A 144,179-nucleotide genomic window follows, 5' to 3' on the forward strand; every position below is an offset into this window, starting at 1 on the left:
GGAGATCTTATGCTAAATTTTTGGGTCCGTATTGGCATATAATTTTTAGGCATTTAGTTAATTGAATCTAGGAAGTTTATTTCTTTTCTTATAAAAATGAAGATAACATGACTTAGCTTAAGGGTTGTTTTGAGGGGCAAAGAGATAATTATGTGACACATAGCTCCAAGCCTAGCATGAATGTTAGGCTCTTGCCCCCATTCACCATGATAGGGATCTCTCCCAAGCTTGTTAACCACTACCCATGAGCACTGAGCATCACTTGAAATGATAAACTTTCAGACAAATAGATAGGCAAATTTATTTCTATGGTAGAAGCATTTATTATAGTTATAGAAAAATAACACTATTTCAAATCAGGGTAAGTAAGCAGAAGTATATTTTTCTCTTGCATACCCATACTCAATGTCAACATGATTTCAAGCTGTTCTTAATAAGAAGCAAACACAGAATCAAGGTAGTATGCCAATAGAAGAGTATGTATTAAAGCTACATATCAGCCCTGGAAATCAGAAAACACAAAGTGAACTTGTGCAGCCATTTTCAACTTCAGTGTATATCAGCCTCATCTTGACTGTGGAAAAAGTACCTTCAGGAAACTGAAGGCAAATTACCAGGTTAAGCAAGCTCTTTGCCTCAGAGCAGCAAAGAGACTGAGGGTACAAACTTTGCTTCTCGCAGAGGGGGCAAAGACAAAACATTCTACAATGTAAAAAAAACAAAAACAAAAAACAGTCATTTGCTCACTGTGACTTCTATGAGCTTCAGATTCAGGAATAACAGCACTATTCTCACGAATGTTGTACAGGTTAGGTCAAATTTTGTGTTAGTGCTTTCCCCACCAATAACACTCAGCTATTATCATTATTTCATTATTTTAACATCATCATCATTATTTGATACACATGAAATTCTCCCCACTTCCTACTCCCAAACAGTCTTTATTTAAAAGTCAAGCAACCATGTTCTGGGTCCAAGCTCACAGACTGTTTGGTACCACTTTTACACTGGTAACATTTTTACTAGCTTCTATCATTCTCTTACATAACACTTCAGTACATGATTAAAATGACAATTTTTATATTCAAACTGAGACAACAGATTCAAAGAGGAAAGGGAACCAAAGTTTTCAAGTTGTATGTTGCTTCTAAAGCATCAATAGACGAATGAACTTTGTTTCAAAGTGGCCAATTTTAGACAATCTCTGAGTTCCCTGTCGTTTTCTGAATATCAGGCTATTATAGATGAAAACATGGAGATAAAATACCTATAATCTTCATCACTTCCTATATTCAATATACTACAGTCATGTTTCATAGTTCAAAGTTTTTGGCAATTTAAGTATCTACCTACATAATTTGAGGTTTTTAATATTCTAAAACATTACAGAGGGGCTTAGTTGGGCTAGGATATGGTTTTTTAAACCTGGCATGAATGACATTTTGGGTTTGCAAATTCTTAACTGTGCACCTTATGCATTATAGATGTTCAGCAGGATCCCTGGGCTTTACATATTAGCTGGTGTAGCAACTTGCCATCCCATACCGGTTTTGACAAAAATGTCTCCAGACATTGTCAAATGTCTTCTGGGGGCCAAAATCAGCCCTAGTTTAGAACCACTGGGTTAGAATTTAACAGACATAATTGTAAACTCTGAGTGCACAGATAATACAAGACTCTATATAATATTACTAATGTGAAGAGTCTAGCACAATAATTTCTGCTATTGTGTTTATACTAGGGCACAGAGATTTTTATATAATATACTATTCAAGCATATAATCACCCACACGTATCTATCTTTTTCCTACTGAAAACACTGGCATTAGGTAATTTAAAAAAAAAAAAAAAAGCTAATCCAGAAATCACCTTTATATCACCTGGTATGAGAAAAACCTAGTCTACTAACAGTCACTAAATGGCCACCTAAAGAAATCACTGCAAGTGTCCTTCCTTCTGAATTCTAAGTCTCTCTTTCTCCACTTGTAGGCGTTCCTTTTCAATCTGTAGCTTCTCAGATTCAAACTTCAAAAACTGCAGCCTATCTTTTTCCAGCTGCAAGCGTTCTCGCTCAAGTTTTAACTTCTCTGTTTCTATGTCCTGTGGCTGAAGCATGGACTTTTCTCCTTGGCCAAGTTCATTTTCCAGAGATGGTTTCTCAGAATTGACTATCTGTAACCTCAATTTCTCTCTCTCAATCTGCAGCCGCTCCTTCTCTAGCTGCAGCCGCTCATGCTCCATGTCTAAATGGCGCAACCTCTCCTTCTCTATCTGTAGGCGCTCCTTTTCCACCTGCAGCCTTTCCGCCTCAATATCTAGTCGCCGCTTTTCCAACTCTAGTTTCTGTTTCTCTATGTTTACAAGCAAGTGGGGCTCATCATATGCAGACCTGGATGGTGTTGAGTTAAGGGTGAAAAACTCATCAATGTGGGGGAAGTCAGGAAGTTCATTTTCCCTCCTGGAATCTGGTATGACAGATGACAGCATTTCCTCCTCCTCCTCAATCTCAAACTGAGAAAAGAGAAAATCATTTTCAATGTTATTTCTACTTCATAGTTGCCAATTTGTTCAAATTGCTCTTAAAAGACCTTCTGTATTGTTTAAACACATAAAACCATTTAATTTGAATTGTGAAAACCTTTTACATTGAATTGCCAGATATTACTGAAACAATCAAGAATTATATATTTATACATACATACACACAGGCATAAAATGTCACAGCTAATACTTACTTCAGGACTCTGGGGGTCCCTTTCTTCTTCTTCCACTTTGACCTCGGTTAAGGATCCACCTGCATCCCTGAAATCTGCCACATTTTGCCAATCAAAATTTGGATCATTTCGGAATCCAATCTTTTCATCTATCTCTTCAGTAAGAGAGTCATCTAAATCAGATGTGGGAAGTGGAAACCCCGATCCAACCAGCTTAATGTTCGCTTTCATCCTCTTTCTCTTCATAAGTGCTCGCCAGTCAAGGTACCTTCTTTTCACTTCTGTCCCTGTCCTCTGTTCTCCTTCTCCTACAGCATTCACACACTGTGCTATCTCCTCCCAAGCCATTCGCTTCATCACGTTTATTGTTGTATTGAGCTGCTTGGAAAAGATGACTTCTTTCCTTTTGGTAATTTCTTTCAAAAGGGTCTGAGTTTCTTGAACACTAAAATTGCTTTTCCTTTTTCTTTTTAACTGCTTCATTTTTTTTCTAATTAAATGGAGTTTTTACAGAAAATGTGAAAAGAACTTGAAGAGTGCTGCAAAGCACATGAATCAAGGACAAACCCTTGTTGGCAACTTAGTTTAAATCACTCAATTTTCTACTCATCTAGTAGTAGAGGCAGGCTGGATAATAATTCCTAAAGGGAAAAAGAAAAGTAAAATTAATCGATCAAACTTCAACTTCTGTTAACCCCAATAAGCCACATTAATTTAAAAAGAAACAAAAACCTACAACATTCTATGGCTTAAAATTGCCTACTTCTCTATCTTTGCCAATACTACCATGATCCCAGCTGCCATCTTCTCACCTGGAATGCTACAATGGCTGCTCACCAGCTGCACTCTTGACACACTTCCTACTGTTCTAGCTCCTTCTCTCTTTAAATCAACCTGTAGTCTCCAACTACACAGGACTTTTCAGTCATCTATTCCTTTCAAGTTCTTTCCCTGCTTCAAAGCCTTTGTCAACACACTGTTCCCTCTGCCTAGAAAATGGACTGCTTCCTTCTTGGCCTACTCAATTCCTCATGCTTCAGCCCCCAAATTAAACATGTTTTCATTGAAGCTTTTCTTGGTAAGTCAAACAGCATAAAGTCTATTCTACTTTTGTTTAACTTTTGTACTTTTGCTAAAATATGGCTCAGAGACTCTCTTTCCCACTTCATAAGTTTGAGGACAAAGATATTTCTGCTCACCATCACTTTCTCAGGCCTTAGTTTCTGGCATATGGCAAGCACAACACAAATATACACTGAATGAATAAGGTGATCTGTTAAAAGGGCCATTTGGAATACTGAAAATAGGAAAACTGAAAGTCTAAGCTGTAAAATGAATAAAACTCAGAAACTGGTTTGAGACAATGTCTGTTCAAAAAAATAAGAATTATCCACATTTTACCACTTCAAAAATTAAAACTCACTTTTAGAATCTGTAAACTGAGAATAAAATTTCCTTAATGAAAACATAAGGATACAACAAATTAAAGGGGTAATATAAAAATGGTAAAGATTTTTCCTCAGCCATCCCACCTATTAATCAGAAAAGAACAACATTGTTGATTAAAAGAAAAACCAAAAATTTAAATTTCTAAATCTTTGGGGATCTAGGGTACAATTCTTAGTTTACCACTCTAATTCTGTCCCTCAATGCATACTATGACCTCCCCATTCCCTCAACCCACCCCCAACATCTAACATGAAATAAAACCAGGTTGAATGGTATATTTATTTTCTTCGGAGAATTTCTCAGCAATACTTTATAACATTCTGGCCACTTTTTATTGTAGAGTTTAAACATTGTGATTTAGCAAGTAACTAGGTATACTTTCAGTCTCTGTGAAATAATTTTTAAAATAGTCATGTGGCAAAATTTCAATATAAATTCTGAAGGAAAAAGAATCCTCATTCAAGCACTTAAGATCTAAAACAGAATGTTTCTCCAATTTCCAGATGACGTTTATGCTATAGTATCATCCAAGAGAGTATCTGAAACTTCTGAAAAAGGTCAACTTTTCTAGCCCCACATTAGACTAACTGAATATGGAACTCTAGGGGTAGGACCCAGCAAATGTGTTTTAATAAGCCCTCTAGAAGACTGCAATACATGCTGAAGTTTGAGAATCTCTGAACAAGACCTATATATCAATCAGTAAAATGGGTGTTTCACACATCTGGCTCTCTTGCCTACCTTGATTCCAAGTCTGATATAAGAGTAATTGGTTGGTGGAATGAATATAAAGTATATCAAAATCCTCATTGTAATGGACCTAGGAAATGTTTTTCTGCTATCCAGACTTTGCATTGTGGGAAGGTACATTAAGAAGATTGGGACAGATATTCAGACTTGAGTCAGGAATTCACTTTTTTTCCTAGAGGCAGAAAATGAAACCATCTACTAAAAAGGTTCAAGTGCCTTGTATAATGTAGCACATACTGCTTTATAAATATTGGTTTAACTGAAAAAAAAAAAAGAGAGAGGAATAAAGGTTAGAAAATCTCTTATTTGATTTTTAAAAGTATGTAAAGGAAAACAATGACTGAAAGAACAAGCAATACTTATAAAACTATATTTCTGACTTCAAATTCACTCAACGAATACTGCCATAGAATACAGCCGACATAATGAGAGGATGGAATGAGATTGCTAAAGACCTTTCCAACTCTCTCACTGCCTGACTATAAACCTTTCCTGACATTATGAAGAAAAAATACCAAATACTCATAAAGTTCCAAATCCTGTCATTTAGTCCCCACCACAGCACTGTATTAAAGATACCAGTTATTTCTATTTTTAAAACAAAATTGAAAGGTTAATTTGCACACAGCTACTTAAATGACAGGATTTATATCCGAGTTCTCTGTGTCACATCTACTTCAACTTAATTATCAGCTTGTGACAGCTAAATCAGAAATGTGTTGCTGATGAATTCTGAGATACCACTTAGCAGATTTTCAAAAGGAACAGATTCCTATCTATGTGGAATGTCCAGATAAATTCCATATATAAGCAGAAAAACTCCAAACTTCAACCAGTTACGTTTTCCCTGTCATGTATTAAAGTAAATAAAAATGGAGAGAAGGCCTGAAGAATCCCTGAACAAAGTAATCAGTTAGATCTCCTAAGTGACCTTCCTTTGATTTGCAAATATAAGTGAAATACTTGGGCTACTTCTTGTAAATGCCACATTAAAAACAAAAAACAAAACAAAACAAAAAAAAACTAAGGCCAACCAATCAGAAGCAGCCAACTTATGGTTATAGAATGATGGAGGCAACCATATAAATGTAATGAATCAAATATTTTCATTGCTTTACTTCCATGTTCATTCTATAAAAGCCTTCTCCTGGCACTTCCTCTGCAGAATCACTGAAACACTCCTAGTTTGGAGCTGCCCAATCTATAAACCACTGTTTCCTCAAATAAACTTTAAAAAATTTTATTATATCTCAGTTTACCTTTTAACCTGGTTTTTCTCAAACACTTTCATGACTACCAGTTTTAAATTTTTATTGATGTGAAAAATATTTCTCTACTAATTCATAATGGAAATAGTACCTTCTACTAAAGCATTTTAAACAAATAAGGTTAAATTTTAAAAATACACAAAAATCTTTTCTTTTACTGTTTGAATACTCTTTTACAGTTAAAAGTGGTTGCTAATTCCTCATTCTTAAACTTTACCAAGACAGCATTTATTTCCATTTCATCAAACTTTTATTCATATTTTATCTTTTCTAGTTTCCGGTAATCTTTGTTCCACAGGCTTTGTGTGTATCTAGAAAAATCACCAAATATATGCCAAACACCCTATCTTTTTGTTTCTACTCACTCATGTGAAATAATCATTTCCTGAATGGCCACTTGCTGTTGAAATAGAGGTCAGAGAGAATGAAAAATTCTAAACAGCAGAAAATGTACTCTCAAAAAAAAATCAACTGTCAATTCCACAAACACAAAAAAGAGCAAAGTATATAAAAACTAAAACAGGACTGCAAGCAAACTATGTCTGAAACAGAATTTCTCAAAGACATTTACTGATAAATTAAAATCCATTAAATTGGAATATAATCAGTGACAGCATGCTTAATATTATTCTACGTATATGCTAGCCTTTCAGTCAAATCTAAGCCTTTTGTCAAAAGAATATAAGAAAATATACTAATAAATTAAAACATCATTAAAAAAGACAGTATTTATAGTTGTTATAAACACAAATTCTGGAGTCAGAATCCAGGGATTAGATTTAGATCTACCACTTCGTAGGTGGGGGGCCTTTAAGCTCTTTGTATGCAATTTTATTTGGAAAATAATGATGATAATGTTGTTTCAGAGACAATACAAGCAAAAAAAAAAAAAAAGATTTAGTAAAATATGGAGAACAGTTACTGGCATATTAAGCACTATTAAAAGCTTTTAAACTTTATTACATCAAAGACAAAATGAAACAGAGGTCACAATATTGGTATTGTTCCAGGTAAGCTGAATGGGAGGTCTATGGTTCTTTATTAATATGCTTTATAATATATATATGTGATATTATGGAGCCTACTCATGAAAGCTCACAAATGCCAAATGTGTACATCTCAACTCTATTTTCACAGGTGTCATGCTGGGAGCTAAAAATCAGCCAAAATATCAGTTTTAGAACACTATGGCTACAATATTTGCACATATCAAATAATATCCACTAATAAGATGAAAGAAATGGAAATGGTATGTTTTAACATTAGATCCCAAGCAAATTTAGTGAACATTTTAGAAAATAGTTTTAGAGAATCATATTTAACTAGCACTCAGGCCTAACAAGCCTAACATTCCTTTTTCAATTTAAGCTATCTAATAGGATGGGTAAGTATTCAGCTTTCCTCTAGAGGAGACTGAAAATGCTCATGAGGTACCATGTTTACAGTGCACAATAAAAGAAATGAAGCAAACTGACATACATCACTAACCCAGCCTCAGTTTGCTGCTTCTTGGTACACTAAGTTGAAAGATAACTCAAAGGAATTACTGAAGTCAAACTTGGCCTTTTCCTTTTTTCATCATTTGTCCCACCACTGAGGACCTGGAAGAGGGTAGTCTACCTGCTCCAAAGACAGTATCTTCAATACATGGTAGTATGCCTAACAATTAGGAGGATGTAAAAAATATAAAATTAAAAGAACGTGCTCAGCAGATGGGAAAAGAAAAAAAAAAACAGAAAATAAATGAAAGAAGGTAAGAAAGAAAAACTGAAATTTCCACGGGTACAAAAAGCATAATATTAAGGGAAGAAGGCAATCTAAGTCAATATAGGCAAGAATCAGTTAGTGAAGACATTAGGTACTAAACTACTCACCTCATAACCATGCCAAAGAATTTAACAGTTAATAGGCTAAAAAAATTCTGAAATTTTTTTTCAGCAAACAGACTACCTTGCTTCCTAGGGGTATCTACTGAGTATAAGCAGGTTATAAAAGACATTTTGAAAAATGGGATCAGAGGTTAGATGTCCTAAAAATAGAACAGAGAGCTAAAGTGACATCCAATTCCATATTAAATTATCTAAAATGTGGTAAGAAGAATGACTTTTTGTTTCTAAAAGATACAGACTGTTTCAGAGTATTTAAATAGTTTCTTGAACTATTACATTTTTAAGGTAAAAGTAAAAACATTCATCAGTAGGGTACTGCATGAATAAACCAAATACTATGTTGCATGATGAACTATATGCACCATGTCATATTATTATAGACACAGCATTAGCATATCGTCATCCCTGTATGGATACTATAGTTAATACAAGTCAACAAAAGTGGGAAAGGAAATGTATATATACATGTTCATTTGTGCACATATTCACAGAGGCAAAACATGCTGTGCTAGACAGCAAGCTCACCAACTCTGTCCACCACCATTACTGGCTCTAAGGATCATGTGTATAAGTCATCACTGCTTTAACCATGTGACTGTTTGTTAGCCCATGGCATATTTTACTATGAGGAGATTAAAATTATGTTAAAAATCTACTTATGAGGGATTTTTATTATAGAAAATTAGATATTTTAAGTCTCACAAATATATATCTTACAAATTTATTGATACAAAAAGTAAAAATATGCATATATGTTTAAAAAATCTAAGTAATGGTACAAAATGAAGTTAAAGTCTCCCTACCAGCAATGTAACTAATAATTTCTTAAGATTCTTTCCAGAAAAATCATATATGTTTATAATAGCATGTGATACTGTTGGTCCTAGGACTACAACTTAACTAAGTTAAGAGCTAAGTTTGCACTTAAGAGCTAAGTTTGCTTACCTTGCTCCTCCTCTCTTTATAGTAACCAATAAAATATGTGAGCCATGCATATAATTTAAAATTTCCTAGTAGCTACAGTAAAAATAAAACAAAGAGGTACAATTGATTTTAACAAATTTTATTTAACACCATATATTCAATATATTATCATTGTATTATGTAATCAATACAAAATTACTGAGTAATATTTCCATTTCCATTCTTGTTTTTTCACTGTTTCTAAAATCCAGTATGAATTTAATAGTTACAGGTACAACTTACTTTGTACTAGCCACATCCATTTACCTAGTAGCAAATGGGCACATGCCCGCGCACACACACACACACACACATACACACACAATCAATCACCTAAGGAGTTTTTCAAAGTATCTATGACCAATCCCCATCTCTGACCATATAAAACAATTTTTTGCAATAGAGGCAGGCATTAAGAATTTAAAGAGATCTCTAGGTAATATTCATTGGCAGACAAAACTGAGAACAATCCTGCTTAGACAATCAGTGTTAAAAACCTACTTGTTCAAACATATACAGAAAAGCAAGGAGTACAAATGCTATTACTGCTAAGAAATTTCTTTTCAGAGATCATTGAGTAAAAACTCACCTACCACAAAAGACTTACAAGGTAGAAAAAGTCAGTTTATTTGAGGGGTGGGGGGAATGACTGACATAATGTTATGTCAGAAGCCAGAAGAATGTCTCCGAATCATAAGAACCAATTCACACCTCTATTTATTGGAAACACTTCAACCAATACAGGTAAGTCAATTTAGACTTAAGAAAAAGACTACTCTTCTGAGAATAAAGCATTCTTATAAGAAGAATGTCTTTAGACACCCATATCTTTATTAGAAAATATTATGACTAACTTAAGAATATAAATCTGAAATATCCATTATCAGACTGAATAATTAAGAAATACTGCTTCATTTATCAAATATGTAGAGTCCCTAAAAGCCTTTCAAAGGCTTTCTACTGCACTTAAGAGCTAAGTTTGTTTACCTTGCTCCTCCTCTCTTCCTGTTATAAACTCATTATGGAGTCTTACCAACATACCATCATATTTACCTTTTCCAATTTTAACCATCACCCTAATACCAACCCCCAACCCACTTTCTCCAACAAACGTGTAGGCACAGTCCACATGAAATCAGTGCCAGTTATAATATTCCTCTAAATTCTAGAACTGTGTTGTCCAATAGAAATTATAAGAGCTATATATAAATTTAAATCCTCTAGTAACCACATTAAAAAAGTAAAGAGAAACATGTAAAAATGAATTCTATTTTATTTAACGCAATATATCCTAAATGTTATCCTTTCAACATGTAATCAATTTAAGAAATTACTGAGGTATTTTACATACTTTTCAAATGCCAGTCAGTATTTTATACTTCACTTTTTAAATCTAGCCATATTTCAAGTACTCAACAACAACGTGTGGATACTGACTACTACACTGGACACCACAGCTCTGTCATGATCCCTATTTATTTGAGGACTATCACAGTTGTGTTCTCTAGCCCATCTCCCCAACTCCCATGGTGTCTGCCCTTTTGTCTAGCAAATGTCTACTCATCCTTTAGAACTCAATTTAAATGTCTCCTGTTCTAGAGCATTTTTCTGTTCTCATTCACATAAGTCCAATGTTCTTGCCATATACTTCTACTATCAGACTATACTACAGTCACTTATTTTACATTAAAGGCAACAGGAAATCAAAGCTAAATATATTACTCCTGTTGTCAAATAATTTACAATCTAGTGAAATTAGTAAAACATAGATGCATAATGAAATGCACATAAAAAATTATAATGAATCTGGCAAAGTGAAGGTCATGAATACAGACTACATAGGCTTATATGCCAATTCCACCACTTAATAGCTCTGTGACAAGCAAAGTAACCTTTTGTACTTGTTTCCTCATCTATAAATGGAAATAATAATAAGACTCATGATGTTTTAAGATTTAAAAGAGAAAATGCAATAGTAGGGGATAGGAAAGATAGCAGAATACAACAGTCACTAATATGCCATTTTGTAAAAATGTGAATGTGTAACCGATGTGATTCTGCAATTTGTATTTGGGGTAAAAATGGGAGTTCATAACCCACTTGAGTCAAATGTATGAAAGATGACATGTCATGAGCTTTGTAATGTTTTGAACAACCAATAAAAAAAAAAAAGAGAAAATGCAATTAAGAAGTTTATAATGACAAAGATATAGTAAGCCCACAAGAAATATGTACTATCATTACCTCTTAGTACAGTAACTGGACATAGTAAGCAACTGTTTCTTTACTGAAGATTAATGCTAATATATGAAGAGTACAATAAAGAAGTACTAACAAAATACCCTGAATATCCAGAAGGAGAAATCTTCGATGGGATCAAAAAGGGTTTTGAGAAGGAATTAGCTTTTGATGTGGGTCTTATACATGAATAGACTAATGAGGGACATGAAAAAAGGTGAAGGTATCAGGAATTAAAGCTAAGAAACTAGGTCGGGGCCAAATATCAGCTAATCTTTAATGTTGGTTTAATAACACCCTGAACTTTGATCAGAAAATGTACTGAACAAGACAAATATAACTATGAAAGTTCACATTTTTTTGAAATTCAGGGTTACCTTTTATATGGAGGCACTATTACTATAATACTATACAAACTATAAGAACAAATATATGATAAACAATGACTGAAATTGTCAAGAGAATCCTAATTTATGCAGATAACCACCATCAGGTTTTATTGCTCTTAGAATCTGAGATCATTTCATCAATTTGGTATAAATTTATTGGAACAGCAGAAATAGCAGTGCTTTTACCACCAAGTCAATATATTTTTTGACAACAGTCATTGTCAAAATTGACAACAGTTGTTGCCATTTTCATATTTTTCCCAAGAATTTCTATCTCCATACTTCTAGCTTCTAATGTGGTGCCCCTTCAGGGACAGTAAGTACTTCTTAGTACTACTTAGTGCGCTAAGTACTTCTTTCAAATGTTGTAGTACCGCTAACGCTGCAAAGCCATGAGTGATCTATGCTGAGCTAATGAACTATTTCATCAAAACCAATATTGGAACACATCTTAGACTTCCTGACAGTCTTGGCTTATTGTGTGAAAAAAACCTTTGCATGAAAGCTTGACATTTTCTAAGTTAAAAAAAAAAAAGTGCCAGCCTCAGTGCATATTGTGTTGTTAAAATTTGCTAACACACATAAAGGCTATGTTTTCAGGAATGGATATCTTTCTGTCTTCTTTATATTTTGGAAGCTTGGGTTTTCTGCCATCAAAAAATATATATATTTATTAAGTTCCTACTATGTGTTAGACACCGAATATAACATCCCATAAAATGCCATCCCATTTTTAATTGATTGCCATCCCCATCTTCAGAGGAGGGAATTCAATAGTTGGAATCTTTAAAACTTATAGACCTGTAATGTACAATCACAGAGAACAGTCATTTTCCTGAAATCCCATCTCACAATCATTCTTTACTGTCAGGAAATAGGAATAATATGCAGTTCACTTACGTAATCCTCATGCAGATGACGCACCACCAAAACAATATTATAACAGGCAATTTTTAACAAGGACTAACAATTGAGAATGAAGTTCCGTTCCTATATTGCATGATAAGACATAATTAAGAGGTCTGAGAAAAATCAGGCAGTAAAATCTGTGTTAAAAAAAAAAATGAAAGGGTAAATTCATTAAGCAATTGGAGAAGAAAAGTATCATACACCTACAAAACTTCCCTCAATGTCCACCCCAATCCTCTTTAAAGTATGATTCCTGCCCCCCAATGTTCTTATAGGAAATTAACTTCCCTGCCGAATAGTACGTTCTTCTTTAAAACTTGTAGGTAAACGAGTTTAGAAAAGAGTCACCAAAGTATCATTCACCCGCTCCAAGCTGCCGCCTCCTGCGGGACTGCTCAGTAAACACCCCCTATGAAGAAACCAGGACAGGATTCCCGCGAGGCCACCCAGGAACAGGGGGCGCGCACCTGACTCAGCCACATGATGCGGCTGCACCTGGTGAGAGCCGGGGCAACTTGGAAAAGGATTCCTTTCTCCGAATATTTAATGGGAGTCCCGATTTGGGTGTTCAGAAACTTCCGCAGCCTTGTTTCAGGGGTTTGGGCCCTTCTAACCCTCTCCCATCAGGGACAGCCGCGCTAGGTACTTCTTTCAAATGTTGTAGTCCCGCTAACGCTGCAAAGCCAGGGTCAGAGGCTGGTAGCGGCGAGACGCAACCTGCCGCTGACCCCGCCGGGACCCTCCCCCCATGCGAGGACACCCACTGTCCGTGGAGCCTGTCACCCTCGCTGTCTCCTCCCGCACCGTACTGCTCACCTGCGACCCTGGCAGCACCTCCACAAGATCGCCTCTAAGGGTGGTAAAAAAGGGACGCTTCATTAATTCCCCGCCCACCAACTTCTCACTCCCTCCATTGGCTGGAGTACATGCCGCTCATTAGATGCGGCTCATCCATTGGTCCGAAGGGCACTACCATTCTGGGCGAGAGCCCGCCTCAGGCCAGGCCTCACAATGGGAATCGAATCCCAAACCGGTTCCGGGTTAGTGCCCTGGAATCCGCCCCTTTGTGAGTCGCCTCCCGTTGTGCGCTCAGTCTTTGGTGCTTGTCTCTGTCAGTCAAGTGGCCTCTAGGAAAGGATTGGTCCCTAGCGATCAGCTTGCCGCGCTGTTCCACCTGATTGGAGAATTGGCCGCTCCATCTCCAAACTCTACTCCTGTCCTTCACCCTCGACCGACTGTTAAAAGGGCAGAGAAGAATTGACATTCTTGAATCTAACGGGCTTCCCAGGCCAGCATCATGTACTGAAACAATTGCGACTTCCTTTGATGTCAACCATTCCCCTGAGACTGACTTTGCCAAAGGTCACTGGTGACTTCCTTTTGGCAAAATCCATTAGTCACTTCTTTTACTTGACTACTCAAAAATAAATAAATAAATACATAAGTAAAACTGACTTGTCGACTCTTTTTTTCAGTGTTTTCCCTAATACGTGCTGCTTCTGGTTTTCCTCCGTTTCAACCCTCTTCTCTATTCCTCTTTGTAGTTGTCTCCTTCTCTGCAGTCTCCAGTTGAGGTGTGAGCTAGTGAACCTGTCTTCCCACTGCCTCTCTGTTCAGGCCCCTAATTCACTCTCACCAAAATTATCTCAGTAGCTTCCTAACTGGTACCATTCAAACGGTAGCCAAAATGAGTTGCTTAGAGTTCGTTAGCATATGTAATCTCACTAATCTTACCTTGAAGTGCTAACTCCTTAAAAGGCTTACAAAATCCTGAAAGGTAAGGCTCCTATTTTTCCCTCAGGCATCATATTCTCAGCATTCCTCACCCCAGTTTTTACTTAAAGAAGTAAAATGGCGTACTAAGGAACTGAAAGCAGTTCCTTCACTACAGTGGCCTTGGGACTCAGTTTGCATTTCTGTATTTCTATCCAAAAGGTTCTTCCCTGCCTCTTCTCTACTATTCCCAGGATTCACTTTAGAAATTACTTCCTGAAGGAAGCCTTCCTTTCTTCTCCAACCACTGTACCTCCACTTCCAAGTTGTTCATCTAATGTAGGTTTGCCACATGAGACAGGATGCTAAGTTAAATTTGAAGTTTACATAAATATCAACTAAGTTTTAATATAAGTACGTCCCATGCAAGATTTGGAATTACTTTTATTTACAAAATCTAGCAACCCTACTCAAGAGAGCTCTCATCACAACCAGTACCTTTCTTCATACAACTCTTTCTTTGCCTAGCAAATTGCCTAGAAAATAATTACTGAAAGAAGATTTGATAAATAAATGATGGAACATTCTTGATCAATGGAGAATCCTTTCTGGATATTGCAAGAGGAGTTCTAGGTCATAAAATAAGAAGCACTTGTGAAATATGCTCTTCAAAATGTAGTGAATAATCTTACAGATTTTTACTTATGACTTTATCAAAGAAACATGTTTATACATTTGCCTAAGTAGAACAAAAGAAAGTTTTGTTGTTTTCAGAAAATGCAGAAACATTTACTTTATAATTTTTGGTTTTGTTGTGGTGGATGCTTTTTGGCTGAACATGATGAAAAAGTAACAGAACTATCCACTTCCATAATGACCAGGCACCTTCTCTCTGTCCTCTTCCAAAATCTATCCACCATTTGAATCTATTTCCTTCAGTATTAGGGATAAAGTCTAGAAGGAGTTAAGTATTGAGAAATTTTTTCTTTCATATCATGAAGTCTAATCTTCCTCCAGTTAACCTCAGTCTCCTTGCTATTTACAGGATCTTTTCTGGATAACCTCATTATTTCTTCTAGCTTTATCAACTCTGAGTGGGTATGAACCAACAGAAAGAGATTAAAGGTAATCTATAATATCCAATATTAGTACGCCATTACCAACTTGATATTTTGTTCACTGAATTGATTTTTGTTAATATTAATGTCAAGCTAGAGATTTTACCTAAACTTACACACTTATTCTAGAACTGCACTACCCAAATGTAATGACCAAATAAGTCTTTGATATATGGCTAGTCCAACTGAATAACTAAATTGTAATTGTATTTAACTTTAATTTAAAAACAATTAAATTCAGTTATTAGGGATTTCCAAGTATGTTTGGGAAATGTAAGTTTTATGAATCTACTTTTCAAATATAATTTTTAAAAAATCAAATACAGACCAAATAAAAGTAGTGTCTGAATTGAGATATGCTGTGAGCATAAGATATATAGAAGATATCAAGACTTAGCATGATGTAGAATATTTTACAATGTGAAATATCTCATTGGTAATATTGTTAAGATATTATGAGTTGAAATTATAATGTCTTGCACAGTTGGAAAGAAAAGTATTTTTTAATTAATTTTAGTATTTTCCAATTTTATTGAGGTATAATTGACAAAAATATATGTATTCAAAGTCTACACTATGATGATTTGAGATACATATACATTGTGAACTGGTTGCAACAATCAGCTAATTAACACATTCATCACCACACAGTCACATTAGCGTTTATGTGTATAGTAAGAAGGTATACTCTGTTAGCAAATTTCAAGTAAACAATACAATACTAACTATAGTCACCAACATTTCCCTATTTCTGCCACCCAATCTCCAGCTACTGTTCTACCCTCTGCTTCTATGAGTTCAACAGTTTTTAGGTTCCACATATAGGTGAGATTCTATAGTATTCGTCTTTCATTGTCTGGCTTGTTTTTACTTAGTCCTCCAGATTTATCCATGTTATTGCAAATTGCAAAATTTTCTTCATTTTTATGATTGAATAATATTCTTCTGTATGTGTATCACAGTTTGTTTATTTATTTATTCATCCATAAATACTAAGATTTTTTCCCCATATGTTGGCAATTGTGAACACTGCTACAGTAAACATGGGGATGCAAATATTCTACTGATTCTTGAGACTGTGATTTCAATATTTTTTGGCTATATATTGAGAGGAAGGATTGCTGAATTGCTAATTCTATGATAGTTCTATTTTGAATTTTTGGAGGAAACGCCATATTGTTTTCCATAATGGCTATACCAATTTATATTTCTACAATAGTGTACAAGCTTTTCCTTTATTCTACATCTTTTATCAACACTTACTTTAAAAAAAAACAATAGCTATCCTAGCAGGCATAAAGTGATATATTGTGATTTTGATTTGCATTTCCCTCATAATTAATAATGTGTAGCATCTCTTCATATGTCTATGGACCATTTGTGTATTTCCTTTGAAGAAATATTTACTAAAGTCATTTGCCCATTTTAAATAACCATTAGGTTATTTGGTGCTTTTTTTTTTTTTCTGCTATCCAGTTGTATAAATTCCTTATTAATTACATATATATTTTGAATATATTTTCTCCTAGTCTGCAGATACCTTTTGGGGTTTTTGCTTGTTTGTTTGTTTGCTTTTCGGTACCATGAACCCAAGGGTGCTTTACCACTGAGCTACACTCTCCTGTTCATGATGCTAACTCTCATGCAGGGGCTGTAGCCCAGGAAACAAGATTTGGAGCCTGGCAGGTGGAAGAAGATGCAAGATGCAGTTAGGACAGTAGACATACTTTATTCAGTGGTGGTCATAGGCTCCAGCCTCCAACTTCGAGCTTTAGCACCCAGCCAGTTCCATTTTGCCCCCATTTTACCATTAGTCCCTAAGTCTTTTACATTGACACTTTTTAATGTACAGGCCAAACAAAGGGGGCACAAAGCCAACAGGTTACATATTGGAGGCATGACCTTGAGTATACCCAGTGAATCAGAGTATTTCTGGCCTTGACTAACAATAACAAGCGATTTCTGGTTATATACTTAAAACATAAAATAGCCCACAGGAAGTCTTGGTGAGGGAACCTAACTGTAGCCTTTTGGGGCCTACCCTAATACTAATATTAAATAATTTATGAAGAAAAATTTATTTCATACAATTATGGAAGGAGAATTCAAGGTGAGGGTACACATCTGATGAAGGCCTTCTTGCTGGAGGGTACTCTTCAGAGTCCTAAGGTGACATAAAGCATCATACTGCAAAGGGTACATCCAAGAAACAGAAACAAACTGGCTTTTATAACAAACCTATTCTTAAGATAGTCAATTAACCCATGAATCCATTAATCCATGAAATACTCCTAATTACTTGAAGGTCACACCTGGTCTCACCTCTTTATCTTCACAATGGGAATTAAATTTCAATATTTGGTGGGGACTTTCAAACCATAACAAATTATAAAATGATGTTGAAAGCTTTTAAACAGAAATTTGTATGATTCTAAAAAAATTTTCTTTGAATGAAAAAACAGTATGTTTTCCACAGAAATTCTTCCAATTATTTTCCTTTAGATTTTGTTGAGATACTAGCTACTTAGGGCTGGCAGATTTTTTTTTTTTTTTTTAAGTTTCAAAGACAGTCTGGCGTCAATTGTTTTTCTCCACTATATCACATTCTACTTCTAAACCTTGTTCTGTCATTCAAAAAGCTTGTTCTTCTCCATCAAATTATTCAGTTTATTAAAAATTTCTGACTTCAGAAGCAAAAGACCAAAAGTATACAGCAAAATGGGCCCAGTTTGCAGTCCTAATTCCTTTCATTCTTATAATTTCTAGCCACCTTTAAGTACTTTGCACACATATCTTTTCTAAGAGATTTATAGTTAGGGAAACTGAGGCAGAGTTTAATGCATGTCACTATTTATGAAAAAGGAAACTGAGGCTCAGAAATTTGGAGGCTTACTTAAAATCACATAGCAAGGAAGTGGTGGAACTGCCTGATTACAGGCCCTATGCTTTATTTAATCATTATGTATCTATTCTCCTCAGCAAGAAGCAGTTTTTTTTCAAAGTTACTATAGAGCTGAATGAACTTCACAAGTCTTTGGCAACTTACATAGCTCTTGATAACCCAAATACTTTGATCTTATGCCCACAAACCATACAACACTAACCACTGATCTTACAAAACATCCTTCTCAGGATGTTTGGCTCTGTTTCCTTTAGGATCTTTCTGCTTATCATTTCATGTGTTTTTGTTCTTTCTTCTATACTAACCCAACTCTATTACACTAACAATAAATTTCCTTTGTAACATCTCTAGTCCTACATTGCATTCTTACTACTCTCTCCCTCAGTTTACTTTTTAATCTCTATTTTCTCCATTGTTAAAACATGTAGCCAAAGTATGTATACAGGATTACATATAATAATTTTAAAATAATGTAAGAATATCCTGGTTATCAGTCATAAGTGAGAAAGTGACTGAGTAGATCATAAAATATTTTCTTAAACACAAAAACCCATCTAAACCTCAAGTAATTACATTACTCACTTTTGGGTTCTCTTTTGACTTATTCCACCATACTAAAAAAAAAAAAAAAAGTTTCTCCTCTTCTTTATGCATTAATATTGGATTTTAAATTTCAATAAATTTAATTTCATAAGTTAAAGTTTTTCTATATATTTAAGACAAAGACTGAGTTCTAATAATAATTACTTTTATTCTACTTTCTGGGTTTTTGTCCTCCGGTTGTTTTTTTTTTTTATTTTTTTAAGCATTTTTTTTCTTTTCAGTTTGATTAAAGTGTAGCAAAGTGTGTCTCATCTCATTTGTATCTTAGAGCTAGAAACCATTCTAATGCATCTTGTACACTAATAGTATTGGACCTTCCTCCTGCCTGAGGGATGAGAAGGGCTGTATCTTAATAGAATTTGGAAATGGTGTCAGAATCTGAGGTTTTATTTCTATAGCAACAGAGAATAATGGAAAGACTAAATGTCAAACACATTCAATGTTGCCATAGTAACAATCAGTTGCTTTACAAAATATGTTTACTATTCCATTCAGGTTACTTTTTCAAATATGCTCATCTATATGAATACTCAAAAGGGAGGAAAAAATTCAAAATTATTAAAGAAAAAAGAAGGCTTTCAAGAGATGAAAGCAATTTATTTTACTGTCCATTATTTAATAAAAAAAAACTCGGAGTCCACCCAAAAAAAAAACAAAGGCTATAAGGGAAATAGAAATTCTCATTTCTATTCCAATAAGTATTCTTCCTATTTGCAGTCAGAGAAATTGAAACATGGAATTTAAAGCATGTCTGTATTGTCATTTCATGATATTTCAAACCATTTTCTTGGAGCTTTTGAAAACAGGGAATTCTGCCATATTAATCTAAATCTGCAATATGTATATAGGGTAAAAATGGGAGTTCATAATCCGCTTCAATCAAATGTATGAAATATGATATGTCAAGAACTTTGTAATGTTTTGAACAACTAATAAAAAAAAAACTTTTACTTTTTAAAGCAGTAGCACTTAAGGGTACATGCTTGCCAGGCAAGTGTGGTGGTCCTAGATCAAATTAGTTGAACAGGCAGTAGTTCATTCTGGCCCTTCCAATTGTCTTCCTTTTCCTTATAGTACCCTCCTTCCCTTTCTTATAAAACATTCTCATTAAAGTAACACAACAAGACCTTCCCAGCTTCACAACTTATTAGCAGTATGATTTTTGTAGCTGTCTCTTTCCTGTAATTATTTCCATTAGACTAAACCCAAGGAGGACAGGGGACATGCTCACCATTAAAAATGAAGTTTCTAGCACAAGGTCTGGTGCACGATAGGATATAATAAATATTAGTTGAATGAATGAGCTTCCACAAAAAAATATCCTTTGTTTTAGTCTCTCTGAGATTCTACTGCATGATTAAAACACCAAATTGAAAGTAAAGTGTAGATAGCAACAGCCTAATGGATTCCTAAAATACAGCATGATTTAGAAATGACTGGCATTGTCAGTTTCATTTGGGGTGGTGATTTGGGGGTACTCATGATAGGTTTATTCTACAGAAGCAATGTACTAAATGGCAGTTACATTTCTGACTTGTCTATCAGGTGTAATGCAAGCAGTGTGGGGGCTATAAAAATAATAGTAATTCTATTAGACTAAGAAAAAGTAGGCCCTAATCTCCATCGTGTGGGATTAGGCCCCAACTTCCTTAATAAGACTCCTGTGTTGCAAGAATTAAAATAAAGAGTTAATAAATGGGATGGACTCAAACTAAAAGCTTCTTCTCATCAAAAGAAACAATCTGTGAGGTGAATAGAGAGCCTACATCTTGGGAGCAAATATTTACCCCTCACACATCAAATAGAGCACTAATATCTAGGGTATATAAAGAACTCAAAAAGCTAAACACCAATAAATAAATAAATAAATAAATAAATAAATAACCCAATCAATAAATGGGCCAAGGACCTGAAGAGACACTTCTCAGAAGATGATGTACAATCAATCAACAAATACATGAAAAAATGTTCACCATCACAAGCAATTAGAGAAATGCAAATGAAAACCACTCTAAGATTTCATCTCACTCCAGACAGAATGACAGCTATTATACATACAAACAACAATAAGTGTTGGCAAGGATGTGGGGAAAAGGTACACTCTACTTCTGGTAGGACTGCAAATTGGTTCAGCCAATATGGAAAGCAATATGAAGGTTTCTTGGAAAATTGGGAATGGAACCTCCATTTGACCTAGCTATCCCTCTCCTCGGACTATACCTAAAGGACTTAAAAACAGCACACTACAGGGACACAGCCACATCAATGTTTATACCAGCACAATTCACAATAGCTAAACTGTGGAACCAACCTAGATGTCCTTTAATAGATGAATGGATAAAAAACATGTGGCATATATACACAATGGAATATTACTCAGCAATATAAGAGAATAAAATCATGGCATTTGCAGGTAAATGGATGAAGTTAGAAAAGATAATGCTAAATGAAGTTAGTCAATTCCAGAAAACCAAATGCCAAATGTTTTCTTTGATATAAGGAGGCTGATTCAGAGTGGGATAGGGAGCGGGAGCATGGGGGGAATAGACTAACTCTAGATAGGGCAGAGGGGTTGGAGGGGAAGGGAGGGGGCATGTGGTTATTAATGATGGTAATGGAATGCGATGATCCTTATTATCCAAAGTACAGGTATGAAGACACGAATTGGTGTGAATATACTGTGTATACACCAGAGATATGAAAAAATGTGCTTTATAAGTGTAATAAGAATTATAATGCAGTCTGCTTTCATTGATGAATAATAGATAAAAAATAAATAATAGTACTTCTTCTATAACTTCCAATCCATTTATTAAAATTATTCCAATAGTTCAAAATTAATTTGTTTCAGGATTGCATGAGCTTATCACCATCAGCCAATAGTGGTAATGCTGGCAATACGAAATATTTCTAGGTGCCAGTAATGTGTAAACCAATTATACGTCTATAATAGGAGTGATAATACTCCCTCAAATATCTCCATGTCCCAGTTCTCCAAATGTGAAGATGTTATTTTACATGGCAGAATAGATTTTACACATGTGAATAAGGACATTGAGACAGAAAATTTTTCCTGGATTGTTTTGGTGGGCCCAATTTAATTGTAAGGGTCCTTAGAAGTAAAAGAGAGATGATAGGAGTGTCAGAATGATGGCAGTGTGAAAACATGACCCAGTCATTCCTGCCTTTGAAAAGGCATTGAGAAGACCATGAACTAAAGATTGAGGACAGCCTCTAGAAACTGAAAAAAGTAAGAAATTAATTTTAAACCAGGGTCTCCCATGGTGGAATTCTAACCTTCAGAAATGCAAAGTAATAAATTTGTGCTGTTCTGAGCCAACAAGTTTGTGTTCATTTCTGACAGCAGCAGTAGGAAAATGAGCTTTCAAAGAGCAGTGATTCTGAAATTATTTAGTTTTGGCCCACTTAACTTTGAGTTAATAACCCCTAGCTCACCCACTATAGCTGTTCTGACTTCCTTATGAGCAAAAGAACTCCAGTCATATTGAAGAGGAACAAAATAATAGTAATAATGAAAAATAGCAATAATTTTAAAATGAAAAAAATGGCAGTAATAAAAATTTTACAAACATATGAATACATTAATAGTAATAAAATTACAACCAAGTCAAACAAACAAAGATAATTGAAAAATAACAGTTTTTCCTCTAGAACATTTGGAGATTTCAATGACCTGCATATGAATGTACACAGAGGAAGTTTGCAGTATTGTCAAGCATTTTGTGAAATTGGACTCTTAGTGAACTCATGTTATTTTTATTGAGCATCAAGTTTTATTAACTCTTAACAACTAACTTGGTAGGTTACTTGAAATTACTCTTATCCATTTGAAAAACTAGAGTCTTTGAAACAAACTTTTATGAACCAAAAGACCACCCTTAGTTTTCAAACACCTCTAAGGTGAACAGTAGGAGACCAAACTGGAAAACAGTACATAATTATTCTTCCTGTAAGTCTTAGATAACAAACTAGAGAGGAAACTGGACAGGGAATGTCCCTTCGTGCTTAAGATGAAGAGCCATGAGGAAGGCTTAAATGGTGAGATGAAATAGAATTTCAAATTTTGATTATCTAGAGATAATCCCATTCACCATGTAGACCATTGTAAATTAATTTGTTTACTTGGGGACACCTTGGTTTGAACTTTTAATTTTTCATTTTATCTACAAATATTTTTAAATGTATCTCTAGAAAGGAAGGAACAATATATTATTATAATACCCTACACAATTAACAATTGTCGCAACCTAATCTAGGTATTAAGAGTTACCCCACCAGAGAAATCAAATGTGGTCATGATGTGATTTACATGCTGTGTTTTCTGAAAATTCCCTAGAAATATGACAACAAATGTTCCAAAGAATAATATGGGAACCGCTGACTCACAGGAATATAAAGTCTTCATAAGTGATCTATTCAAATAATTGAATATTTGAATATTTCAATCCCATCTTTTCAATACCACCTAGAATTTTCTAGTCAAATTTCCCCAATTCTTTCATTAGTTCTCATAATAAGATTTTTTAGCCTCTTCACACTTTAGTCCTTCAGAGTATTTCTCTTCTATTTTAAAATATGATGTGCTATATTATAAATACAAAAGCAATATTCTGAATGGAATCTCCCCATGGCAGAATAATCAAACCAACATTTTCCTTATTCTCAATATTATGCTTTGATTAAGATAGACACTATTATATTATTAATATTATATATCAATCTATTGTTTGTCTGTTTCAATTGCCACATTTATTCATTCAACAAAAATTGGTTAAAGGCCTGATTCAAGAACAAATAAAATTCTCTGTTCTCATGGAGTTTATTCTCTATGACCTATACTGTTGACTTATTCATGTATAAATCCCAAATTTATTTTGAACTCAGTTTTAAATTTACTTCTCAGCCAGGTTCTGCCAGCTTTATACCACCCATGAGCTCTTGTCTGTATGGTACCTACTTCTGCTCTATTCTTAAGGCATTTTAAAATATTTTGTTTATTATGTGTAAGAGTTGCCATTATTTTAAAATACACAGATGTTTAATGGAAATACTTTTATGCAGTTTTTAAATTGGTTATCATTTAACTCAAAACTATTTCCTGTCCTTACTGAAAACCACAACAACAAATAAAAATAAGCAGGATTATATGCCCTACAAAACAATAATAAAAAACAAGCCTAAACAAAGACATAACTTCAGCACTTTATGAATAATGAAAGATGGAATTATGTACAAGTGAAGGAATACCAGTATTGCTTTATAATTAATTGCTCAAGGACAGTAGAATACCACTGAGATATTTTTAAGAAGCACATCACTCTGACTTCTCTGTTGGCTATTTGATTACACTTGTTTCCATTCATGCGTGTGGACTTGGGACATTATAAATTATGCCATAAAGAAAGCTGAACATATTTTTGTTTTATGTGGAGAACAAATGATTTTGCAGCATCACCGTCTAAAGTAATAACTGTAATTTTAAGCCACTTTTCATGAGACACTACTTTTGCAAGGAATTAGGTATGCCTGAGGTCATTCGATTCAACATATATTAGTCCATAGGAAGTTTCTCCCAGTTTGACAAAAGCAAGGGCCTATTCAAAGTTCTGATATGACTGGTTATATTTCTACCTCACCCCAAATCTACCCAATCTTTTTGATTTTCTTTCTTCAGTGTTTTTTAAAACTTTTCAACCCCATCTCTTCTGTGTTCAGATTCTCAATGTCTTTGCCTATAGAAAAGAGGAATTCCCCAAATAATCTCATTGCTCCAATCTGTCTCAATTTCTGTTGCCAAGATTTCATAGTTTGAAGCTAGATCCATCCTGTCATGCTCTTCCTCAAGCATTTCTTATACTGATTCCTGTTCTTTTCCATACCCTAAGTAGAATCTCAGAACTGCTGGGTCTTTACAAGATAATTTCCATTTTATTTTCTTGCCACCAACTAAGCTCTTGCCTGTACCTTTTATGAAGGTTTTAATTCTTGTGGGATTTTTGTCTCTTTGTATTATTTACTTAGGAAAGAACCCAGAGGAGATTTTAGGCTGTGACATATTCTAATGAATGGGTTGGCTCCAGTTTCTTTGGCAGAAAGAGGTGGTACAGTTTCTGGGACAAAGTATTGGACATTGGTGAGAACAATGGAAAGAAGAGTGGAGACATTGCCTAACAAGCAAAACAAATAAACTTCAGGATATCACAGGAAGGGGTTTAGTGGGAAATAGTGAAGGAAGAAAAGGCAGAGATGGAGATCTGGTGAGTAGTAAGTTGGGCTAGTTAGTTATACAAAGGTGTCAGAATTGCAGCAACACAGGAATTTTTAAGAGGCTGTGTTAAAGAAATATGCTATGGGCTGGGGTTGTAGCTCAGTGGTAGAGCACTTGTCTAGCCCATGTGAGGTACTGGGTTCGATCCTCAGCACCACTTAAAAATAAACAAATACAATAAATGCGTGCTATCCATCTATAACTACAAAAAAATCTTAAAAAAAGAGGTATACTATGTTGGACAATTTCTCTAAGCATACTTAATTCAGCTGGTTTAGGAAAAGCAGTCAAGATTTATCTAATCATTGTTGTTCTAGAATTTAATCAGAGGGATATATTTTAACCATTAATATTCATGTTTAAAATCATATGCACTGATTGATTAATTTGTGGTGTAGTTCCTAGAGCAGTTTATTATAGTCTAAATATCACTGAATATAGATTAAAGGAGATTTGAGTTTGTTTCAGATTATATTTTGCAAAGATGACTACAACAGTTTCTCCCAACCTCCCTAGGGTTCTTCTTCACTGTGACCTTACCACCTCTGGATTAAGAGAAGTCTATTTCTCTTTCTTGAAGCTGGACAGGTCTTGTGACTATCCTGACCAAATCAAAAGAAAAACAAACAACTAAAATCAACCCAGTGACAATAATAACAAACTAGCAGAAGTGATGTTGTGCCAGTTCTAGACATAGCCCTAACCTGGAAATGACAGCTTTCTTTTCAGCCTCCATAACAGAAGTGTGACCACCTGAATACTACCAAGCTGTGAGAAGCCCACATTCTATGGAGAGGTCCTAAAGGAAAAGACCTAACATGGAGAAGAAAATATTCCAAGAAGCACTTGAAAGAGTTGGCAGACAAGTAAGTGAAGAAACCATCTTGGGAGTTGAATCCTCAAGATCTGCCCCAACTGAAGCTTCATTGATCAGAAACAAACCACATAGCCAAAGCCTTCTGGAACTTCTGGAATCCCCCTTTTTTTTTTTTTTGCGGGGGGGGGGGGGTTCCAGGGATTGAACTCTGGGCGCTGTACACTGAGCCACATCCCCAGCCCTATTTTGTATTTTATTTAGAGACAGGGTCTCACTGAGTTGCTTAGTGCCTCGCTTTTGCTGAGGCTGGCTTTGAACTCACTGATCCTCCTGCCTCAGCCTTCCAATCACTGGGATTAAAGGCATGTGCCACTATGCTCAACTCCTTCTGGAATTCTTGATCTACAAAATGAAGAGGGGGAGATAGAGTACTGATGCTAAACAACTAAATTTTATGGTACTTTGTTAAATAGTAATAGATAAACAAAATAAGTTTTTTTCAGTTTCTATTGCATGGTAATTTGGTGACTATAAACTATGTTTGCTTGTTCCTTGCCTATCTACCTCCTATACTTGCAATATTAAAAAATGATAAATATGAGAAACTGTGATAGAGGCAAGATGCTATTATTGTTCCTTGAAAAAATGTGTCCTATTTGTAATACTGATTAGTATATGCCCATTATATAGGTTTTCATTACCTTGTGATTGTTCTTTCTCATATAAGTATGTATATTTGAGATGAGGTCACTATTTTTCTTTTGTAGACTCTGAGGTAGCTTTCAATTTAGGTTGAATGCCTTTTATTAAAATGAGAAATGACCCTGTTGTGTTATTCTAATTGTAATCTTTTAAGCAATTTGTAGTATTTTTCTTTCCAAATATATTTTACACTTTATTCTAATATTATGAGGAAGCTTTCCTATATTTTTTAAATTATCAAAATGATTTTCCAATCATTTGAATAAATCACAAAGCCTTAAAGGATTTCTATGGCTCATTGTTTCTTGACTAAAGTAATTTGAAAGAGGAAATAAAAATCAATTCTATTTCTCTAAATAATAGGAGAGTGAAGGAGAAATCAAAAAAGCAGTAAAATTATATAGGCTGTTTGTTTTTATTTCTGTAGAGCAAGCATATTTTAATTTATAGTCAGCTGAGATATTCAATCTGTAGAAATGGTCAATAGTGCAGTTCAATCATCCTCAAACTTTAAAACATTCTAATTAATGAAAGAGAACTTACTTTTCAATAATAATTCCCATGAATAATTGCTTTATGATGTTGAACAAAGGCTAAATGTGTATTTCTTCCAATAATAAAATAGAAAACATGGACCAAATAAACTTTCCAAATTGCTACTTCTAAATATGGTTTCTGGGAATTGAGTGTTCTAGTCAGTTCAATATTCTAGTTAACAAACTTTTCATTGAGAGTCAGTATGGTTTCAAGACAATAGTACAAGGTTCTTCTCCAACTTTATCCTCTTAAGTAGTTGTGTGTCCTTGGCCAAGGTATATAACCATAAAGCAACAGTTTACTTATTTATAAACTGATAAAATAGAGATTTTACTATTATGATGATTAAATGATTAATGTAAAAAATACCTATCATTTTGCTTTATATTTCAGAATTTTAATGGAGTTTGTTGCTTCGGTATCTATCTTGGAGGCAGGACTGGCCATCTTGCTACCTGGGTCTCTGACATCAACCTTGTTACTTGTAAAATTACCTTTATCATTGATACTCCCCCACTATTTACTATTGCTCCTGTTAGGTCAGAGACAGACCTTCTCTTCACTTAAGGTTGCCGAAAGTATAACCTCACATTTTAGATTTTCAAATAGCTTCCTCTTCTAGATAAGCCTCCTTGAAGCTTAGTGTGTGGAAACTGGAATCCTGACCCTAATCTACCTCTACCACCCACCTGTTACCACAGATCCCAGTACTAGAAGTTAGATCAGTATTATTCCTTCCTCTACCCCATGTGACAAACACACAATACACAGACACTTCTTTGAGACTCTTAATTTTAGTATCTCTTACTTGAGAGTTTCCACATCTGTAGCTGGATTTGACCAGGATTCCTAATGACCTAGACCTCCTTATATTGGACTTTCCAGTAGGTGTGAGCTCCCTTTTGAAGCTTTTTTGGGGACATCACATCTAAAGATTCTAATTGCTTGGAGACATTTTCTACGAAACTGTCTTTTTGAACCTGCTGGTATCTATGAAGTTGTCTACTGCATCAAGATCTGTGGCTAGGCTTGCCTTGAGAATATCACAGCTATTCAGTCTCTGCCTAGGTATAAAATGTTTAACTTTTGATTTGCATTTATAATGTGGTTAAATAAGCCAGGACAAAAAAAGGAGGGGGAGTGTCCTAAATTATATTCCTTTTACTAAAATACATTTTAGCAACTAGGCCACACATATTTGCATGTTTAAAAATTAAACCAATTCAGTAATCAAACAAAATTCCATTAAGCTATGAAAGAGCAGAGCTAGAACTCTATGTTGTTTTTAATGCATACATTTAATTATCGAGGGATAAAATATTCAGAGGAAAGGCTGACTGAGCCCTTGGTTTTAAATAGATTTAACCTTGCAAATACTATGTGTATATCCAGCCTCTACTGCCAAAAATAAATAGTAAAAAATGCAATTTACCAAAATATTCAAGAACAAAATATTAACTAGTGTTTCAGTAATGCTGAAATATTACCATTAAACATTCATTGAGCAGCTACAGAATGGAACACACTTTATTAGGTAGTTTGGGACCCCAGTAATTTTAGTTAGAGCAGATCTGGTCCTCAGGAAGTTCAAAATGAAATAAAGAAACAAGGAGGTAAATAATAGATATAGTATACATATATTAATTTATTTAATATTAAGTATAAAATTTGTTAGATCATTGAGCAAAACTACTATGTAAAAATTGTTATTTCAAACTGTTCTCTGTATCTACAGATATGAATCCTAAGTTGAAAAGCCATGTAATTATAGTTGAAAAGAAAATTTTAAATGTCAAAATTAGAAACAAAATCAATAATAAAAACCTCACCTTTATGTGGTTCCATTATGAGCCTGGCACTGTTGGAGAGGTTCTTTTTATGCTAACACAATGGATTCTCACAGTGATCCTATAACAAATATGCTAGGATTATTTTCATTTTTCAGAGAAAGAAACTTGAGTCACTAATGTGGTAAACAATGTAGTGTAGAGCTGTCTGGCTTCCTATACCAAATTACTACTAAAGGGAATGAATAGCAAAAGAGTAATGACTTGTTCAAATAAAAATAATTTTACATTGTAAAATTGATTTTTAAATTTCTCAAATATTCACAAAGGACAGTATAGTACAGAAAACATTAGTTTCAAGATGAGTTTAGAAAATAATCTTTTTCTTATAGGCATTTTCCTGATGAAGTACCTACTATGTTATTATGGACTAATATGTTAGAAGGAATTAGTTTGTGTATTAGATTTCTTTAGAGAAGTAATGTTGGTCAGAAAAATGAGAAGGAAAGATTAGCAGAGGGGAAAAAAAGAGTAATTGATGAAATCTACAAAGGCCTACTTCATTTTCTTGAAAATTTGTCCTGAAACATCTTAAAATTTGATTTACTTTTAAGGTTACTAGACAGAAGAAAACTTCACCACCTGGAACAATTAATGTTGGCTGTCAAACTACTTCATATTGTATTTAAATTAGTTTTGTCATTGGTCCTGATGTTGGGAAAGATAAAATATGCAAGTATCTAAAGCCTCAGTCATTCAACAAATATTTATTGAGTATTAGATTATATAATATTTATTATATTAGTACCTAAGACATACTGGGTAAACTAGAGGCTGGAGATGTATCTGTGATACAAAGCTGACAAAAATTTCTGACTTAGCCAAACTTAAAGTCTATCAGATGTAGCCATGAATAAGGGATGGATCGCATAGTATCGTAGAAGATAAGCAGTGCCCTGAGATAACTAAAGGAAGAGCAGAGTGTGATGGGCTGCAGGAAGGGGGTGGTTGTAGCTTTAAGTAGAATGATCCTGAGTTAAGTATCATTGAAAGGTGATATTTGAGATTAGCTTTGAATAGGGGGATGGATTTAGCCATGCAAATAGCTGGGGAAATATTATTTCAAACATAATAGCTAGTGCCAAAGTCCTTGGGAAGAATGCTTATGCTGAATGAGAGTGAGAGTCAAAGAAAGAAAGTCAGAAAGAAAAAAGGGAATGGGTACACTTCATTGATGGTTTTCTTAGAGAAATCTGAAGACATGAGAAGGCTTTGAGCCAAAAAAGAGGCATGATCTGATCTATATATATCTAACTGGTGTTAACTTGTGTAGGAGTGTAAGTGTAGCAATGAGACTAGGTAAGAGGCTAATAGAACAAGTCTTCTGTAAAAGAGAAGATGTTCTGTATAAGATTGAGGAAAAGGACATGGTGATTGTGGTTATTCTACAAAGGGGGAATCTACAGTTTTTCCTAATGGATGGACATAGTAGGGTATGAGCAAACAATGTCTACAAAACCTTTGGCCTGAGAAACTGGCAAGATGATGATCTCATTACTGAATATCTTGGTCGTCAAAGCGTAAGTTTAGTTTTGGAAATCTTGCTTTATTTCCTCTCTTTCCACATTTTTCTTAGAGTTGTAAGCAATGATGGGATTTGTTGTTACATACTCAAATATGCGCATAATATAATAATACAATTCTACCAGTATCACTCCTGAGTGCTCCCCACTTCATCCCCACCTTCGACACCCTGGTTCCTTCCCTCTAGTGATCTCCCTTTGATTTTCATAAGATCCCTGCCCACCATGTTCCTCCTTTTCTCTCTCTAGTTTCCACATATGAGAAAAAACATATGATACTTTGTCGAGAGCCATCCATGGACTATGTGTGGAACAAATTGGCATGGAAGCCCAGTGAATAGGAAAATCTGATATCTGGGAACTTCCAGTGGAAATCCTACTGTTTAAGACCTCCTATACACATGTGATCTCCCATTCAGTTCTGCCAAAAAGGTCCCACACAGCACCGGAGAGGGGGTGACCCACTGCAGCCACCTAGCCATATAGTCTCTCAGAGATGGGTGTAGCCTAACAAGATGCCAATCAACTTATTGTGCAAGACACCATAAAGCAAGACTCCACCCCTGAAACCTTATCCCTGACTTTGATGTACCCCCTTAAATAAAACCACTGGAGTCATTTTCTAATTGTTCTGTTCTAGCTCCTGTGTGAGCTGGACCTATCAGGTGCTCTGCTTTTAAACCTATTCTTTGACTCTGTCTTTTATTTCTTCACTAATTATTTCAGACTCTATTTTCTCAGGTGGCTTATCTCCTCCTGAACAGTAAAAATTACCCTGGCAAGGTGCTGGCTGCCTTGCGATAACCCTTGATCTTTTGAGTTTGGCTTATTTTGCTTAATATAATGGTCTCTAGTTCTATCCATTTTCCTGAAAATGACTTAATTCCATTTTTATTTATGAGTAAATATAAATTCCATTGTGTATATATACCACATTTTTAATCCATTCATCCATTGATGAATACCTAGGCTGATTCCATAGTTATTGTGAATTGTGCTGCTATGGACAGGGGTATGCATGTAGCACTATAGTATGATGACTTCAGTTCTCTAGGATAATACTGAGGAGTGGTGTAGTTGGGTCATATGGTGGTTTCATGCCTGTGGAAATCTTATGTTTTTAAATAGCAAACATTTAATAGGAGATATTGTGTAGGGTTTTTGGTATATGAATTCAGAAGAAGTGTGGATTAGAATCATACACATGTGAGCCACCAACAAATAGATGATATCTAAGCCCTTGTGTCTGGATTCAGCCAAGGAATAATTATAGATGAAGAAGATGATATGCCCAAGGCTGATGCCTGGGTTACTGTAACATGAGTTCAGAGAAAAGAGAAAGAATCAGAATAAGGGATTGAGATAGTGTGAGGCAGATAGCAAACCAGAAGAGGGTGAATTTCTGAAGTTACTTAGAAACATATATCCAGGTAAAGTCAATCATAAACTGAGTAGAAGCTACTGATAGAAAAGAGAATGCTAACAGGCTATTGATGGTATTGAAAAATAATTTTTTTGGTGGGAAAAAATGTATACAAATGAGAAACAGCAGTTTCTGAATCAGATATGACATCATCTTGTTTGTAAAATAATTGATGAAAATAATCTATGAAAGTGGGGAAATGAATGCTAAAGATAGAGGAGGGAATCAGAAGGAATGTGATCCACTTATAAGTGGGAGGTAGAGGGGAAGACAGAGTATGTGGATAAAGATGCTGGTAGGGAGGTAGATGTGGTTGGTGGTGGGCATTTATAGAAGTTCCAATCAGAACAATTTTAATTGATAAGTAAGTATGAACAAAGAGACAATGGATTTGAGTGTGTAAGCATGGGAGTGATCACAAAGTTTGACAAGGGAATTTAGCTTTGAAAGAAATGAAGAGAGGATATAAAGGAAGAGGTCATGAGGGAATGGGGCTGCCAAACAAGGATAACGCAAGATCATGAAAAGACAGAAAGAAACCAGATTCTGAAGTGTGAGTGTGTCCCCCAGAGTTTTACTCCCTATAGAGAGTACAATTGAACTTGATGTGTTGGTAGTTTGTTAAAAATGGCTCAATAAAGCATATTTCTCTTTCCTCTGCACCCTTTAAAATATGTGTTTGCTATTTTCTAGAGTCTATTTTCCCTCCCCTTGAAGTCTATGCTGTTTTGTGAACTGCTTTGAGCAATAGAATGAATAGCAGTGGTATAAGACTTCAAGCCCTGGCCTTGAGGCCCTGTAATTCTCCTTTTGCTCAGAAGGAAGTCAGCCACTATGGAATGAAGTCCACACTGTTCTGCTCAGGAGAAAGGATCTTGAACAGTGCTTTCCAACAAAAATTTCTGCTATGATGGAAATACTCTGTTTTCCATGTGTGGCTATTGATCACTTGAAATGTGACTTGTGACTGAGAAACTAAATTTTAAACTTTAATTCTGATTAATTAATTCAATCAATTGTGACTATTAGCCACAAGCTAGTACTTACCATATTGATGAGGGCATCCCTATAGAAAGAGATTTGCATGAAGAGAGAGGCCACATGGATGAATACTAAAGTGCCCCAAATAACTCCCAGATATCTAGGGAGTTATTGGATATCTGAGTTATTAGATATCTGAGCCTTCTGGCCATGGTTGAATCCATCTAGCCAACACCAAGTTGAGCAAAGATAATTGTCCTTGCTAATTCATGCTGAAATGCCTGACCTATAGAATCATGAACAATGAGATTGTTTTAAGCCGTTAAATTTGAGGTAGTTATGTGGCCATAGGTAATGGACATAGACTTGGTGATGCAAGAATGTCCTTCCATCTTATGAAAAACTATCTTGGGTAGCCAACTGGTCTGTTCCAAAGGACACCTAGCTGCCAGGTGTTCATTCAAATTGTGATACTATTATTCTACAGAAATGTAGACTGCATCTAGACCCCAGCTTAGGAAACTAACTCATTAAGTCTCATTGTCCCAGATGTGGGACACCTATAAAAACTTATACCGAGTAATATATGTACCACTTATTGTAACTTTTGAAATAAATATTGTTTTTAGAGTTCTATTCTTCTGATAAAACAAGTGAATAATTAAAGTGTTTGCAAATATACATATACATTTCATATATATGTATATATATATATATATATATATATATATACATATATATATATGATGTGTAAGTTCTAGATTAAAATTTTCAACCAATTTTAATGTATCCATGTCAATTTCATTGATATTTGCAGAATTGAAAATTGGGACTTAATGGTTTAAAGTGCTTGAAGTAGAAGATGCAAGAAATAAAACCCATTTTCACTTTTTAAACCTCAGGGCCTTCATATGTAGCCTTCTCACATTGTTCAAAAAGAGATCATCATAATGAGAATGGAAATTTATAACAGGAAGTTTGAGACCCAGCCACTGAATTTGAGTGTCTCTTCTTTCTACTTCCTGTAATATAGCTCCCTGCCTTTTGCTTTTAAAAGACATAGATGGTTATAACTCATGGCCTTATGTAAGACTAGAGATGTTGGCAGAGAAGAACAGGGCTGAATCTACTGCAGTTATTGATGTAACTTCTCTGTGAGTTTGATCCTTCAACTGCCTTTTTTTAACTAAGGTTCTGACTTTGCATTGTATAAATTTCCTCAATATTCTCTTTTATTTAATTTTTTTTTAGTTGTAGATGGACCCAATACCTTTGTTTATTTATTTATTTGTTTATAAACTTTTTAAATTGATTTTTTAAAAATAAATGACAGAGGACTGCATTACAATTCTTATTACACATATACATCACAATTTTTCATATCTCTGGTTGTATATAAAATATGTTCACACCAATTCGTGTCTTCAAACATGTACTTTAGATAATGATGTCCATCACATTCCACCATCCTTGCTAACCCCCTGCCCCTCCCTTCCCCTCCCACCCCTCTGCCCTAGAAGATAATGCTAAGTGAAATTAGCCAATACCCCCCAAAAAACAAATGCCAAATGTTTTCTCTGATATAAGGAGCATATATCCATAACTATAATCCATATCTGATATAAGGATTCATAGTGGGGAAGGGAGGGGGAGCATGGGAGGGATGGACAAACTCTATTTATTATTATGTGGTGCTGAGTATGGAACCCAGTGCCTCACACATGCTAAGCAAGTGCTCTGCCACTGAGCCACAATCCCAGCCCTAAATTTCCTCAATATTCTTGATGACATGGAAGGTATATTACTTGCTTTTACTCCTTTGATGTTGCATTAATTACCTGTGCATGAGTAAGGAGAACTCTTATTAATGAAGGGGCTCATTGTTTATAAATGGGCTTTTTCATGACTTGCCATCCTTTGGTGTTTTTAAATATCAGTGAGCTGACCCCTCTACACATTTTTCAAATCTGCATTATTTTGGTGAGGATATATGATGGGAGAACATATTAAAAAATAGTATTCTCATTAAATTAAAAATGTTAAGAGAGTACTCTCATGACATTTAAGACTTGCCAACAAAACATATTATAAAGGGCCAAATACCAGGGTAGGAGATTAGTAAGAAAAAAATGAATTTGGTTCCATCAAAAACTTATACATTCTTCTGCATTTGAATTTGTAAAGTTAAATTATCCAATAGATTAAAAATTCCTCATAGGCTGCTAAAATCCCTGCCCCTTTTTAGACTGTTTAAGAGCTCTGCCTGGCTGAGTCTTTTGGTCATGGGTGAGTAGGCAAGCTGGGCTCTGTTAATCTGGCATCATTCACAGGAGTCTTTGTTGAGCTTGAGAACTGTGGATAAAGGTGCAAATTAGAGAACCCATCTGAACAGAGAAGATGTGAAAGCTTAGGACCTTCTAGGCTCAAGACCCCGAGGAAACATGGAAAACAAAAATGGGACCGAATTGCAAGTGTCAGTAATAGAAGGTAACAGGCAAAATAAACAGATTCACCAAAGCAGCAAGGTTCTCAATGATTCAAGGAGAACAGGAAACAGAGTTGGTGTTCTTGCCATTATATCCCCAAGTGTAGTATAGTGATAACACTCTGAAAGAGTTTTAAAAAATGGATGTTCAATGAATAATAAATAAGAAACTCATGGTTGAGCATAAGAGGGAATGTTTAGGGCAAGTCAAAACTCAACTGTACATTAGTCAAAGTTTAACTTTTTCATCTGAATTCCCTTTGCTAAGGTAGCCTTGGGTATTTTCAGACTTAATATTTTATGTCTACTTGAAAGACTGTGGCAGCATTTTAGAGTTAGAGGAAAGCTGGTATCTGATGAAATCAAACAAAGAAAAAGAAAAGGAGGAGGCAGAGACATTTATTGAAGATTTCCTGGTATCTAAGCACTGTGTCAAGCATGTCACTTGCATGATTTAATTCTCACAGCAACTTTTTGTGGGAGATATAACAATTATCCCAATTTTACTGATGAGAAAACTGGGCCACAGAATGTTTAAGGACCTTGTTCAAGCTTCTATAGCATATACATCATTCTCTACAATAGAAACAAGATTCAAACCCAGGTGTGTCTGATTTCATATATGGATTCTCAAACTCTATTTCCATTTGTTTCCCAACTTGCTCACCAATAATAATTATTTGCTGTGCTTGTAAAAATGTGGGTTCCCAGAACCTGAATCTAGAATTTACTCAATAGAAATCTCCAAAATCAAGGTCCTGGATATGGCTTTAATAGGCATTCCTCAGATGATTATTTAATTTTTTAAAGCAAATTTGAGGAACACTCAAATTTTGGAACATTGTATGACACTAATGGTAGAAATTCCATTGCAAAATTCCATTACACTTATCAGAGAAAGAAATGTAGATGCTTTATTTTAAACTATTTTTTTTGAAGAATTTCTTTGCAAAAATTCTTAGAAGCAGGAGTGCATATTAATATGCATATTAATATGGGCTTGCAAAACAACTGTGAACTATATTTAAATAGAAGAATATTATGGAGTAGATATGAGGTGAATACTATTTGTGAAAGAAATGAAAAATTTACGGATTTGTTAAAGGGTTGTTTAAAAAAAATCTCTAAATAGTTTGAATTCCAATCAATGTTTCATAGTAGAAAAGGCTGGTTAATCTCTAAAAGGAAAAATGTTAAAGCTAATTGGATTTTTAAATCTGAAAAACCCACAGGGACAGGCTTTTCTTGATTAAAAAATTTAAATTCATTTTACAGCACACATTTTGGTCAGGGTTATGGAAGGGTAATTAACTTCCCATGGAAGATTCACTAATTACCAGTGGAGCAAAATCAGGTTAAGCAAGCCCTGACCTTGGAAGAAATGCAAAAATATTTATCAGGTGCTGTGGAACTTAACACTATAGATACTAGAATGATCTGTTTAATATTTATGTCTAAAATCTATTTTAAGATAGCTCCCACAGCTATTTTTAAGATTTTTATAAATATTATTTAGTTCACTGTCTTAGGTTAGGGCTTATTAAGTTAAAAGTTTAAAACCACAACATTTATATCTACAGAATGATTTTATCCTGGAAACATGGGTTTTCTAAGAAGTATTTAATAACAATGTCTGCAGTTTTAAATAGTTGATGTTCCTTATGTAGTCTGGTCAAGTGCCACATTGCCTCAAAATCCAGTAATTTTTATATTAGTTCTGAAAACCTCAAACACTAAACATTTTTAAAAAATTTTAATTGTAGATGGATATACCATACCTTTATTTTATTTATTTATTTTTATGTGGTGCTGAGGACTGACCCAGTGCTAGGCAAGCGCTCTACCACTGAGCTACAACCCCAGCCCCCAACACCAAACATTTTGAGATTTTTTTTGGATCCCTAGTGAAAAGTGAAACTTATTGTTGCTTTCTCTAGAAAATATACATGTAAACAAATTAAAATCAGTAGAATGACTAAATTGCTACAAATAGTTTTTTTAGCAAAAATTTTATAATTTATATTACAAATGCATAAAATCTCGTAGTTTCATATTATGTGATTCTTAGTGATTGGAAAGGTGACAAACTGATATTATATATGATTTTTACAATTCATTTTCTGTAAGAAAGGAGATTTTTGAAATTTGGCACTGAAGCACTTCTGTCTTTAATTAGAGAAAAGGGGGGATAATTCAGCCTGGTTTAGAACTTAGGAAAAGAAGTCCAAAAGCCAACATCAGACTGTAATAATTAACTAGTATGTTTAATGACTTAAAATGAAAGCTTCACTTGCTTGGGGGTTGCAAGTATTCAAATGTTGACTAAAAGAGACCTCTGGTTTAAGGGGAGCATCCATAACAACCTAGTGGCAGGCCAATTACCTACATAGTCTTACATTTTGAATAAACTGTGTTAGAGGCTTCTATTTTAAAAAGAAGGTATTGAGTCAATGTTTGAAGGCAAAGAGAACTACAGAAAACTGGGGGCATATGGAGGAATTAGAGGAAATAAGGGAAAAAGTCCAGAGCAATAAGCTGGGATCACGCTTTAGTAATAGCATCAGAGAGCTTCAGAGAATACTCATTTTTTTAAGAGTTGGATTTCCAAGGAGGAACTGTTTCCATTTGGGCCACAGTTTGGTAAAAGGACCTGGGGGATAAGGTCAGTTAGTAAACTTCTAGTTTAGTTCATCATGTAGGAAAAACAAAAACAGATTAGAAAATGGCCCTGTCCAGAATGGAGGAATATTACAGGACATGAATTACCATGGTGAATTCTACCTTTAGGTAGACCTATAAAGCACCAATCAAAACCAATCAATCAATAAACAAGTGAAAGGAAAAATCAAAATAAAACAATAAAGTAAAAGGGAAGAATAAATTTAAAAGAGAGTTTCTGTCTAATGCAAATACTTAGAAATCTCTTCACAATATCACTTACACTTCAGACTTTGGCCCCTTCTGTAGCTCCTTGCCATGAATATCTGGGTGTATGAGGTAGAAAGACTTGCACCCTGGCAGCTGACCTATTCTTGTAGGTCATCCAGTGAGTCAGGGTTGACCAGTTCCAGACCATGTGCATTTGATTAGCTTTTGTGGTTGTTACCTGTGGTTCATGGACATTTGATCTGTTCTTTCTTAACTCTGTCAGGGTCTGAGGTTTATGACTCACCTGGAGAAGGTTACTCTGTTCATTTCAGACTAGGTCGTCCATCTTGAAGTCTACATGGTTGCACATATCCCAAATATGAAGCCCCTTCTGACAATACCTCCCATCCCAGATAGTTCTCAGTAATTCTGAGACCCATAAGAGTCATTCAGGAATTTAGGACACTGGAGAGAGGCAAGAAAATGAGAGCCCTTGCATTGCCTTTCTCTACCTCTTTTATTTCTAGTAATAATACATACAGACAATATATTTTTTCTGAGATACATTTTAATAAATAATTACTTTATAGAATTGAAAAGTTTCACTACATGTTAGTATGTTCAATATGGACCTGCAAAAATGCTGATTTTATTTTTCATAGCATATCCAAAAGCCCACATTCCACTAATAAAGAAATGTAGTAAGTTACCCGTGTATGCAGTGCAAGTAGCTTTGAGCACTATCCTCCCCCAACCCAAGTGGGAGAAAGATCACTGAAGCTATCATGCTCTTATAGGAAAATTGGGGCTTGCATATGTATTAAAGAAACTTGCAGTCATTGTCTTATCCATTATTGCCTTTGAGTGAAGATATTATAGTTAAAATTCATGAAAACAAAACAATCTACAAGCACTAAAGAATTAAGTGAATAAATGACTTTAAATCTGTAATCTCACCTTCAAGAACTAATTATACATACACGACTATACAATCAGCTATACATGCTCTCCAAAGGTCGGCAGTATAGTGAATAATGTGATTTTACTCTCAAAAAAAATGCTTCTGATTAACCTTTCTGTGTAGTAAACAAAGGAAACAGAAGCTGAAGTCATAGAAACTGGCCTAAACCAATTTTCTCATACTTTAAACATAAACAATTATTAGGCATTATAAAAAGAATTAACACATACATTGATAGATAACTGAAGTACAATGTGGTACCATTCTAAAATGTAAACTCTTAACATAAAATAATTTCCTTTGTACATGAAAACAGACTGCAGATATATCAATTTCATTCAATTACACTATAACTATGATAAATATATTTTGCTTCACCTATTGCTCAATAAAATATCAGTTTGTTGGGTGCCTTATTAGGATGGGCAGTGTGCTAGTTGCTGGATTCTGAAATGATGAAGCTATGTCCCTATCCCTAAGAGCTTCTAGTTATGTGAGGAAGACAGACATTTATAAAATATTTATACAATGGGATGCTCACTACCAGAAGACTGTACTCTTGAGTTATTTTCAGCAACCTTGTTACATTTGAACCCAATAGCTTAATTTGTTGAGCTAGTTAGGTATTATGGTTGGAAATGTTGTCAATGGTAATGAAATGAAAAAAGCTCCCTGGCCCATAAGCTATTTATGACCCTGTTTCATGAAAATATCATTCTCTATCCAACTAACACCATAAATGAATCTCCAGATTTAAATAGTTACCATCATAGGCTGGTCTCTATTAATTGCTAAGAAAATTGTCCTCTTATTGACTACTTCTTATTATATAACTGCTTTGGTTACTAGTTTTGGTTTACATTTTAAAATCTTTTGTAGAGTATTTTTAAAAATTTGAAAACTACATAAAATAACAAAAGATTGACATTAAAGTTTGCTTTAGAATTCCTCACTCAGAAAATGATTATGATTGTGTGAGAAAGCAAGTAGAGCTCTAGCATTGGTGGGATTTACAAAAGCTAAAGAGATAGATGAGAGAATGAGAGGTCTTAATTTTTAAGTACACTGGGAATAGACAGTGAGGCACTGTCCAAATGTGAAATAGATTCTGCAATGCTAGTCAGGCTCAATCCACCAAAAAAAAAAAAAAAAAAAAAAAAGAAGAAAGAAAGAAAAGAAAAGAAAAAAGCAAGGGATAGATTCTCTGAGGCAACTGTATAAGGAACAGGTATGTAATCCAGCCTTTGTGGGAAATGAAAATGAGAGCCTGTTTTGGAAGGATGAGAGACATGGTACTGTTTCAAACACTTGAATGACTTGCAGACAGAGTCAGAAACCTCTGATCAACCGCTGGAAGTTTTATAGCAATTCAGAGCTATTTCCAATGTTTCTAATAGAACAATTCAAAAATGAAGATGGTGATTCTTTACCTCTTAAAGCACTGAGAGCTGAAAAAAAAAATCACATGTCCAGGTTTTCAAATTTAGAGGGAATTTCTACTCCAGATTGGAAACTGTATTAGATTTCAAGGTTAATTTCAAATTTGAAGTCTATGATTTAGAAGACTTACCTTTTGATAAATGTATAATAGTATCATTCTATGATTAAATTTGTTATTTTGTTATTAAATTTGACTAAGCATCAGTCATCAAATATAATTTATAAACATAATTTTTTAGAGTTCAAAATTAAATAATATCAATGGAAATCACTATCTTTGGTTGTATAAATACATTTCCATGAAGATAAAAACAAAGCTCAGAGAAACTGGCTTTTAGTTTTTATTCACTATAAGACAAACATGCATCTATGGTAAGTATAAGGGAAAATCCCAGTCAATATTTCACTATAAATGTCAGCACCATTTACCGACTTTTCCTGAGTGATTAAAAGAAAAAAAAATCCCCTTTAACCAAAATACTCCTCAAATTAAACAATTTGAAGTCTCAGGTCCTATTGAAAAATCTTGAGTATGCACAACCATTGAAATCAGATATCTAAATTGCTAACTAAATTAGAGGAAGAAGCAATTAGTCCATATAAGGAAAATGATTGAAATCAAAATGTATAAATAGAATGCAAAAATCTTTGGTCATGCACTCCTGTGCAGGAAATCACTGAGCTAACAATTTATCAAACGCCACAGTCCTTGATAAATAGTCGCATTCTAAAGCAGGACTTCATAAAGAGGACTTCGTGGAGCAAAGTTGTTTCTTAGACATAAATCTGGTTTCCTATAAATTTCAGCCCTTGTGTTTAGGAGTTCCTCCAGAGCTGCCCTCTGGAAAAAACATTTGGGATATTACACTTCAATTCTAAATATAGATAATTTCCAGAATACTAGATCCAATTAAAATCTCAAAGTAATATTATACATTTAACTATTTATTCATTACATCACAGTATTTTTTGCTTTCAAATATCAAAATATAAACAAATGCATTTCTCTATGCAATTCTGATTTTCAAGTGATGTACCTTGAGCTAAGCACACTCAATACATATTCAGCTGTTCCTCTTAGAAAATGGAATCATATTGCAGTATAAAGTCACTCTCAAATAATCTAACTTCCAACGGTAGCATGTAAGAACTCTCTCTTTTCCAGTATCAGGGTTGAATATTATGGAAATTCAGTTAATTTTGATTATGCAAATATTCTTCATATTATTTATCTCAAAGGCTGCAGATGAACAAAAGTTACATTAGATTTTAGCCCAAATCCAGAGGTCACTCTAGGAATATTTATTGAATTTTATCTCATACGTTAATCTTTTTATACTTATTGACATATACCTTTAAATTTTAAAGATAGCACAATATTCAAATAATTTTTCATGCATAATATAAATGTAGTCTAACAGACAAACAATAATGAATTTAGAAATGTTATGCAGAATTTCTCCACAGGAATGACAACAATCTGGAAAATGAGCACAATTGTCTCTTATGCTGTAGCATTGGCTGAAAGATAAAATGAAAGGAAGAAAGAATTTGAAAATAATGACTAAGGGAAGAGTTCATAAAAGAATGTTATTTTTTCTTACCTAAATTTACAAACAGAAAAGATGGCCCCTTCTGGAGGTACTGTTAATAGACTTGAGGGATTGCTGAGATTTGCATGTCAGAAATCCAGAATGATGAGATCAGAATGATACATTTTGTTCTTAGACAGTGAAGCTATGATTGGCAAGACTAGAGCATATACCCAGCACTAAACCTGTGTAGATGGATTCCTTGAGGAATCTAAAGACAGAATCATTTTTAAGGCATATAGATCAAATGAAAGTACAACGACAACAAGATTCAATTAGAAGATCAGTTAGTGGTGCAAAGCCCACAGGCAATGAGAAAAAATAGTGAATACAGGAAGAGTTTGGGGTCTTATAACTAGACATAGTATTTTCTTCACAGTGATAATTGAAGAAGAGCTGAAAGGTGTGCTATAAAGGAATGACAATGCATGAAAATGATCAAGAAATAACCCACAGCCCCTGTAGCAACTAAGGCAGAAAATCTGCATTAGAAAAAGGTAAAAAACAAAATTCATGGGGAACTACCTACATTTTGATAAGAAGGATATTTCTAGAAACATTACCATAAAGCAATGGCCAATGAGAAGAATGGTAGAAATCAAGATGATAAAATAATGAAACAGTATCAGAAAAGGATTTGGTTTTGCTTTAGTTCTCCTTTCTGGAAGCGATGAACAATTCCTAAAGTCAGTGATGACAACAATATTTAAACATACTCTATTAATATATGCTTAAATTAATGGTTCAGTAAATCCAAATATAGGTCACTTACTGTTATAGTCTTTCTCAAATAATGTGTTTTCAAAGGCACACAAATATAGAGAAGCCTCCATTAAATTTTCTTTCTTAAACACACACCTAGAGGAAAGGGCAGAGCCAACTAATCATGTGCTTAGATAGGAAGGCCACCAATTCTATAGAATTCTCTTTATGTAACTGTCACCTCATTGGAGACAGTCCCTGTTTGTACTCTAAATTCTCTTTGATATTGAAAAATATATTTGAAACTTATTTTCATAATTTTTTGTGGTAGAATAAAAGAAACTTCATTTAAATACATTTCCACTTTATATTTACTACAGATTAAAAGTTACTACTAAGTATATGAAACTACATGTGATTCCAGAGAAATACAATCTACACATTACCTGAGATATAAACCAGGAATCTTAAAATGTAAAATGTCTTTTATACTGAGTAAAAAAACATTTCCTTGCAAGACATAACCATCTATTGAAAACAAGACCAATATTCTTTTTACTTGAGTTGAAAATTAAACACTTAAACAGGTAGTGAATACTATTATCAATACCAAAAAGCTTAGTCATCTTTTTAAATTAGAAATTAATTTACTATGAGTAATTTACCGAAGGAGTAAACCAGAATAGTGCTTTAAAGGTTGTATATGTTATTGCAGAAAACTGATATGGTGACAAATAAATCCTAAAATTTCTTACTGTAGCTGAAATTTGAAAAAAGTTTAAGAAATGGAATGATAAGATCCACTTATCTAGAGGTCAAATTTTCTATATCTTCAATTATGTTGGAACCTGACATTGATACAGAAAAAAAAATATTTTAAGACTACCATCCTAGAATCTAAGAATATCACTACATGTGTTACATGTTAAGATAAACTCAGTCTAGGTATAACTTAGAACCACTAATAAGGAGTGTTAATTTACTAATGAGCCAAAAAATATGATGAAAGGTATACTGCTAAAGAATTTAAACTGACAACAAAAATAATCAGTTTTAAAAGATTTAAGTAACTGTCAATAGCATGGTATTCTATATTGGTACAAAATGATTTTATTAAGCTGAATTACTAAAAAAAAAACTAATGTAGGTTTACTGTTTAGAATGATGGGGAAATATGTTTCATTTTAGAAAAATTCTGGCAAAAAAAAAAAGGTAAAAGAAAGAAATGTTTAAAAAAGTTAACCTAAGATCAGAAAGAACAGGAATTCAATAACTCTTAGGCTGACAGTATCAAGCAAGGATTCTCACCTACTTATACTTTCTTTCACGTCCCATAATGTAGTGTGTATAATTCATTTTTACTACCTCAAGAGATTTACCCATCTACATAGTACAAATCTGTGAACTTTGTTTTAACTAATCTTTCATAGGAGAAGTACTTAAAAAAAATCAAAGTATCAAAGCCTATGACTTTTACTTACATATGAAAATACTAAGTATTCTGTATTCTCCAAGATTAAATTACATTCAACATAATTTTTGGTAAATGTATTGTGTATTATAAATTTCTGGGAACTGTATATTCATAGCTAGCATACATACATAGTAGTCCTGTAATAGAAGGAACATTTTATTTTAGTAAGATGTAAAGACCTTTCTACCAATCATTATGGCAAACAGATTTACCATGTTACAAGAATGGAGTAGTTTTACAATGTCCAAGCACATACTTCTTTTAGAAATGATTAGAAAACCATGGGTCCCTGTATTTATTGAACTGAATCACCTGGCAGTAAAATTCAGTTAAGGCTCTTGGCATTGGTGAAACTTCTTCCCACTCTGACCTGCTGCTGTGGTAGACTTGTACTTCATCTGTGATTTCATCTGGTGCATAATCACCACCTAATATATAAATCTTATCTTCAATTCCAATTGCACCTGCATTAAAACCTGCACATTCAAAAGACCCTTCACCCTTCCAAACACAAGTATCTGGACAAAAACTATAAACTTTATAGGTGGAAAGGTCACATATATACAGTGTGCAATTTACAGGGACAGCTTTAATTAGTGTAGCATGAAAAAATTGCCCAAACTCTGCTACTAGTTCAGACCACTGATCAGTTGTAGCATTATATTTAAAAAAGCAATCAAGTGATGGGTTGAAGGCATCTGTAATTTCTACCTCTGATCCAAGAACATAAATTACATTTTGGCATGCACTTGCTTCTGGATAATATATGCCTCTAGGTAATGGGCTAACAGATATCCATTCTTTAGAAAGAGGATCGTATGACTCAACATCTAGGAGACTTTTAATGTCCTGAGATCCCCTAGTCTTTCCACCTATGACAAATAATCTGTTGAGAGCCATAACTGATGTATGCATGGTTCTTGGTGTTTTCATATTTGATACCAAGAAGAAATCATTTTTGACTGGGCAGTAGCACCAGGTTTGATCGGTGGCATCATGGTAAGACTCAGCAATATGAAGTCGAACCTTTCTACAACACTTCCCTTTGCAACCACCAGTCAAGAATATTTTCTCTCCATAGCTAGACAGACTAGACCCTGGCAAATCAATCAGGTGTGATTGGGGTAATATTTTCCATGAGTCAGTTTTAATATTATAGCAAAATGTATATTGATTTTCTCCATTTTCTTCAGTTTTATGAATAAATATGTATTTTTCAGTTGTGGATGGTCGAGCATCAGGGAAAAGTCCACTAGAACCTTGTACACATTTAATTGCATCCACGATTATGTCAAAACAGTTTGTGCTTTTGAGTAAACACTCTTCATTGAGAAGACAGTCTTGAAGTGTGTCCTCGGATAACTGATGTAATCTTACTTTCTTAATCAAATGAGGCAGATGCTTTTGCCTTGATTCTAAGTTATGTTTTGTCCAATTAAGGACGACCTTCAGTACTGTTTCTTCTTCAGGAACATTTAATTCATCTGATTCCAGACATTTTTGCAGTATTCCAAAATTCATCTCTAAGAAATCATTGGATTTAAATAACAGAGAAAAGTGATGTTGTACAAAGTATAATGCATGATCAAACAAACGGGTTGAACCATAGCTATCTGATATAGATAATAAATGTAAACAATTGACGAGATTAATGCTTTTTATTAAAAAGTCACTGCAAGCTTTGGATAGGAAGGAAACTTGAAGAAATGATGACAACTGGAAGAACATTTCCACATTATCATCTGTAATTTTTGTCTTTCCAGTATAGGCATAATCAAGAAATGCTTTTACTGCTTTGGAGGACAAATTAGTAATGGTAACACTTCCATCATCTCTTTCTTTCATGTTTACTTCAAACATAGCCCTGCAAAAATAAAGAACACAAAAGAACAAGTAAACAGGAATATTTTGCTCTGTAATTTTCAATATACCCGAAGGAGGTTTCCTTTATACTTACGGTGATTTAAAATACATTTATGAAATCATACTTGATAGCATTCTAATGAATGCTAAAACTAAGAATACAACTTAGGAAAAAGGAGAATGATAAGCTACTTCCTACATCAATACTTCTTAATATGAAACTACTAGCTACTCAATACTTCTTAATATGAAACCAAATGAAAATAGTGATAAAAGTTAGTATATCCATATTACATATTATGGAGGAGTTTTAAATAATGTATATTAATTGAAAGATATTAATCTATAATGATAATTATATTAATTATTAAAATCTCTATAATTACTTTAGGGTAAAATTAAGAGCATGGCCTCTAGAGCCAGCTGCCTGAGTAGGTTTTCTAGCCTCTGCCACTTATTAATTGTACGACCCTGGGGAGGTGACAACTTTCCTCTACTTCAAATTCTTCATCTGAAGATGGGGATACTGATACTATCTACTTCATTGGGTTTTTGAGAGGAATAAGTTAATCAATTCAAAGTATTAGCTATTAGTGTTATCATTTAAAGAAAGCAAATGCTTTTTCTATAAGATTGAATGTATTTTTGATTTACTACCAGTTTCCACATTTCTTTTCATAAGACAGAAGTAAGATCATATTTCTATACTTTATTTACTCATATTTAAAGTATCTGGCCAACATTTATCTTATATTTATCCTGTTTTCATAAAGTGGTTACTATAAAATGTGTGAATTCTTTTCAATTTCTTATTCCAAATGACTTTACATGTTAATCATAATTTCCTTTGTCCAAAAACATAATCAAGGGTATTTATCATGCATTATGCACATTTTTTGACATTTTAATATTATATTTTCCTTCCAACATTGCAGTGAGTACATTTGATCATAATGTACAATTATGAATTGGTAGCTTTTTTTTACAAGAGTATAAATGATCAAATTTCTATCTATATTTTTTAATGAAAACTATATTAAATATTCATTTAATAAAAGGATCTGTCATTTGTGTTATTTAAAACAGGCAGAAAATTAGAAACCTATATTAGTCTAATAGTAATTTTAAAAATGAAAAGGAGTCCTATAAAAAATAAGGTGTAAGCTAAAAAAAAGTACTATGGACATAAACATTTAATTAAAAAATAATGTCAACAAGAAGAGTAGAGGACTGAAATTCAAATGCTTACATAAACCTCTTACTTTATTTGGATGAAAATATAGGGAAATCAAGCTGTATGTCCAAATCAGATTATTTCCATTTTTGCTAGGTTTAGAAATAATAATCATATCAGCTAATATTAGTTAAATATAGTGGGTACTCTGATGATTATTATACATTATTTCAGTTAACCCTTATAATGATCCTATGAGTTAGGTCCTATTTTTATTACCCTAATTTCTGACAAATGAGGAAACTTACACCTGAAGAGATTACCTAATTTGCCTAAGGTCACATGTCTAACAAATGGCAGAACTGGGATTTATATTAGGGCATATGTATTAAGAGACCAAGTATTTAATCATTATACTATACAGTTTCCTTTAAATAAGAGGTGATATGAAGGATAAAGGAGCAGAAGAGTTACATGGAAGAAAAGCTGGATTAGAAGAGAGGAGGGAAGACATTGGTGGAACCCAAGAGTGGCAGGATATAAGAACACTTAAAGCCACAATGGAGTTCAAGGAATAACTCAGAATACCAAAAGCGAGAAATGAGAGGAATAGATCAAGACTTATAATTAGGCAAACGGCTAGTTCAATAACTGTAGCTTCCTGGTCCCCAGTAAACAGTGCAGCACTAAGCCACAGGTCCCAAATTCAAAGTAAAAAACCCTACAGAGTGTTTATCAAGTAGCAGACATCAAAAAATGTTTGCTAAATGTCCACCTAAGATTTACTCTGAAGAAAATAAGGGTGAGATCTTATTAGAAAATTGGGGTTAAATTAAGATTCAAATAGTATAAATTCCATGCTGTTTTGGTATTTTAAATTTTATTTTGTTTTTATAAAATGTATTTATTAGGGATTTAAACACTATGTACTTAGCTTCCAAAATTGAGCGTAATGAACAACACTGCAATTAGGATTTTAAGTTATTGCAGTGTAACCAGGAAGGCTGAAGGTTATGGTATTACCAAAATAGACTTGTCCATGAAGGCTCCACAGGACAGTATTACCTTGAGACAACTATCAGATAAGAGGGCAATGTGTCTGATCCTTAACCTTGTAGAATCAGCAACCCACTGTCATCACAGGATTCTTGTAATATCATGGCTAGGAGAATCTGTAGGGTGACCTCACTGGAAACCAAATTACATTTATATTATATTTATAATCAGAACAATTTATGTACTACAGAGAAATGCTTTGCTAAGAATTACTTTTCCCTACTATAGGAATATCTTTGCCAAAGAGGGGAGAAATTTTTAAGTTCTCTGAGTTAGAGCCCCTTCCCTTAGGTACTACATGGATCAAATACACAACCAAAGTTTATTTTCCTAACTCATATTCTTTGAACTGTTTTCATGTTTGTTCAACTTATCATTTCATCTTTTTATACAATAATATAGTGCAGGGATCTCCTAAACAAAACTAACTTTATATGAAAAAAAAATTACTTCCCAGAACATTTCAAGAGACTAAGATTTCCTAGAACTTTGGGAAATATAGGCTTGGGAAGGCCCAAGTTTTGAAAAGGTAGTTTTAAGTTCTCCTGTTCAAAAATCACTTGTTAATCTTAGTTTTATCTAGTTTTTCTTTAAGAACTAAAAATTATTTTGCATATTCCTGTGCAAATAACTAAGGAGAAAAAAGTGAGCTAATCATATCATAAACTTCATTATCCATATCATAAAATTTGAGACATAGACAAGGTAAAGTACCTGAAAAAGTCACTACATGCTGCTAACACACAACGATGACATGGGATTATCTCATCTTTCATAATTATTTTGAAATCATAAAAGACATTTTGCTCTCTAAAATTCTGCAGTATACTTAAGATTTTCTGTCCATGATCTTCAGACACAAGGAAGTTGTTTTTCTTCTCAGATGGAATTCCATTACATGAGCTTCGTATGTTGAAATCATATGAATTATCCATAGCCAATTCCATCTGTATTTGGAACTAGAATGAAAAAAAAAATCACCAATGAAGTAGAGATCTAATGAAAATTTCAGACCTCAAAATCTACCTTCATAATGTCAATTTTACAAACATACTAACAACAATCACACGATAGTAAATCTTGTTCTAAATATTTGCTTTCATAACATTTAATAATAAATTCCTGTTGAATTTTCATAAATGTTGAGCTCACTGGAATTAAACAATATATTATGAGGCATAACATTCTTGCTATACAATTGTGTTAAATACCAAACTTACACCTTGTAAAAATACATAGCTTATCTAGGATCTCACTTCATGACTAACCTTATTGTTACAATAAGCAGCATTATTTCTGTAGTAATAATTATTTGAGTATGTACCTAGCGCATCCCTCTTCCCTCCCATCCATTTTCTTCTGGTTGCAAAGTAGGCATTAAAATGTTAACCATTGGAGCATTGAAGGTTACTTTTACAAGATAATTAGTTTAAAAGATCAGAGTGGTTGATTGCACTAAACTAGTTATGACCTTTACTGAGGAAGACAAAGGCAAATATTGATCCAAGTTTACTTATTTGAAAGAAGGAAGGAAAAGAACATGTAACTTTATTTTAAAAAGACTTTCTAAACATGAGGTCAGCTATCCAAGAGAGTTGAAGGCCAGAAAATCATGAATTCCCCAAACTGTCATTTCAGCTCCCAGCATAAAATTTTTACCACCAAAAGCAAGGGATTGCAAAACAGAAGTGTTGTTTTGTTTTAGATAGAAGAAACTTGATCATGTTAATACACTGAGGACAAAGGTTAGGTATAGAGGGAAATTTTGACAATCACAACCATATAAATTCAGCATCTATATCCATGTAATGAAGCAGAATTTTTGGACCTTTAAACCCAAAAGCTGGAGAATAATACTACATGTAAAACTTCCATTTCTGTTAACAATAAACATTGATAGGCAAATGTATAGTTAGAGACTCTGAACTTTCATAGTTTATAGTGATATAACAAGACTGAAGGTACCAGGATTTATAGTAAGTAATTTATGTAATTATTATATTCAATGCTCATAATAATCTCCTTAGGTTGGTATTGGTAATGCCTTTTTTGAACAGATTGAGGCTCAGATTAAATAATATGCCTACGAACACAAAATTCATAGAAACATGTTTGTTTCACTCAAAGCCCATACTCTTCATGACCCTCAAATTCAACATCAAGTGAAAATATAGAAAGTAAATGTAGCATTCTTAAGATCCCATCATAATGAACTGGTTAAAAGTTTCATCAGTTTAAGATCAGTCTTGATAACGAGGACATATATGATAACAACAGATAACATCGGCTGAGCCAGTAAGTTGTGCCAGGCACTGGCCCACGGGTTTTACATGGTATTTAATTCTTATAATTATATTCCCTATACAAAAAAAACTTCTGCTCCCCCTGTTTTTCCTGCTAAGTACAACAACCTCCCTTGAACACACACATACACACTCAGAATTTCAAACATATGAAGACTACGAAAAAAGTGGAGAGAAGAAAACAGAGTGCCTAGTGAACATGGGACCTAAGGAGCAAGATGGTGGTGAGTTCCTTGTGTTTTTTTTTTTTTCCTAATATAATCTGGATACTGAAGAATTTTGGCGTGCACGCATGCGCGTGCACACACACACACACACACACACAGAAAGAGCCTCAAGAAAAACTTGTGGACCCAACATGGTGGCGGGCGGGGAGGCAGCACTTTTAGTACCTCCTCAATAACGGGGTTAGAGAGACGCATAAATATGTTCAGATTCTACCTGCTGAGAAACTTCTAGCAAAATTCTGCTGAAGTGAGACCTGCTGGTGAATTTATAAGATTATTGTAGGTGACAGTTTGCCCCAGATGAGTGAATCTCTGCTACGCGGCGCAGAGGTCCAGACCTGCCACCTGCCGCTGCTGCGCAGCGAACAGCAGATCAGCAGGTGTGGCGTAGGGACCCTATGAAGAGGTCTCTAAACAAGCCTTCATGAAACAGCGAACCTGGAACCGAAACCAACCGAGACTGGGTCAGACCAGAGACAGGCCAGACCCACCCCTCCCTTCGGAAACTCTGGCAAGGAGCCTGGGGCCCACCATAGCAGACAGGTGACGTCACCAGAATTCAGTGGACAGGATTCCTTCCCAGCGGAATTGGCTTTAGCAGGTGTGTGATTCCCACCCTCACCAGATACATACAGCTGGGAAAACTCGATCCAGAGCTCCGTGGGCGCGACTGTAGGGGCCGAGGGAAACGGAGGAGACTCCCGACCCCCAACTCCCACTACCGCCAGCAGCGTGGGCGTGTCTGTAGGGGCCGAGGGAAGCAGAAGGGACTCCAGACCCCCAACTCCTCCTACCACCAGCAGCGTGGACGTGACTGTAGGGGCCGAGGGAAGCAGAGGGGATTCTCGATCCCCAACTCCCCTTACCATCAGCAGCGACACCCAAGGTCTTAGCCGCCAGTTCCCGGGGGCGTGCCCACCAAAGGGGTCCGGAAAAATTAAACTGTCGGTTCCCAGATCACCGCTCCATAGAACTGGGGCTTGGATGAATAACAGAGAGAGCGCTCAGTTGTTCGGGAAATAGGGCATGCAGTGGGGCTGCAAGTGTAATCAGATCCTTGGCGAGCGCCTCCGGTGAGCGGGGGTCTAGCTGGCTGACAGGAGGAAGGGGGGAGGGGCAGGAGAAGAGAAACGGCTCTGGACTAACAGGATAGAGACACTCCCAGGAGCCGCCTTACAGGGATTGCTGTGGGCACATACAAGGCAGGAGCTCGGTGGGAGAGCACACCTCCGCCTACTGGAAGAGAAGAAAATGGCTCTCTAAGACTTCATTTTATTTTTATTTCTATTTTATTAGTTTTTTTTCTCTCCCCTTTTCCTTACTTCTTTCTTTCCCTTTTCAAGTTTTATTGCTCTTTCCATTCTCCTCTATTTTATCTACCTTTCTCTCCATCTTTCTTTTCAAGAGCTCCTTCCTTCCCCTTCCCCCCAACTTTCATCCCAAGCATTACGTCTTCCATTACGTGTAACTGTCTAAATGCAAATAGGTGATCGTTTTGAGGCTATCTATAGGGCTTCTAAATACCTAGCTATTACCAAACACCCTGATCCAATCGCCTGTTAATATCCCCCTGCAATCTTCCAAAGTAGCCAAGACATACTAACCTTCATACCATCATAGCACCTAACCTAAACATAAAGTCCTAAGACCAAACAACAAATCACTATATGCATACAGAATCCGTAAGCCTTTTATGATTGAAGGAATCAGCTTTAAAGTACAATAAAGCCCAACATTTCTAGGCATAGTCTGCCACCACAAAGGAGACACCACAGAGACATACAAAACCAAAACAACTTTATAGGAGAAAATAGAAACACAGCAGTTACACAGAGTTGGAAAGTAACGTGAACACCATGAAAAAACAAGGGAAAAAAGGATTACAAACAATGCAGGACAACTTAAATTTACAGGAGAACCTAGAGGCATCAGAAAAATGGACAGAGAAAGAACTCAAGGCATACCTGACTCAGATGGAATGGAATCTTAGAGAAGTCATTAGACAGCAAGTCCAAACAATGAAAGAATACTTTGAAAACGAATTGCATAAGCAAATTCAAATAGCAAAGAATGAACTCTACCAGGAGATAGAGATTTAAAAAAAAAATCAAACCATAATCCTAGAAATGCAGGAAACCATAAACCAAATTAAAACCTCAAAAGAGAATATTACAAATAGACTAGATCAAACAGAAGTCAGAACATCAGAAAATGAAGACAAAGTTTATCAACTCGAAAAGAATATAGTCAACGCAGAAAGGATGTTAAGAAATCACGAGCAATCCATCCAAGAGATATGGGATGTCATAAAAAAACCAAACTTGAGAGTCATTGGGTTAGAAGAAGGTATAGAGGTTCAAACCAAAGGAATGAACAATCTATTGAATGAAATAATCTTAGAAAACTTCCCAGATATGAAAGATGGAATGGATTGCCAAATCCTGGAAGCCTATAGGACCCCAAACATTCAAAACCGTAATAGACCAACTCCAGGAAACATAATTATGAAGATATCCAACATACAGAACAAGGAGAAAATATTAAAAGCTACGAGAGAATGGAGGCAGATTACATTCAGGGGTAAACCAATTAGGTTAACGGCTGATTTTTTATCACAGACGTTGAAAGCGAGAAGATCCTGGAACAACGTATTTCAAACGCTGAAAAATAATGGATTCCAACCAAGAATACTGTATCCAGCAAAATTAAGCTTCAGATTTGAAAATGAAATTAAAATATTTCACAATAAACAAAAGTTAAAAGAATTCGCAGCCAGAAAACCAGCACTGCAAGGCATTTTGAGCAAAACACTACAAGAAGAGGAATTGAAAAACAGCACCCAAAACAAACTGTGGGAGGTAACTCAATAAAGGGGGGAAAAATAACCAAAGAGGAAAAACTAGCCAAATTAAAATAAATAAATAGAGACTGAAGATGGCGGCGAGGGGAGTGCATTGCCCCTGTGTGCCGCGTCACTGTGTGGGAGAATGACGAGTCAGGACTGCTAAAGGCTATCTTGTTAGGAATTTCCAGCAATACTGGGGTGCTCCGGAACCTGGAGGAAGGATTTCCATCGCACGAGGATCGGCTGCGGGGACTCAAACGCGAGAGACTTGTCGCACGGAGGGTAACACTGCTTATTCAGCAAATGGCCCCGCGGCTAGAGTCTGCAGCACGTGCTGGGAAACGAGGAGATAGCGACGCAGGGATACAGCGCTGCAGTTTCTGCCAGCCGTGCAAGCACCGTACTCAGTGCTGAATTCTGGGTTTGAGACGGGGGAAGGAAGCGGTCCAATTCGGTTCTCCACACCGGTCAGATCACAGAGGAGGCCAGCGGCCACCATCTTGGAGAGCTGACGTCACCATCCCTGTTTTCAACTGACCGCAGCACATTCAGCCATAGAACAGGTAATTTCAGGCTGCCATTCGCCTGCGGCTTGCAGACAGATTACTCAGGCTCAGTGCTAGATGACCCGCGGAGACTGCTTCTTGGAGCCTGCTCTTATCGGAGCATACACTGAGCACAGAGCGGCTGAGTTCCGGCTCCTGGAACTGCTCTGGCCCAGGGCTAAGGAGCCCGCGGAAACTGCTTCTTGGTCCGGGTCCTGCTGAGTACTGTGGAGGTAAATACCAACCGAGCCTTTGTGGGCAATGGCAACAGGACTGACACAGGGCCTGTGAGGGCCGGTCAGGACTCACCCGTTGCTTTGGTCACCCGGCAAAGGGAACGAAGTGCTGCCATTCGCTTAGGATACCAACATGGCAGAGATCTGATGTCATCAGAAAGCGGCGGAGGAGAGATCTTCATCAATACCAGCGGCGACAGAAACAGTTGGTCTCCTGGTAGGGAGGGTGAGTCACAGACACCCGAGTCTCTCTCGCTTTGTCTGCGAGCCAGAGGGGAGGAGCCGGGCCGCCGCCCGCGCCCGGAGCAGGCCCAGCGGCTCGCCGGCGTGGTGGTTGCGTGACCCCAATTGGAGAGGGGGCAGAGCGGAGCCGCCACCCACGCCCGCAAGGTGGGCAGACCTGCAACCCAGTGGTACGCGGGCGTGGTAGGAGGGGCAGGGCAGAGCCGCCGCCCGCGCCTGCAAGGTAAGCACACCAGCGACAGACTGGTGGTCAGGCCCAGCGGCCTGCCAGCGTGGTACACACGTCACCCCAACTGGAGTAGGGGCAGAGCAGAGCCTTCGCCAGCGCCCGGATCAGGCCGCGACGGTGTGGTGGTCACGTGACCCCAATTGGAGTGGGGGCGGAGCGGAACCGCCACCTGTGCCCACAGGGTGGGCAGACCTGCGACCAACCTGCAGATCAGGCCCAGCGGTTCGCAGGCGTGGTAGGAGGGGCAGGGCAGAGCCGCCACCCGCGCCTGCAAGGTAGGCAGACCTGCAACAGACCGGCGGATCAGGCCCAGTGGCCTGCCGGCGTCACACGTAACCCCAATTGGAGTAGGGGCAGAGCAGAGCCACCGCCCGCGCCAGGAACAGGCCCAGTGACCTGCCGGCGTGGTAGTCAGGACACCGCAATTGGAGTAGGGGCAGAGCAGAGCCGCCACCCGTGCCCGAAAGGTGGGCAGACCTGCGACCGACCAGCAGGACAGGCCCAGTGGCCTGCCGGTGCGACAGACACGTCACCCCATTTGGAGTAGGGGCAGAGCAGAGCCGCCGCCCGTGCCCGCAAGGTAGGCAGACCTGCGACCGACCAGTGGAACAGGCCCAGCAGCCGGCCGGGGTGGGAGGCACGTCACCCCAATTGGAGTAGGGGCAGAGCATAGCCGCTGCCCGCGCCCGGAACAGGCCCAGTGACCTGCCGGCATGGTAGTCACGACACCCCAGAACATCAGACAATGAAGACAAAGTATTTCAACTTGAAAAGAACATAGACAGCTCAGCAAGACTGTTAAGAAACCATGAGCAGAACATCCAAGAAATATGGGATAACATTAAGAGACCAAACTTAAGAGTCATTGGGATACAGGAAGGTACAGAACTCCAAACCAAAGGAATGAGCAATCCATTCAATAAAATAATACGAGAAAACTTCCCAGACTTGAAGAATGAGACAGAATCCCAAATCCTAGAAGCCTACAGGACGCCGAATGTGCAAAATCATAAGAGATCCACACCTAGACACATTATAATGAAGATGCCCAACATACAGAATAAGGAGAAAATTTTAAAAGCTACAAGAGAAAGGAAGCAGATTACATTTAGGGGTAAGCCAATCAGGATAACAGCTGATCTTTCAACACAGACTCTGAAAGCTAGAAGATCCTGGAATAACATATTTCAAACACTGAAAGAAAATGGGTTCCAACCAAGAATTGTGTATCCAGCGAAATTAAGCTTCAGGATGGAAGATGAAATTAAAACCTTCCACAATAAACAAAATTTAAAAGAATTCGCAGCTAGAAAACCATCTCTTCAAAACATCCTCGGCAAAACATTACAGGAAGAGGAAATGGAAAATAACAATGAAAACCAACAGTGGGAGGTAGGACAGTAAAGGGGGGGGGAATAATCAAAGAGGAAAACAAACCATGTTTAGTAACAGAAATAAACAAATATGGCTGGAAGAACAACCCATATCTCAATAATAACCCTAAATGTTAATGGCTTAAACTCACCAATTAAGAGACACAGGCTAGTAGAATGGATCACAAAACAAGACCCAACAATATGCTGCCTACAGGAGACGCATTTGATAGGAAAAGACATACATAGGCTGAAGGTGAAAGGTTGGGAAAAATCATATCACTCATATGGACTTCGGAAACAAGCAGGAGTGACCATACTCATATCAAATAAAATAGATTTCAAGCCCAAGTTAATCAAAAGGGATAAAGAGGGACACTACATACTGCTCAAGGGAACCATACACCAACAAGACATAACAATCATAAATATATATGCCCCAAACAATGGTGCAGCTATATTCATCAAACAAACTCTTCTCAAGTTCAAGAGTCTAATAGACCACCATACCATAATCATGGGAGACTTCAACACACCTCTCTCGCCACTGGACAGATCTTCCAAACAAAAGTTGAATAAGGAAACTATAGAACTCAATAACACAATTAACAACCTAGACTTAATTGACATATATAGAATATACCACCCAACATCAAGCAGTTACACTTTTTTCTCAGCAGCACATGGATCCTTCTCAAAAATAGATCATATATTATGTCACAGGGCAGCTCTTAGACAATATAAAGGAGTAGAGATAATACCATGCATCTTATCTGATCATAATGGAAAGAAACTGAAAATCAACGATAAAAAAAGGAAGGAAAAATCATGCATCACTTGGAGAATGAACAATAGGTTACTGAATGATCAATGGGTTATAGAAGACATCAAGGAGGAAATTAAAAAATTCTTAGAGATAAATGAAAACACAGACACAACATATTGGAATCTATGGGACACATTGAAAGCAGTTCTAAGAGGAAAATTCATTGCTTGGAGTTCATTCCTTAAAAAAAGAAAAAACCAACAAATAAATGATCTCATACTTCATCTCAAAATCCTAGAAAAAGAAGAGCAAAACAACAGCAAAAGAAGTAGAAGGCAAGAAATAATTAAAATCAGAGCTGAAATTAATGAAATTGAAACAATTGAAAAAATTGACAAAACTAAAAGTTGGTTCTTAGAAAAAATAAATAAAATCGACAGACCCTTAGCCATGCTAACGAAGAGAAGAAGAGAGAGAACTCAAATTACTAGCATACAGGATGAAAAAGGCAATATCACAACAGACACTTCAGAAATACAGAAGATAATCAGAAATTATTTTGAATCCTTATACTCCAATAAATTAGAAGATAGTAAAGGCATCGATAAATTTCGTAAGTCATATGATCTGCCCAGATTGAGTCAGGAGGATATAGAAAACCTAAACAGACCAATATCAATTGAGGAAATAGAAGAAACCATCAAAAGACTACCAACTAAGAAAAGCCCAGGACCGGATGGGTATACAGCAAGCAGAGTTTTACAAAACCTTTAAAGAGGAACTAATACCAATACTTTTCAAGCTACTTCAGGAAATAGAAAAAGAAGGAGAACTTCCAAATTCATTCTACAAGGCCAACATCACCCTGATACCTAAACCAGACAAAGACACTTCAAAGAAAGAAAACTACAGACCAATATCTCTAATGAACCTGGATGCAAAAATCCTCAATAAAATTCTGGCAAATCGGATACAAAAACATATCAAAAAAATTGTGCACCATGATCAAGTAGGATTCATCCCTGGGATGCAAGGCTGGTTCAATATACGGAAATCAATAAATGTTATTCACCACATCAATAGACTTAAAAATAAGAACCATATGATCATCTCGATAGATGCGGAAAAAGCATTCGACAAAGTACAGCATCCCTTTATGTTCAAAACTCTAGAAAAACTAGGGATAACAGGAAGATACCTCAATATTGTAAAAGCAATCTATGCTAAACCTCAGGCTAGCATCATTCTGAATGGAGAAAAATTGAAGGCATTCCCTCTAAAATCTGGAACAAGTCAGGGATGCCCTCTCTCACCACTTCTGTTCAACATAGTTCTCGAAACGCTGGCCAGAGCAATTAGACAGACGAAAGAAATTAAAGGCATAAAAATAGGAAAAGAAGAACTTAAATTATCACTATTTGCAGGTGACATGATTCTATACCTAGCAGACCCAAAAGGGTCTACAAAGAAACTATTAGAGCTAATAAATGAATTCAGCAAAGTGGCAGGATATAAAATCAACATGCATAAATCAAAGGCATTCCTGTATATCAGCGACAAATCCTCTGAAATGGAAATGAGGACAACCACTCCATTCACAATATCCTCAAAAAAATAAAATACTTGGGAATCAACCTAACAAAAGAGGTGAAAGACTTATACAATGAAAACTACAGAACCCTAAAGAGAGAAATAGAAGAAGATCTTAGAAGATGGAAAAATATACCCTGTTCATGGATAGGCAGAACTAACATCATCAAAATGGCGATATTACCAAAAGTTCTCTATAGGTTTAATGCAATGCCAATCAAAATCCCAACGGCATTTCTTGTAGAAATAGATAAAACAATCATGAAATTCATATGGAAAAATAAAAGACCCAGAATAGTAAAAACAATGCTAAGCAGGAAGTGTGAATCAGGCGGTATAGCGATACCAGACTTCAAACTATACTATAGAGCAATAGTAACAAAAACAGCATGGTACTGGTACCAAAACAGGCGGGTGGACCAATGGTACAGAATAGAGGACACAGAAACCAATCCACAAAACTACAACTATCTTATATTTGATAAAGGGGCTAAAAGCATGCAATGGAGGAAGGATAGCATCTTCAACAAATGGTGCTGGGAAAACTGGAAATCCATATGCAACAAAATGAAACTGAATCCCTTTCTCTCGCCATGCACAAAAGTGAATTCAAAATGGATCAAGGAGCTTGATATCAAATCAGAGACACGCCGTCTGATAGAAGAAAAAGTTGGCTACGATCTACATACGGTGGGGTCGGGCTCCAAATTCCTCAATAGGACACCCATAGCACAAAAGTTAATAACTAGAATCAACAAATGGGACTTACTCAAACTTAAAAGTTTTTTCTCAGCAAAAGAAACAATAAGAGAGGTAAATAGGGAGCCTACATCCTGGGAACAAATCTTTACTCCTCACACTTCAGATAGAGCCCTAATATCCAGAGTATACAAAGAACTCAAAAAATTAGACAATAAGATAACAAATAACCGAATCAACAAATGGGCCAAGGACCTGAACAGACACTTCTCAGAGGAGAACATACAATCAATCAACAAGTACATGAAAAAATGCTCACCATCTCTAGCAGTCAGAGAAATGCAAATCAAAACCACCCTAAGATACCATCTCACTCCAGTAAGATGGACAGCCATTATGAAGTCAAACAACAGCAAGTGCTGGCGAGGATGTGGGGAAAAGTCTACACTTGTACATTGCTGGTGGGACTGCAAATTTGTGCGGCCAATTTGGAAAGCAGTATGGAGATTCCTGGGCAAGCTGGGAATGGAACCACCATTTGACCCAGCTATTGCCCTTCTCGGACTATTCCCTGAAGAACTTAAAAGAGCATACTATAGGGATACTGCCACATCAATGTTCATAGCAGCACAATTCACAATAGCTAGACTGTGGAACCAACCTAGATGCCCTTCAATAGATGAATGGATAAAAAAATGTGGAATTTATACACAATGGAGTATTACACAGCACTAAAAAAATGACAAAATCATGGAATTTGCAGGGAAACGGATGGCATTAGAGTAGATTATGCTAAGTGAAGCTAGCTAATCCCTAAAAAACAAGTGCCAAATGTCTTCTTTGATATAATGAGAGCAACTAAGAACAGAGCAGGGAGGAAGAGCAGGTGGAAAAGATTAACATTAAACAGAGATGAGAGGTGGGAGGGAAAGGGAGAGAAAAGAGATATTGCATGGAAATGGAAGGAGACCCTCATTGTTATACAAAATTACATATAAGAGGTTGTGAGGGGAATGGGAAAATAAACAAGGAGAGAAATGAATTACAGTAGATGGTGTAGAGAGAGAAGATGGGAGGGGAGGGGAGGGGGGATAGTAGAGTATAGGAAAGGTAGCAGAATACAACAGTCACTAATATGGCATTATGTAAAAACGTGGATGTGTAACCTATGTGATTCTGTCATCTGTATTTGGGGTAAAAATGGGAGTTCATAACCCACTTGAATCAAATGTATGAAATATGATATGTCAAGAGCTTTGTAATGTTTTGAACAACCAATAAAAGAAAAAGAAAAACTTGTTATGTTTAGTCTCGGGACTAAGAAAGGAACAACCTGGCAAACCAAAAAGGTTTTAGACAATGACCCTAGCTGAACATAATAGAAGAATTGTGGTTCTTCATCTACCCATATTTATAAAAGAGCAATGACAAGCCTAGAATTCTGCACATGCTAGGTTGCAATCAGAGACTCAACCTTTCTCCTCCTGTTTTCCTAGTAGAATGATGTCAGAGAAGGCTGAACAACAACAAAAAATGTATGCAGAGAGATAATAATTATGGTCATTATAACTAAATTAAAATGGAATTCTAAAAAGTCTCAAATAACCCACAGAAAGACATAGAAAATAAAATAGAAGAATGAAAATTAGGGAGAATAAACAAAAGATAAATAGCCTAGTAACATAATCATTGTACTAAATAAATATGGTTTATACATGCCAATTAAAACACAGAGATTACCAGAGTAGATAAAGAGTTACCTTCCTATAACTTCCATAACTATAATTTCCTACAAATAACTCACTTCAAGTATGATGGTATAAGTAGATAAAAATAAAAGGAGAGAAAAAATATGCTATACAAGCCTTAATTAAATGAAAGTAAGTATGGAAATACTAATACAAGATAAAGTAGACTTTGGAAATAAAAATTTCCAGGGATAGACAGAAATATTACATAATGTCAATCTACCATGAAGACTAGCAATCCTAAATGTATATGCATAAACAAAAGAGTTCTGGAATATATGAAGTAGAAACTGATGCAAGAGGAAAGTAAAATAACAAGTCCACTGTTATAGATGGAGATCTAAATACTCACCTCTCTAAAACTACTCAAAAAATCATCAAGGATATATAAAAGAATTCAACACCACCATCAATCAACAGAATCTAATCAACCTCTACAGAAGACTTTAAGTGTTCTTTTTAAGTGCCCATGGAACATATGCCTACGTTGACCATACCCTGCTCCACAATGCAAACCTCAAATGATTTAAAAGAATTGAAATTATACATATTATGTTATCTGACCACAATGAAATCAAACTAAAATTTAATTTTACAAAAGATGTGAAAATATATAAGGACTTAGAATATAAATAAAACACTTCTAAATAATCCATAGATCAGGGTTATGGTTTGGATCTGGAATGTCCCTCAAAGGCTCACGTGTTGAAGGCTAGTTCCCTAACATTCAGAGGTGGAACTTTTGAGACATGATTGTATCATAAGGGTGCTAATCTCATCAGTGCATTAGTTCCACTGATGAATTCACAGGTAATAGTCCACAGAAGGTGGAAGTAGATCACTAGGGATGTACCTTTGAAAGATATATCCTGCCCCTGGCACCTTCTCTTCTCTGTCTCTGCTTCCTGGCTGCCATGAAAGTCAGCAGGCTTTGCTTTGCCATACCCTCCCTGTATGATGCTCTGCTTCACCTTAGGCCCAATGCATGGAGCCACAACTGACCTTGAACTGAACCAGCATTGCTGCTGTTCTCTAGACAAAGACAATACCCAAACACACACACACACACACACACACACTTCATAACCACAGACCCATATCCCTCACAAATCCAGATGCAAAAATTCTTAACAAAATATTAGTAAAAAGAATTCATCAAACTATAAAAGAAATTATATAATGACTAAGCAAGTTTATACAGGGATGTAAGACTAATTAAATATCTGAATATCAATCAATGTAATCCATCATATTAACAAGCTACAGAAGGAAAAATTACATAATCATATCAATTTATACAAAAAACATTTGACATAATCCAAAACCCATTACTTAGAAAAACTCAGGAGAAAGTTTCCCCCTCAACTTGCTAGAGAATATCTACTGAAAACAATAGTTATAGCTAACATTATACTAAATAGTAGTATTAATATAGAGACCAAATCTCTTCCTTATGAGGAAAACAGCAAGGATGTCTACTCTTACCACTGCTATTCATCATAGCACTAGAAGCTCTAGCCAGCACACTAAAGCAAGGAAATTCAATAAAAGGCATATATATTGGCAAAGAAAAAACAAAATTGTCTCTATTTGTATATACCAAGATTGTGTACACAAAAAATCCCAAGGAATCTAACCTCCTTAAAAAACAAATAAATCTAATAAGTGAGCTCAGCAACAACACAAAATACAAGATCAACACACAGAAATCATTTATATTTCTATATATTAGTAACAAATATATGAATACCAAAATTAAAAATACAATAGCTGAAAAAAGAAGGGAAATAAATACCCAAATATAAATATAATAAAACACATACATAACGCATTTGCTGAAAACTCTAAAATACTAACAAAAGAAATCAAAGAGGAAAAATGTGCCATATCTGTGAATTGAAAAAGTCAACATACTCACAAAATTAATCGCTACCCCCCCAAAAAACACTGATATACAGGTTTAACCAAACCTATATATCAAAATCTAAGCAAGATATGTTTTGTAGATACTATTGAGATTATTATAAAAGTTATATGAAATGATAAAAAAACTAGACTAATACAATTTTGAAAAAGTAATAATATGACAATGATCCTTCTAATTTCAAGACATTATAGATGCAGTAATCAAGACCTTGTGACATTGGTGAAAGGACAGACAATCAGATCAGTGAACAAAATATAGACTAGAGGAACAGCCTCACAGAAGCATAGTCTTTTTTGGGGGGGCGGGGGGGGGAAGGGGACAGGGTATGGCTTTGTTGCCTAGACTGGCCTCCAACTCCTGATCCTCCTGCTTCAGCTTCCCAAAGTAGGAGGGATTACAGGCATGTGCTGCCATGCCCTGGCCCCCAGACAGTCTAGTCATTTTTGACAAAGGTTCAAAAGCAATCCAATGGAAGAAAAATAGTCTTTTCAACAAACAGTGCTTAAGAGGATAGATATTCACGAGTCAATAAATAAACCTAAACACCATACTTCATATAAAATTTAACTCATAGTGTGTTTAGTCAGCTTTTTCGCTGCTGTGACTAAAAGATCTGACCAGAATAATTTTAGGGAAGAAAGTTTACATGAGGGCTCATGGTTTCCGAGGTCTCAGTCCACAGACAGCTGGCTCCATTTCTCGCAGTTTGAGGTAAAGCAGAACATCATGGTGGAAGTGTGGCATAGGGAACCAGTTCATATGATGATCAGGTAGCAGAGAGCGAGCCTCCACTTGACAGATTCAAATATATATCCCATGGCCAAGGCACCAATAAACCTACAACATCCTCAAGCCACACCCCATGTCTCCAGTTATTACCACTCAATTAATCCCATTACAGATTAATTCACTTAAGAGAAAATTTTAGGAGAAAATATAGGATAAAGTCTTTGTGACTAGGAGTTAGTCAATGACTTCTTAGACATGACTTCAAAAGCATAATTTGTAAATGAAAAAATATTTTAATAAATTGGATTTCATCAAAATTATTTTTTTTTCTTGTGAAATACCCTGTTAAGATGATGAACAGCCAGTGCAAGTGGTGCACATCGTTAATCCCAGCAGTTGGGAGGCTGAGACAGGGGATCACAAGTTCAAAGCCAGCCTCAGCAAAAGCAGGGCACTAAGCAACTCAGTGAGATCCTGTCTCTAAATAAAATATAAAATAGGGCTGAGATGTGGCTCAGTGGGCAAGTGCCCCTCGGTTGTTCAATTCCCGGTACCAATAAAAAAAAAAAAAAGATGAATGTGATAAATGAACAAGCTTTGAACCAGAAGACTATATCTGCAAAATCAAATCTATTAAAGAATACACAAGGAACTCTCAAAACTCACCAGCAAAAAAACCCAAATCAATCTAATTAAAAAATGGGCAAAAGGTATGAAGAAATGTTTCACTAAAATGAATATACAGATGGTAAATAAACACATGACAAGATGTTCAACATTATTAGTCTTTATGGAGATACAAATTAAGACCAAGATGAAAAGTCACTGCCCATTTATTTGAGTGGCTAAAAAAAAAAAAAAAAACTTAGTGACAATATCAAAGGCATAAGAGGATATAGAGACACTGGATCACACACACATATTTGGTAGAAATAGTTTGGCAGTTTCTTAAAAAAACTAAACATATGGTAGTGTAGCTGGAAGGTGAGTGGAGGCGCCTCCCTCCTTCTGTGGTGGTGTTGCCTCTGACCTTCACCAGTACCCCAGGGGTTGGGAAAACCATAGTAGGCAAGAAACTTACATCAAGATCATAACTGAAATACATTAAGGTGGGTGGGTGATTAGCTCTAGAAGGCCAGTTACATGATGGTATAATATCCCATTTTAGGTAGAATAGTTGATAGGTCAGAAAAACAAATGAGAAAAGGTGGAGTTCACTGTTGATCACCACAGTTTTTATTTCCTCCCTGAATGCTGGTTTCATATAATTTTTGTGTTGAGAACATATAACAGTGTATTGTGGAAAACACTTGAAACAAGAGATTATAGTGAGAAGAAATTAAAAGATAATACTCAATCTGATATTTTTCAAGTTCTTTATGAAGAAGCTATAGCATCCTACAAAGGAGTAATTGTGTATCAGCTGCCAAGCAAAGAACCAGAATGTAAATGAGACCTTGAAATGGATTGAGTAATGGATCCAAGATCATAACTCTTTACCGGCCACTTTACAATCATTCTCTTTTTTAAATTTATTTATTTGTTATAGTCAGTTATATATGACTGCAGAATGTTCTTCGACGCATCATACACAAATGAAACATAATTTTTGACTTCTTTAGTTTTGTACCCAAAGTAGGGTTACACCATTCATGCAATCATACATGTACCTAGGGTAATGATGTCTCATTTAAATCATTCTTGTTGATATCTGCCTACTTTATAGAAATTGCCCACGTATCAGTTAAAAAAATTAGTTAAAACTGTGTTGCAGGCCCAGCAAGTGCATAATATGAAGGTTTATGCCTGAGTTTCTTTTTCTCCATGAGAAAGCTAAACAATCTCAAATATAATGAATATAATATTATTAAAGATTGAGAGTAAAAACTATCATTTAATGCTTCAGTTGCTAAATAATAAGTAAATCTGACCAAAGGGGTAGATACCTTTGGTCAGATTTACTTATTATTGAAGAAAATGCAAATGATCTATTAAAATAACAAGTAAAAAAAATCAGAAAAAAATTACATATATACTTACCATGTTATTCAACAATGATACTCGTGGGCATTTTATCTCCGAGAAATAAAAACTTAAATGTGCACAAAAATTTGTATTTGCTGCTTTACAAAGATTTTGTTAGTATACGAAAACAGATGAAACAACCAAAATGCTGCTAAATAGGTGAATGAATAAACAATCTGGCATATTCATACCATGGAATACTACTCACCATTAAAAATGAACAAACTATTGATATGCATAACAACATAGATGGATTTCAAGGGCATTATGATGAGTTACTAAAAAGCCAATCTCAAAAGATCACACATTGTATAATTCCATTTATACAAAGGTCTTGAAATGGCATAATTACAGACCTGGAAAAGAGACTAGGGGTTGCCAGCAGTGGATGATGGTGGAGAGTGGTTGAAAGGGTAGTTTTGCACACAAGAGAGACATTTGTAGTGATCTATAGTAAGGTCTTGCTCACATTTGTGCATGTGTGTGTGTTGCTGGGAACCTAGGGCTTTGAGCATGCCAAATAAGCACTTTACCACTGAGCTACCTCTGCAGCCCTTAATCTGTATAGAGATTGTTGTGAAAGTTATAATAACATATACATATATGAGAAATGACATGGAACTAAATCACCCATTATACTGTCAAATCTGAGATTTCAATTTTGTACTATAATTATGTGTTACATATTAAACACTAGCAAAAACTGGGTGAGGGATACAGGAGAACTCTCTCCACTATCCTTATAACTAAATATCTACATGTAATTAGTTCAAAATAAAAAAATAAAATATCAATTCAAGAAACTACTTTGCAATTCCAGTTTTAGTCTTATTCAAAACACTTAGGAAATACAAAGAAAACATTTTGAGTATAAAGTGGTTTTTCAATATTTTTTGAAATAACTAGAAAATGAAACTGCAAAAATGTATCAAAATCTTCTAAACCTTCAAAAAGATAAAACTATGTGCATATTGGCATAGGTATTAAGAGTATCAATTTTAAAAAAATCCAACCAAAATACTTCTTAATCAATTTCATTATCATTAGAAATATGTAATTTAGGTCTTATGTTGGATTGAGTTAATTATTTAGGATTATAGTTCATGAATAAGAATAGAACCCAATGACATAACATAAAGGAATTTTTATTTCTATGAACAGGAACAAAGCAGAGTTTACTAGAAAATTTTAAGTATACTAAAATAAAACTTTAAGATCAATCACATTTATTTGGTTTTATAAAGTAAAAAAATAAATCCCCCTGCCATGTATATTCTACATAGAATAACAAATCCAAGCAGCTAAAAGTTTCCATTTCTTAAATTTGGTTTGAATAAATCTCTATTTGTATATTTTGCAAATAACAAAGAAAATGGGATTTGGAGCAGGAGGAAGATGGTTCCAAATAGTCCATCATTTACTGGTGACTACAGCTCAGGATTGGTGAAGCTTTTGTTTCCTTATCTGCAAAGTAGACACACCAATCTCACTGGAGTGTTGTAATACTTTAATGATATCATAAATGATGAATTAATATTGTCAAGTGTATATAAGTATTAATAATTAAAATATGCAATATTGTTAAATGTTGAACTATTCTTAATTCTTGGCAGAAGATTTGAAAGTTAATTATTTTTTCCAAATATTTTTCAAATTCAATTATGGTAGTTTATTAAGGCAATTTTTTTCATAATAGTATTTGAAGTGAACAGGCATCTTATAACCACATTGCTTGCTCAGCAGTCACATTAGTCAACGCATGAATATTAAATATGAAAAATGGATATTAGCAACTTGGAAGAAAACCCTGGAGATAATAACAGATGCTTCCATAAGAAATGATGAATCACTAATTCTATAAACAAAGAATGATATTATATGGATATAACACAGACATTGAGCATGAATTGAAAGTGAGCCTAAATAGAGATTGAATGTTAAGTTGTTTTAGGAACAACTCTGCCAATTTTTCTTTCAGTGTATGTACAAGGGATATATGTTTTTTTTGTGTGTGTGTGTGTATACATATATACACAGGAGCACATGCACATATGGCTCATTTTTTCAGAATGAAAAATTCCAAATGATAAAAAATATACAATAATTAAACTGGCATATCTTTTTTCTTAGTAGCACATAAAATAATAGTGTATTTCATCTATTGCATCTCAGCTTCAATGAAACACCTTTCTGTTTAATAAAGACTGAATCAATTTTCAAAACAAATTATTCTTTCTTTTAATGTCCTCCATTAAAAGGTGATTTACATAATTGAATCAATAAAAGTACAAGGGTCAAACCTAAGAACCAAGTCTTTGATGCAAAGTAGTGATGGAAAGGCATATGAAAATTGATAAAATATGAAATTAAAGCTGTGTCCTAATTGACCTGGGCTTTGATTTCATTGAGTCATTCACTTATTAGTTTGATACTGATGTTCCAAAATGGAGCAAGATTTCTGACTTATACTATTCAATATTTATTGCATATGTTAACTATATATGAATTAGGAACTAAATATTTTGGAGCATATGGCTGATATGGTTCCTGCTGATGATAATAAATTACACACAAAAAAAAAAGAAAAAAGAAAAAAGAAAAGCAGGAACAGTCTACTTCAGATAATAAAATGGTTACAGTTAACACAGTGCTCACTCTGTGCCTGGATCTGTACTTCATGCTTTATACATGCTCTTAATCTTCAAACCAATTATATAAAGCAGATAACTGGAGTATCATCTCCATTTTCTAGATAGAAAAACATGAGATTTTTGAGTAATTTTCCCAAGGTCAAATAGTAAGTAAGTGGGTACATGGGGTGTGACTCAGATCCCTTTCTAAGAAGGTGTAATTTGAGACTTGACTGGTGAGAAGGTAAGGTATTGGTGGGAGAAATACTAGATAAAGTCCTAAAGTGAGAAAGTAGTCCTTCAGTTTTTAAGAAATTTAAAGGCAGCTGGTGTACCTGGAGAACAGTTAGTGGGAACAATCATGTCAGGAAACAGGACTGCAGAAAGCAGGTGCAAGGAGCTACAATTCGATTTGAAGTACAATAGGAACAACTAATTTTAAACTAGGTATTTAATCTGATTTGTGTTTTAAAAAAATCTTTCCAGAAAATATGTGAAAAATAAATTGAAAAAAGAGTAAAAGAAGCAGAGTCCATGTCATTCAGCAATTGTTAGAAAGTTAGGGGAGTAGTTATTATTATAGTAGGCTCTGTTCTAAATACAGAAGATACAGCTAAAAACAATACAGACAAGGTCCTCTACTCCGGAGTACACATTAGAGTGGTGAAAACACACACACACAACTAACCTCCCTTGCAATAGTAAAATTTCTCTTTCTCTACTATACATTTTCCACAGAATACAAATTTTAGTATCTCCATCTGTAAACAAATACCAAACAAAAAATATCTTTGACTTCTTATTCTCTTCTAGCTACCATCCTGTTTTTATATTTTTTTCAAGTAGAAAAAACTTCTTTAAGGGCTAACTTTGTGGTAGCATAGCCTCAAGTTACCTTCTCATTCCACTACAATCAAGTTCCTTTCTTTTACCCTACTTAAACTGCCCTTCTCAATGTCACCACACTATCATCTCAAAGTTGAATTCTCATGTCTCTCCTCATCTAACCTTTCAGGAATATTAGTTCTGTGCCACAACACTCTGTCCTTGTCAATCTAATTAGGAAGCAATGTTGCATAGTGATTAAGAGCATAGATTTCTAGATTTAGCTTTGAAGACAAGTTGTACAATGATGGGAAGAGAAATAGATGGATTTAGCTTTACTTTAGAGCAGAACCAAAATAGGGCTTTGGGATGAACATGGAGAATGAGGAAAAGGGAGAATAATGGTTTGTTCCTTGAGAAACTGGCAGAATTATAGAGCTAGTCAATAAAGTCTTGGGTGGAAAAAAAGAAAAAGGTCTGAGAGAGAATAAAGTTTGTAACCCAATAAAAAGCTAGTGATCTCAAATATCTTAGCTAGATCTCATTTGATGCCTTTCCACTGAAATTAGTACCTGGGAGAGTGATTTACCAAAGTCATACAGACAACTGGTGGTAGAACTGGAAAGAGAACATCATGTCTCCCAGAATCCCTGTAAGAAGCTATGAATCAGGATCAGGCAAAATGACTATTACTCATAAACTGGCAAAGCCTCTATTATGTTCATCCTCTTCTTCTCCTGACCAATGCAATAAACAATTTTTAATATAATTTTGGGTTTATGGAACCTAGTTAGGCAAGTTACTAACTGGTGTATTTATATTTCCTTTTAAAAAAGTGAAGGAGATAAAGACAGACTATATAAAAACAGTATTACCCCAATGAGAATAATAAAATCTATTGTAAAAGTCAATTACTAGGCTGGGGGCAGTGATAAATACCTGTAATATCAACTATCTAGGAGGCTGAAGCAACAGGATTGCAAGTTTGAGGCCAGCCTGGTCAGCATAGTGTCCCAAAAAGTTTTTTTTTTTTTTTAAAGGGCTGGGGATATAGGTCAGTGGCAGAGCACTTGTCTGCATGACTGAGACCCTGGCTTCAATTTGCAGTACAAAAATAGTCAATTACTAACATTTACTTATGTATATCATTGTAAAAGTTCAAATATACATGAAATTCTTTCTCAATTTATATTCTTATTTGAAAGATTATGTGTGTGTGTGTGTGTGTGTGTGTGTGTATCAGGACCATAAAAGAGATTTTATAAAGCAATATTTGAATAATTGGCAAATGAATTCTATAAACAATACCTTTATTTTTTAATACTCTGGAGAAAGGCTTAAGCTAAGCCTTGAAGGACAAATAAGATTTTAAAAAGTAAATAAGGAGGGTGATTAACTTAAATAAACCTACAAAGGGTGTTCACTAGAGTAGTAGACTTGGGGCTGGGATTGAGGGTAAGGAGAATGAGCTATTCTAGACATTATCTTTGTATGACATTTGAGCCTAAATCATACAGAGGAACAAGGAATCTGATGTTGGTAAGAGAGAATTATATTATAGGTAGAAAAAAACTGTAAAAATAACCACTACATCACTTGTCCGTATATTGCACTAAATAAATCTTGTACAATTAGTTTAGTGGTAAAAGAAGGGAATATGAATTCCTAAACCTGAACTTAAATTATTTTGCAAATTCCTTTGAGCTGTTTCTCCATCATTAATAATTATTAACAGAAGAACATGTAAGATAATGTACATAGATGTATTTTAAAAACAGAAAACATACCAAAATTATAAAAATCAGTTCAAAAGATAAGGAAATGATGCTTCATTTATGATGTATGATGCTTAGATACAAAAAATGAAAAATGAAAAACTGTATTATAATCATTGCTGATGTAGATTTTAGTACTTTTTTACTTTTCATATCTTCTTATTGAAGCTTTTTATGTGTGTCCTTCATCTGCCTTACTAGACAAAGCTCCCTGCAAGTGGTAAGCAGATCTTAAGCATAGCACCTGACAAAATCTCTTAGTATTAGCTAAATTGATATTTCAAGCCAATAATTCATCTTACTGTGCTCTGAGGCTCTCTCTCTCTCTCTCTCTCTCTCTGTGTGTGTGTGTGTTTTCAAAATCCCACTGCCTTGCACAGGATTCGAGGGGACTCATGATATTACAAAAACTTAATGGGGAAGAAGTACAGATGAAAAAAGGAATAAAATTCTGCTTAAAGAAGTAACAGGCAGGTAACTGTGGTGATCAATACTGCGGGACATAGATGATATTTCCTGGCAGCCATAGGAAGAAGCGAATAGGCTGAATCCATTGTATAGCACTTAATCTACCATCAAGCGGGGTATTTACATTCATCTGCAGATACAAATTTTCCCTCTACCAAAATCCACAAGAACTTTGATCAGGTGGGCTTTTTCTGTGTTACCAACAGCTTAAAGTCTTGGCGTATGCCTGTAATCTCAGTGACTGGGGAGGCTGAAGCAGGAGGATGGCAATTCACAGCCAGACTGGGTAATTTATCAAGACTTTGTCACAAAATAAAAATTTTAAATGACTGGAGACGTAGTTTAGTGGTAGAGCGTCCTTGCGTTCAATCCCCAGTACTGACCGAAAAAAAGTCATAAACAGTCTACATGGAAACAGACTATATCAATGTGACTCTTTATAAAGCCTGAGGGGAAAAAGTGAGCAAAGGCACAGAGTAAACCTGAAGGACCGTTGAAGTTATTTACTTGATTTCTGTGGCTATTAGAGAGATCAAGGACCTCTGTCAAGATGAAACCACTGATGATTCAACATCGGAATCCCGTTTTCTCCCTTTAATACTAGCTCAGGCGTGGCAACCGCAAAATAGCACCTGGGCGCTAAGCGCCGCAATGAAGGGTCAGCATTAGCCCAGCAGCTAGCTGACAGCCTCGGATTCAGGCGGGGCCCGCGCTCACGCCAGCGCTGAGGACAGGGTCTTAGCCAGGCTTTCGATGGCAGCTTTCAGGTGGGCAGCTGATAGGGGTAAGGAATGCCTGGGTGAGGGTAGGTTTTCCACTGACAGATGAGGCTGGGGGGCAAGAGGAGGAGGCAACTCAGGGCCACCGCGTTGCACAACTCCAGGGATATCTAGGTAATCCTTCCTAGCCAGAAAACCCTCTCCCTCCCCAAAATACAAAGGGGCGACAGAAGCAGCTGAAGGTAAGGAAAGCCCCTTCTCTGGGGGTCGTACGAGGTAACCCCGACCCCAGGAATGAGGAACTGACATCCCACTCCTCCCTCAGACCCAGGAGCTCACCCACCTGCAACTGCAGTCTCTGAAGTCTCCACCCAAGTCTCCCTGCTTCCAGAGCACTGATTGCGATTGGCTTGCACCGCTGTCTGGTTAGTATTTCCCTACGCGTGAATGGCGTAACTGTAGGGCTCCTGGCCTTGGTCCCTCCCTTCGCTCGCCTGCGGGGTCACGCCTACGTGACGTCACACGGTGCCGCAAAGCGCAGAGGTCGTTGGTGTAACCGCCCCCGACCGCTATCTCCAAGGGGAGACCGCCGAATTTGGGGCGGGGCAGGGAACGCTCTGGGAGAGCTACGTGCGAGTTGACGCCGCACGGCGCCCCGCCTTCTACGCACAGACGCCGAGAAGAAGGGGGTGTGGCCACGCTAGCGTCAGCGCCATCAGGCCCGAGGTGGCGGTGAAACCCGTGTTCAGTGTATGGTTTTCCCAGCCAAACGGTTCTGCTTGGTGCCATCCATGGAGGGCGTGCGTTGGGCCTTTTCCTGTGGCACTTGGCTGCCGAGCCGTGCAGAATGGCTGCTGGCGGTGCGATCGATCCAGCCAGAAGAGAAGGAGCGTATTGGCCAGTTCGTCTTTGCCCGGGACGCTAAGGCAGCCATGGTAGTACAGGTCTTTGGTATTTAAAGCCGAGAAAGCAGATGTTGGGGGAGGTGGGTTGGCTTGGGCTGTGGAGACCATCCTCCCTCCGTAACGTGGATCTTTGAGCTCTAGAACACTTGTGGACCGTCCCGGGTAAGAGGGGTCGGCGCTGTGGGGTCTCGGTCAGGCTCTCGGCCTGGTCTCTCAAGTCTTTGTAACCTCCTGGGAGGCCTCGATCGCAGTAAAAATTAGCTCCTCCCCCATGCAATTGAAAATAGAGACCCCCACCAAATCATAAAATAAGTGTAGGGAAAACCTACAGAGTAATAGTGGGTTTTTTTTTTTTTTTTTTTTTTAACTGTAGTTAATTGTTATTGTATGTATCTTTTACGTGGTAGCAAATTGTATTTTTTTTTCTTTGCTGGATTCATAGGCCATGCTAATCTGCCTTTTACATAGCCCACCAGTGTCCCAGGGGCATCTTGCACATGCTCAGAAAGTATTGACAATACGACTTAGCTTGCTTGTATCCTTGTGTACCATGGGACTGTAAGAGGCCTAGGCCAGTCGTCCGTTTATCAATGAAACTGAAGTCCAGGGAGGATGCAATCTTGGGGAACAGTATTTGTAATAGATGTATTATGTTTTTTAATTATGTTTGTATTTTTATAGCAAAATATGGCAAATTAGATTTCAAAATAAATTACTGTGTAGCATAGTTTAAGCAACCTTTAATTACCATCACTTCATAGACATTCGTTTCTTGAAAATGTCTCTATTTAAACACTGAAATATGGGCCAGTTAGTTGATTCTTTTATGAGGGCAAATTGGTGAATATTTTTAATAATTTGTAAGAAACTGGAAACAGTGAATTTGAAAGTCCTGCAGTCAGTGTTGAAATTGATGAAGGAAAAAGTCCTGAAGGAGTTTTAAAAAATATTTTAAACCTTGTCATACTCGTGTGTGTGTATTTTTTTTTTTTCTTAATAAAGGAAGTGTGAGACTGGAACAAGATAGGTTATGCCTTACTAATTTTTGAAGCTGAATGATCAATGCATAGAATCTGGAAATACTTGCATATATGTACGAATGTAGATAGAGGAGGGTTGCTTGGTTTGGAATTTTATAACAGCAAATCTACAATATTCATAATAACCTAACATGTTCAGTAATAGGGGAATGGCCAATACTCTATGGAACCTCAATACTATGAAGTATGCTACATACTGGACTGATACGGATAGACATGAAATAATCCCCAGTACTTAAAAAGTTAGTAAGTTGTAGGATACTGCATAGTATGATTTTATATGTGTTTATATAGCAAGAGTTAGCAAAAACATGTAGAAGTACATATATTTAAATACTTAAAGAGAAGTCTGGATTGATACCTGCTGTTAATGTTGCTTGTGGGGTAAGGGAAGAAATTGCTAAGCAAAATGGTATTCTTCTATCTACATAATAATTACTTGATAGCAGTGCATCATATTTTAATATTTATATACTTCCAAAACTTGAAAATTTCAGAAGCCACAAAAATGTATATTTTATGCCTAATGTTTAGAAGACATCAATAATGTTTAGAAGACATCAATACATATCAAATGTTTTATGTACTTAACAGGCTGGTCGTCTGATGATAAGGAAATTAGTTGCAGAGAAATTGAATATCCCTTGGAATCATATCCGTTTGCAAAGAACTGCAAAAGGAAAACCAGTCCTTGCAAAGGACTCATTGAATCCTTACCCTAATTTCAACTTTAACATCTCTCATCAAGGGGACTATGCAGTGCTTGCTGCTGAACCTGAGCTACAAGTTGGAATTGATATAATGAAGACTAGTTTTCCAGGTAATGTTGCATTTTTGTGGTATAGAAGTGAAGTATTTTGATGTCTCAGCTCTTAATTATTGAGTAATCCAGCAGTCCGGGAAATGTATCAGATATTTAAGTTTAGGAAAAAATGGATCTAATACGCGAAGAGAGAGTATATACATGAAAAGGATGTATTTCCTTTTATGTTAACAAACTTCTACTAAAAGAATACATTCTCCATTACTGGGGATCCATGTAATACTTTGCTTAGAAGCAAAGTGAAATTATTTTCTTTTTGAATTATACATCAACTGTTTCACCTAAGCATTTTCCAGAGTTCATCAGTAAAATTGTTAGTTTATTTAAAAGAATAGTCTCAGTGGTAAAATATTGTAGTTCTTAGGTGGAGATGACATATTTGTGTTATATATAAATACAATTCTTTGTTTAGCACATTTATATAAGTAAAAATGATGAGTAGGCCCTATTGAAATATTTGTTTCTTGTATATTGCCTTAGAAAGTTGTTATCAGTAGCTTCAGGAGCTGCTGAGTAAACTGGGGTTGAGTAAACTCAGGCACTTTTTTTTTTTTTTAAGTTTTTCTTCTTTTTTGGGGGGGTACTGGGGATTGAATCCAGAGGCACTTAAATACTGAGCCCCATACTAGCTTTTTTATTAGAGACAGGGTTTCACTGAGTTGCTTAGGGCCTTGCTAAATTGCTGAGGCTGACTTTGAACTCATGATCCTCCTGACAGCCTCTTGAGCAGCTGGGATTAAGGCATGCTCAGCCTCAGGCACTTTTAATATGTACTGTGTGCAAGTTCTCAGCTACTACTCTATAATCATTAGCATCATTGATATTAAGTGAGTAGTTACTATGTGAGGCAGCATTTCACTAAGTTCTTTACATATATTCTTTGAATTCTCTCAACTGTCCTATGATAAACATTCCATTATTTTCATTAGAAGATAATAGGTTAAGAAGAAAACTACTGATAGGAGAACTCACAACTTCCTAAATTCATATTTGTACAACTGCCTAATCTACGTACTATCTCCACCTTAGGATATTTGTTTATGTGGTTCTCTTGATCTAGAAGGCTTATATTAACCTTATTCCTCACCCCCATTTCTACATAGGTTACTCTTATTTACTGGTTAGATTTAACCTTACCTTTAAGGAAACGTTTATGAACTTTCACTCTCAAATAGGTTCTTTTGTTATAGGCAGTCATAAAATATGTTTTCTTTGTCCTATTATAATTATTCATCAGGATGATAGAGTTTCTTTCCTTTGGTGCTTTTAAGCTACATGAGAGCCAAAACCTTATTAACTACAACAGAGTTTGATCACTATCATATCTTCTTAATACCTTGCCTAGTACATAATAGTGCTCAATAATTATTTGTGATATGAATAAATAAGCACTGTGGTGCTATAATTTCGGCTTCAGAGTATGGTTGTGAATTTCATCTCACTTTTGCTTTGATTATCTTTATCTTGGAATTGCCCAACAGGACTCTCTCCTGCTTATAAATCTCAGGTGGCTCTGCTAGTGATTATGAAACAGGATCTTGACATAGATTCCATGATGAAACATAAGGTATAAACCTTCTCAAATTGGTAGTTACATTTTGTATGAATGTGGACATGTCTGTTTTTCTCAGTGTCTTAGTTTGATTTCTGTTGCTCTGACAGAATACCTGAGACCAGATGGTTTATTAAAAAAGAGGTTTATTTTGACTCATGGTTCTAAAGCTTGGGAAACCCAAGAATAAGAGAAGCCACTGGCAAGGGCCTTGTGCTTGTGCAATTTGAATTAGTGGTGGAAAGTGGAAGGGTGCATGTGAAAAGAAGAAAACAGAAGCACCCTTACTTCAAAACATCCTGCTCTTGACATAACCAATCCAGTCCCACAAGGGCAAAAATCCACTTCCATAGTTCTGAGGTATTCAGAGGCATAGAAAGTTCATTATTAAGGGACCACTGCTGTAGAGGATTCAGAGTAATAATGGGGATAAGACAATATGTTTTTATACCTTTGAACTGTCCTTACATGAGCTTTTCTTAAAATCAGAAATTAGTGGAGAGGCCATTAATCTTTAGAATGCGATTTGCAAAACTACACAGTGGTGATTGGCCCAGCAAGATGATATATCTGCCAGGAAATGATGCCTATGAGGAACAGATTTTATTACTAATTGACTTGATATGCAGGATTGGCTTATGGTCAATACTGGGTAAATAAAGAATTACTAATTCAAGCTTTTAATAGATGATTGGAAGATAGTTGAACAGAAATTGGAGATTCAGTTTCCAATTAATGTTTCATTTGACCTTTTGTTCCTTTGTAGCTTTTTTGGTTGATTTTGACTAATAACAATATGTTGACCTATTCCTTAAGATTATTATTCATTATTATTTTTATTATTTATTATTTTATTTGTTTTTCTTAAGATTATTTCATTGTCAAAAAGCTGCTATGTCCAGAGACACAAAGGGAAAGAGAGAGTTTCCAGTTGTCACTAATGTTATTACTATGTTACTAGTTTCTGAAGTAGAAATGGATTCAGCATGATTTCTTAAAGAGGGACGGAAGTAGATAGGGGTTTGCTTCAGTGGAGATTCATTTCAGTTGCTCTATTTATCAGAATGAGGGAATTGATCAAGAGATGTTCCTAAGAGTCTTGATAAGTGATGAAAGAAAAACTTAGGATAGCAACAAGGGAAGTACTGTACTTTGTACTGGACATTGTTACTAGACTGTCAACTATCAAGAAGAGACAGTCAGCTTTTGGCAGGGGAAGCTTATTAGTATATTGAAAGCTCCAGTTCTGTTAACACTCTTCTGTGTCTGAAGGTAAGCCTCCTAAAGGAATTTAGGAGTCTTTTTCCTTATCCCAGTAAACATTTCTGCTATGTGTGGCTCTTTCCCATCCATCTCCTGATTCTGCCATTGCTGCCCTGGTAGAGCTGGAGAGGATATAATGACAGATCTAGGAAATTCTGAGTTTCTTCCTTCTAGGTATGCACACTATTAAGGAGGTTACTGTAACCAACTTTATTCTCTCCTTAATGAAGAAGGTAACAAGGCAGCTTGATAACAAAAGTAACTAGTACTCACTGAACACTCAGTAAATATCCAATCAGTAAATAAATGTCCAGAGATGATGGTTTGTAGGAGATCGGGCACCCTAGCATATATAGTTGCCAGTGAGGTACATTTTTTCTTAATACTTTTTTTTAGTTGTGGATGGATGTAATACCTTTATTTATTTATCTTTATGTGGTGCTGTGGATTGAACTCAGTGCCTCACACATGCTAGGTGAGTGCTCTACCACTGAGCCACAACCCCAGCCCCTCAGTACATTTTTAACTCTGAGAAGAATGATATCTTCCTTGTCAGGTTTTTCCTTTGTTTTGTAACTTAACCCTACCATTAAAGGTATTAGTAATTTAAGTTTAAGTAAGTAGACTTTTATGATTTGTGCAGTTTTATTACCATATTTACAAAGTAAGGCAAGATTACAGTATAAAATTTATTATTTAAGTTTGTAAAACAAACTAGAATTATTTTCCCTGTGTTCATGTTTTTGTTTTTTAATAAAATTTGCAGATTATTAGTTGACTGGACAAAATAACAAAAATATTTTGGGATACGGTACTAATTTTAACTTCAGTAATTTGAAATGATGGTCCTGTGGGAGGATAGGGATATAGCTCAGTTGGTAGAGTGTTTGCCTCACGTGCACAAGGCCCAGGGTTCAATCCCCTGAGCCAAAAAAAAAAAGTGAAGTTGAGGTGATGGTCCTATGGAATTATGTCTAGAGCAGCTGTTAAATAATAAGTATAAATTTAATTGCAGCAGGAATAATTAAGAATTGGTATTATATGATAACTGGGAAGGTGATAGAGCCTATATCTTGTCTCTTTCTATGATACCCTGTCCACTGCTCTATTTAAATAATTTCCTAATTGGTTTCTCCCTTTTCACTTTCATCCTCACCCAGTCACTACAGTCTTGCTGTGGAATAAAACAGACATTTGAAATACGTTCTTCAATTTTCTTAAAATTCTTTGAAGTTGGTCCTCATTGCATATAGGATAAAATCCAAGCTCTTTAACATGACTCTCTTTTCTTGTTTTCATCTGGCTCTTCATTTGCAGACCTTTCTATAGTTTTTATCTGCTCTTTTTGATGACAATTTTCTGACCACATCCGTCTCTTTTTTTTACTTTCAATGTTGTAAATTTTTTCCTATTTTGGAGTCATTGCAAAAGAACTGGTCCCTCTGCCTGTGTTCTCCATACTCTTTTCTTGACACTTGAGATTTGAGGAATGAGAAGTAGCCAGTATTTCTCCTCAGAAAGGACTTTCTTGACACTTCATCTTTTTTCCTTTGTAGGCCTTTTTCATTTATAATTATGACAATTATTTTATTATTATCTTGCTCATTAGATGACTTCAGAAATTGTGCTTATTTTGTCATTTTCACTACAGTATGCTTAGTGCCTGGCATGGCATAGTGTCTAGCACATAGTACCCATTCAAAATACCAAATATATTTATTAAATGTACAAATGGTTGAAAAGACTTTAGGGTCCCTCTCTCCTTAATTTCTCTGAAAATATTCCTGATGTTATTTGGAAATAAAAGGGGGGGGGGTATATAATCAAAATGAAAGACTGTTCATGCTGTTAGATTCTTGTTAGAATACAAACTACTCTTATTGGTAAGTTATGATAAAAATGGTTCTTCCTTTGAGACTTCTTCCTTACCAGTCTGTTTAGCTGTTTCCTTTGTCCATTTGTATTCCTCTCAGATTCAGTTTTCAACTTTGCTGCTACTATAACATATTCCATTATCATTTTTTTTTCTAGGATGATGTACAGTCTTCCAAACTTGCATTTTGCAGGATATGTTTAGTTAAAACACTTTTTTTTTTTTTTAAAGGTTAGACTTAGGATTTGTAAAGAGTCACATTCTCTTCGTATTCTGAATTCCTTATTGGAAAACCAAGTTTCTACTTGTATGTTTTGCCCACCCTAGGTTACGGGGGTGAATCTTTTCTACTGTTCATAGGAATTGTGTGTGGAACTAGTATTTATTGAGTATGATATTTTGTTAAATGCCTTATATGTATTATTTCTTTACCTTAAGTCCAGGGCATAATACTGTTGTTATTATTTTATAAAAAAGATTCAGACAATTATTTCATTATTATCTTGCTCATTAGATGACTTCAGAAATCGTGCTTGTTTTGTCATTTTTAGTACAGTATACTTAGTGCCTGGCATAGTGTCTAGTACATAGCACACATTCAGAATATCAAATCTACAGATTTAACATTAAATAATATTAAAGTTTACAGGGCTGGGAGTGTGGCTCAGAGGTAGACTTAGGTGACTTAGCTAAAAAGTAGAAGTCCATATGTTCAACCTGCGTTCTATAGTACATGACCTCTCAATCTGAGATTTTACTGATACCTATTTAAGGATTTGCAAATATGAAATTATGAAAAATTCTGTGAAACTGAATTTAAATAAATATAAAGTTCTTGCAAAAAATCGAATGTCTAACAATACGAGAAATACAATGATAAGGGACCTTGCCTTACCATTTTTTACAAATCTTATAGTAGGCCTTGTAAACAAAAGAGTAGGGTATTAGCAAAATAATAGACAACTAGGAGAGTTAAGGAAAAGAGCCTGTTATATATGCATAATATTTTAATTTAGTGGATAAAGGATTATTAAATGATGCTGGTAAAATTGGTTAAGCCATCCAAATATAATACTGTGTACACAAATTTTGGAGGAATTAAAGATTAAATGTTTAAAAAGTTACAATTTTAGGACAAAATAAAGTAATGAAGAGTAAGAATGAGGTACTAATAAGATTTGCAAACTGTGGAGAAAATACCTGGTACAATGGAGGATGTTGGTAAAGAATAGTCATATATATATATATGGAAGAAATAAAAATTGGTACAGCTTTTTTGGAAAAATATTAGTTAAAAATGCAAGGCTGGAGTTGTGGCTCAGAGGTAGAGCGCCTGCCTAGCATGCGTGAGGCCCTGGGTTTGATCCTCAGCAACACATAAAATAAAATAAAGATAATTGTGTCCATCTATCACTAAAAAATAAATATTAAAAAAAATACATAAGCCTTTTGATTTAGTATTTGTTTCTGATATTCTATCCAAAAATAGAAAAATACATCGGGCTATATCCATAATGATATTTGTATATGAGAATAATATTTGAAGGCTATTAATAGAAATTGGTTAAGCAAATCGTGCGACATGAATTTAACAGACTATTATGTAAAATAATGAATTAGGCTATTATGTTGATGCACACTTGTAACCCCAGTTACTCAGGAAACTGAGGTAGGAGAATTACAAGTAAGTTTGAGGCTGGCCTCAGCAACTTAGCAAGACCCTATATGACGTAAGTAAGACGCTGTCTGAAAATAAAAAATAAAAGGGGCTGATGATATAGCTAAGTGGTAAAGAGCCCCTGAGTTAAGTTTCCAGTGTGTGTGGGGGGGTCTGTTAATCTGAAGGGAATTATAATATGCATTGTTAATTTACAAAATCTTATCACCAAAAAAATATAGTAATATCCTATTTCTTAAAAACACATGCCCTAAAATAATTTTTTTAACTCAGAAAGTTAGAAGAAGAAATTTCAGAGACCAAAGTACTTTAAAAGAAATGTCTTTTTGTCTCCCATAAAAGCTCCATGAACTTTTTTTTTTAATTTTAGAAGAAAATCAGTCTTCATTACTAAATTCAAGCAAAAACTACAACCTTTCCTCTGCAAAATCTTTTATCTTCCAATAAGAAGTTATTGGTGAAAATAGAATCTGTTTAGATATGACAGACCTTGGAAACATTTCCAGAATTAAAAGGAAATGAATTAGGAAATAAAGAGGCTTAAACACAGAGATTTCAGCATATAAAAATGCATATTTTTGAAGAAGATAACAGATTAAATGGATAAGAAATGAAAATGAAATATTTTTTATTGAAAACTGGAAAAAATTTGAGATTAGGTGAAGTTTCAGATCAAAGAATAAAAAGTTCTGGAGATAAGTGGTGTTAATTATTCCACAGCATTGTCAAAGCACTAAATGCTACTGAACTATATACTTAAAAAACGGGCAGAATTATGTATATTTTACACCTCCCCCTCCGAAAAAAAGAATAGTATCAGGATTAAGTTGTGGGGGCAGGGGTTGGAATAGCCCTACCAGCCTCCAAACAATAAACTAATAGTCTCAGATTTCTCTTCTATAATAGTAATAGGACCATATAATTATATTTATAAGATTGTTGGTATATCAAAATCAGGTAAGATGTGTATTGAAAATGCAGCTTCCTTGAAAGTGCCCTAGATCTACCTAGCCAGAATTTTAGAGTACAAGTAAGAACGATTTTTCCAGTTGATTGTTAGCATAATGTTGGGAAACATCATCGTATTGGATGTAATTTACAAAGCCATCGAAAAGAAAAATTGTAGTTCATCTGCTTGTATTGATGGCTCAGATGATCAGGAAGCCATTAAATAGATGCCTGCCTCACACACTTTACAACAAAATTAATTAAAGTTATGTTCTAATAACAATTATAAGAACACAGAAGAATTGTATATTTGATCACACTTCTGAAAAAAGGATGACGTTTTAGCTTAGAAGAATAAGAAAAAAAACCACAAGTCAACTGATGTGATTTCATATTAAATCACACTTTACAAACCTAGGGATCTATTTGTGGCAAATATAACAGACAAAGGTTGATATTAATATTTAATATGCTTTTAAGTTTTGATGAGAAAATCAAATAAGTCTTATTTGGTGAATGCACGAAGGACTTGATAAAACAGTTGACAAAAGGGAATATGTTTGTGTGTGCACACATTTATATACATTTAGCAATAACAGCTACCACAAGAACCTTAAAAACTTATCTTTATTAAGTACTTGGTATTTCCAGGTAGTTTATATGTTTATTCTTTAATCTATTCAACTCTTTGTCCCTAGACATAATAAATAAATATGAGAAAGAAATGATGGAAAATATTTGAACATTTGACTCCAGAGAGATAACAGTTAAACTCATAAGACTGTTTACTTAATCCTTGAAATTGTATACATGTATATACTGGTTTCCTAGAGCTACCTAGCACAGTACCACAAACTCAGTGATTTAAAACAATAAGAAATTATTAACAATTCTGAAAGGCTTTAGATCAGTCAGGTTGTCAACAGAGCCATGCTCCCTCTATAGGTTCCAGGAAAGAATCCTTCCTTGTCTCTTCCTAGTTTTTAGTGCTTCATTCCATTTTCTGCCTCCACCTTCAAGTAGCCTTCTTCCTTCTCTTCTTTGTATAATCAGTTTGTCTTCCTTTAAGGTAACCTGTCATTGGATTCAGGTCTCATCTTAGTCAGGTATGACCTCATCTTGATTTGATTACATTTGCGGAAATTTTTTGCAAATCTAGTCACATTCTGTAGTTTTGAGTGGATGTAAGTTTTGAAAATGCTTGTCAACCCAGTAAAGTTCATCCTGTGCGTATTCCACCCCAAGTTTATATCCGTTCTACATACAAAATCAATTCACCCCCTCCCAGCATCCCTTAGGTTTAACTCAAACCCATATTAGCTCTACATCCAAAATCTCATCTAACTTATCAACTCAAAAAGTTGAAGATTTCATAATCTGAATCATACAAATTAGATATGATCCATCATGGGTCAAAATTCATCTCCATCTGTGAACCTGTGAAACTAGAAAACAAGTCATCTAAAATACAATGGTGGGAGAAGCATAAGAAAAAGTTTCCATTTCAAAATGGAGAAGTTGAGAAAAGGGGGATGGATCATGGTTTGCAAGCAAGTTTGAAATTCAGGAGGGAAAATAAATTCCATTATGTTTCAAGAACTGAAAATAACAGCTGCTTACTTTGTATGTAGGCTCCTAGGTGGTCCCACCTGCTTTTCCTGGGCCCTCTTCCTTGCTTATGAAAGACCTTTGTTGAAGGATAATATTCCCAGCCTCATGGTTCTAGCTTTGTTGGCCTGTTTCTTGCCAACCGGTATATATTAATATATATACATTCAAATAAATACACAGAAGAGCAACTGAAGTTTGCTACTTAGTGTTAGTCTCAAGTCAAGGATATCATATTGCAGTGTCTCAAGTCAAGGATATCATATTGCAGTCTAGTCTTTTTTCTGCTGTACTTTACATATTGAGAACTTAAAAATCCTTTGTCAATAACATACAAGAGGCTTTTTGTATAGAATTTATGAAAGTATAATCACATTTTTTGTTTTTGGTTTTGTATCTCAATAAACTTGATAGGTGAGCTAGTAAGTGAAGCATTAGTGTATACATATTAGAACACTTGACACTTCTCATAGAAGCAAGACTATATGTAATCATATTTTTAATTTTTTTTTTAGTTGTAGATGGACAATACCTTTATTTTATTTATTTTTATGTGGTGCTGAGAATCGAACCCAGTGCCGCCTCATATGTGCTAAACAAGCGCTCTACCACTGAACCACAATCCCAGTCCTATGTAATCATACTTTAAAAAATGAAACTCATTAGAATTTCTCATATGTAGTCTCTATAACAAAATTTTGCTATAAGCAAACCCACAAGTGGATATCACTCATCTTGCTGGTCTGTTTAAGAAGAATGGTGAGCCTTAACTGAGGTGCTGTTTATACATACATATTGATGAGTTAATTTTTGAGAAAATGATGTAGGGGAGATTCGAGATTCTGGTACTATTAGGAATTTTTGTCATAGGCTTGCAATAGTAGCCAAGGGTATTGACTGAATGATTTGTTGTAGGTTATTACTATGTTTAAAATAAACTTTTTAGAGCTGGGTATGGTGGTGTATGCCTGTATCCTGGTGGCTCTGGAGACTGAGGCAGGAGGATCATGAGTTCAAAGCCAGCCTCAGCAAAAGTGAGGTTCTAAGCAACTCAGCAAAACCCTGTGTCTAAATAAAATACAAAATAGGGCTGGGGATGTGGCTCAGTGTTTGAACACCCCTGAGTTCAATCCCTGGGACACCCCCCACAAAAAAAAGAAAACAAAAAAGACTTTTAGTTGCTTAATGTTGCAGAACATTTTAGTTAATATCTAGTACTGTCTGCTTAATATTAAGGTCTAAGATGGAAGATCAAGGTTTTCTAAACATAACTGGTAGTAGTACCTCTATGGTTTCCACTTGTTCATCTTTCTTACATATGTATGTCCTTTCTGAATTCTTAAATGTTGAATAGGATGATTAAGTAGAAAATTGTAATAGCCATGAATGTGTAATAGTATTATTAGGACGATTTGTCAGCTTTTGTCCAATAATTTTGCTAATAGATTAAGGGACAAATTTACTTTTCTAGTGATATTTCCTAATGGTTGTTTTTATTCCAATTTCTTAAGTAAGCTATGGGATTAACAGACTTCACCAATTACATATTTCCCCCGTAATACCACAGTGTGGCGCTGTTGTGCTTTGGCTGAATATTCACAAAATGACCTTTTCCTGTTGCTGTCAAATTTCTTGTGGATTAGATAAGATGCTCTCAAAAGTATATGAAAATGCAGTCGTTGGTTACTTTTTTAGCTTTAAGTAATGAGTTCTGTGATTGCTTCCTAGTGATTGTGCTAGATTGCCTTTTATGTTAATCGTTTTTTATAAGCATACATATTTAAATTTTTCCTTCATTGCCTTATCACATTTAGTTAGAAATCAGTTTCTTAGAGGTTATAAAATGAAAACTTGGAGAAACCAACAAACAAAATGACACTATAGATGACAATGGACACATCTTTTTTAAATTATGGAGTTTTGGATTGTATTATATTAAAATTATAGTTTTATATTAAAACTACTGTATTATAATATTATATTAAAACTATAGTTCCACTCAAAATACACAAATGTTATTTTCCAAATTCAAGTTAAGCTATTTCTCCTATTGTTATTACTTATACTAGAAACCATTTAAAGGAAACAATTTATCATTTATGTGCTCCCAGTATTTAAAAATCAGATTTACTTCAGTTATTTTGAAGGCTTGCTTTCTTTTCTTTAAGGTAGTCTTTAGTATGTTATTTGTTGATCCAGCATGTGCCAGTGATGTGGCCCTGATCAATACAGTTTTTATTGAGGAGCTTCTAGTTGTTTCCATAAGGTGTTGAAAAGTAATCATCAGACTATAAGAATGATCCAGGGCCCTAAAAGGGTAGAATCCCTTGTGATAAAACTGTTAAACTCACAGTTTAATATTTCAGTGCTTGAAAAAGAACAAGAATCTTTGTCTTAGCTAAGTACTACTTATCATTTTAGGATAATCAGAAACACTTCCTGGCTAAATGAGCAAATTATTTTGACTCTTTAATTGAGAGCAGTGTGGGAATTAGAGTTTTGTGAGAGAACTGGCTTTTAATATTTTTCTGCCCTTGAGTTAACTATGGGAAAGGTATGATTACTCATCATGTTATTATCAGCATCTAGAACTCATATGTTTTCAGTGAATAATAATAATGAATTTAATTGTTGGATTCTCAAAGGATGCATTAGTGATATATATGCCAGGAATGCATTAATAGGGGGAGTCAACATCTTTTTTCCAGACATAATTCTTTCCATAAGAGATGCTCATGGAGAATATAGTAGCAGCTATCACTTAAAGAGTTGTAGTTAACAGGAATAGAAATGTCACATTTTGGAGACATTTCTGTTTTGACAGAATTTGTGGAGGGACTTCCTTCAAAAAGTTTTTACCTTAGCCCTTAGTTGTAGGAAGCAAGCCCTTTGAGTTGTGTTCTTTAATTATCACTGATTTTTAGAATGCTGTGGAGTATATTGTCTTTGGAATGTGGGCGCTAAAGATATGTTTCAGATTTTAATATGAACTTATTTTGCCATTATATCTATAAAAGAAAAGAAAATCTGCTGGGTATGGTGGTACACACCTCCCCAACAGCTCAGGAGGCTGAGGCAGGGGGATTGCTAGTTCAAAGTCAGCATTAACAATTTAGCGAGGTCCTCAGCAACTTAGTGAGACCCTGTCTCCCAATAAAAAATAAAAAGGGCTGGGGATATGACTCAGAGGTCAAGCACCCCTGGGTTCAATCCCCAGTACCAAAAAGACAAGAAAATCTGTTTTTATTTGAAGAAGTCATATTAGAAAACATTTTGAGAACACAGTTATTTTGAAGGAAATAAGAGTGTATTAATTTTCTAGTCACAGTAATGACTTAAAAGAACAATGTTTAGTTTTTTTTTTTTTTCTGATTTACAGCAAATTACAAGAAAATAATTGATTCCTTTTTTCTCCTATTTAGCTAGATGCTAAAAATCTGAGTTTTTGGAACATCTTTTGGTACAGCCATGTAGTTTTTATTCTTAATTATTTAATAATTTCCAATTTCACTGATTCCTGCTTAACTGTGCCTCAGTTTCTAGGCTATGCTCTGCTTGACATGGCATGTTATTCTCTTAATTCCCAGCTCAATTTGATTAACTGGTACTTAGTTTAAGATTACTGTGACTGGATGGGTTGCCTTGTAGTGTTCTTTTTCTATGCTGACTTTAACAGATTTTAGCTGCTCTACTGAGCAGCTTTTTTTTTTTTTTAATAGAACAGCTAATTTTTTAATTCTGTATTTTCTTACTTCACAGGTCGAGGTTCAATTCCAGAGTTCTTTCATATTATGAAAAGAAAGTTTACCAACAAAGAATGGGAAACAATCAGAAGCTTTAAGGATGAATGGACTCAGCTGGATATGTTTTATAGGAATTGGGTATAAATTTTTTCTAACTTTGAAAAGAGAAATCTGTAATGATTCTATTATCACTAAAAATGGGAGTAAAAGTCCTTTGGAAGTAAATGTGTGATTGCTTGAGAACTTTGGATTTTAACACATATAGTATTACATGATGATTTATGTTGAGAAAATTTAACACTAATTTAGAAGGTACTTTTAAAACAAAAATTCATTGTATTCCATTACCATTTAAAATGTTTTCTGGGCCGGGGATGTGGCTCAAGCAGTAGCGCGCTCATCTGGCATGCTTGCGGCCCAGGTTCGATCCTTAGCACCACATACAAAAAAACAAAAGATGTTGTGTCCGCCGAAAAATAAAAAAATAAATATTAAAATTCTCTCTCTCTCAAAAAAAAAATAAAATAAAATGTTTTCTGTCTTGAAGAAATTCATATGCATGACTATTGTTTAACAAATCCATAATATTTACTACATGCTGGAAGATACCATTTCAAGCTCTTAATAAGTTAATTCTTGTAACAAACCAGTGAAAGTGTTGTTGTCACAGTTCACGCAAGAGAGAATGGATGCAGAGTTTAAGTGATTTAGCTTAAGTTTATAGGCATGATTTATTTCTATGCTACTAGAAAGGAAAATTTTCTTAAAAATCGCATACAATAACATGGTACAGAAGTAGAAATTCATATGGTACTGGTCCTGTACATTTTATGGAAAGTTTTATATTCTGAATACTCATTTTAAGAAATGGATGCCTGTCTGTATCTTAGGCGCTGAAGGAAAGCTTCATAAAAGCTATTGGTGTTGGACTGGGATTTGAATTGCAGCGGCTTGAATTTGATATATCTCCATTAAACTTGGATATAGGCGAAGTTTATAAAGAAACACGTTTGTTCCTGGATGGAGAGGAAGAAAAAGAATGGGCATTTGAGGTAAGAAATTTAGATACAGAGGTTAGTTCCCCAGGGTTTGGTGATGAATGGATAAGATAGGAGGTGTTTTTGAATTTTCTCAAGAGAATTTGATAGGTGTTGTATGGAGTGGTAACATCAGATTGATGTATGTGGTGGTTAAGGAAGGGAGGTATCAAAGATGATGTGAGCAGTGCTTTGACTTCAGAGGACTACCTATTGAGATACAGAATGTTATAAAAACAAATTAAATGTTAAGTTTGAGATGCCACTGAGACATCCAAGTGAAAATGTCAAGTGGGCAAATAGAATGAAGGGCTGGGACCAGAAAAAAAAAAAAACAAACAAACAATAATCATTAATATATGGGTATTTGAAGCCATGGGATTTGAAGTTGAAGTTATGACATTGCCTAAGTAGTAGCTATAAATTGAATCTAGGAAGAGAAACTCAAGTTGAAGCAATGAGATTATCTAAGTTAGAAAAGAGAAAAACCTGGGACAGAACTCTGAGAATACTAATATTTAAAAGTGGAATGTGGCATAGACTAGGAAAAAATGGCCAAAATAATAGGATATAAAATAAAAGTAGTATCAGAATTCCAAGGGCAAAAGTATTTTGAGAAAGAGATCTATATCAAAAACTGCTTCAGTAGATAGGGATTCTGTCAGTTAAAGAGTAAATTTTACTTTGGATCCTGTATTTTAAAAGATAATACACTTTTGCTTTGTTTACCTTCTTTAGTCATCACAGCTAAATCACAACCTGGTATTCCTTGAATGTCCCCTCCCCTTTTCTTTTCTGATTGCTAATACCAATTCCATGACTCCCCCGACCTTAATGCCTTCTTTAACAAAATTAAGTCTTCTTTAAGACTATACGTTTTATATTTGTTTACCTATAATATACCACATTTTACCTCATAATCTATAGCTATGTAATTGTTTTAATTTCTTAATGCTCTCCGAAGGCAGGTCACTTATTCAAATATATTGAATCTTCATACCTGGAAAAATCAAACATTCTACAGGAAAATGAACAACAAAATGTTTGAAATGATGAGGTTATATTCTTTTGCAAAGGAAGGACTTATCAAGTAGAAATGTGTCAGAATTTATCGATACGTTTTTCAACCTTTTACCTTTGGGAATAAAGGTAAAATGAGAATGTTTTAAGTTGTAGCTAATTTTTTTTTTTTTTTTTAACTTTGTAAGAGAACGCACATGAAGAAAATGACCTATCATTTTACTGAAGCAGATTCATCTTTTAAACCAATGTTAAACTATTTCCTGAAAAGATTTCTTTTCTTTTGGTGGAAATTTTAGGGGGATTTTGGTGTTCACAGTAAATTTAGTAAATTTGAGATATAGAAGGCTATATCTATATAAAGATATAAAAAGATATAGAATGATATATATATATATATATATATATATATATATATATATATATATAGCAAAAAAAATGACAAGAGAATTCTTGAAATTTAGAAAGTCTTAAAAATTAAACTTAAGTCTTATGTTCTACAGCATTGAATGTACTGGCTAGGGTAGCTTGCTGCTTTAAATTTTTTTTTTTCTTTTTTCATCTTAATTTATTAAAGGCACATTTATTAAAAGCACTTTCTCAACCAGAAAGGATTTCATATAAATTTCCTAACCTCATAGAGATTTCATTCTAATATTTATTGTATATAAATAGCTAACATTATTAGAACTCCACATGTAACAATGAGGTACATGACAGTTTGATAACTGGGGCATCAGTTATAATACAGCTGTTCTACTTTTGATATGTCATATTTTATATTTATATTGCACTGATAAGGTCTGAGTAGACAGAGTGAAGCCTCATTTTGAAATTAATCTCACTGAATTTTGGCTTGTAACAACTTATATAGATAAAATGAGCAGGGTATCTTGGTATTTTAGCTGATAGGTGGAATAAGAACTGGTTATTGCCCACAGTTATCTATGGTAACTTGCCTTACATACAGGAAGTACAGTTGCTGACCGGAGTGTTTTTCCGAAGTAATTCTAGCCAAAACATTTCTATATATTATAATGTGCTATTATTGATATATACAGTAATTTTTTTATAATACTTAAGTAAATATTGTGAGCTTAAAATTTCTTAGTTTAATGGAAAATATTTTTCCTTGGGGTCATGATAGAATGATATTTTCTGTTAGTATCTCATACTGTTAGAAATAATACATTAATTAGTAACAGTCTTTAGTGCCCAACTTTCATACATATACGTTAAGCATGATGTTTATTTATTAAAATATTCCATCTGTATAAGAACTGTGTCATTTGCTAAATTTCTGAAAATTAATCTTAGGTATTTTTAAATCTATACATTCAAATTAGTTTTTTTGTAAAGAAAAAGCAGGCTTTGTAGCCTGCATATTTTTTGATGTTTGATTTACTAAATCTTCTCGTTCTTAGTCTTATTTATTTTTCCTCTTTAATTATATCGTCTTAATTTCATTCTTCTTGAATTTTTATTTTTTGCTAATTTGGATTTTTTAAGGTGTGAAAATATGAAGGAGGATGAAAGGTGAAAGGTCTCCAAGTATTACTTCTGATGATAGTTTCCTATTTCTTAAATCTTACCTATAAATTTCCACATTGGTTTTCCATAGGCTGTATTATATAAGTAACTAACTGCTTACAAACCAACATTGCAACTTGATTTCTTTTTTTATTATTATTATTTATTTTTTTTTAAATTGGTGGTTATAGATGGATAGAATGCCTGTATTATATTTGTTTATTTTTATGCGGTGCTAAGGATTGAACACAGTGCCTCACACATGGTAGGCAAGCACTTTGCCAATGAGCTACAGCCCCAACCCATACTAAAGGGCAGATAACTAGTGTGTACTTGATCTAAATCTAATTAAGAAACATAAAACCAAAAATTTGCAACATTCTTTTAAAGTGGAAAGCCATGGGGTTTGTATTTAAAATGTTATTATTATAAAAGACAAAGGCTAAGAAGACATGGTCTCATTTGCCTATAAGTTCGTTCCTAGAGGAATACATGTGTGTTTGTGTATCTATGTATATAAAAAGAACGGGATACATAAAATGTAAACAAAACGATATCTAGATTTACATATGTTATAATCCGTGTCTCTTTCCCTTTTATTTTTCAGGAAAGCAAAATAGATGAACACCATTTTGTTGCAGTAGCTCTTAGGAAACCCAATGGATCTAGACACGAGGATGTAAGATTTTTTTTTTTTTCTTCAAAGTATGAATTAATGTTTAATCTGTCCTCCCATCTTTTTAATGGAAATAGTTAATATGCCTTACATCAGGTTTGAGATTATGTGTAAGTCTGTGTCACAGAAACTTTTTGAAAGCGTATGTTACCTGCTTCTTCATTTTCAAATATATTTAAATATTATGGGAAAAAATGTTGGTAGTATTATCATAGCATTCATATTTTTGTAGAAATTCACTATAATCATTATCTTGGTCATATAAATAGAAATTTATTTCCTTTTGAATTGGGGCCGTGTTGAATAAAAAGGGTACTGAATTGAAGGTTGGTAAGTAATAGGATTATCTTGCAATTGAACCTCCTCCACTTTTAAAGTAATATCCTAAATTATTCCAAAGTTTCAGTGTCAAACATGTGAGACATATATTTCTGAGGCTGTTACCTAGTAAGTGAGAGAGGGAAAAAATTAGGATTAAAAACTGCAGCTTAGTTGTGGTTCTGCCAAAGTAATTTGTTTAAGATAATGTTATAATCAAAGCTATATGCACTCCATTATTTTTAATGAATCTGGGTAAGAAAATGTAGAACAATCAATTTTCTGTATAGCTTCTCTTCTAGAAAAATAACTCAGAACACACACCATGCCTTTGATAGATTAATCAAAGTGTTAAAATTCTACATAGATTTTTTTTAAGGATAGCATGTTAAAATTAATACCTGTTATTGACCTAGGCTACCTGTCCTAATGATCTCAAGTCTCAGCTTCATAACTCCCTGTGGGTATCGTGTTTTTATACAGCCTTATCGTTTTTATAATATCTACATATTCAGTACTACTTTTCCCTGGTTAGAGCCTATCCAGCAATGGCATAATGGAAAGTCTAGGTTCTACACAAGTCTACTATTTTAACCTGTGTGGTAAGCTTGGGAAAATTGTTTGATCTTTAGGAGCCTCGATTTCCCTATCTATAAAGTTGAAAATCAAAACCATATTACAGCACAGCTATACATAATTATACTATACTTTACAAAACCCAAATGCTATTTATACAGATTAAGTAGCCCTTATCTGAAAGGCTTGAGATCAGAAGTGTTTGGGATTTTTTTTAAATTTTGGAATATTTACTTAGACATATTAAAATACTAAATAATAATAAATAATGATTCATTTGTTTCATATACACCTCATAGCCTATAGGTAATTTTATATAGATATAGATAATATTTTTAATGTACCTCTAATTGCTGTGACCTGTCACATGAGAGTCAGATATGAAATTTTCCATTTGTGGTATCATAATGGCACTCAGTTTTAGATTTTGTAGCATGTTGGCTTTTTAAAAATTTTTTGAATTAAGAATAAAAATGCTCAACCTGTACTAGAATGTATAGAACATGAAAGATCTATATTGGGTTGTGTCCTGAACAAAGTCTGTATTGCAGAATAGTAATTTCCTAAAGTAACATTACATCTGTATACTTAGTAACAGTTTTATCAGATCCCAGATCCTCACTCTAGAGTAGTAGCTTTCAAAAGTTTGCCTTGGGCCTAACTCTGCTTGTTAAAATTGCAGATTTTGAGATTCTTTTAAATTCCTATCTACTGAATTGAGTCTTTCTGGATGCGGGGCTCAAGAAATTTTAAACAACCAGGTTATCATTAAATACAAAAAAGTTTTCTCTTTTTTAAATTGGGTACATTTTCAGTACTAATACAAGGTGTAAAAATATTCTAAAAATTTTACAGTCATACTGTAATCTACTGAAGATATAATTTGGTCTTATTTTTATAATTATAAAGTTGTTCATATGATTACTATACAGTAATAATTACAGTAGGTAATCTAATTATTTTAAAATATTAATATTTAAAATATTAAATATTAAAAACATTAAATATTTTAAAATCTAATTTTTTCCTTTTAGGTTTCATCCCAAGATGATTCTATACCAACCCAGAGGCAGTTTACTATTCTTACCTTTAATGATTTAATATCATCTGCTGTTCCCATGACACCTGAAGATCCTTCATTTTGGGACTGTTTTTGCTTCACAGAAGAAATTCCAATTCGAAATGGTACAAAGTCATGATATGATTCCCTACGTAATAAAGGGAAATGAAAATTGTAATCTTCCATATTCTCAGAAAAAAAAAATCAATGCCTGATCAAGTTTTATTTCACAAAAACTTTTTTTTTTTTTTTTAACTGAAAACTTTTACTATTCAAAAAGCAGACTTCTGGTACAATATGTTTACCTCTTCCTGTCTGAAATTGCATTGAATTGATAGAAAAAGGCTGGAAGAATTTACATGTTCATTGTAGAAAAAAATATGGAAAAAGGAAACATTAGGATCCCATCTTTCATAGATAAGCTACTCTTTAAACTCTGAGTTCTCTTTCCAGACTTTTCTTGGCCATTGAATCCATGTTAACTTTTTTTTAAAATGGGAACACACTGTTTTGTAAGTTTTTTAAACTGTTTATAATACCTCTGTTACATAAACTTTTAGTGGTTCTAAAGTACTCTCTTCTATGACTAATATCAGTTAAGATGCTTTTGACTAGAGGTAACATTGTCCAAATGGCTTAAGTAACCAAGGATATTTATTATATAACATATAATAAATGTCAGAGGTTTCATTAAGAATTTTTTTTTTTTGCCCTCAATTTATTGATTTTGCCTTAAGCTCATCTCATTCCCCAGCATAATGCTATAACTTCTAGTTTTATATCTTCCTAAAATTGCATCTGCAAGGCAGGAAAGACCATTTTTCCTGTAACATTTATTTTATGGTGCGGAATATTTCTCCTAATAGCCTCCAAATTATTTCCTCTCATTTTCCATCAACTCAGATTTGGTCATAGAGAAAGCTAGCATCTGACATTTTTTGCCTCTGTTAGAAGTAGATTCTGTTGGGAAAGAAAAAGCTACAGGAGGTTTGGGATTATGGCATTGAGGTGAAGCCCCACTGTCTGGCGTAAGAAATATGTGCCATAATGTACTTATTTTCTTTTGTGTTAGGCATTTTGATTGTCTACATTATGTTACTGTTAAGTGGTGCAGTGAATGCCCTAGTACATTTTGAGGCACATGCTTAATTATGTCTTTTAAGAAAGTTTTTAGAACTGGAGTGTCTGACTGAAAGGGCTTAAATATTTTTAGAGCTTTGGTAAGTATTAGCATATTGTTCTTCAGAAAAGCTATCCAGTTTACACTTCCATTTAGTAGTGTATGTGTGACCATGCCTATCTGTATACTCCCTGGTCAACTGTAGGTATTATCTTTTATCTCCCCCTCCCCCGCATTTACTCTTTGTCAGTATACCTGAAGAATGTTGTGTCATTTTTTAAAATTTGTATTTCTTTCATTACAAATGATGTTGATAAACATTACTGGTTATTTGTATTCCTTTTTTTAATGATCCTCTTGTTCATTGTCTTCAATCTGTTTTTATTTTAGTTAATAGGACTTAATTTAAAATGTGAACATAATATATTAAAATGCCAAGACCATCATATTGATGACAGAATCTATTATATGGTTGTAGTGCATGTCTTGGGAAGTTAGTCTTATTGTTAAATATCAAATAATTTCATTGTTTCTATTACTAACATTGAAAGTGGTATGTAAACTGTATAAAAATAGGTACTTTTGTTAATTAAAAATCTTGGAATGTTTTATAATATTTTTTATTTTATTAAGCATGCTCATTTATTCCAAGCATAATAAGTAATGTGTTTAAAAAAGATCAAGTAGCATTTATAATACAGAAAGTATTGTTATCCCTAGCATGAGTGTAATGGTGATATGAAAAACCATTTGTCTTGTCATTATGATAATAAAATAATTAATACTCGTTATGGAGTTTTTATGAGCCTGACAGTGCTAGATTATCTGTTTTTCTCCAGATTTGATTTTCCTATTATTTTTTAAATCAAAGTTGTACATGTACATAGTTTGAAAAATCAAATCTGTAAGTTTTTTCCTAAAGTACTACAACTTCTGACTTTTTTTGTGACTTACAACTATATCTCCAGATAATATGCTTATATTACTTTTACTTGATTTTTCAGTTTTAGGGCATTGTTTCTTGGCTTCCTAATATAACCCTTCTCTCTTCTCAACATTATGCATTCTCTGCTTATCCCCCTTTCTGCTCTCAACATATTATATTCCAGAGTTTCCTTTTTGACTATGGTTACACTTAGAATATATTTACATTTATTTAGGTTATGTAACCTGATTACAAAGTGATAATATACTACATTACTATATTTTCATTTCCTTGAATTAACAATTGGCTTTGCTTGGCTTTCAACCAGCTAAATGAATAACTTCTGTATTATATTCAGACCTAATAACATTCTTTCAGGTCCATTCATTTTGTAAAATCACTCCTGAAGCAGTCTGCAGTGTCCAGTCTGGACTGTCTGCCTTCTATGGCTGGTGTACAGCTGTCTTCTAAAATCTTCTCTACTGTCAACTTGGGAATTATTTCTTCTGTTTTGGATTCTGTTTCCTATTTCCTAGATCTTGTATCTTAGATGTCCTCCCCCTCTGGCTAGGGTGTATCTTCAAGTAGCTTCCTAAGAACAGATGGGACATGGGAGATATATATTTTTTAAGGTTGGGAGGAAGGGCAGTCCACTTCTGCAAAGTGGTGTAGAGGTTGGGGAAACTCAAGATCTATCTATCTTTCTTTCTTTTTTTTTTTTTTTTTTGGTGTGTGGTATTGAGGGATAAAACCCAGAGGTGCTTTACCACTGAGCTACATTTTTAGCCACTTCCCCGCTGTCCCCCTTCCAGTCCCTTTTTTTTTTCTTTTTGAAATAGGATCTAAGTTGAAGAGACTGACCTTGAACTTGGGATCCTTCTGCCTCACGCTAATTTGCGGGGATTATAGGTGTATGCCACCATGCCCAGCTTCTACCTAAACTTGAGAACCAAATAGATTTAGACATACACGTATGAACCTATATCTCTGATCACAGATATTTCCAATTATTAAAGACTTAAAGAGAATATGAAGAATGCTAATGATGAACTTCATCTTTAGGAGGAAAATAATGCCATCATAGTATGTGTGAATTTGGGATTGGCTAAGGTCTTTGGATAAAATTCTGGTTTATCAGATAATGTCAAATGACTTCCTTAAGTGTCTTGTCCTAGTTAATTATATTAAATAGTTGTCTTCCACACGAACTGTTTCATACTTAGGTTGTTTAATCATCTTATGGGATTGGTTCATTTTGCTGATGGGAAAACTAAAGTGCTAAAATATTGAGCAATTTAGTAAAGATCATGTTGTCCTTTGCATAGTGGAGCACTTTTTTTTTTTTTTTTAACTAGGGTTGCACAGCCACTGAACCATTTTCCCAGTCATTTTTTGTTTTTTATTTTGAGAGAGGGCCTCAGTAAATTGTTAAGTGCTGAGGCTGGCTTTGAACTTGCAATCTTTCTGCCTCAGTCTCCCAAGTCACTGAAGAGATGCGCACACCACCACTCCAGGTTCAATCACTATATTAACCTTAGGGGTGCTGGAAATTATTTAACAACCAGCAATAGTGGAACAGTGATAGTGGAATCTGGGGACCTCTGTAGCTTTTGCCACAAAAACAGTGAAATATATACCCTTAGGAGACACAAGACAGCAAGTGAGTACCTGATTTATCTAAATCTGTTGAAAGAAATTTTGGAGTTAAAGCAATACAGATAGTAAGGAGAATGCAAACTTGGCTACATTTTAAGTAAAAATGGCTTAAGAGAATTTTTTTTCCCTAAAAGTTAAGTCACCATTCTTTGCTTTTAGAATCATTTGTTCAATGGAAAAACTTAAAAGGAACCATCATTAGAAGGAAAAAGCTACCTAAGTAGTAGCATCTGATGCTTGGCCTAATACACTCCTTAAAGATCATCTTCAGGACTGTCCCTGTGCTATGTGTATGATCGCTCCTGCTGGCCTAGAAGCCCTCAGCAGTAGAAGAATAGGAGCCTACAACTTTTGGTGGTCCTGAAAATACCCTGTTTTCTATCGATACTGAGTGTATTTTAAAGCCCTTTCTATGCTTTTGTAGTATTGCATGAGCAGGAAGCCTACTTAACTGGTGGTTCTTTTCCCCTTTAAGTCTATAGAGATTTTCACCTTGCTTGGTACCCAAGAAGGCTGATGTCCAGTGTCCTGTATTAACCAGGCTCCCTTTTCCATGATTGGGTTCTGCAAATGGAAGGGACCATTAGAGGAAGGGTGGTAAGGGAAAGAGATCAGGATGATGATTCTTTTGCCTTCTCCCTTCTATTTTAGCTGTTTTCCTTAGCAAAACCGCTTCTGACATAGCCCTCTTTCTTCCACATACAGGTTTCACAAGTTCTGAAGCCACTTCTCCTTGCCCTTTCATTTTAGGAGTAGAAACATCTTGTTCCTGTTTAGCCCAGACTGCTTCCCTATCTCTTGTAGGTCTCTTTTTTCTTGCCTACTCTTTCTTCAATCATTCCTTCTGGGTGTACTGTTTCCCACCCAATCTCTCAGCAACATCACATTTGCCTACCTCCCAATATCTGTACCCACAACCCTGGCTTTCCTGTTCTATGGAGGGTCCATTCCTCAGTAAGACACTTTGAACCACTCATTCTATCTCACTACTCAAAAATGCCACTTCAGGAGCTCTTTCTTCTGCTTCACCATTTGTTTCTTCTCAACTGAATCATTCTCTTCAGTTTCAAAACTTGAGTTGTTCTCTTGGAAAAAAAAAAAAAAAAAGGAGTAATTAATCCCCATCTGCTACCTCCATCCGTCATTTCTTTTGATACAATAGCATGATACATTCTCAGTGACTCCAAACTCTTTCCTCTCATTTTTTTTTTCCCTTTAAAAACCTAATTCTCGTTAGGGCTTAACTCCTACCAGTCTTATGAAAATGGTTCTTATCTCATTAATGAATGGCATTCACATTTAAGAAGCTACTAGGCAATTCTCATTGTCCAATTTCTTGGCTAACTTGAGTGCATCTTATAAACAGTTATTCTTTCCTTCTTTATTTCTTCCAAATACTTTGTTCTAACTTACTTCAAATGCCCTGTAGGTTACTTGGTTCCTTGTCCTACCCACTGGGCACTGCTTACCAGTTGGCTTCTCCTCATCTTCCAAAACTGAGGCACACCTCAAATCATGGTCCTCATACCTCCTCACTTTTTTGCCCATACCTACATTTGGTGATCTCATTCACACCTGGACATCAAATACTATCCAAATCTTTAACAGACCTCTCCAGACTCATAATTTCAACTGCCTACTCAACATGCCCACGTCTACCTACTGATATCTCATACATAATATGTTTAAAGCTGACTCCTTAATATTCATTCCCCAAATCCTAACTACCCAGTTACCACTCTATCACTAACCACTCCACCACTGGGATTGTTCATTCCTTGTTCTCTCTGTTGTCTTTACTCAGTATTAAAGCCAGAGATGATACTGATGTTGAGAATCATCATCCATGTCCGTTCCCCTGATTTGAAGATTGAACACCCCAGAAATGCTGAGGCAAGAACAAAAAGTTTTATTTAAAGACTAGACTAAATAAATAGAGAAAGTTCTCTGTAGAGGAGGGGTCCAATGCTGGTACCTGTGGAAGTAGGGGTATCCTGCCCCTTTTATCCTTTCTTCTCATGCCCCCTTCTCTTATCTTGCCCATGTAGCCAAAAAGTGGGAAAGGAGCCCTTTCCAGGGTGCCTTTCCTTATCTCAACAGAAAGGCAGGAAGAGAACTGCCCAGGAGGTACTGCATTAAAACTACTTGTTGGGAGGAACAATTCCCTGGAGGCAGGTAACCTTGGCAATAGGTTGGAGGGGGTGGAAGAGCTCTGCAGGTATTAGCATTCTATTTCCTTTCAAATAGACCCCCCATCTTCCTGACCCAATCATTCATTACCTATACTGACTGTCCTTTTGTCCCCTGGCTTCAATCCCCGCTCTGAGAAGGGAACCCTTACTACTATAAGGGGAAATGGACTATGACAACTTTGGCTACTTCAGAATGAGAGGGGTCAATATGGGAAAAGCAGTTTGGGTTTACCTTTTAGGAATGTTTGGGGTCAATTTAGGGCTCCATGTTAAAAGTCTGGTTTGGAAGAAGCACATTGTAAGGTCATTTGAGAAGCAAATGCTCTATGGAGAAACAAGAAGATATGAGTATTGGAATAAGATTAATACAACGGTAAATATCAAAGCATCTGGAATGTGTCAATGAATATCATGATGATAATAGAATTTTTACCAGGAGGTGCAAGAGCTGAGAAGTTGTTCCCATGGCAAGGCCAGTGGGGGGACATGTCCTCTATTTGAGAATGTAAATCTTTAAGGATATTAGTTATGTTGTCAGAATTGTCAGGAATGTAAATACAACACTTAGTTTTTATAATGCCAAGATACTACCAATAAGATACAATCAAGATATCTTATGTCATCTGATTTTTATAAAATACCTTTTTTATTGGCATAATCTCTGGGTTTAGTAGAGATACCTTTATTTCTGTTACTTAGAGCTAGATAATCATACTAGCAAACAGATTAAGTCTGTCTATGTGGGAGGTTAGGAAGATTTGTAGACCTACAAGTAACTAAAAACACTTGTGACTCTGATAGTCTTTTTTGACAGTTATCAGGCACTACTGTCTAAGAATTTTTCATTTATAGCCTCTAGTCTTATTTTTGGTGGGGCTGACAAAAGTGTATGTCTCAGGTTCCATTAAGAGAACTATTGTCTTTTCTTTTGAATGTCCAGGTATGGTTGTACTTTGGTTGTAACTCTTTTTGCTAGGAATTTAAGAACATGCTGGTCAATTTCCTATCTTTTGTTGAGAGTCAGCTGAGTTCCCTCAGGGGGTCATTCTTGGGAACTTGAGAGTAGTTTCTTAGCTCCTTTAGTGCCATCTGCCAGAATGTGTCAAGGTCTCCTTGACCCTGTGGCTTCCCTTGGAAGCATCAGGAACATTTTCCTTTCCAACGACCCTCCTCTTTTCAGCATGTACACTAGTCAGCTTTCTGTTCTCCAGGGTCTCATTGATACCCCTGATTGGGAGGTCATGTGGCCCAGAGTCCCAAAGCCTTTAGAAAAAGTCCCATTGTTGCCTATGTTCAAACTGACCTCAGAGGGCAAGAGCCAAATATTGGCTATTTTCTTTTTTGGCCCTTTTACTTCCTCAACTTTAGTCTCCAAGTTTGGGTCTTAAAAATCTAGCAAGCCAGTTTTACCAGTCTTAAAGTAAGAGGACTGGGTTCCACCTTTAATATCTATATTTTTACCCTTCCATTTGATTAGGGATCAGTATTAGTACTGGAAGTTAGACTTTCATCCTGTCTGTCCTATAGGTGATGGCCTATTATCTCATATTAACTCAAGATGTTACATTAGAAGTTATAGTTCTGTAAGGCACTAATAGATAACAGTTACAAAATTTATAAGAAGAATACAAAATGAAATTAACAAGAATAAGAACTTATTTAGTTTGCATAATAGCTTTGAACCAAGAAACATAATTTTTACAATTCCAAACCTTTACTTTAAACTTTAGTTAGAAGAACACCAACTTGGTAAAATTCTCTTCTAAATCTTATATTTTGAAGACTTTCATACTTGAAGATACTAATACATCTAGTATACAAAGAAGCCAGTAACGGTACCACAATTACACTGATGTTATTATATTAACCAAGTTTAGCTTTCAAAGAAAAATTCAGAATCTGTATGTAGTGTGATAAGTTATTATAAAATAACATTTGTGGTTTAATCAAAGTTGTACAAACCCTAATTCCTTTAAGACTAGTTTCTCTAAATAGTAAAACTTAACAGACATAAGAAATTATCCCAATAGATAAGAGCAGATTAATGCTTCAAGAAATCTTTGTTACTTCAACCCATAGAGGACTAAACTTTGGTTTACATCAATCCATTAGTATTTGACCTTAGGGAAAAACCTTAAATAACTTTAACTGATTGTGCTAATTATATATAACCAATTTAGTTACACATAAACTTTTCGAAGTTTACCCTCCACAAACATTCTGCAACTCCTTTACACATTCTACAACTTTTTATTTTACCACACAAAGACTTTCTCATCCAGAAACACTTTTCCTTCTACTTTCCATCTTTAAATATATTTCCATGTCTAGAACCTTCTTGTATCTCTTTCCTAGCTCTTAACCCTTTTTATATTCACATTCTGAATATAAAATCCTTATGAAATACTCCACTTTAATATGATGAAATTCTTTGTTTTTATAGTACTCTGATTGAAACCCAATTGAAACTCTTGTATTCTTTGTATATAAAATTATACAGGATAAAATCTTAACTCTTAGCAACCTTATTTTTAGTGAAGATGCAGAAACAAAACAATCTTAAAACCTTTTTCCATTTACCAACTTATGAAAACACACATAATGTTTAAATATATTATCTTATGAAATATAAGAAGTTAAGAATACTTGATTTTATATTTAGCAGTTGATGTGCACATTAGCTTTGCAAATTAATCAGATATCTCCTTTAAAAAACACATTTATGAAGATTAATCCCATTGATGTTAAATCTAATTTATTCATTTTTGGCTGTAAAACCAAGATACCAGACAAGTGTAGTTAACAGTACCAGCTATCTATTCCTTGTTGAAGAAAAATCCTAGAAGCAATGGATATTACATTCTAGACATTTTGTAGACACCAACACTCTGTTAATTGTCTGACCACCTAGAAAAACTTGTGAGTTAGTAATTTTAAAGACATCTTTACTCTCATCTTTTTACCTAATTTAAATTGAACTTTTCTCTTTAAGTCACATGAACTAAAAGGTATTTGTATCCATTTCTCAACTAAATTTTAATTTATGCATGTTCATTTATATGCCAATTTGAATACCATGTACATGATATATGGACAGAAGCACATAAGTAGACACAACAATATAATACACAGGTGTACACACATACCTAAAACATACAGGAAAAAAAAGAGCTTGTTGCTTTTTGTAAATAGATCTCCACTGTCATGCTACAGATGTTTATTAATAGAGCCTATCAGAATTTTACATTATGACTTAAAGACCTGTACAGTTGGAAATGCTAGGTGTAAAGTCTGACAGCCTCGGTGGACACTGAAATCAAAGTTCAGGTGGACACTTGTCCTCGAAGGCTATCAAATTTATTCTCAACATCACCACATCTATGTCCTTAGGATTATGTAAAAGAAGATTTTCCAATGTATTTGAGAGCTAACCCTTGAAAAAATTGACCTCTGAAGAAAAACAGAGTGTAAAAACCTCTGTAGTTAGATAAAAGACTGGTCAGAAAAAAATATTTTAATTTAAGCATGCAGGGTCAAATGTGAATTCACCAAAAAACCATGAGTTCAATTTTATAAAAACAGGAGTCATAAAAAATGACAGGCTATAATTAATCTAGTAAAGGAGCATGGAGAACATCTTTATCAGATCAGAGTTCACTTTTTGACTCAGATTAGAGTCAGTTCAGATATCTGCAGAATGTGAGAGTTCTGAAACCCTCAGATAAAGATTCTCAAGGTAAAAAAGACTTGTATGTATGAGATCATTCCATTTTCCCTTTCCTGTGCTGTAAGCATTTAGGGAGAAACTTGTTAGGAAAGCAGGGTGGTAGAGTGCCAAAACAGATAAGATAGCCAGACATTTTTTTCACAGCTGCTTGAATTTAAAAGAGATACTTTTTTTGTTTCTTCTTTTGGTCTCAAAGTGGTTCTCTGCAAGTCTTGCTAGTTCTGTAAACCTCTGCAATTTGCATTTCAAATGCAAACCTTGCAGAGAGATCTGGCAGAAGCCAAGTAAAGGAAGCTTTGGTTTGAGCAAAACTTCATGCTTAGGACATTTAAACCATTGTTTTTTCATTTCCTCAGTTGGTAATCAGGCCAGGTTGAATGCGAAAATTATGAGACATCATCTCCCCATTACTTTTGAGGATGAGACTGAAAGAAAGTGAAAGAGAACATTATCATCATCAAGACTTCCATGGATCAGTGATGCTTTATAAGCAGCAGAGGGGCATATTTTCAAGAGGAAAATGGTGAATGGCTACAACAAGAGTCTGAGGTTTATAGGGCTAAGCAGGGCCACATCTTGGGAGGAGTTTATCAGTTACTTTTGGTGGGCTTATATTTGGCAGGCAGGGGAACTTTGGCAGATAAGGGAAATTGTGAAAGGTCAGAGTCTTCAGTTTCCTTTTTCCCCCCAAGGAGTTGTAAGTTTCCACCTCCTTCAGAGGTTCCCCTCTGAATAAAAATATAAAGCAAATGAATGAAAGAGAACCCATAGGTGTCTGTACCAAGGGTTATCTCTTGGGTTAGGGAATGTCTCACCAATGCTAGAGCCTGTAGCTCCTGGAGCCTCTAGCAGCCAGCCGTTTTCACCCCTTCTTCCATGCATGACCTCTGGATTTAACTGCTGCCTTACCAGTGTAATCATAACCCATGTGCTTTTTCATGGGTGACCATGAAAAAGATGCAAGCCTCCAGATTATCCGAACTCACCATGTGACTTGTAATCCCTGGAAGAACATGGGAGCCCTTTTTGAAATGAATCTTGATCTGTCTGTGTTGAGCCTCCCATTACTTAATGAACTTTTGGGGAGGAATTGGACCTCACTTAGAATGGAGGATCATAACTGAGTCTAATTTACATTTTTGGCACAATTTGGGTTTTTTTAAACAAGGTTTGAGAAGTCCTAGGCTCGCACATAGACCTCAGACTACTGCCTTCCTTTTTACAGGACAGGTTAAGCTGTAGAATGGTATTAAAATTTATATTTCCCTCTGATGGCTATAATTCTCTATCAGAAAGTTGGTATTGAGATCATGTTTGGCAGCAGAAGAACAGTAGAGTTAAAGGCCAGAATAAAGAGTTTACACTTGCTGTGGGCCAAGGAATCTTCAGAGGGCTTTGGTATAAATCTCCCTTTTTGCAGTCAAAGAAACTTGTGGAGCACACATGAGCACAGAAACAGCAATGGGAATCCCTATAAGCTTGTAAAGACTTAAGTATTCCAATAAAGGGAACTTAGGCATTTGCTTACAAACCGCTCAATGTAAAATGTCTCTCTCTCAAGAGCTAGGGTCTGATCTGGGTGGGGAGGGGAGTGCCCAGGAGGAGTGAGCATGGGAAAGTACAGTGTGGATCATTTGGAGGTGCATGTGTTACTGGGGCTTTCACTCAGTGCTGCTTGATCAACTAGTCACTGCAGGATACCCCACAGGGCAGTTAGGGAAGGAGCTGGGGAAGAAACATTGAAGATTCCCTGGGAAGTGGCCAGAGTCAGAATCTAGCAGTTGTTCCAATTCTCTGTCCATCTCCACACATCCAAAGGCAGACCAGGATTAGAGACACTGTGTACTCATGCAAGAACTGCTTCAAGCCTGGATAGCATAGTGAGAAATGGCTTTGGCAGAATCGAACATGCCTGACCTGTAGGACATGTGATTATTAGCCACCTAGACTATGAATCCTGTCACCTGAGTCTTGTAGAATGGTGACTTGTACTAACTACATTTAATTAGCTGACAGGTACCCATTATTGTCCTCTAGAAAGAAAGAAAGAGACCAGAAGATACCTCAGAAGTATTTGGGGTGCGTGTGAAGGAGCTTACCTCAATGATGATCCAGGACAAGCCCCTATCTGAGACCAGAGAGGCTACTGGTGTAGAGAATCAGGATCTAGGTCTGTTACCCCAGTGTTGAAGATAAACACCTGAGAAACACCAAGGCCAGAACAAAAGGTTTTATTAAAGGAGAGAGAGAGAAAGAGAGAGAGAGAGAGACGGAGAAACTGACTCCTCTGTAGAGAAGGGGGTTCAACGCTGGTATCCAGGGGAGTGGGGGTGCCCCTTTTATAATTTCTTCTCATGCCTCATCCTCTTATCTTGCTCACAAGTGGCCAAAGAGTGGTAAAGGAGCCTTCCCAGGGTGCCTTTCCTTATCTCTCCAGAAAGGCAGGAAGGAGCTGCCCAGGAGGTATTTCATTAACAATTCCTTGTTGGGAGGAAAATTCCCTGGAGGCAGGTAACCTTGGCAACAGACTGGAGGAGGGGAAAGTGCTCTGGAGGTATTAGCATTTTATTTCCTTTCGAATCCCCGTCCATCTTCCTGACCCAATCATTCATAACCTACATTGACTGTCCTTTTGCCTCCTGGCCTCAAGCTTCCAGTTGCTTGCCCCTGAATCCTTGGAATCCTCTTTTGTCTCATACTCCACATACTTTTTTCTTATACACATTTCAGCAAACAGTACTCAAGCAAATCAGTCAGGCCTATCTTTGAACCACATCCAGAATCTGACCATGTTTCACCACATCTATTGCTGCCAAACTAGTCTAAGCCACCACTTTCCCACAGGAAGATTGCCAGGGTCTCTTCCCTGCAAGCCCTACTTCCATTCCTTCTCCTTCTCAAATGGTTCTCAACATAGTGGCTACTTCACTCACAATAAAAACCAGAGTCTTCCCAGTAGGCACAAAACCCTGCATGGTCTGGTGTCTGCTCCCTGACCTCCTTTCCTTCTATTCTCCCCATTCACTCTCAGCAGACCCACTGGCCTCTTCCCTGTGCTTTGACCATTGGCTTTCCTTCTCTGGAATGTTCTTTTCCCAGATGTCCACACAGCTTACTCCCTCACTCCCATCAGATTTTAATTCAAATGTCATCTCTTTTTTGGGGGCATAATCTATCTAAAATTTCACATCACCCCTCTTTTTACTCCCCCAACCACGTTGGGGGAAGAGGCTAGGCCACACCCTTCACTGCTCCAGACATATCCCGAGTTAGATTGGTGAGAAGACATCTTTTATTAAGAGCCAGCTTTGAAGGAAGATAAAAGAAACTATTTTGAAAATTTCATCTTCAGAATCTCTGAGGGCAAGGAAATATTTTAATAAGATAAGAAGCAGTAAAGGGAGAACAAAGACAGATTTAGTTAGCCAGTGCTAGGCCTGGGAACGGGGGATCTTCACTCTCAGCTTCCTTGTTGTCTCTCAGGTCAGGGGTAGGGCAGCCCCTCAGCCTTTCCCCTCAGCATGAGGAAGTTGCTCTAAATTTTAGAGAGGGGCCTCAAATACATTTTCCTTTCTTCATTATTATCTGCCCTGCTCCAGTTCTTGTCAGACTATAAGCTCCAGGGGAACATGGATCTAAACTACATCTATTTACTGCCGTTTCTCCAGGGTCCAAACACTGCCTAGCTCTTATAAAGGCTCAAAGACAATTTGTTAAATGAGTAATTGTTGGGGTTTCATATCAGCTTGCTGGAGCTGTTATGAAGTACTACAGACTGAGTGACTTAAAAAACAGAAATTCATTCCCATATAGTTCTGAATAATAGAAATCTGAGCTCAACATGTCAGTAGGACCTGTTCTTCTGAGGCCTCTTTCCTGGGCTTGTAGATAAGACACTTTCTCTCTGTGCCCCTATGTCATCTCTCCTTTTTGTCTAGCTTTGTCCTAATCCCTTAAAGGGACACAAGTCATATTTCATTAGGTTCTATTCTAATGATATCATTTAACTTCCTCTTAATTATCCTATCTCCAAATAAAATCCAGGTACTAAGAGCTAAGAAATCAACATGTGAATTTGGGGCATGTAATTTGTCATATAACATGTCTCTACCATATTGCCTATTAAATCACTTCCTTGGGTTATGCCTGTACCCTCCCCTATTATTTGCTCATTTAATACTAGTAATCTTTTCTTCTTTACCCTTATCTCAATTTATAACTGTATATATTTATTTGTATAGTAGCTACCTTTTCTTTCCACTTCCAGACTCTTAAGTTTCAGGCATTGCATTAATACTTGACTTACAGTCTTAATTTAAACATTATAGCCACCCTACAAGATAAGTATGATTACTCCTATTTCAAGAATGTACAATCTGAGGTTCAAAGAAATTAGGTAATTTTTCTGAGGTCATGGTACTAGTAAATGGTGTCATTCTGATTTTCATTTAGCTCTCACAGACTCAAAAGCTCATTCTCCTTTTATACCCTACTGTCATCAAGATGAATGTTGAAAACCATACTTCTGCTTTCCATGTTGTAAGCAAAGCTGCCCTTGAAGCAGTTTTCACATTTCAGGAAAAAAGATTAAGTTTAGAATCTGAGTAAATTATATCCACTGATTGACTTTGAACCTCATACATTTTTTTTAACTGCTACAACTCTGTTGTCCTTAATGATCATCTAAATTTATTCTTCTTTTTGCAAAATTTAGCAACTAAAAATATTAAAAGTTTGTTTCCTTATTAAAGTGTCAGAATTATATAATGAATTCATAATGTCAGGGCTATGGCTATAATTTTATTCTAAAATAGAAAGGAAAAAGTCATTGCTTTTGTTAGCAGAGTTTAGCATACGTTCTTAATGAATTGCCAGAGCCCATTGATGAAAATGATGTTAACTTTGAAAGCCAGTTATTTATAGTCAGGTGAATGTCATTCTTTCTGTAGATGTAGTTGATTTTTAAAAATAGAAATATTTTTTTTTCTTCATAGGTTTTATAATTGAGGATGAGCTTCAAACTACATACCATGTTTGCATTGAAAAGATTATTCTACTGCATATCAGTTGTGAAACCATTAACTTGACAGGAAAATAGCTGTCAATACTTTTCATTTTAATATGTAGATGGAAATATTATAGGTCATGGTGTAATTACTTATAACAGTTGAACTCTGGTTTTCACTTGGCATTTCCAAACTACTTCCCTGAGATTGTGGATGATAATCAGGTGTCCATTTAATGGTACTTTTAAAATTGGTGTCAGGAGGTGGAAGTGCAAAGATGGTGCTTTCATTGACTCATAATCTGCATGTTTGGAAGTCATATATTGGTTTTTCCATTTCTCTGTATATGTGGCTTCTAAAAATAAAGACTAGACAATTTTATCCAGATAAATTTAATTTTGCTTGAAGCAAATGCATACTGTGAATGAGGTGACTTAGATAATAAACAATATATTTGAACTCTGATATTAATTCAGCAATTTAAAGGATATAGAATAGACCTGCAAATGGTAAATAAAACACAGAAACAGCCTTAATCTTCAAGCATAAATTCCTGTTGTTTCCCTAGACATTCTTCATGTATAAGTAAATGCTGCTGACCAACAAGTTGCAAGCAAGTGTAAATCTTGTAGTAACTTGAAAGAGATAAGTACGTTGTCTAGCACAATCTGGTTTGTTTTATTGTTTGGAGGCTTATTTTCTTTAATGACCAAAGGCTTAATTTGAGGTTTATCTCTTTTATTTTGGTATTCAGGATTAAGCTAAATAAACTTGAAGCATTTGAATTAAAACTATTTTCTGCAGTTAAGCTAGAATAGAAAAGTCAGATTTTGGAGACTTAATTAAAGTAGTTTGAGTATTTATTTTCATTAACAAAAAGGGTACAGATAAATACAATTCTTTGAGGTCAATGTTCATGTGAAAAAAGATTTCTTGGGTTCAGAAAAATAATGGCAAGTGATTTGGGGTTAAGGATACAACTTACTGCACTTGGCTTTCACAGGGAATGTGGTTCAAATATGAAATACATCATTTGCTGAAACAGCCTATTGCAAAATTGACATCCTTTTAACTTTAATCACATTAATTTGCTTAGGGAAAAATTATTTATCTCTTCCTAGACTTTCAATCACATTTGTATTTAGAATTATTATTTAAAATGGTGTTTCTCAAAATAGTTGAGAAATTATAAGTCAAGATAAATTTACTTGTGTACTTATCAAATTGAAAAATGCTCTCAAGGCAATTACTTCACATTTTGCTGGAAAATGAATCTTTTATGTCCTTAGTTCATCGTGTTATAGTCTAATAACTTTGATTTCATTCTATTTTTAGTGTGTGTAAAAAATGTGAAGTATTTGATCACTTAAAAGTCTAACTAATTTAGGAGTCAGTGGAAAACAAGTACAATATATTGTGTCCCAAGTAATCATGCAGATTTTTCATCATGAGAAATAGTTGGATTGTTTCAAATGAATCTTCTTTCCTCTTACTGTTTCTTTTTTAACATACCAAATCATAGGAGAATATGATTGTCTTTTTGTTGGCCTTGAGACATACAAAATCAAATGAGTTTTTCAGAATACAGAATTCATATTTATGAGATACTGAGGAAAGTCATGTAGATAAGAAGCTTAATGGGGACTCACAATTTGTTCAGATTTTTCAATAGCACACTTTAAGGAAGACTTCTTTACCAGTCTAGTCTTGCAGAGCAAAGATGCCCTTCTCCTTGTTATAGTTTCTTCCCTTGGCTTGCAGGATATACATCAAGTTTTCTTCCTCTTCTTCCTTAGTTTTTCTCAGTCGGTCTTGACCTAAATGTCCAAGATTCAGTTCTCAGATCTCTTTTTTCTTAGTAGGCTCACATTCTCTAAATTAAAACTAATTAGTCTCAATTCCACGTCTGCCGCCCAAATGTCTCCTCTGAACTCCAAACTCGTGTATCTTTCTACTTGTCATCTTTACTTGGATGTCTAACAAGCATCTCCAATATATTATGACCTGAACCAAAAATCTTTGTTTTTCTAAAATCTGCTCACTCTACAATCTTCTCTCCATAGTAAATCCAAATTAAATTTCTTCAGATGCTTTGGCTAAAATTTGTGAAGCTCCCTTGACTCCTCTTTCTTATGTGAGCCTGTCATCCAGTCGTCAGCAAGTACTATTGGTGCTTTTTTTCTGGCTAAATTCTGAGCCACTATTTCAGCATGCATTTGTCTCCACTATAATCTGTATATTTTAATTTATTGGTTGATACCTCTGTGTATCCATGCTAGACCATAAATTCCTCAATGGCAGATACCTTTCTTGTTGGTCTATGTATCCTTAGACTTAGCTGTACCTCATGTGTTGGGACTTCAATATATGTTTGATAATTTCATAGATAAATGCGGAAATTTATAGATGGAATGTGTTAGTCAACTTTACATCACTGTGACAAAATACCTCACAAAAACAACTTAATAGGAGAAAAGATTTATTTTGGTTCATGGTTTTAGAAGTGTCAATCTATGGTTGGCTGGCTCCATTGTTTCTGGGTCTTTGGTGAGGCAGAACATCATGGCAGAGTAAAGCTGCTCACCACATGGCAGCCGGAAAATAGAGCAGAAAAAGAAATAGAAGGGGCCAGGGCACAATATAGCTTTCAAGGGAAAGCCCCCAAGTACTTACTTCCTCCAACTAGGTTGCACCTCCATCTTCCAATAGCAGCACCAGCTGGGGACTTCAACACATGAACCTACGGTGGGTGGGTGGGGGGGAACATTCTAGGTCAAAACTATAACATAAACTAAGAATAATTTCTTTGTTTTTAGATTAATATGTTATTGCAACTTGTTATACATTTTGTTTTAACAAAAACTTTATCAAGAAATGGTGTCATAGTGGAGGCGGGTTTGTGGCAGATATTATGGGATAATCATTTTTTTAAAATCTTTATATGTTTAAAAAGTTCTTTCATTTATTCAAAGTAGGTGTCTAACGTGTATGTTAAATCAATTGAGTTGAAGTAATGGAACAGTAGAAAGACTCACTAGTAGAAAGAGTAGATTGTTCCTGATCCCATGTTTTCCACTGACCTTACTTTGAACAAGGAAGTTAACCTCTGGAGTCTTCTGGCTTTCATGTTCTACAGTTTTAAGAATTTACAAGTAGAAGTAAATTATGTATCTAGTCTCTTATGAATCTAGTGAAAGGGGAAACAAAAACATCCAGCTCCTTTAAAACAGTCCATTTCGCAAAGAAATGTGAGAAACATTCTCCATCTGACTACACTGGAAGTGGTGTATTTTGCATGTGTGGCACTAACTTCAGAAAAATCTATTGCTTGAAGCTAGGTGTCATGGAGAACTGAGACTGAGGCAAGAGGATAGCAAGTGCAAAGCCAGCCTCCGCAACTTAGCAATAACTTGTCTCAAAATAAAAAATAAAAAAGGGCTGGGGATATGGCTCAGAGGAACACTGAGCTTGAGCATTTGGCTCATTCTAAATAGACATAGAAACAGAAACTCAGAAACTCATGTACTTTCTATTGCTCAAATGTATCTAATTCTAACACCTTCAGAAAACTTCATCCATTGTCTGAAGAATTCCATGAGACACCCAACAAAATCATAAAATTGTTGCCTAATCTGGAGATCTGTAGGGCTCTTAAAGCTGAAAGAAAAAATATCTTAGCAAATTGAAAATATATTAGGGCCACTCATCCTACATTTGTATAAGTTTGCTGAAATCATTATTATGAATGATGTCACTTCATTAGGAGAAATTCTTTTTTGCGGGGCGAGGGGAGGGTACCAGAGATTGAGCTCAGGGGGACTCTACCACTGAGCCATTCCCCAGCCTTATTTTGTATTTTATTTAGAGACAGAGTCTTACCAAGTTGCTTAGTGTTTCGCTTTTGCTGAGGCTGGCTTTGAACTCACAATCCTGCCTCAGCCTCCTGAGCTGCTGGGATCGCAGGCATGCACCACCACACCTGGTGAGAAATTCTTTTTTTTTACAACATATTTCTTCTAATAGATACCACATATAATATACCACCACAAAATATTATATTGGTTTACTTACTGGTATTAATTATATGTAAATGTCACAATTACATATAATTGAATTATATATAATTATATATTTCATATTTTATATATGAATGTATATAGAAAATGAAATATGTATATATGTATGTATGTATGTGTGTGTATATATATATACATGTACATATATATATATATATATATATATATATATATATATATATATATATGAAGTCTATTGTCATGATTGCTGAGATTCAAGCCCCTAGACCTGTGCCCTGCAGCAAATTAGATGCTGCTAGTGTAGAATAGAGTGCAGGTGTGTTTTGCTCAGTAGGGCTTAGAGTTTTAATCAGATAACCAGAAAATATTTGGATTATCTGGTGCTTTGAAGTATTTTTCAAAGTGAAAGTGAACCTCAGAAACTGTGCCTTGCAGTAAGATGCTTTGGGGGTCAGAAAGTCACATATAATTGGGTTGGTAGCTCTGCATCAGAGAAGAAATGCTCCAGGTCTAAGAACAGTCAGGAAGGGGAAAAAACAATCCCAGCCTGTAGGAGTACCTGGGACTTAGCATAAACTGATGTCTACCAATGTCCAGCAGCTATAGAGAGTGGTTGTCAAAGCTTAGGAAACAATGGGAAGCTTGAAAAATTATAACCCCATTGCCCAGAGATTTGATTCTTTCACAATGATATGGGGTGAGATAAAAATCTGCATTTTAAACAAGCACATTATTAAATAGAAATTTCTTTAAAATTAGGAGTTTATTTCAATTTTAAAATAAATTAATTATTTAAATAATTTATTTTTACAAAAGAATAAACAGATAGTTTTTGTGTTTATTACCTCATGGTGACCTCATGATATATTACAGATTTCTTGTTATCAACAGAAAGACAGCTTGACTTTTAAAATTAAGAGCTAGGGATGTAGCTCAGTGGTAGAGTGCTTGCTTGGCATGCATGAGGTCCTGGGTTCAATTCTAAGAATCATAAAAATAAATCAATTATGTCATGTCTGCTCAAATATTTTTTTTTTTTTTTTTTTTTTGGTGGTGGTGCTGCTGGGATGGAACCCAGGGCCTGGCACATACTGTGTGAGTCTTCCTCTATTGAGCAACCTTCCAAGCCCTCAAGATTAATTGAGAAATATCTGCTAAATTTCTTAGTTCAACTTTCCTTCCAGTTTGTAATTTTGATAGATAAATAAATTTTATTTATTTATAGTCTTGTTTATTCATCCATGAATTATTTTCTAATGTTTCGATCATCATGAGTATACAATAGTTCCTGACCTCAAGGAGTTACATTTTTTTGTTTTCAGTGAGTGACAGACATATAAATAAATAAGGGTAATGAAATGTTACCAGTACTGTTATAAGAACCTATACAGAGTTTGGCCAGAAACAAAGTGTTACCTAGTATAATATTCATACAACCTGAATGAACTTGCACCTAGCACCCTAACCCTGTTTATCTTTAAGGACATTTACGGGTGAAGAGCCATCTGTGACCCTACCACTAGACCTACTAGATCCAAGATGGCCATTTAAACGACCTCTAATAGACACCAAGCTCCATTATAATCCTGTATGCATTCTATGTGATATATCCCCCAGCACCATAACAGTTGTTAGTTGCCATGATGATGGCTGGGAAGAAGAGAGAAGAAGTGGTACCTGTTAGGTGCAGGACAGGCTGAACTATGTTGTCTGCAGGGCAGGCTGAGCAAATGTTAGATGCAAGATAACCCACGCATCCAAATCCCCCTCTGTCTGGTCCTTTATTACCTCTTTGCGTCAAGTCTGAATACTCAACCCCACTCAAGGCTGAACACTCGACCCCCACCTGTCTTGTGCAATGGAAACCTACCTCTGACCCCTGCCCCAAGGCAGAAGATGACACCCTTAGCAACTGCTGTATGATCCAATCACTGTAGCCAACAAGGTAGCTTGCAGACCCAAAGACCCCATTCGATTTTGGCTTAAAATCTCCCTCCTGCTGGGCCCCCTCTCTTGCTCTCTCTGTCTCCCTATCTTGCTTTTGGTTCTCCCTTGCTCTCTTTCTTCTCTAGCTCTCTCTCTTTCTTTCTTTCTCTCTCTTTCTCCTCTTTGCACTGCTGCCATAAAGCAGTGGTCACTCCGAGTGTTGTGATCACTTTCCTTTCAGTACCCAGGATTCTGGGAAAGGCTCCACCTATTCCAAGAAAAGATGTGTAGGGCAGGCCCCGAAGGGCTATCGTTAGGATCCCTTGCTGAGGCTTCTGATTGGCTGTTTTGAATGTGAAGCCAAGGTCATGAACACCCTGATTCAGAGTATGTACTCAAGGTCATAAACATTTGCTTGTGGGTATGCACCCATTTATGTATCCTACTGGCAATGGGTCTTCTTTGTCTGGCCTGCATATACGAAAGACCTATAGAAGTGGTTCAGGTTAGTAAATGAAACTGACTGGGTCTAAATGAAACTGGATGGGGCTAAATGGAGCTAAAGCTAGAGGTCAGATGCTGCCGCTACCTCTGAATGATGAATGCCTACTATCCCAACTGCACCCTCATCTTCTTCCACCTGCTGGGATCCTGAATTTGTTTCACAGGGTTTGAGCTTCTAACAACATAATATTCCTCCCCTGTATTAGCTTACCCATTCTACTTCTTTTACTCTATATCTATTATTTCCACAAGTCTAACAGGTGGAAAAGTTAATATGTGAGCTAAACTCTTACTTCTCCATTCTTTGGCGACTGAATAAACTGGCTAAACTGGCACTTTTTTTTTTTTTTTTTTTTTTTTTAGGCAAGGGCTTCACCACTGAGCTATAACCCCAGCCCTCAGCCTTGGTTTTGCATTTGGCTTCATGACACCAAATGGGAAACCACATGCCTTTTTGGGGGGAGGGGTGTCTCTCTTCTAGGAGAAGAAAGAGCTTGGTGGAAAGAGTTGTTGAAAGACTTCTTGAAGGAGTTGATACTTAACCTTATTCTTAAAGGTAGTTGCCTGGCTAGTAGGAAAGAAGGATCCAGGGGGAGTGAAGCAGCAGCATAGGTATAGAGGCAGAAAAGCTTGGAACATCCACTGCTTTAGGGGTGGGGGGATTAGATGGAAGAATGGCTGGCTTCAAAGGTTTATAATATACCTGCAAGAAGGGCTATAGGGACATGCAAAGGCTAGGGAGAGTTAGTTATTGATAATTTATTAAGCTAAGGGATTTGAACTGTATTCTGTAGATGACAGGAAGCCATTGGGAGGATTTTAAGCAGTGGATTACTTTGATGATTAATAAAGCTGTTGTTATTACTCACAAATCTTCCCCCTCAAGCTTTGCCTGAATTTCCTGAGTCAAAAAAAGGAGATTTAATGGAACTGTTAATACTGAGGCTTCATCCTTCTGATGTGTGCGCTTGTCATTTGCAGATAGGTACACTAAAAAATACCTTGGTTCAAAAAGAAAATGAACTTGTCCATTGGTAGATCAAATCCTTTCATCAATGGGTCACATGGAAGTGGTCAAGTTATCTGTTTATCATTTTCCCCAAACCTAGGATCTGATGTTTCAAAGGACAACTCCCCGTCAATAAAAATCTTTAGAACTCTTTACAAAACTCATAAATCTTAATGAGACTGCCTTTGGAAGTGAAAAAAAAATTCAAAGAAATTGTATGAAAATAAAAAAGTCATCTGCCTGCCCAAAGATTAATTCTAACCCAAACAATGTATCCAGTTCAGCTTTATGCATTCTCTACCCATATCAGCAAAGAATATAGGAGGATACTGGTAATACATTAATGCTCAACCTTCAGGCTATTTATTTGGACTTCAGCAATGAAAACCTAATGCAAACTCTTAAGACCATGTAAAATTATTTGCAGTCAAATATATTGTATCATCTGATTTTTATTATACTCATTTAATTGGTTGACTTTTATACAACATTTGTAAAGGTGGCCTAGCATTTATCATCTCTATATGCAGAAACTCTACCAATTTAAAACTCCTGTGCTGAATTCTTTGCGTACAATGCCAAGCAAAGCTGAAGCTACTTAAATTGCATACTTCAAAAAGAACTTCCATGTGTGCAACGCAAAGCCTCAGGATACAAAGATAAAGCTAAACCTGAGCAGTTTAAATGATGGTTCCCAGACTAAGTCCTGCCGCAGAGAAGACAAGCTGTGAATGCTCCTGGGATTACAAATTTGAGTTCATTCTGTGGCTGGGGAGGGACTTAGGAAGCAAAAGTACAGTCTTGGCTTTAGGGTGGTAAGAAGTTTTAAGAGACAAAGCTCTTTTTGAATGAAGTACTTATTTAATAATACAAAATAGCCATGTCTCTGATTAGCAACCCTTTGGCAAATGTCAGAAACCTAACTCTACCTAGTTTATACCACCCTTATTGAGATGGCAGTGTTTTTTGTTTGTTTGTTTTGTTTTTTTAACCTTTCTGTGTGGCTTCTGATCAGAGAAAACTGGTTTTGAGTAGATTAATTTGGAGAAGTATTATAAAATCAGAAGATAGGACTAGGACTATACAGAGGGAAAGCAGCCCCTTAGGAGGCCACAGAATCCATCTAAGAAATTACAAGGGTCTGGGTTTGAACAGTAAAAGCTGGAATATATAGGACAGGATGGATGTGAGAAAGTAACAAGACACAATTGTCAGAACTCAGCAATCAATGGAATGATACAGGAAAAAGGAGTTGAAAGGTGACTGTGGGCAAGAATGTGTGGCCAGAGGTCAACATAGTGCATATGTCACCAGAAAGCAGGGAGGGCAAGCAGGATTCTTCCTCCCTTCCAAGCTAGGGCTCCATTTTGTCATTTGTCCTTGTCCAAATGCAAATGCTTTATATAACATTGAGACAGGAAAGATAAGATGTTCACAGGAAAGCATGAAATAGCAGCGTCAGGGTGTTGAGTTAGTGTTTTATTTTCTTTTCAGCAAATGAATGAGTAACAGACTTGGATTATGAGTGTCAGGAAGCACAGTCTTGTAGAAAATTTTAGAAGAATGAGCAGATTTGGGAGGGACGGTAGTGAGTTTGATTTTGGGTGCGCTCATTTAGGGAGGCCAGAAAATAGCTAGCAGACAGTTGGAATGAAGAGGCTGGAGCTTAAGCAAGCTTCTGAAACTAGAGGTGTAGAGATTTAGGAAGCAGCTGGTGAATGTGAATACTGAAGCTGTGTGAAGAAATACTCACGAGAGACAAAGGCAGATCAAGTGGGAAAGATGGAAGGGAGGAAGAAGAACTTGAGGTATGGGCTGCACAGGAACTGCTAGAGAGAGTGGAGAGAACCAGACGAAAGCCAGAAGACCAAGGAGCAAGAGGCCCAGAAGCCACTGCAGAGAGCCAAGCAGCATGAGGTGGAGACACTGTGAATCAAGAAGAGAACATACACATGGATGATAAAGAGACCTAGAGTTTACCAACAAAGCAAGAAATACTAAGGAATCTTTATTAAGATGGAGAATATTGGCATATCTATAAATCGCGTGGAGGGACAAAGAAGGAAAGATGATAAAGTAGGGTAGATGGAAGGATTTTCAATTTCCAGATGATGCTCATGGCTGTTAAATCCATTATAGCGTTGAATGATGGTCTGTGGTTCAGGGAAGAGGGCAACAATAATACCCATTCGATTGCCAATCCTGTGTTCCTCCCTCCCTCATCAGCACCTGTTGGCCACATACCCAACTCCCTTTGGTCGCCATGACCTCACTCCAGACACTTGATACTCTTACTGAGACTATTCTAGAACCCCTTCCTAGCAGTTCTCTCCCCCTTGATCTTCTACACACTGCTCTCAGATTAACCTTTTGGAAACTCAGCTCCAAGCATATTGCTTCCCATATCAGTAGCTCTGAAGCACTGTTAATAAGGATTAAAAAGCCCAAATATCCCACAAAACGAAAATCTTTTCTAATTTCATGGGACTTTCCCTTCTGGTACCTGCTAAACCTTTATACAATGATAAAGGCCTAAAGACTGAGATCCTAATTAGAATAAGATATACTCCATGTTTGTGTGGATATTTCAAAATATACAGAGATATGCATGGAAGCATCTTTCTTTCCTTTAGTTCTAGTGGAAACATTTTTTCCCTTATGTTTAAAAAAGATACATGAGGGCATTTTACTCAGTAGAATGTTATTGAGGGCATACATAATGCATTTTCATTTTTGTGGAGATGCTTACATTTCTATGCATTACAATTCAGTGTAACAGCATAAGAAAGAAAGAAAGAAAGAAAGAAGGAAAGAAAGAGAAAGAAAGAAAGAAGGAAAGAAAGAAAGAAAGAAAAACTCAACATCCTTAATACTATTTTAACTAAATGCTTTAAATTATGTTTCTTTCAGTTAATGCGTTAGAGAAAAATACATGCATTTTACCAGAGTGAGCCATCGGAGATCTAAATAAATGGACCAAATGAGTTTGTTTGAATGTTCCTATTCACAGAGGATTACACATTCCAATAAAACTGTGTACATTTATTTGAATATGTAATCAAGGAGCTGAACATAATTGGTACTTATTTCCAAGTGTAGCTTCCCTGGTTTACAATGTGGGTACCTCAATATGTTGTTAAAAAGCAGAAAATAGTTCTTTCTGTATACATTTTATGCAAATGTCAGAGCTATTGCTATTGTTCGTCAGCTTCATTGCTTCTCTTCCACAAGGCACCTGCATGTGTTAGCAGTGATGCTACTGCCAAAAGAAAGGCTGTCTTCAATTTCTCAAGTTGTCTGAGGCTTTGGGAAGGTTTGAGTTCTTTCATTCTTTCCTTTTTAAATTTTTGACAGCTATTTCACATCACTGGGCTAGGTGTTGAGTTACAGAGATCTTTTAATTATCTGGGCATTTTAAAGTTCCTATCCTTACTATATTCAGTACTGTTAGTTGGGACAAACCTGTTCTGGTTCATGATCAAATCCTTATAGACACTGGTCTTTTGATGCTATACTTGGGTATTAAGAAATGGAGAATGTAGAGGATGCTCTTGGCAAATATGCATGCTAAGATGATATAGCACAAGAGCACAAATGGAGTCACACAACATAAATATTTTAAAAAGTCATTAACCAAGCAAGCAAGATATTAAATAAATATGTTTTATACTCCTACCTTGTTCATATCTTCACAATGGCTGAAATTGTGAATTTAGAAATCTTGAGTTCCTTAGCTTTTTATGCTTGAATGTGGAAGCATGGAGATGGGTATCACTGAGCTCTGGCCAAGGCCTATAGAGCCTGTTTCATTCTTTGCATAGTTTTGACTGTCATGCACTACAAAGGGCTTTAGATTCACATGGGTGGACACCCTCAGCAATAAGTCCAGGCTCTGTCCACAGTGCATAAGTCATTGTTCCAGCTTAAAGAAAGAGATATGAACAGGCCTTGAAGCAGTTATGGAGTACTTGGGAAGGGAATTTTGGGGTCCCACATATCTTAAAGGCAGATTAGAAAAGGGATGTGTGAGGTCTAAGTAGTCCTGTTCCCTTGGCCTTGCCCAGTGGAAGGCGAGAGCCTTCTCCCTCTATCACTAAGTGGATCTCCCCTCTGGAGGCATTGGCTGGACGACTTGTGAGTATCAGGACTTCTCTCTTTAGCCACATGTGTATTTGTGCCATTCCTATGGTGCTTTTCTGGTCTTGCATGGCCTTTATGACCTCACCATAACTTCAATTGGAGGAGAAAGATAAAATTGTAAAGAGAAGGAAGACACTAACCTTCCCTCCTCCTTCTATCTAACTCTACCTCCATTATGGTGACACAGATCTAGCATGGATTTGGAGGGAAGTTAATGGTTTCTGGAGGGAAGCAGTCAGGTTGGCCTAAGTGCTGTAGGTGTGTTTGTAGTCCTGAGCAATCGCTGTGTACTGGAACACGGCTCTTTGGAACACTCAGGGATTTTGATGACTGCTGCCTTATCTGTCCCACGAATTCTGAAAAACGTGTGGGAGGCAGGGTGGAAGGACAGAAGGGAGCAGCAGAGGGAAAGATGATGCTAGAGAATGACAACTACTGAGGGATTATCAACATTAAAAATTAGATTTTCATCTGGATATTGTTATAATTTGAATCTTAACTGCCTCCCAAAGGCCTCCCAAAGGCTACGGCTTGATCCTCAGCCTGTGGCACTATTGAGAGATGGTGAAAACTGTAGGAGGTGAGCTTAGTGAAAAGAAGTTAGATCACTGGGGCAGTGTGTCCCTGAAGGAGATATTGGGACCTTGGCCCCACCTCTTCTCCATTTGCTTGCCACAGAGTAAACAGACCTCCTTTGTTACATGTTCTCCGCCATGATGTTCTGCCTTGCCACAGGCCCAAAGCAACAGAGCCAAGAGACCACGGAAGCAAAGTTCTGAAATTGTGAGTCAAAATAAACCTTTCTTCCTTTAAGTTGTTTATCTCAGGTACTTTTGTCACAGCAACTGAAAACTAACACAGATTTTTTTTAAATAATCGGAGTTACTAAGAATAAAAACATAATTGACTAAGACATTAATATTGAATAACTGAATAAAATCTGCAAATATTTGTAAGCTATGTAAATATGTCTACATAACAAAAATTTGTGTGAATAAGTGATATGAATTGGCAAGATGATGATGATGATGATGTGATGATGATGATTAGAATTTATTGGATGGTTACTTTGTGCCAGGTACTGTTGTAAAGGCCCTGGGTATATTAACTCTTAATCTTAGAAATACCTTGAGGCTGGTACAATTAGTGACCCCATAATAAAATATTAGGTTGAGGTCTGTCCAATAACTTAGACAAATAATACAGGTCATAAACAACAGTGCTTGAATTTGACTCTGGAGCCTGCATTTGTACCCACATAGAGATAGAGGTGCCATCTCACAGAGTTTGGCTAGAGTGTGTGTTTTTTGTTTGTTTGTTTGTTTGTTTTGTTTTGTGTTGGTCTATTTTTATTTTTTATTATTATATAAATCATGGAATGATGACTTTTATTAGCAAAAAGTTGATTTTCTTTTTAATTGTATCTCTAATTAATAATTTTTTTCTTTGAGAAATTTAGGGGTACCATGGTGCTGATTTCGTCTCTACTGGGTGCCCTTCAAATCTCCATTTTGTACTTTGCTCTTGTTAGGTATTGGGCTAGAGGGAATGACTGTGATCTTTGAGTTCTCCAGATGGTTAAGTGTATGATCAGACTAATCACTGGAAGATGTTAGAATGAAGATAATATCTACTTGAGGGAAGATTAAAATCCAGTACTGAAATACAAAGAAAAGAAAAGAGATTAGTTAATAAAAACCACGACATCATACATCTGGTATAATGTGTGTGATAGACAAAGTTGTGATATTTCTTCCTCATGAAAAAGCAGATGACAATGATTTGGGAATCTAGACTTTCTTCTTCTAATCTAGGATAGTATTCCTGAAATAACACACATAACTTCAGTAGGTCCCTAATGTGTATTGAATTAATTCAAAGTATTTGATACACTCAGTGAAATATTACTCAAGCTTCTTTTGTTACAGAAAGTCTTTCTGTTCTCCTTTATGACTTTTATATTTCAACCACATGAGGCTTGTTTCCTCTTACTCATCTGTTTCCTTTGTCTCCTCGTCTTAATGTACCTCTCTTGATCCCACTCTTATTTTCACAACAAAAGATGCTTGGAGGAATTTTTGCTCATTTTCAAGGCCCAGTTCAAGTGCTGTCATTTCCAAGGAAGTGTTACTAATTTCTAAGGTAGAAGTAATATCTCCCTCTTCTGAATTCCTGGGTCATTGTTTATGCCTCTTATTACAAATGTCATTTTCAGCCTTGCATAATAATTAGGTCAGTTATTACCTCCATCTTGTCTCTTTGAGAGCTGGGTATCTAAAGCATCTTTATGTTTCTTATGGTGCTCTGTACATCACCTTGTATGCATTAGATACTCAAATATGTACCACATTTTGAGTGACTCTGAATAGATGTTCTCAGATCATATTTGAAGTTGAATTAAGCCCTTTTGATAATTGTTTTAAACTTTTTAATTGTTTTTTTTAGTTATACATGATAGTAGAATCCATTTTGATATAATTATACAAGTATGAAATATCTTATTTTAATTAAGACCCCATTCTTGTGGATGTACATGTTTGTGGGATTCCCCGTGGTGTGTGAATACATTGCAGTGAAGGCCTTAGCACCACTAGCAGTCCCTGTAAAACCAAGATACTCATTTCTTCATTTGGGAGTGTTGGTTAGGTGGTGGATCATGGGCTGAACCTCTTCCCAGAAGCCACCTCACTTTTACTGGGGACAACCAGCATCCAATGACTGGTTGATGTGAGATTCAAAGGATTTGTTCTCCTCCTTCATTTTGAGACATTTATGAAGGATCCTTCAGCTTTGAAGCATCTTATGGGAATTTTTGAGTCCTGTGTTACAACTGAATCACAGTTCAACTTCTCTCTCTTTGCCCAGTCCTAATGGATATGGTTCCTAAGAGAATTTCCTGATAAGTTTCTTCTAATAAAACTTCCAACTTCCATCTTGGAGTCCTGGAGAACCATGTTGAAAATGCCACATGTTTATCTGCACTAGATATTTTATTTCTACAGCCTCTGTATGATGCCTACATCATTTGGAAGATGATGAATCTTGGCTTTATCATTTTCTAGATCAGTTGACTTGGAATGTGATTTATGTTCTTATACCAGTTAGAATTAAGTTCATTTGCATGTAATGAAAACTCTAAATCAATGCTGATTAAATTATATATTTAAAAGAATCTTTATCGTGCAGGAGAATACAAGAGGTCAGGCATAAAATCCTTATGATATGGGCAGAGGCCAGTTCTGTGATCCTCTATCCTAGGTGTGGTCTTTGTCTCTATGATTCAAAATGGCTTCTGGAATTCCAGCCATCACTTGCACTGGCATAATGGAGGAAGCAAAGAATGGAATGAGCCCTCTCTTTTAAGGAGACTTCTCAGAAGTATTTTTACAATGATTCTGGGTTCATATTATCAACTATAACTTAGTCTCATGACCACAACTAGACCTGAAAATTTGTCTGGAAAATGTCATCTTTCAACCACATGCACAAATGAGTTTTGGTCTCATTTTTCTGAGTTTTAATCCTCAGTTTTCTGAGGATTAAAAATAACATGTATGAGTTATTTAGCGCAGATGATGTTCAATAAATGGCCCAAATTCTTTTGTATCATAGTTATTTTGTCTAATGGACACTCAATATTTTAACAAGGCAGCATTATTGATAAAGAATACTAGAAGCTAAAAGTCAGTGGATACTGCTTGTCAAAACCAAGTTAAGTCTGTGTGACTTTGAGGTCCTTCAGCTCTCTCTCCCTATGCCATTGGCACAATGAGATTTTGTTATAATTAATGAAAAGATGGCAATAAATATTGGTATAAAATCAAGTTCTCTCAATGTAAAGGATATAACTCAGAACATGTAGGTGCTACACAGAGCAGTAGATCCAGCAGCATTTCTATCCATAGAGGAAACTGGTGCTGGCATTCAGGTCACCACGGAAGTGCTACCAATGACATGATCAGTTGAGAGAAGAATTTGAAGTAGTCTCTTGAACAGTGCCCTCTCCCTTCCTCATTCATTTCTTTCTTTCTTTCTTTCTTTCTTTAAAAAAATCTTGCTTCTCTTTACTCTTTTATAGATTCCCACCTACTTTCCTGCCTGCCAATAAAATGTGTACAGCTAGTCACAATCCCAGAACATTCCCAACTACTTGCACAGAAGACAAATCAAAAGTCATTTTCCCCAGGGTCAATTTTCAGGTGAATTTATCTCCAGCATCTTCCTTCTCTTCTCTCCAGACCAACTCTGCTAGTTTTGGCAATCTGAGCTTGGAAGCTTAAATACAACAAGAGTTTCTGGCACATTTCTATAGTTTTTTTCTCTGAGGTTCTAACTTTGGGGGCCACCTGGTCCCATTTAGCATAATGCCAGGAAAATTACATCTCTTACTCTTCTGCACTAGATAGAGATTGAAATTTGTAATATTAGTTAAATAGTGATCAGTATACAGTTGTTCTTCTGTAAACTGCAGAGATCTTTATGGCTGTTTATAAGTAACTATATCTTTACTGAATCAGTGTATTACATCTAAGAATGCTCTTTGTCACATTGGATTTGTGGATCTTTGTTTCTGCAGAATCCAGATCTGCTTTACCATATTCAGGGCTACTGTAATCGGATTTAGTATTTTGTTGTTGTTATTGCCTTTAAAATTATTTTTTGGATGAAGACTGTTTGCGTCTGGGAACATGTATAGTTCTTCCAACTCAAAATAAAAACACATAGAATTAAGATACTCATGGCAAAGATTCCTACTCAAGGCAAAAAAGCTACATTACAAAGAAAGTATCATGTTGATGATACATCTTGCTGGCATGTTGATGAAAATTAATACAGTTTGTTTTGTTTTTGTATCACAGCCAGTGTGGAGTATGCAAATACCACACGGCTTTGTCTTTGAACAGACCTGGTTCTGAATTTATCCCTTGCCTCCATTTAGCTCTGTGATCTCTGGCAAGTAAATTAATGTCTTTAAAGGTACTCCTTATATTCATAGCAATGCAATAAGAATATAAGTATATATAAAGCTCAGTGCTATCTAAGATTGACTTTTATAAGATTCTTCATTACCTATAAAAAGGATCTTACTGTTAATTATATATATATATATATATATATATATATATATATATATATATATATTACAATTCCTTTGTTTAAATCAATATTAAAAATGTTATACCCACTATAATTTGTTGACACATCTTTTAAATTTTTTTTAATCAAAATTTTCTTGTTGCATAGTTATTGAAGAATTTTTTTTTCTTCTGGTTTGTCATATCTTATATATTGTTCATTTGTTTTATTCTTGATTTAACATTTTAAAGAATAGTTTTATAAAAATTGATTTTGCAAACTAATAGTTGCAAAGTCAATTCTACAAAACAAGATATATTAAGGTAAGTTCAGCTTCTCTCACCCTTTCTCCATTTAATTAGTTTTATTTTCCTTATAGGTGCACATTTCAAAAATGTTCTCATTTTATCCTTTCATTAAAAAAAAAAAAAAACTGCATAAGCACTTTTTGGCCTAGCTGATTGCATCCCTGTGGTGGTGTTTAATTTATCTCTGTGTGCTCTACAATTTCTGTAAATTGGGAGATAGATCTAGGGCATGCATTCTCATCAGGGGTGATATCACCCTCAAAAGGGTGAAAATGGGTTCCTTGGGGGTGAAAAATCTTACTCTTTTTAACCATATCTCCAAAAATTTGACATATATTGTTTTCATAATCACCAACATCAAAATATTGGTTTTCTTTTTAAGAAACATTCACTTTGTTTTTTCTAATGTATAAAATTTTAAGCTCTATTTGTTTGTTTTAAAAATATTATACATACATTCATTATGACCAGTTTATAGTCTGCAGCATGTTCACATTTTGACTTTCTTTAGTGTTTCCTGTTGGCCTTAACATGTTGTCTACACTCTTAAATGTTCCCTGAGTGCCTTACTTCTTTTTTGAGAATGTTTTTCTTTCTCTCCTAGCGTATGTATTTGTGTGCATTAGTACTACTGTATATAATAATGATGTTCAAATTTCTTAATATGTGTTTTTTTTTCTGTCTCTTTTATCTATCAATTTCTGAGATAGGTGTGCTGAAATCTCCATTTACTATTTTTTATGTACATATTTCTTTCTGTAGTTATGTCAGTAACTGCTTGAATTCTTTGAATTACACTGCTTAGGTGCAATTGAAACCAGAGTTTTGAGATGAGACTAGAATCCCCGCTTTGCCAATTTGCTTGTGTATTCTTAGCTTGCAAATTTGAAGAATAAAATCCACAGACAATAACAAAAGGGAAGAGTAAACTTATTTTATTATTATTATTATTATTATTATTATTATTATTATTATTTTGGTACTCGGGATTGAACTCAGAGGCACTCGACCGCTAAGCCACATCCCCAGACATATTTTGTATTTTATTTACAGACAGGGTCTCACTGAATTGCTTAGTGCCTCGCTTTTGCTGAGGCTGGCTTTGAATTTGGGATCCTCCTGCCTCAGCCTCCTGAGCTACTGGGATTACAGGCATGTGCTACCACACCCAGTAAGAGTAAACTTATTTAAGTGAGAAGAGATAAAACTCCCGTGATGCAGGAAGAGGCCTGATAGCAGGAAAACCCACTTTAGTGTGGTAGTTTAGAGGATTATATGGTTTTGGGGTATGAGCATGCATTGAAATCTATGTTAAATAGGCATTGAAAAAGTAGGAAGTCTATTGGTTGTGTCCTTTAGCCTGAGTTTTAATCCTTCCAGTAAATCCCATTTGAGTTCACTACTACCTTCCAGTTCTGCCCCACCCTAGGACAAAGAAGTTGGATGGAATGTTCCCATAGATAAGTAAGCCTTGGGGTCTTTTATATTTGAAACAGACCTTCATGGTTCCCATTAATATTTCTGCCAGTTAGCCTTCTGCTGTGGTCTCTGCATTTGAGCAAACCTCACTTCTTGTTGCAGACCAGTGACTATTCTTATTTATAATGTTAATTGGGCAAAGTATCTTGTACTATTGTTTCTTTTAACCAGTATAAAATATTCCTTTGTGCTATTATTGGCTTTTGTTATATTCTGTGGGATATTCATATTGTTTTCTTCAGTTTCTACTCCCTTCATAATTTTAAGAAATCTTCTTTATTCCATCTTTAAAACCTTTTGAAGGCATTTTACCTCAAGAGAGTTTTTTGTATATAGTGTATTCTTTTGATAATCTGAAACTCTGTTAATCGATAAATTCAACCCATTTACATTTATTGTTGTGGCTTATATAGCAGCACTTATTCCTGACATCTTAGTTTTTGTTTTATGTTTGCAGTACTTTCTCGTTCCTTTTTCTTTTCTACTCCTTTCTATTGAAAGTACTTATTTTTGTTGATATAAAAGTTTTTATTGATATTTTAGTTGTCATTAATCCCATGCAATCTATTCTCAATGTAACAACAAGTGGAATTCTTTTAAAACTTAAGTACGATCATGACAGTTTTCTTTTCCAAAACCTCAAATGTCTTTGGATTTACTCAAGTAAAAACTAAAGCCATGAATTTGCTCTATTAGGTATTGTATAATCTTGTCTGGTTTTACTTCTCTGACCTCCTCTCCTGTACCTCTCTTCAGGCCCTTGCCTTGCTGCTATTCCTCCAATGCATTAGGCATCTTCTTGCCTTGGGATCTTTATCTTTGCTCTTTTCTCTGCCTGGAATGTTTCTTGTTTAGGTACATGGCATGCTCCCTCGCCTCTTCCAGGTCTTTACTCAAATAATATCACTTAAGAGAGGTCTCTGTCATTATTTTTTTTAAATTGCAACTTTTTTTTAACATAGCATACATTATATTTTTTCTCTTATTGTTTTTCCTTCATTGCATTTCTCACCACTGGATATTTTTTTCACTTACTCTCCCAGTAGAAAGTCAATCTCAGTACAGTCAAGGACTTTGTTTATGTTCTCTGTTGCCCCCTCAGAGACTAGAGCAGTGTCTGAAACATGGAAGACATCCAATAAATACATGTTAAACAAACAAATAAATAAATGAGTTTGAAGCTGCACGTGTCAGACTCTTTAGGTCTTTAGAACCTACAACTGGGAGAGTGAGGAATAGAGGAACTGACAAGTAATCCAAAATCTGGTTCAGGAGTTAGATCTAAGAGAAAATCTGATTTGGGGCATCAATCATGCCCTAGAGTAGTCTGCAGTATCCATGATCTTATATGACAAGATGCATTGTACATTTCTTCTTGCTTAACAGAATTTTGACAGCTCAGTTTTCTGAACATATTTATATGTCACACTGTAATTACTCTAAAAACATATTCTTGATTACTAAAGAAGAACAAGATCAATGTGGAGAAAAGAAGAGCAAATCAATTTTCAGCTTCAAGAAAGTTAATTAGGACGTGAGCTAATTCGGTCTATTTTAAATAGAAGGGCAAGTCTTATTAAGCCATGTTATAAAAGCACCAGGTTGGGTTTGTTTTTGAAAGCATATATAATGGTTAATTTTATGTCAACATGACTGGGTGCCCACACATTTGGCCAAACATTATTCTGGCAGTGTCTGTGACAGTGTTTCCGGAGAAGACTTAAGATTGATTGGGCAGACTAAATAAAGGAGATTGTCTTCACCAACATGGATGGGTTTCATCCAATCAAATCGAACGCCTGAAAACCACAAAAATTCAGACCCTCCTGTCCATGGTAACTCCCCCTGCTTGACTGCTTCAGATGAAACATTGTTTTTTTCCCCTTCTTTGGAATTTTGACTCCTCTTAAGTCAAAAACCTGCTGCCTTTTGAATTCGAATTTAGACCATTAGCTTTCCTGGTCCTTAGGTCTTCAGAATTGAACTGGAACTAAACATTAGCCTACTTGGGTCACCAGCTTGGGACTTTTCAACCTCCATAATTGCATGAGCCAATTCCTTATAATGTTTCTTTTTCTGAATTCAGAGAAGCCAGATTGATACATTATGGAAACATTGGTTTCTGTAGCCTTTTTAAAAATTATTAAAGCTAATAAAATGCTTTATAGTTATTTGTAAGTTGTATAGGCACATGTAATGGAAAAAATACAAGCTTTGCAATTTGATCTGAGTTCTAATTTAACTCCACCCTTTACTAGTTACCATTTGGAAATCCACTTGAAATGTTTGCCTTTCAATTTTCTCATCTGCATAATAAGGCAACTACCTGATGTGAAGGTCAAAAGTGAATTTATAGAAAAGTACTTGATGTACTTGATATGGTACTAAACATGGGGCATCTAGTGATAGCAATTATATTCATTGAAGGCTAACTTCATGTGTTTCCTTGTATATTTCTTTTATTAACACTGGGGGGTGAATAGTACTATTATTACCCAATTCTACAAGTAAGAAAACAGTAAATTACTCAAGATCACAGAGCTAGAAAGTGACAATGCTTGGATTTGAACCCAGAGTAGTTTGGATCTGGAGTCCATGTTCTTAATTACAACATACTTCTTATTGCTAGAGATAAATGCTAGTTTCCTTTCTTTCCTCTTTTCCTTCAACTATATGCTGTCAAATACATGAAGACATACTAGAAATCATATCTGTTTCCTTTTATGTTGTTGTAGTGCCTGGCATAGTGATTGCTTTCTGACTAACATATACCAATGAACTGAGAGACAGAGCCTTAGGGAAACAGTGAGGTCAGGAGAGAGGACGGGCCTGTAGTTTCCTTTTCTTTCTTGTTGTGGACCTAGGGTTTAAGATATGAATTTTGATAGTCACTATCCTTAAAAACATATAACTCAGCTAACATGACATCTTGGCATATTTTTAAATAGTGAAAGGAATAGCTTCTTTTTTTATCTAGCTAGATAAAAAGGACTTAATTATCTACCCTCCAATTATACTGACCACAGTATTTGATTCACAGAAATATGGAATGACCCATTTGTAATTAGTTCTCTCTGGCTAGAGAACTGTTAAGAAAGTGGTTAACATTTGCTATTTTTCCTTGATCCTTTGGCAACATTCCTCTTGGATCAGTTGCTAACACTTGTTGGAAATTTTAGAACCAATGTTTTTATTTTATTACTTTCTTTTCCAGAGCACATTTTCTAATTTCTTCCAGAATGATGTTTTCATTTAAAAAGTTTGAGTTAGTTTAATAAGAACTCAAGTTAAATTGCACTTTCATATGAACTGCAGAGTTTTAACCTGGGTGATTGGGGCAATGTGTCAAGTTAAAATAAAATGTGAGGCCTTTCTTAGAGCCCACGTTGATGACATCAATCATCTAGAGAGATTAGATTTCCTCAGCTGATATATTTGTGCTTGGCATTGGGGAACTGGGTTGGAAGTGAATCTTTTCTTATAATGTTTATTGCCAAGTTATCTTTCAGGTTCAGATCTGATTTTATTGACATTATGTAAGTTCCCCTGAAGGGAAAAATATACAATGAAAATTTTATTTACTTGGTTATTACTCAGATGATCAAGGCTTGGAAGACTTAAATAAAGATAAGGACAGATTATAAAATATCAATTCTATTAGTTCATGACTACGAAAAAATGAGAGTTTGGGAGTTTATATAATAGTGTGTTTTTTTAATACAAACCTTCCAGGTAAATTGTCCAGAAGAAAAGAAATGAAATCCCTTAGGTCCATGCATTCAATCCATTCAACTAGCACTGTGAACAAAACAAACAAATTCAAAGACTCTGGCTTTTCTGAACCAAGAATTGCAGCTCAATTCTGCTCTTGAGTTCCAAGAATGGAGCATTGATAGTGTTTTTTTGTGTGCCTCCTCTGTATGTGTGTGTGTGTGTATGTGTGTGTGTGCGTGTGTGTGTGTGTGTTAGAAAATTTTGAATTACTGAGAACTGTTTGCCTATGGAATAAGCTAATGAACTGATTACGTAGTGAATGGAAGAAAGAAGAAGATAGAGCAGAGATTTCAGGAGATCATAAGACACTGGTGAATGTTTTTATGGGACTCAGGAAATCCATCGAATTTGTTCAGATAATGAGCGCAAGTTGTGGGTTCAGTAAAGTCAGTAATAGTTCATACTAAAGCAAGTGAGTAGCTAGGAACACATGTATTTTGATGAAATCAAAATACACAATACGACAGATTGAAATAAAGACAGTGTCTTTCATTACACAGATAAAATCACCTAAAATACAAATAAAAACATGAGATGCATATTAACTCACTAATTTATAAAATGCAATAATAGAAATGAAAATTAAGTATTAGTTTTGGACACTGAATTAATAGTAATGTACAGCTACAATGCTTAAAAAAGGAAGCAGTGGTGATAGTGTGGAAAAAACATAGATTTTATATATATTAAATCTGGATTCAACTCCAATTCTTTCACTTATTTCTGTAATTTTTGGAAGAAATCCTGAATGTATCTGAGTCTTTTATCACATTTAATAAATAAAATTATAATACATTTCAATAGTTCTACTATATATATATATATATATATATATATATATATATATAATATATAAGAAAATTCCTATACTATTGATATTAAATAAATGTAAGTTCCTTTCCCCTTTTTCCTTCCTACTAGTTAGGATGTACAGCATTAGGCAGTGGGGAGATTTATTTTAATGTAAATGGTATATTGATAAGGGTAGAACCTCAATCATGATCCTGAACTACATTATAATTAGAAATCTCATCTGAGAAAAAACAATAACTTGTGATGAATCATCTTGGTGCTATCATTGGTTTTAGTGTAATTGCTCATTAAGCCTTTGAAATTATTAGACCTTGTAAATTAAAAAGCTTTCCTGAAGTGTGATGAGATGCTTATTCATGTCAAATGATTTACAATGAGATCCCTTCTAATTGCAGATGCTACAGCTTCATTTGAATAGTCGGAATAGTTAGCTGCAATATGTAGTCAGTGTTCACTATATCATAAAACAGTTCCAACACTCCACTGTATATTAAAATGTGCTTTTGGAACTGTCAGTATTGGTAAAGAGAAAAATTGGGGGATAATTTTTTATTAATCTTGGCCATATGCAAGATTAAAGTTAGAAAAGAGGAACGCAGGTATCAGAATCATGTTTTTGATTTTGCAACTGGTTGTGTTGTGACATCTCCTTGACCAGAGAAGACAGCAAAGAACAACATTCAGTTAAGATGTGTGTTGTGTTAAGAATTGCATTAAATGATTTGATGATTTTTTAGTATAAAAACTATAGTACTGAGCTCTCAGCATTTTGTCTGATTCTATAATTCAATGATGCCTTTAAGAAACTTTATATCCTCATTTATAACTTTTAATGCAAAATGCCACAGTAAATGGAGCAATACATGCACTAACTATTGAAAACTTCATATCTATCAAAGGCTATGAACCACAGAGGGAGAAAGAAAACAAACGTGGTTTAAATAAAAATACAAAGCCATGCATTTTAGTTTTATATAAGGAAAATATAAAAAGCCCAAATCACTTCCTATTAGAATAAATATTAATATAATCACACTATTTATCATACTATACAAAATGATATTTTCAGAACAATATTGTATATAGAAATATATCAATTCCTATTTATTATAAGCAATATGTGTATATCTCAAAGGTAAACATGTATATTTCCTTTGTTGTATGAATACAGATTAGTAGACAGCAGGAAAAAGCTAAACATCTAGAAAAATTGTGAAACCGTATTAAGAAAAACAAGATCTGAAATGAGCCTGATGGCATGCACAATTCTGAGGTATGAGCAGAATCTAAATAAATAGTCACGTGCCACATAATAACATTATAGCAACAGATCAAATATATGATTGTAGTTGCAGAAGATTAAAATGGAGCTGAAAATTTTCTATTGCCTAGTAAATGCATAGTGCAAGATGAGTTCAGGGAAAAAGAAACTGCTAAAGCAGAAAAAGAAAACCTCCCATGAAATTCACAGTGAAGTGTTTACTATCAGAAGCTTTTAAAGACCTCAACAAGCTCCTTATAAAGTTTGAAAACATGGACCGCAATATCAAAAGGTGAAGAAAATAAAACAGAGCAAACAAGCCAAGCAAATCAGCATGGGTGTATTTTTGAAAAGGAGTGACATCTTCTCAAGAAGAACCTGGTCCTTCAGGAAGCATTCTAGAAGAAACAATACTGCCACAGGAGATGAGCTCTGTGGGTTCCCTGCAAGACCTTCCGGTGGGACTCAATGTGGAGGCAGAAGACAGTGGCAATGTGATCCTGACCCTGTGCAGGACTAGACTAATATGACTTTCTGTCTTAGTGGCTAACAAAATACTTTTAAAAGTAAAAAAATATGATAATAATAGAAAAAATCTTACAAAATAAGGATACAAAAAAAAAAAAAAACAAAACCAGAAAATATTTTCTGACAGCTGTATAACATATTTATGTTTCAAGCTAGGTATTACTATAAGAGTCAAAAATGAAAATTAAAAATTTATAAAGTATAAAAGTTACAAAGAGGTAAGGTTAATTTATTATTGAAGAATTTTTAAGATAAATTTAGTGTAGCTAAAGCATACAGTGTTTATAAAGTCTATAAAAATGTATAGTAACGACTGAGGCCTTCACCACTTCACATGCACTTCACCACTCAGTTACTAAATCTCCCAGAGCAAATTTTCATGCAAGCTCCATTCATAGTAAGTACTTTATATACATGTGCCATTTTTGTCTTTATTTTTAATGTTTTTTTTTTAGTTGTTAGCAGACCTTTGTTTATTTTTTTATTTATATGTGGTGCTGAGAATCAAACCCAGTGTCTCACACATGCTAGGCAAATGCTCTACCACTGAACTATTTTTGTCTTTTATACCATATTTTTATGCATTCTAGATACATTTAGATGCACAAATACTTGTTACAGTTGCCTATAGTATTCTGTACAGGTTTGTACATGCTGTACAGGTTTGTAGCCTAGAAACAATAAACTATACCATATAGTAAAGGTGTATAGGAGGTTATATCATCTGGTTTCTGTAAGAACAATCTATTATGATAAAATCACCTAATGATTCATTTCTCAGAACATATATTCTCAGAACTGTATATTACAAGATGATGCATCAATTCATGATGTGCCTTCTGATATTATGTGCTGAGAAATCAAAGAACCATTTTGTAGTAGTCCTGAAAAAAGTGCACACTCGTATCTAGTAACAGGAAAATAATTTTTAAAACAAATTGAGCAACAGCATAAAAGTAACTTGACTGCACACTTCAAAAATAACAGCATCATGGAAAACAAAAAGACTGAGAACTATTTTAGTTTAAAACATGATTTGAGAGCTTCCATTTCTGTCCATAATGGATTAAAGGGACTGGATTTAATTTACTATCTTGAACAACTAGAAAACTTTAACAAAAGGTATGAAAGAACCGTTTGCATATATTATATAACAGGAAGCAAAGGACCATGATTCCCAAGAGGAAGCAAAAACCAAGAGGTAAGTCAGATGACTACACTGGCTTTCATTCTTGAAAGCATAGAAAGCAGGTGTGTGGTGATGGACACCAAAGTTCAGGAGTTTGAAGCAGCTGGAACTTTCAGAGCAGAGTTCTGGAGAAGAGGAAATAGCACCAGAAAAAAGCTCCATAAATATGCAAAGGAGTTTCTATGAAACTGCTTAGTATGCATGCATAAGATGAAACTCCATGAAACTGGAAAATAGACTGAATGGTAAATTATAAGCTGAATGGTACTCGGAACTTATGCAAAAATGGAAATCATTTAATTATACACCAGCCAGAGGTGAAGAATCCTTGCTGGATTCTTGCAGGTATTCAGTAAAGACCCCATAAGAGATTTGTTTCAGTCATGGGAATGAACTATCCCTAAAGCAAAGGATACTCCAGAACCACCCTAACAACGTTTCTAAAAATTCCTTGAACACATTAGATAAAATTAGAAATAATTTTACTACCCATCTACAAAGACCCAAACTTGCTAAATGAAAACAATATAATCCATATAATAATAACATAAAAATTGTTGTGTCCAAAACCTAATAAAAATATCAATGAACATACAAAGAAGCAGGGTAACAAGACCCTAATCAGAGAAGAATTAATAAGAACAGATTCAGAAATGATCAGACAAGGGCATTGAAACAATAATCGTATATATTTTCAATAACTTAAAGGATAGTATATAGTGTGATAGTAAAGGCACATATACACCAAATAACATGAAAAAGTTAACAGCAGATTAGGCATTCAGGACCAAGCACCAGTGAATTTAAAGACAGCAATAAAAACTTTCCAAAATGAAATACACAGAGAAAAAAATAATCTAAGAGATGAACAGAGTCTTAGTGATCTGTGAAATAAGCCATCTAAACTATATGTAATTTGAACCCATAAATGATATGAGAGTGGGATGGATTTAAAAATATTTGAAGAAATAATAATAAATTTTTACAAATTTGACGAAAACTGTAAATTAACAGATAAAAGAAGATCAACAAACTTCAAGCAGGATAAACGAAAACCTATAACTAGACAAGTCATAATCAAATTTCCAAAAGACATTGATAAAGAATAACCAGAGGGAGAAAAGACATATTACTTAGCAAGAAACAAAGATAAAAAATGATCTTTGTTTGAATATTGTTACAGTGTACACATACAATGTAAACATTGTATAACAAACTATGTAAATCTGAAGACAACAGAGCAAGATTTTTCAAGTTCTGAAAGACATAATCTAGAACTGTAAACATTTTCAAAGTAATAGCAAAGGAAATTTTATTTTCTGAATGAAAGAATTAATTTTCAGAAAATCACAATGAAAATTGTTAAAGATTTTTAACATGGTAAATGTTGTAACAAATAAAATCTTGAATCTGCTCAAAGGAATGAAAAGAATCAGAAATAATGAGTCTGTTGCTAAATATATTTTCTCTAGTTTTTACACTAAATATTAATATAATACCTACGGATTGTTAGCTTTATAGCACATATAAAAATAAAGTTCATGAAAAGAATAACAAAGAATAGGAGAAAAGAAATGAAAGTGTGTTAATGTTGACACATCGTATGTACATAGGTATAATGTCATTTGAATTCAGACTATGATTATTTAAAGATGCGCATTTTAAATCCAAAAGCAATTACTAAAAATTAAAACAAAGTGTAAATGCTAAGTTAATGTTAGATATAATTAGTATCATAAAAATGATCAATCTAGTCAAAAGCAAGAAAAGAGAAACACAGGAATGAAAACAAGTAGGATAAATAGAAAACAAATAGTAGAATGATAGATTTCAACTCAATCTAGTGTTAAATGTGAATGTCTGTAAACTCCAATTAAAAGGCAGACATTGTTAGATACCATAAAAAGCAAACCCCAGTTTCAAATAGAAGACATATGTATATTAAAAATAAAAAGATTTTAAAAAGACATATCATACAAATAATAAGTACAAAAAGGTGAAGTGACTATATTAAATTAATCTATAAAAGACATACTAGCAAGGATAAACAGTTATTTTATAATTACAAAAGTTTAATTGATATAAAAATTATATAACAACATTATTTGGTATGTGCCTAATAACAGATTTCAAATATATGAAGTGAAACTGATAAAAATCATAGAAATAGACAAATTCATGATTATGGTTGGGAAATTCAATAATACTTTCTAGTAAAGAATAAAACAAATAGATGGACAATCAATAGTAATATAGAAGATAGACAATACAATTAGCCAACTGAACCTAAGGGACATTTGTACAGAATGCCATCACCAACAATTATGTGTCATATATCTGTTTTCAAGTAGACAGGAAGCATTTGCCAGTTGATAAAGACAAGTTTCAGAGTCCAAAATCCATGATTTAAACTTTCACCATAGGGAATTAATAAACAGTTCAATTAGTATAATCCATGATATTAGTTATCTAAAGAAAAAAGCCATATGATTATATCAATTGATGAAATACTATAGTTTGAAAAAAATTCAACATTGCTCTATGATAGTAACTCTCAGCAGACTAGGAGTAGAAGGGAATCTCCTTGGCCTTCAAAGGGCACCTAATGTCACGCTGTAGCTGTCATCGTGCTTAATAGTAACAGACTGGAGTTTTCCCCCTAAGACTGGGAATAGAGTAGGGATACCCATCCTCATTTCCCTTTTTCAGGAAGGTACTAAAATCTTAACTAGCAAAGTATGGGAAAGCAAACGAACAGAGAAGCAAACAAACAAAACCCCCAATCTAGACTGGGAAATAAGTAAGTAATATTGTCCCTGTTCACAAATAACATTATTGTTTATTATATCTCCAATCATTTTTGAAAATATTCCTTGAATAAATGTGAGTTTAGTAATATTGCAGGATATCAGGCCATTATGCAAAAGCAAATTATGTCTTTTTTTAAAAACTTTGAAGACATTGCAACTAAAATTTATAAACATCAGAATACAGCCCCAATTAAGGAATATTCCTTACCCCAAGATAAAATTTTATTGCATTATTTATCCAGTGAGCCTTCAGCTTTGCTATTCAGAAAAGACTGCTATGCCTCCTGTCCGATTTCTTTGTTAAACAGGAACATGTATCATCATTTTCCTTTCCCTATTCTACTATTATATGTTGGATGTGTGAGGGGCAGTGACAGATAATCTTTTTTTTTTCTGTCTTTCACAGTTTTAGAATCAGGAGAACTTTAATATGATGCAGAGACTATCTCCAGGATTTCCAGCTTGGTGTTATAATTAGGTAAGACATTTACAGTCCCACTCATTTTGTGTGAATAAAAGAGGGAAGCAAATATTTGTGAATAGGAAGGAAGATTGAAATAGACTGAATTAAGACAATATTTGTTGTTATCTTATATGATACTGGGCTTGGCCATGTGGTTTGATTTGGTCAACAGCATGTGAACTAATGTTACTTAGGTAATAGTTGTTTCTTGGACTTATCTTGTTTTTTTTTCTCGACTCCAAGAGTAGCATGTCCTAGGCTGTTAACAGTCAGCTTTTTCACTGCTGTGATGAAAGACCTGACAAGAACAATTTTAGAGAAGGAAAAGTTTTTTGGGGGCTCACAGTTTCAGAAGTGTCAGTCCATAGACAGTAGGCTCCATTCCTCGGGCTCGAGGTGAGGCAGAATATAATGGTGGAAGAGTGTGGTAGAGGGAAGCAGCTCACATGGTGATCAGAAACAGAGAAAAGATCTCCACTCATCAGATCAAACTATATACCCCAAAGGCAAGCCTTCAATACCCACTTTCTCCAGCCACACCCCACCCACCTCTAGTTACCAGTTAATCCCATCATGGCATTAATTCACTGATTTGGTTAAGGCTCTTATAACCCAATCATTTCTCCTCTGAACCGTCTTGCATTGTCTCACAGGTGAGCTTTAGGAAAACACCTCACATTCCAACCATAACACAGGTTCTCCTTCTTCAGATTGGAGTTTGGAATGAGAAGACTGGGGAACAGAGCTGTGGCTGCCCTGAATAAAATTACATGCAGTGTAAACCAGGAGCATCCTCTTGTTCCTATAAGATACAAGGTTATCTGTTACCACAGGACAGCCTGGTGAAAACTAATAATTCTGTGTAAATCAATAATACCATCATACGATTGATTTCCCAAGCCACGATTCTGGTTATGTCACTTGACTCCTTTTTCTTCCTTACAGTTTCCCACCTATACTTCTATTCTATTCAGTCCAGGCTTATTTATTCCTTCTAAAATTAAGGGTGAAATCCATTCTCCATTCTAGTGATAGTAATCAAATCTGTCCTGGTTACAGTATAGAGGTGACCTTCCATCCCCTGAAAAAGTATAACCCTTGGCCAGACTGACATACAAGGCTTCTTTCTCTTTTCTTCTTATCTCTCTCATTTAAATTGTTTCCATTGGCCTCTTCCCCCTTTGTATCTGAAATTCCATCATATTTTATCAAAAACATCTGCTTTTTTTTAATGCCCTCTGCTTTGAACACCTTATCCATGGCTTCCACATGTTACTCCATTCCTCTATAGTTAACCCATCTATTCATTCCCCTCTAGGGGTTTCTTTTTTGGGGACCCCTTCCTATTAAAGCCTGGCTTCCTTCCAGCCCCTGATGTGGAACAATCTCTGTATGCTTACTTTATCCTGATGATAACCCTCATGATAATGAAGTATAATTTTGAATTTTCTGTCTCTATTCCTTGATTTCAAGGATTTTGATCAGGATTTTATTTGCCAACCTAATAGTAATGTGTCTTCATAAATATTTGTAGGATGAACAAGTTTCAGACAGAATTCTGATAGGGAAAGATACCTGTGATAGGAAGCATCAAACCTTTGCCTTCTTTTGATATATAAGAATTTTATTTTTTTATTAGAGCTTTATACATAGTAGTTGGGTTCATCCTGACAACTAATACATGTATGAAAATTGACTTCAGTTTTTTTTTAATTTTTTTAGTTGTATTTGAACACAATATCTTTATTTGTTTATTTTATGTGGTGCTGAGGATTGAACCCAGTGTCTCACGCATGCAAGGCAAGTGCTCCATCACTGTTACAACCCCAGCCCTAATTTCAGTTTTTGATACCCCTTTCTTTTTCCCTTATTCACTTCTTCATCTTCTAGACTTCTTTTTGCTCCTTTGTTAGTTTGTATTTGATTGGTTCTTTATGTTATCCTACCCTTTCCTCCCCCTTTTCTCTGTTTTACTATAGCTTCTGTATTTGAGAGAAAACATTTGACCTTTGAGCTAATTTCACTTAGCAGAATATTCTCTATTTCCAACCATTTACCAGCACAGAATTTTAATTTTATTACCCACATCTGAATGACTCACTATATGAGTCCTCTGCAATAGAAATGTAAATCTAGGCTAATTTCATACCATCACTTTGCATGTTTGGATACTATCTCTGATTATCACTGTGCATTCAAATATCTAGAGCTGGCAGAAACCTTGGAGAGACCATTGAATACAACACTCCCATTTTTTAGATGAGAAAACTGCTAAACTAGTTTACAGCTAAACTATAGTTTAACTGATTAGGTTACAGCTCTCAAAATCTAATCATTTCACCTCTGAACATTCCTGCATTAACAGGAGCTTTGTGGGGGATGCCTTATATCTAAACTATAACACTTATCAAATTTGGGTTTATTTCTATTTTTTTTTCAGAAAATTAATAATAATGTGATATGTTAGATTTGTAAAAAATTTACAGTTTATGAGTAAATTGTATGTGCATATTAGCTCACATAATTATGGGGTACAATAGGAAAGAACTGTTACACTTAGGAAAATTTAGGCTCACAGAAAAAGAATCACTTATCCAAAATAGAACATTAGTAGACAATGACAAAGGGAAAATACCTTGAGTTGTCTTATACTTATTCTAGGCTCCTGTTACTAAATTCCTAAGCATCTCTAGCATAAGGAGCTGATTCTTTAATAAAATTGTATAAGAAAATATACCAAAGTCTGCTGTTTAAATGGTTCATACAAATATTGAGATCTCTGTTTCATGGTGTAGCTTATAAAAAAAAAGATATTGAGTTAGAAGTTTCAATGTGTTTAACAGTACCCAAACTAATCATGTAGTGACAATTTAGGGATCCATGTTTGCCTACTTATATAGGGAGAAACTAAGACTTATTAATAAATAAGATCCTGTGATCAGATGACTTATATTATTTGGTGCCACTGTGTTCTGCTTTATACCTTTTAAAATATGATTGAAATATCCATTCTTAAAACTCTGAATTTTTAGCTTAAATGATTACTCATTTGGAAAAAAGGTGATTTGAATGTTCCTAATACTTTTTCTTTTCTTTTTTTTTGGACCAGGGATTGCTTAACCATTGAGACATATCCCAGACCCATCTTTTTTTTTTTTTTTTTTTTTTTTTGGTGCTGAGGATTGAGCCCAGGGCGTTGCACATGTGAGGCAGGCACTCTACCAACTGAGCTATATTCCCAGCACCCTGCCACTCTTTTTAAAATTTTTATTTAAAGACAGGGTCATGATAAGTTGCTTAGGGCCTCATTAGCTCTGAACTTGCGATCATCCTGCCTCAGCCTCCTGAGATGCTGGGATTCCAGGCATGAGCCACTGTTCCCAGCCACTCTTACCAATGCTGATAATGTTTTTGGCATGGTGCTAGAAATCAGCATTTTATTCTAGATTGGAGTGATCCTTAAAACTATTTGGAGAAAACAGTAAACAGTGCGCGCGCGCGCACACACACACACACACACACATACACACATTTGGTGATCATACTGGTTTTCATTTAATGAAGAACTAATAAAGGAGGACTATATGAAACATTTCAAATTTGCAAAATTAGTTATTTTATATTATCAGTAGGGATCCTATAAGGATTTCTTGGAGAAGAGAAGAATAAAACATAGCGGAACTCCTCTATGAGTTGATTAAGTAAATTATGTATTCAAAAAACTTAGCATGGTGCCTGGTGTATGTAGGGTTGCTAGATTTAACACAAATAAAGATTGGTCTATTAAATTTAAATTCCAGATTATTTAATTATAGGCTTACCTGTGGATATACTTATACTAAAATTATTCACTGTTTGAAATAGATATATGCTAACAAATACTTATGGTTTACTAAAATTCAAATTTAAATCAATACTTCATCTGGAAACCCTGGGAGTCTGTCAAGTGCTAGATAAATGTCAGACAATGCTTCTAATCCTGCTACTACCATCTTGCAACCCAAGTTCTCTTCTAACACGCCACATGTCTGAAGTGTTAAGAATATAATGCCTTTTGCATAGCTTTTGTGGCAATGACCCTTGACTTCCCTTGAGACTCTGATATTCCTGGCCATTCTCACTTGAGGCCCTCTCTCACTGTGCCTTTTATGGCAGCACACTGCTTGGATTCTCTTTTGATTCTCTTCCCATCTCTACAATGCTTAGGCTCCTTCTGTATCATTGTGCTTTCTCTTTCTCCTACCAACTGCTCACCATGGGCATTGCCTACAGCTCAGTCTTTGCTCCTTTCGCATTGAAGAGCACAACTTTTCTCATACTTTTAGTTAGCACTTTATGTTGATCCCTATGTCAATCTAAGCTCCAATCCTGACCTCTTCCTTCTGCCTGAGCCAGCTCGCTACTGAAAACATCTGTGTAGTCAACCCAGGGGTCAGACTCTGTTGACCAAACTAAACATTTTATCATGCTTCCCAACTGCCTTGCCTTCCAATTTCCTGTTCTGACATGTCATTATTGTATTTTGGGATTGAACCCAGGGGCAATCTACAACTGAGAGTATTATTGTTGACTTCTCTTTCTTCTTTAAACTTGATAGGTAATCCATCTCAATCTTTATTGTTTCTTTGAATAGTGGGATTAAAAAATGCAATTTAAAGTCAAAATGAACTGTAACTACTTTTGCCTTCCTGGCTTATGTGTGAGTATAGGAAGGAACTATGGGGAGAATTGGCATTATTTATTTCAGGGGGAATGTCACTATCTGTATGGCTCCCTTTTATTTACAGAGTCTTTGGGATAGAGGAAAGAGAAAGAACTGAAACTTTAATCTCTGAAAGGTTAATCTAATTACAGAGTGGTTAGATACAGAATGGATGGAACTTGATTCCAATGGGCTTTATTAATGAATGTTTGCTTACGCAAATGCAAATCCATGGCTGAAGAGGAGGTAGAAAAATGATATTTCCTATAAAATGAAGAGAATTGAGAGATAATAGAGACTCAAGGGAGAAAGAGGTCTAAACAACATAGGAGGAAGCTGGAGTTTCCACAGAAAGCTTCTAATGAAGAATTGCTGATATTAGGCTTCTGGTGAACTTGTCAGAGCATAGATGTCTAATATTCAATTTAAATGACATGCTTAGCAGCACTGCATAACATCATTACTTCAAACCTTCACCAGTTTTTTTCTACATATAACTTGCAGTGCTGAGCTGTCTACATCTGGGTTGGTATCCTGCAGAGAGAGACTGAAGCTATGGGTTGTAATGTGAGAAACCGATTTCCTGTAACATGTAAGTGAAGCAAAAAGTGGAAGTTTCCAGGAACTTTAGGAAAGAATTGGGTTTCCTACATATTGAGGGCTTGGGCCAACTTTATGTAAATCTCAAAGAACAAGGTGACTTGAGGTGTTTGGGCTACATTCTCTTAATAAGATCTTAGAATCTGTCTCTTCCCACTACGATTACCCCTGAAATTCACACCCAGGTGACCATCACTGCCTCCTGAGGGGTTTCCTGGTCTCTGTAACTTCCATGGATACATATCTATTAAGTTTACCAGTCTTCTATTTGGTATTGTGGACTCCAAGTCAGAAGTTCTGTTACCAGATAGCTGTGTGACTCAGAGTTGGGTCCGTTAGTGTCCTTTACCATAACAGATGGAGATTAATATTAATTCCTGCTTTTCATTATTATGGATTTGTGATGTTGGACCTTAGAACAGTTACATTTTGAAAAGCTCTCTAGTTTGCATAATTATAAACATGACTTTACTCTTTATTTCCAGCAGATGGGGCTAGGGTAAGGATTTTGTGTCAGGTTCCAAATGCTTAGGGAGGTTTCTTAGAGGCAATTGCTTTATCCCAGATTCTTATAAGATCCTTATAGCACCTCTATTAAGGAGAAATTACGATTCCTATTTTACAGATGGAAGAAATAGAGGCTTAGAGGGTTAAGTACTTTGACCAAGACTTCATGAATTAGTAAGTGGCAGAGCCAAGATTAGATCAGGAGTTAGTCTCCCTCCAAATCCCATGATCTTTCT

At 35.3% G+C, this 144,179-nt stretch overlaps 3 protein-coding genes and 1 pseudogene across 13 annotated transcripts; 2 read left to right on the plus strand and 2 right to left on the minus strand.

Annotated features, from left to right (window-relative positions):
- Positions 1-299: 299 nt before the first annotated feature.
- On the minus strand, positions 300-13,454 carry Msantd4 (Myb/SANT DNA binding domain containing 4 with coiled-coils). 10 transcript variants are annotated; one of them, XM_071616660.1, is made up of 5 exons: positions 13,386-13,401; positions 12,933-13,064; positions 12,561-12,706; positions 2,736-3,355; positions 300-2,511 (listed from the first exon to the last, which is right to left on the minus strand). In XM_071616660.1, exons 4-5 carry the CDS (start codon positions 3,195-3,197, stop codon positions 1,936-1,938), a joined length of 1,038 nt encoding a protein of 345 aa, XP_071472761.1. In that variant the 5' UTR covers positions 3,198-3,355; positions 12,561-12,706; positions 12,933-13,064; positions 13,386-13,401; the 3' UTR covers positions 300-1,935. The 10 variants fall into 10 exon arrangements, with proteins under 10 accessions (XP_071472761.1, XP_071472759.1, XP_071472763.1 ...); XM_071616658.1 differs by lacking the exon at positions 12,933-13,064 and having other exon boundaries at positions 13,386-13,454; XM_071616662.1 differs by lacking the exon at positions 12,933-13,064 and having other exon boundaries at positions 12,561-12,650; positions 13,386-13,404.
- Positions 13,455-44,160: 30,706 nt separating this feature from the next.
- Positions 44,161-73,027, minus strand: Kbtbd3 (kelch repeat and BTB domain containing 3). 2 transcript variants are annotated; one of them, XM_027930604.2, is made up of 3 exons: positions 72,885-73,027; positions 49,354-49,598; positions 44,161-46,410 (listed from the first exon to the last, which is right to left on the minus strand). In XM_027930604.2, exons 2-3 carry the CDS (start codon positions 49,584-49,586, stop codon positions 44,808-44,810), a joined length of 1,836 nt encoding a protein of 611 aa, XP_027786405.1. In that variant the 5' UTR covers positions 49,587-49,598; positions 72,885-73,027; the 3' UTR covers positions 44,161-44,807. The 2 variants fall into 2 exon arrangements, with proteins under 2 accessions (XP_027786405.1, XP_027786406.1); XM_027930605.2 differs by lacking the exon at positions 72,885-73,027 and adding an exon at positions 48,649-48,771 and having other exon boundaries at positions 49,354-49,433.
- Positions 64,833-65,712, plus strand: LOC139707001 (adenylate kinase isoenzyme 6 pseudogene; annotated as a pseudogene).
- A 205-nt stretch (positions 73,028-73,232) lies between the features above and the next one.
- On the plus strand, positions 73,233-96,098 carry Aasdhppt (aminoadipate-semialdehyde dehydrogenase-phosphopantetheinyl transferase). Its single transcript, XM_027930769.2, has 6 exons — positions 73,233-73,476; positions 75,081-75,306; positions 87,991-88,112; positions 88,865-89,026; positions 92,169-92,240; positions 94,166-96,098. Exons 1-6 carry the CDS (start codon positions 73,294-73,296, stop codon positions 94,328-94,330), a joined length of 930 nt encoding a protein of 309 aa, XP_027786570.1. The 5' UTR covers positions 73,233-73,293; the 3' UTR covers positions 94,331-96,098.
- The last annotated feature ends 48,081 nt before the right edge of the window (positions 96,099-144,179 follow it).

The sequence above is a fragment of the Marmota flaviventris genome, chromosome 9, assembly GCF_047511675.1.
Source record: "Marmota flaviventris isolate mMarFla1 chromosome 9, mMarFla1.hap1, whole genome shotgun sequence".
Taxonomy (NCBI): domain Eukaryota; kingdom Metazoa; phylum Chordata; class Mammalia; order Rodentia; family Sciuridae; genus Marmota; species Marmota flaviventris.

Bases quoted from the DNA above. Each gene is read 5' to 3' on its own strand.
- Kbtbd3 (XM_027930604.2), bottom strand. From the start codon at position 49,586: ATGGAATTGGCTATGGATAATTCATATGATTTCAACATACGAAGCTCA. The intron at 46,411-49,353 runs GTACTTTACCTT...TTATTTTTGCAG, and splicing joins GCATGTAGTGACTTTTTCAG to GGCTATGTTTGAAGTAAACA.
- Msantd4 (XM_071616658.1), bottom strand. From the start codon at position 3,197: ATGAAGCAGTTAAAAAGAAAAAGGAAAAGCAATTTTAGTGTTCAAGAA. The intron at 2,512-2,735 runs GTAAGTATTAGC...CTCTTTTCTCAG, and splicing joins GGGACCCCCAGAGTCCTGAA to TTTGAGATTGAGGAGGAGGA.
- Aasdhppt (XM_027930769.2), top strand. From the start codon at position 73,294: ATGGTTTTCCCAGCCAAACGGTTCTGCTTGGTGCCATCCATGGAGGGC. The intron at 75,307-87,990 runs GTAATGTTGCAT...CTTACTTCACAG, and splicing joins AATGAAGACTAGTTTTCCAG to GTCGAGGTTCAATTCCAGAG. The intron at 89,027-92,168 runs GTAAGAAATTTA...TTTATTTTTCAG, and splicing joins AAAAAGAATGGGCATTTGAG to GAAAGCAAAATAGATGAACA.